Source organism: Harpia harpyja, chromosome Z (genome assembly GCF_026419915.1).
Source record: "Harpia harpyja isolate bHarHar1 chromosome Z, bHarHar1 primary haplotype, whole genome shotgun sequence".
Lineage (NCBI taxonomy): Eukaryota > Metazoa > Chordata > Aves > Accipitriformes > Accipitridae > Harpia > Harpia harpyja.
This window is the reverse complement of record NC_068969.1, coordinates 19,041,853-19,184,331: the sequence shown is the minus strand read 5'-3', so window position 1 is coordinate 19,184,331 and position 142,479 is coordinate 19,041,853. Positions and strand designations below refer to the sequence as shown.

Below are 142,479 nucleotides of genomic sequence, written 5' to 3'. Positions count from 1 at the left end.
CCCGGGATGTTGTGTTACAGCAGTTACATGAATATAAGGAGTAGCAAAAGGGGTGGTGGGAGCCATGGCTATTTGGAAAACAAGGCTAGGAAAGCTTGGTCATACTCCCTAGGGTGGGCTGATGTGTGATTTTGGAGAGTAAGGTAGCTCTGAATTAGGACCCTGCACCTTTGTGTCTTCTGGGTCTCAGTGCCACGGGCTGTTGGTGATCACTGAGCTACGGACAGCGGTGTGCCCTGGCTGTCAGGCAGAGCTGTACAATCCCAGGGTTAATAAAAACTTCTTATTTAGATGTGGTGTTGTACAGGCTAAGCTAGGAAGACAAGTAGAGGAGGTGCTATAATATGGTATAAAATGATTTCTAGCTCCTAAAGTTGTCAGGCAGCATCCCAATCAGGGTGGCACTACTCTTTCTATATGCCTGTGCCCAGCTTTAAAATCTAGAGTAGTGAAGCTGACAGGGGAGAATGGCTAACTAAAGATGTTGACTTTACCCATCTGACTGGAAGTGTCTGACTTAACACTCACATAAATGAGAAGATGCTTGGGCTGCCAATTTTTGGTCTGACTTTTCTGTGTAGGTTTCCATTCCTATTGGGAATATATTTGAGTTAGTGATTTGGAGCCACCCCAGTGCCATGGGAAGGTGAGAGGAGCTGAGATCCTTCCCGCTCACGTCGTTCCTCAACAGTGCTGGTGGTGTTCAGTGCTGCTTCCCGTCTGTGCTGGTTTTGGCTGACAGGTTCAGCACGGGAGCAGACACGGGTTGATCAGCAGCACCAGGTTCTGCCGCTCTGTGGGTCTGAGCTGGGTGGCACAGCCAGCCCAGAGAAGCAGCATGCTGGGAGAGGAGCCAACTTTGGAGATGCTCTCAGTCACCCCCTCCAAGAGTGGCATTGGGATGGAAAGACATCGTGTCTTCAGGTTACATGGCAATAAAAGTTGCAGCTCTTCCTGAGCTCGTTTGCTATGAGACCCTTGTGGTTAAATCACATTTCAGACTTTCCCTCTCAGATTATATACCAAAACCTAAAAAATAAAGTGGCAAATATTCTAAGGGGCTAATACTAGGTTTTGACTCGGGTTCTGTTTTTTTTCCAAACTGGAGTACCGCAGTGAAACAGTTTTTGTGCTTAACATGGAAATGGATTGTGGAGTGAATGTGAAGAGTTGCCTGCAGACAACAGTTTTCATAAAGCAGCCGTATTTTGATTTAAGCGTTTCTGAGCAGCCGAGGACAGCTGTAGAGCACGCACAACCACACGAGAGATAAAGAAAGATCAAGGTTTTTAGATCACCACGTCATCACAGGAGGGACCGATTGATGGGAGGCTTGGGCTTGGCACCTCTGCATTTGTAATCAGGCTTCAGATAAACCAGAGCATGCCATATGCTGCAAGATGGGTCAATACTTAAAATTATTTGCTGAGAATATGATTAAGTCAAGAGCTGAGTGCAGTAAGTAGGTCGCTGGGCATCATTGATAAACGAGCTACGTCCTTATCTTGTGTACGTCACCAGCGGTATTGTATGACAATGTTTAGTTGTAGGAACAATTCCTTGGCCAGCTTAGAGCGTGTATATCTAGGTTTTTAACAGGCTAAGCAGTTTGCATCTGATGCGATGGTGAAAAGCCACAGGCAAAGCTGCTATTGTTTGGTTGCAGCCATTTCAAAGCACTAAGCCTTCCTCTTGCCCCCAGTCGTAATTCATCAGTGCTTTCAGCAATGGTTAACAGATCTGTGGTTAAATGGTATAGGTTATAGAAAGAAGGGATTTTTGTTTTCTTTTGCTATTTAAAGCAACACAACAAACCATCAAACCATAGTTCCTTCAGAACTGTAGCAATTTTTGGAAAACAGACTGTACATTGAATAAATGCAAACTGTAATTTCAGTCCTTTGTTTTCTGTGTAGCATGTTTACAGGGCGAAGTCAGGAAAGGATATACTTTTATGTGATGGCCTCTTTGTTTAGACACTAAACTAGTAGGTCAGCTCTACATTGAGCTGACAAGAGCTTCAGATTTTCAGCAGTTGTCAAAACTTCAGTGCGAGGGAAAGGGGATGCTGAAGGGGGAGAAGAAATGCAGTTCTACTGGGGTCATCTGTCAGTTTAACAGACTATTATAAAAACTGTTGTCCAGGAGTGTTTGCCAAAATGCCCCAGAAAAAAAATGTATGAAGCCCCAATCCACCTGGGTCCTTTCATTCCTCTACCAGGACAGGATTGATCGCTATGATGCTTCACTAGTTCAAAGCTGAATTTTTTTCAAACCCTTTAGGTATGTTTTGAGATTGTATGGTCTAGTTACGGAGCCAAAAGAATTGTTTCAGCCACTGCTTGTTGGTCTTGGAGCACACAGGTGATGAGTTATTGCAGTTATTGATCAGCAGTGATCAGTTCAAATTCTTACAGCCTGGTCGTGCTCTGCTGTGTGGCCATGCCTTCACAGTGGAAGAATGGCATCTAAAACCCTTTCTAATATGTGTTTAAAAAAAAAAAATAGCCCTACAGTTTTTCTCATGCTAATGTTTGAGCTATCTTTAGTTCCTTTGAAAGACAGTTCCATAGGCTGGTTAATCTCCCCATATATAAATCTTTCATACAATTAATCCTTTTTTTTTTTTTTTCAGATCCCAGTGTAGGGGAGAGAGTTTTAGAAACAAATCCATTTACCTTGTGTTGCATTGAAAACAAACCCCTTTTACTTGAGAGCAGAAACAAAGCAAAAATACAGACATGTTTTTCTGCACGTTCTTGGTGGTTATTGCTGTATGGTGTTAACAAAAGATTTCGGAGAACTATTCTCTCCCCAAAAACTTTTCAAGAAAGAGATTACTTTCAAAGCTTTCAATCCTGAAAAATCATATAGAAAATCAAGTGACAAAAGATGCAAAATCCATGATGAAATCTTGACCCTCTTGAAGATAATGGTAATCTTAAGGCCAGAACTTTGCCTGGCGTTTTAATTAAGTATCTCCTCGGAATACCATTTTTGTATGCTTTTAGAGATGTGAACTTGCAGAGTTTTACTGAAATACCAGTTCCCAGGTTTCCAGCTTTATTCATAAATGATCCAGCTGATTTTTTCCCCCTTCCTTCCCCTTGATGTGAAGCATAAGATTAGGAAACAGACTCCTGGAATATTTCAATTATTTTTAAATGGTAGGTTAAACAGCATCAGCAAGAGTTGTGCATCCTTTTCCTTCTTTCCTAACAAGTCCTAGAAGGACTTGGAGAGACATTAGAAGTATCTTGGGGCAGAGACCACTTTCTCTAGTTTAGAAACAAGTCTGAAAGGAATAAAAATAATCAGTGGATATTTTGGAGAGTGTTTTCACTTGAGTAACAGCATGCCCTGGCCCTGAGAACACAGAAGAGGCTGTTGCTTTGTAGTCAGACCTCATGGAGTAGTTTCATGCGACAATGCTTGATGTGTTCACTTCCTTGGTTTAAGGCTTGTGGAAGGGAGAGGTGGAGGATGATAGATGGAGTAGAAAGATGTAGGATTGCTTTAGAGCAGGAAAAAAACCCAGGTCAGTAAGGGAGACAGGAGTCTAGAAAACCAGGAGGAAGAGGAGGAGAGCAGCTAGGCAGACTCATTGTTCTGGACTGGGCTGGGTACCGCACAAAAGGCGGCTGCCATCCGTAATCTAGCCTCGGGCTGAGATCATAGCATATTGATGTATTTTATGTGACATAATACCTCTAGAGGCATTGCAGTACTAAACATATAGGTTACATGAACGCGGTTACTGCATCCGTCTTAACAGTCCTGTTTGGATGTTATGGAAAGCAGATGTACATGTGTTCGGTAGCTATTGTGTAAGAGAGCTGGGACTGAATCAAACCAGTAAATAAAGCAGTTCTTATAAAAGGTATAATGTCTTAAATCTCAAAAGATTAAAAAAAAAAAAAGGTGTGTGTAAGATTAACCCTCGACATGGTCTGTCATGCTGTTTGTCCCTGAAGGTAATAATGATGGTAAATGTGTGTCTGGAGCTTGGGAAGCATGTCTGTACGGTCCCTAGTGCACAGAAATAGATGCAGTTGTCCAACGATTTGCAGATTTTCTCCTTCTAACTTTTCCTCTGACATTTTCTCCTTACTCTATTTTAGTTTAGTCTTCTGTTCCTAGTTTAGAAAACAAACTACAAACCCCTCCGGATTGCAGATCTAGCAATTTAAGCATATTTAACTCTGACACTGAGTTCCCTCTTGTGCACAATACGAAGGAAATGTCTTTGCAGGAATGCTGCCTGAGAGCAGGGCCTGGCTAAAAGAAAATTTTAAATGACCAAAATTTTAATAATACTCTTTCAGTAAAATGACTGCACCACATATCAAAGCAGCATATGGAGCAGAAAGGTGAAGCATGGGAAATGTAAAAGGATGTGCTGCAGTAGGAGTCTTTCTAATCTGTACCATATTACTCAATTTTACCAAAAAAATAGAATAAGTGTTTCAGTTCACTTGTTCCTCCTCCAGTGTCAAAAAAGCTTAGCAGAGATTTGATAGAACCTAATGTTTCAGCAACTAAAATACAACTGGCATTTATTGTAAGTATCCTTGTTAGTGGGATGGAGAGATGTGTACATATCATGTAGCTGATGTATTAGAGATTCTGAAAGCCTGGAGTTGATTTGTCCTTCTGTCTTCCAAAATGAGGTGTTTTTTTATCTAGGTAACTGAAATTTTTCTAACTTTACTGTTGTCTCAATCATCTTGAAAATCAGTTGCCTCTCTACCTGATTTAACAGTCTGTGCTCTTGTGCAGACGAGAAGGTTTGGAGAAGTAACCTTTCCTCATCACTTCTCCAGCCCCACCTGATTTCGGTTACATGGGAGGCAGAATAGGAAGCTCCAGGAGGTGTGTGTTTGGCAGCCTTGAGGCTGATACATTATCTGGCACCGAGCAAGCAGTTATGTGCTTATCTGTCAGTATTTCCTAATGCTGACCATGTGAGTCTGGCTCTCTTGGCAGCAGCATAACTCCTTTTCCATGTTTTAGCCTTCATTTCACTTACAAGTAAGTCACTGTAAGGATTGGATGTGAGTATCTGCTGGAAATGAGAGAGGAGTTACCTAATGACAGATTTCCATGAAACAGAAGGTGAATTGAAGTTGAAATCTAATAAGTGTGTCCTCGTTAGCTTGGGACATCCAGGGGACAGCAGCAAACTTGTACAGCTGTTTTTGTAGGTGATAGTGTGAACCTGATAAACACACTAGTGTCAAGGCTTCCTAAGTCTGTCACTTAAATGAATTGATTATCACTGGGGGAAGGAGAGGAAAACCATGGGCTTTCTTAAATCAGCCCAATAGTGGGGTGTGTGGGGGTGTGTGTATGTATGTGTGCATACTGGGGGTTACTGGTATGATAAATATCCTACTGCTCCCTTGCAAACCTTGCTCATCTTTAAAAATATGTGACCGCTGGTTCAGTACTACAGACTTGCAGGAAGATTTGTTGTGATGCCCTACACTACTTGTTTTAATGATCTTTGGGGATGGGGATTTCTTGATTGTCCGTCCCTAGTCAAAGGGAAATGTGGGTCAAAGCCACGTGGGTACGTGGTGGGTTCAGAAGGGAGAGGAAGGGTCTCCCGCATCCATGTGTATAATCTAGATCTGCATGTGAAAGATCAAACTGCAGGAAGAAGAAACCTGGAAGAAAAGGAAAAGGTCCTGCCATGGTGTCTGGAGTATCAGATCTCAATTTATCATTAAACAAACAAGATTCATAACAAAGGTATTGAAGAAATCTTTAGGAAGAACTATTCAGCCAGGCTAAAGTAAGCTCCATCTTTAACCCCGTTTTGGAGTTCATTGAAGGGATCTTGCTACCTTGAGGTAACTTGGCTGCTAACTTGGTTCCTTCCACTTCCAGCACTGGGGAGCTGGTGTTAGTATTTTTAACCCCCTCATTCTCAGCCTGCATCTTTTTTTTTTTCTAACCCAGCATGACTAGCTTTGTTGCTTAATGGCAGAAATGGTTGTTAGCAATGCATTAACATCTCATCTTTCAGAAGTTATGCCCTGTCCCAGTGTCATATGCTTGTTGGGGCAAGCTGCACCTTTCTTCTTGTGCGAGCAATCCTTTCCCCTACTTCAAACTCCCCCATATTACTTGCATAGAGCCTGGGCTGTGCAGCAGCTGAGTTATAGTATGTTTGTTTAACTACATTTGAGTGTGTCATCTTTGCTCTTGACTAAACCATAGCTGCGTGGGATTTTAGTGGCACCAGGAATAAGCCTCCCAGTTTGCTTTAACAGTTGTTGTCTCCAGCTCTGCTGTTGAAGTACAGGGTGGCAGGTTGTGCTGTGTGGCAGACTGTGTGTCTGGCACTTCCTCTGCAAAGTTGTACTTGTTTGGTTTTGTTTTTACATACTAGTGGTGTTCTGCAGTCCTGTCCTCCTAAAATAAAATGTGGGAAAAAAATAAAAGTAGTCAAGTAAGAGCAGCTAGCCATGGGTGGGACTGAGCTGGAAAGAGCAGCCAGAGGAGAAACAAAGGCGAGCGGTGTTAAATGAGCGTGGTGGGGAGCAGCAAGTGTGGAAACGCTGCAGGGGATGAACTGCCTGGCAGTTTATCCTTAGAAAGTTTCACCCAGTGAGCCTAGGTAAGTGGAAACTTAATCTGAGGTTCATACTCCCAGACAATCGCTGTGCTCAGTGTGTGCAGTCCTGCTGAAGGCAGGGGGGGAACGTGTTTACTGCTTCTGTGGCTGTTTCTTTGTCTCAGTAAAGAAAGATGTTGTGTCATTCCTTTCCCTTCCTTGTGCAAAAGCATGAAGATAGGCCTGGGAGACGTGGTCTGTCGTCTCAGCTGAGACCTGAACTATGAAAACTGCAGGGAGAGATGCCGGCTGCCTGGGGCAGGTAGCAGGGCAGGAGGCTGCAGAGTGGGACTCATCTCCTTTAGCGGTGCAGCTCCTACATGATGAGTCTTTTGGAGACATGCCTTCTGAAGGAGCAGTAGTTGCAGGCTCAAACCTCTGCTTTGAGATGCCAGAAGTTGCATTTAATGCTTTTTAATGCACCGATAATTTTTATAGTTGCAATCCAGCCTTTTAAATGTTACTACAAACTACTCAGAGTCCCTGACTGACTAATGCTTAGGTGTCTTGGCCTGTTTTGGAACAGCTGATCTTAAACAACAGTGGGCATGCTATACTCAGTGGTGGAGCAGGGAGGTAGGTAGTAAGTTACTGGGGGAGGAGGAAAGTCAGACTATGGTCTGACCTAGCTGTGTAGTTCTCCACACCCCTCCAACTGCAATGCAGTGGGAGCTGGCCCTCTCACACCTGGATTTTAGGCACAAGCTTCCCTTTATCCATGTGGTTTTGTAGCCTTAGGCTGCAAAGCAGTGCTGTACAGAACTGCCAGATGTAACAAGGAAATGGCAAATGAAGCTATTGGCAAGAATTAAGGTTCTGGTTCCTTTCTCACAGGAGGAGTCTTATTTGCTTCCTTGAAATTGGGAGGAGGAGATGGAGCCACAGGTATAAACTCCAGCCATTTCCATTTAGAAGAACACACTGGTGGATGTAATGCAGTATCTACTGGTGGCACCATGGGCTGTGCTGCTGAGATGTTCCTGCAGTGGCCTGTTCACCCTACTAAAGCAAGTAGTCAAGTAGATTGTTTTACATAACAAATGGAGAGTATAGAGGGGAAAATGGGATTTTTTTTGTTTCCTGTGAGCTACATAAAGGACAGTATGGCACGCAGTTATAAAATATACCATATGTGTGTGCATTGTATTTTGTACTAAAGGGCTGTCAGTGATGCTTCACCAGGATCCCAAGATCATACTGTGGTGAAAATGGATTTTGCTGGCAATTTATCATTTGTGTCTGTTGTCTTCCTCTGCAAAACTTGGCTGAGTAAAAGTACCATTCTGCGTACAGTGTGATGGTAGTGCCCGGCCTCTGGAGGTGTGCGGAATGTGCCGCAGGAGCGTGTGTGTGTGAACGCTGGATGGAGAGGAGGGGGATCTCTGCCTGATGCTATCTCCGGCTGTTCTTCCCAGCACTTCCCAATCCTGTACCCCGGAGCCACCAAACCCTGGGGACTCTCCCAGGTCTGGGGAGGTGGTTCAGGGTGGCTCTGCCTCCTGGGGCAGGTGGGAGTGGAAACTCCTGTTGTACAGGAAAAGATGTCTGATAACACTCTAGGTACTGCTCTGCCTAAGGCAGCTGGTATCCCATGCTTCTGGAAAAGGATAAAAGGTTTGGGAGAAGGAGGTGGTGTCTGACTAAGTCTATAGTAGATGGATCATAACACCTGTGTGTAGCTTTTCTTCCTCTGGGGCTAGGACAGGTGTAAGAATAGCTTTCAGCAGCAATGCCCATCATCTCAGGCTGGAGGCACTTTTATTTTACGGCTGCACATCGCATTCGGTCCCTGATACCTCTGGCAATTGTGCAGGCCTTGCCTGGGCCTGTGCAATTCACACCATACCTGCTCTGAGCTCTTGAGGTCCCAGGGTCAGTCCTGATGCTGGTTATCATGTTTGTTTAGTGTCACCTACCCCCCAAAAAAGGGGAGGCTTGTTTGGAGTTCACTTGTCTTAACTGGTTTCTTTATCCTGAGAAATTTTGCATGTTTGTGACCCATACCTTCATGGAATGTGAGAGGCTGTCCCTGAGGCTTGTGACTTTAAATTCAGAGGTTCATTCTGTGTGGAAGTATCAAGAAGGTGAAAGATGCTTGTGCATAGGCAGAAAAATCATGGAAAGCTAAAACCAAATTAAAATCCGTGTTTTTCTTTTCTTTTTAAGGAGTTGGAGAGATCTGCTTGAAATACACCCTTGCTTTAGTGGTCTCTTATGTGAGCTGGTTCTTGTAACCGGTGTGGTAACTCCTAGAGTAAATGATTTTGAGGGCTGCAATTCTGAGTCGAGCGGCTCTTCACAGCACAGGCCAGGTCTGCAAATAAACATCAAAGCAAGAGGGGGTTTGTGCAGGGCTGTGCAAAGAAACACTGTGACAAGTGTTTGAATGGTGCAAACCTGAAGGCAGGAGAGCTACTCAATATAGTGTAAGAAGGAGTGATAGCACAAAGCTGAGAAAGCAGGTACAAGCCTGATTTGGGGTTGCTCTATGTTAGGAAATTCTTCAGATAAAAATCCCTGCCAGGCCCCAGAAAGCTGGCTTGAAAAACTAGCAGAGGAGTGCTCAAGGCAGACCTGAGGCTTTAAAGCAGATTAAGCTTGGACCAGATATACTGATGGCATCCAAGGGGGGGGGGGGGGGATTTTTTGTGACTTTTAGTTCTTCAACATTAGGACCTCACTCTTAGTGACCTGCCTGGGCTGTAAGAAAGGTATTTGTACTTGTAACTGTGTCTGTCCATGTGTAACTGTTTCCGTTATCTTCTGGTTTATTGCCACTGTGGGTTTGGGGGTTTTTGGTTTGGTTTGGGGTTTTTTGGTTGTTTTGTGGGTTTGGGGGGGGTGTTGGTTGGTTGGGTTTTTTTGCTTGAAACTGTCATTTCGTGCTACATCCTGATGGTCTGGTATTGTGCATAATGAAAGTGTTGGGTAAGGCATGGCATCTTATCTTACTCTGGTGGGAGGAAGGATTCAGAGGTGTTTATCGATGGTGCTTCGTGCCCTTCTAGAGCACAAGAGGTTTTGAAAGTGTTGCATTTGCCACTTCAGTGTGCAATTATTTCAAGCAAGCAATTTCTCTGCAGCTGTGATGCCCATGTCCAACGGAAGGATGGGGCAAGACAGGAAGAAAAATTAAAGTCAAATTTACCACTGTCCAGTAAATTCTCAGTACTAACATGACAGTAATATAACATTAGCAATGGCTTTGTTACCGTTGAAGTTCTTTACATACAGGACACTTTCTTACCTGCTAGAACCTCCTGGCATGGTTATAGCTACCCTTTTTGTCTAAATAATACAGTTTATAGTACCCATTTACTGGGATAAATGTGTCCACTCTGAGGGTTTAATGGTATTGATTAGCAGAGGACAAAATAAGTTGTGTCCTTGGTTTTAGTGAAAACCAAGCAGCAAGGCGATAGTCGGCTGTTCTTTCAAACTCTGCTCCTGTGATTAGAATCCAAATTGTTTGTGTGAGCTGGGCAGGAATGTGTTGGTATTTACCCAAATTTTGAAGAAGACGCTTAGCAGAGGAATGTGCTTTGCATGCTTGCCATTCCGCTAGGAAACTGTGCATATAAAGCAAACCTCAAGTAAATATTTGGAGGGCCAGGGGGGCTTCAGAAGAACAGTATGTCCTCCAGATTTTAGGGAGAGCAAGTCACCCCCACATACTTAGTTGTGTCTTGTCCTCTTTGCAAGCTCCATCCCAACCAATGCTGCTGCCTGGGTGGTTACAATAAACCTCTTTATTTCGTTTTAATGTGTGTCTGTGTGAATACCTGATATTCAGAATGGGATTAGGAGAGATGAATCGCTGCTGAAATTGGTAATAATAGAAAGCAAACCTGTCTGACAGCATCTGCCCTGTGATCTTCTGAGAGCAGGTAAAAGAATCCTTAATTAACTTTTTGCAAGGGTGGGGTAGTGTTTTTGTGAAGAATTCATTTCAGAAAGTTACAGCATGAATTGTTGTTGCCTGAGTTAGAGTAGCCTAATGAATTGCCATAAATTAGTTCCTAGCCTGTAGTGAATACTGGGTTTAAGGAAAAAAAAAAAGCCGTAATTTTTGCTGTGGGCTGAAGGGAAGGAGCTGACTTGGGGAAACTTGTTAAAGGTAACACAAGAGTGTGGTGGCTTTCAACTGTTGTTGTCAAAACATTTCCAAAAGTTCTTTGCACTGCTCCTGTTTTGCTCTTCTGCCTCCTGTCTGCATGAGTTGCCTCAAAGCTGGTCAGAGGCTCTGGTGCAGGCATGATGTGCATGTCGCGGTTGCACGGGTCCCAGGCCAGTTACTCCATGAATATTTTATCTGACCAGTTAAACTCCTGGAACTGGCCCAAGTCAGAACCAGTTTGAGGCCTTCAGTGTTTTAGCTTCCAACTTTCGAAACATTGGAAGGCACCTAGTCGGTGGTTATTTGTGTGCACAGCTGTATCAAACCTAGAGCAGTGGAAGGAGCAGTGTGTTAAGCTTGTCTTGCATGGTACCGAGGGCTTGGTGCAGAGACTGTCGTTGCTAATTGCGGTCTTGGCAGGAACACATCTCTTCCTCCAACAAATGCTCAGTCAAACTGCCATCAGACTAGACTTGTGTCTTGGATTGCTGCAGATTCCTTATTAAAAAGTAGAGTCAGATAATGGAAAATGGGAGGCTATTGTAAAGCAGCAGATAATTAAATACTTATCTTGGGATGAAATACATGTTGTTCCTGAAGAAAAAACCTTGACATACCACTCTGCCAGCTGCTGGAGTAATTAGAAATGGGGCCTTCTCCTCCATAAGGGCAGCACCATGGTTCACCAAGGGTTGTTCTAGTTGTGTCTTTTCGTTTGAGGAAGATTGATAAGTGTGTCCCCTCGGCGGTGTGGAGTTAGCTGCTGGTCAGGACAGGCAAGCAGATTGCCAGCATGGGACGAAGTAGTGCATTGTAATGGATATAATCTGATAGCTTGCATAAAACAAGAAGTGTAAGGTGGTTTGAGGGCAAGTTTGGAAGAGTAAAGGCAGGGAGGGTTGGGGCCTCAAAGTGAGTGTCCCTCTGTATTGTCTGTGCCCCGAGAATGGATCTGGGTGGCTTTACCTGTGGGACAACCAGTGAGAGACACTTTGCTTCCCCAGAAATCACTGTGCCAAAGCAAGGTACTCGTCTTCCCAGATAATAAACACACAGGGGGTTATTTGAATGAGAGGCAACAAGTACCTTTAACTCAGTACAATTGCCTGGGAGGCTTAACAAGTTTGTAATGCTTATGTTTTAGTGAGCTTGTGCTGCTGTATTGGTGTATCATGAAATTCGTGTGCTTCTTGTGTTGAATGCCCTTTCAGCTTGGCTACTGTGAAGGTGATGAAAACTTTATACAAAATTTAAAGTCTCAAGTGAAGCTGTACAAATGATCTGAATGAATCAGTTTAATATCCAATCCCCAACAGTAGCCAGTACCAGCTCCTTCAGGAGCTGATCTTTCAAAAGTCCTGTGTGTGTTGGGATGGTTTTTCCCAAGAAGTTGTCTTTCTTGACTCCCACTTAGAAACTGGCTCATGTCTGGGAGTATCCAAGTGGCTTTGAGTGCTGGTAAAACTCCAGTTTATTTTGACCTTTTCCAGAGCAAGGTCTAATATTGTCATGTCTCTATGCTTTGGAGGTGCAAGGATTTCATCATATGTGTGTTTGGCTTGCTGGAAGAAAACAGTCTGAATTGCTGAACCCAGGGAGGGGTTTAGAAAAAAAAGCTGTAGTATGAATTAAACATAGCCCGTATTTCTAAAGGCTTGATGTCTTGATTGAATGGTTTTAATCAGGATCATTTAAATACTCTGTCATTGCTTAGCAAACAAAGTCCTAGTTGGCTCACAGAAACACAAAAACCAAACTAGGCAATACCCCTGCCAGGGTATTCTTACCTTCCCGATTTGGTTCCTACCTCTGTACACAAGCAGGATGAAAATGGTGCATGCAGAGGAAGAGGTAAGGGGAGCTCTTCTGCATGAGTATAGAGGTGCTTGTTTGAGATGTCAGTCCAGAAAACAGCTGCCTGTCTGCAAAATGGTTTGAGGCACCACTTCTAGAAATTGCTTTGGGCACCTTCTGGTTTTTGCTGTCCAAGTTATTTGTGATTAAGCATGTTTTGAGCAGGGAGGGTCTGGTTTTAAAACAACAGCTGGGTAGAAAAGAGGAACCCCTCAAGATGTATCCTATAAAGATTCATTTAAAGAACAAAAATTACTAACAAAGCTGGTTGTGTGTTCTTAAAATGCATGCACAGCTCCGTAGCGTAAACTACTACTTCAGCCCCTTGTTTTGACAGTCTCTGCACGTAAACCTGAATTCCTCGCATAGCCATTATGTTAGGCAGAGTCCTGTGTTTGAGCTTGCCCTTTCTGCGCTGCTCTCTTGCTTGCTTAGAATTAAAAGGGAAGATGCTAAGTCCTGGAGGAGAGGTGTTACCAGGAGGTATGGCACATGACCTCTCGTTCAGTGGCCTTGGAGGCATCTGCTGTAATAACTGGCAGGCAAGCCGTGGCTTGCTTTTACTCAGGTATGTATCCTGGCACTCCTGGAGGTGTTGGCAGTCTGTTACCTGGCCGTGGGGAGAGGACAGCCATGTGAGATGGGTGCAGCTCCCCGGATCCGAGTGCAGTAAAGCAGAAGGTTCGTATGAATCGGTGCTGCATGAAATGAATGCAAATAGCAGAGGAGACAGAGGAATTCCCATGTCGATGTTGAATCAACAGGCAGGTACTTGTCCAATGCTGCTCTGTAGGTGCAGTCGATCCTAGGTCTGAATAACAGACTCTAGTGGTCTTGGTCCCCCCCCTTCCAAAAGGGGGATGTATAAATGTAGGCTCTGAGCCAGGATTAAGCCCTAGACTTTCTGACAATATCTTTCACTATCTCAGCTTAAAGGCAATTTCTCTTAACAGGTGAACACCTACCGTTGGGGTGTCTGAGGTGAAGATGCACAGCCCAGCTGCTTTGTGGGGACTGTACATCGGTGTGTGCAGGAGCATGCCTATGTGCAGGAATAACCACACAGCTGCTTTCCAGGAATTCCCATAAATCTAGCCACTTCTGCAGGCAGTTGTGGTGGTTGCACAGCCTTGTGTGTAAGGAGACTGTCGTCTTCTGATGTCCCTGTATTTCTGAAAGCTGATAATTAAACGCCTGGTAGTATTAAAAGGAGTATGAATTCTCGAGGCTTTCCAGGCACGTTGATGCTGTTACGCAGGGATGCGTGCCAAGGTGCTCTCATCCGAGCTGCTTAGTGAAATCTGAAACTGTTTGGAGCTATCTGGCTTTCAGGGTTGCTCTCAGCCAATGAACCTGGGCTGCTACTTTCAAAAAAACGTTGCTGAATCCATAGTTCTCTGTCAAAGAAAATCTAAGCCAGCTCCAAAATAACCCTAGAAAAAGTGATGCCGCTGCTTTGAGGGAGGAGAAATATGATAGACCAGTGTCTGTGTCTTTGCTAAATTATACAAGGAGCTATTGCAGTCAGCAGGAAAACTGCCATTTGCTGATGTTTCTGTGAGTTACGACCACATTACCCTGGTGTGCGTGTGCCGCTCCTGCGGATGCTGCTGGGCATGGCGAGTACGACTGTGGGAATACAGCTTCTTTGGTGGCTCTGCTTTCCTGCAGTGATCCATTCACTTGAAATCTTTCCATCTGTTTTTCTTGTTGCTTACAATCTTCACTGTTGTCATCTTTTCCCTCCTTGTTTTAGGCTGTCTGTTTTGGAAACTGTTGCAAGGTATTTTCAGATTAATCTTTCTCTCTTCACCCCCTGCACTCTCCCCATCCCCATCATGATGTGGTCACTGGGTCTTGTGGGTATTTTGCTTCCTATGTTGCTGAGACTAAGGAAAACCCACCTCCGATAGGGCTGGTTTCAGGCCAAGCCTGCCTTATTTAAAATTGGTGCGGGCACTTGCAAAAAAGGAACACCAAATGACAGTGTTTGAATTACCACTGCTCTGCTGCTGACTGTAAAGGGAAGAGCAAAAACATACACGCACACAAAATCAGTTGATATTTTCATGTCTAGCTGTGCGTTTATATAATGTGGAAGTTCATAGCCATGCAGTGGGAACCCAGGGCAGGTAGGTACAATGTATTTCCAGGGAGGTCTCTGCCAAGGGCAGGAACAAGAGCAATACCCTGCTTGCATTTCTGGGTCTGCTGGCAGGGAAGAGCAGACAGGTCACTGATTTTCCCCAAAGAGTTTCATTTTATGAGGATGTTTGTGGCACGTGTTCTCCCCACCAATGGATATGAAGAGCAGGTCAGCACTCCCCAGAGATCTCTGTGGCCCAGGAGCAACGTCTGCACACATGACTGTGCAGGGAAGTGTTTGGAGACAGTGGGGAGAGGGGCTCTGGGGTTGTAGAGCATGTCCAAAAAAGCATTTAATAGCCCCTTTCCTTCATTCAGGATAGGGCAAGGAATATAAGCGACAAATCTTGGACCTGTGTTTTTTATTAAAGGGCTAGATATGTTTGTTGTGAGAAAGCTTGTTGCTGCTCTGATTTGTTGATAATTGAGGTCCTTTGCCGTGGCAGGTAAGTAGGTCACTGTGGTAGGAAACAAGAAGTGTGCTGCAGCTGTAGAAAAGGTACTTCACTTGTTCATACACCCTGTCTTCTGGATGTCTATGGCTGGCTGCACTGGGGTTATAACATTTCAGGACAGACCCTTTTTTCTGGTTTGAGGGATGAGCTCCTGGCCTGGATGGATGACCAGCTTGACAGGCATTAGGTGTTGGCCACTCCTGCTCCTACGCAAGATCCTGAGGACAGCTGGCATCTCTCTTGCTTTGGATGGTTTGTGACATTCACTTGCTGTGGTACCTCATCCCTAGTTCCTTGTGGCGGTTTTACGTTCTTCCCCTGATTTGCAAAGGGGTGGGATTTTATTTTGCCCATTGGAGAGCAGCCTTGTATCCCCGAGAGCCCTTTGGAGGATCCCTGGCTGGCTCGCTAGGGCTGTCCCTTAAACATCCCTTGTTTAAAAGACATTGCAGCAGATACTGTGTCTTCAGTGATAACAGGTCCATACCTTGCCCCTGTAGTGAGAGCAATGGTGAACTATTTCACAAGTCCCGCTAAAGCAGGGATGTGATGTTCAGCGTGCCATCAAGGGGAGCAAGTGTCCTGGTGTCGCTTTTTTTGCAGGGATCGGCACAGCGCTCGCTCCTAGATCTGTGCATGCCTCGGCAGGGGCACGGTGAGCGTGCGCTGCTGCAGACTGTCTTTGTTCCTGGTTTATTGGACCTGTCTAACAGCAGAGCTGGGATTTGCTTTGCCATGGTTTCTTCTGCCTACTTAATAGGTGCTTGTGGGCATCTAATAATCAAACCCAAAATGAAATGCATAAGAAGGTAAGGTTGCAAACAGGAGATGTGTGAGCTTTCGACTGTGTATGCGTGGGATTCGCATCTCTGGGGATGTATGTTCATAAATGCTGTATTTGTTGATGGCACAACAGAGACCTAATTACAGGCCTGTTCTCTGTCACAGCTGTGTGGTCCTCTTGTACAGACCAGACATAAATTTGGGTTTCCCAGGGGAAAATATCGTGTGTAATTATGTGCGTATTTTAATGTTACACATGTAAGCTAAAATGAAGAAGAATTTTCCATCTTTTTGCTCTCTATGGCATCATGTCTGTCCTTTTCCCCTTGCTCCTTTGCCAGTAGTTGTGGATTTTTAGTATTTTGCTTTAAAATTTTTCCCCTCTCCAGTTTGATGTTCTGTATTCCTAAACTTTAGAGAGTACCCTTTTCTGGGTCAAACCTGGAAAATCAGCAGGATTTGTATTTTGTGCTCATTGCATCTGCATGTTTCAGAAGTCAGCAAGTCATCTGACACTTCTTTCAAAAAAAGTATTTTTAAAAAATGTCATGTAACAATTTCCTGCAGTAAAGGTGGTTTTAGATAGAAGCCCCTCTTTGAGCTACTGAACCTCAAAGCTTAATGCCTCCCAAGAATGTAAAGTAAAGCAGGGGGAGGGGGGCAAATCTCCATGTTAAATCACAGTAAAGCCAAAGCAGAGTCCCTTGAGTATCTCTAATGCTATGTGATGGATGAGAACTTCACAAAATAGACATTTGGAATTTTTTTTAAAGAAGGACTTTCACCATGCTATTGCTGGCAGCAATGTAGAAAAGCAATACAGGGAGTGAGCTCTTCTCTTGCTTACCTTCCCCTGGTAGAGGAATAGAATAAAAACTATTTTGGATTCATCTGCCATATTTCTTACTGGGACAAAGGTTGAAAATGTTTCTGTCAGCAGGTATAGGGCCTGACTGCAATTACCTTGTTGTGCCTGTGCAGAGTACCTGGTTTGATTTCTGTGGAGCCACTCGGGACAGAAAATGGAGATGTGAGCATCACCTTCCCAAAGACTGTGCTCATGGGGAGCATAATACCGCAATGCACGTTTGTTGCGTTAGCCTAATTGTAGCATACAGTCAAAAACAGTAAATTAAAGCTACATTTTAATTTCTGTTTCTTTCATGTTCTCTCTTTGTCCTGTACCCTTACTTAGGACCTTTGCAAAGACTTTATTGACCTGCATTGCTAGAAGCATACCAACGTCAGGTCAGGCATCCATGGGGAACAGTGGCTTGCTCTGGGTCACCCAGCCATGAGTCTGAGCCAGCAACATCTAAATGGATTCACAACTTGCAAGCTTTATAGCAGGAGCCAAGAAACTGGTAGAAAAAGAGGGACTAGATTTGAACCAGTGGTACAAATTCTTCCAAACTCGACTGCTGTGTATGTGTGCAGCTGGTATACATAGTTCTGCAGGTGGAGTTAATGTATTACAGAGCGAGGATCTCAGATTATGGTTCACCCTGTAATCAGCACAGTACATCCTGAATAGCTCTGTTGCTGTTAGTGGGCTTGTGTTCAAGGCGATCAGAACTTTGTGTTTCTGACTTCCCCTTTTCTTGGACTCATTGGAATATGTTTGGATTTATTCACATCATTTGATCTATTTCTTTTTAATGATAATCCTGTAAGAGTACAACCCAAAATATTTTTAAGGTTCTTTTTCCTAGAAAATAGTGTTGGGGTTTGTTTTTCAGGGGAGGAGGAATAAACCCCCAAGCTTGTCCTGTCCTTTCCAGAAACAAATCCACATGTAGTCATTCTTTATCTTATCTTTCTAAGTGACTTGGACCATCTAATGCCTTCAAATAACCAGTGTGTTTGGTCTTGGATTCCCAGGCCTATCTGGAGGGGGGAATGGCATATAAACTAACTTCTATGGGAGCGAGCAGTCTTTGGGAGAGTTGGTGTGCTTAAGCAAAGCTGTATCTCTTGAGCCATAAAGAAGCTCGTGGAAAGACCTGAATTCTCCAGAATGTGTTAGAAATCTCACTGACTGGTAATGACAAGACATGATACAGCTAGCCTAGGCAAAGTGCCATGGCTTTATGCCTCCTAAGTTAGTGGAAAATAAACAGCTTGAACTTTCATGTCACGTCCTAGAGAGGTTAAGAGGTGCCTAGTATTCTAAACTGTTCAACGAAGTGCTACATCAAAACAGTCACTTGTCACAGTGACTCTTGACTGTAATGGTATGGGAGTGCAAATCTGAGGACATTAGCCATCCAGTGTGAAGAATTAATGGTAGAAAATCCAATCATGTTCATTGACTGGAAAGTGGCCAGGTACAGGAGCATGGCCTGCAGAGCTTTGAGAACTTCAGGTGGAAAGAGGCAAACTTGGCTGTCACCCATCAATCTTATAGATTTAGAGTTCAGGCCTGATTCTGTTGAAATTAAGGGAGAAGCTTTTGTTCCTTATTAAAAATAGGAAAAATTCTTACTGTGGCAACAGAAGCCTGCGTGTGGGTAGATGTCATTTACATAATGCACCGTATCAAGACCTCTTCTAAACTGAAAGTGGCTTCCTCAGCTGCAGTGAGCCACCTTATTTTCCACTATAAATAATGAATCCATTTTTGGCAGCAATAGTCTTCCCTTTGGGGAAGACTGATCAAGGCCATTCCCAGGGTCTTGAAGCTTTTAATGTGTTTTGCAGCCGCACTGGACTGGTTTGTCTGTTGTGCTGGTCCTCAAGCCCTGGCTGGCAATTGCACAAGACTAAAGGTGTGCTGCAATACTGTCAGTGTTACGCCGATCTGGTGCAATGCAGTCACCCTGTAAAGCTGTAAAGGAATTGGTTTGTGTCACATCTCAGGCTAAGGACTGGAGAAATCTGAGGGCAACTTCCCACCCATCACTTCCAACATTGCTTCTAGTGGGATAGGAGTAGTCTTAAATGCCCTCACTTTGCCTGTGTGAGGTTTATTTTACCCTTTTAGACTCTTGAAAGGATCATTATTTGGTTGGAGGTTGGTCTGTAAGGATTAACTGATGTTTGTAAAGCAATCTGTGACCTATTACTAAGATGAAATCATGTTTCCTTATTGCTGTGAAAATATAACAGATGTTGACTTTGAAAGCAATAAGGCTTCTGCCAGGGAAGGCTTTCTTGACTCTATTCTGAGGATAAATTACTTTTTAGGCACGCTCTATTATGCAGTGTCATGTGAGTGGGAAGACTTGCTGCTCTGGCTGGTGCTGCTTCAGCCTGAGAAATTAAGAGGTGCTTGAAGGTGCAGCAATTTTAAACACAGTTTAAAAGATGTGGGGAAGATGTGGTGTTAGCTGGTGGCTCTTGCTGGGAGGCAGCTTGAGGTCTTTTAGATTTCATTTAAGTGTCAGGTTTCATGCAAAAGGGTAGCAGAGGAGTGGTGAAGGTTGGGGCTGCAGTAGATATAGTGATAGGGGCTTCAACCTGCAAGCAGCTGAAGGCTGCTTCCAAAATTGGAGCACTTTTCTTTCATTGATGCTGCTGAAGACCGAAAAGTATGGCTTGAATGATTAGAAGCTCAATTAGTAAAATTCAAATGAGGAGGAACTGTTTGTATTGTATGTTGTAAACAGCCTCAGCCAGTAAATAAGGCTTTAGTGGTTTTTGATTAAAACTTGCAGAAAAGGAGTTAACTGCTTGAGAGCACAGGAACGTCAAAGTTACCAGGCAAACCTGGAACAGCCTCCTGTTAGTGTTGTTCTTGCTTTCCTGCTTTGTTGTATGGAGGATATAAAGGGAAGAAATCCAGGGGTTTGAGAAGAAACCACTTTCCCTGGAAAGACTGAGGAAAACCTGCATTAGCTGTAGTTGGCTTGAGCTAAAATTTATCACTTTTTAGTAGTCAAGATTGAAATTATTTACTGATGCTTACTTAATCCATAAAATGCTGAGAAGATAATACTCCTTGGATTAAAGCAGGTGCTTCTGCAACTGAAGTAGATAGATACAACATCTGCAGCAGCCTGGGCTAAGCCTGGTCTCTACACTGGAGCAGAAAATCGTGTGGGCTGTTTGCCTATGTGGATCTGGAGAAGCCTGTGTATTTGGTAGCATGGGTTAGAGCATCAGATGGTGTAAATGAGAAGCTCCAATAACTTAATGCTATCCTAATGATTTATATCAGCTAAGGATCTAGCTGGTTATTGTTTAAGCAATGTGGAGAGCTGGGAGCCGGGAGAACGTCTGCTGTTGCAGGTTAGACGGCTGCTGGTGTCAGTAACTCAGCTTAGAAAGAGAAGATACCTGCTGACCTTGTCCATGGGATAACATTTCTTCATGACCTCATCTTGTAGCACAACTTTATGTCTCAAAGCATGAATTTTAATTACCAGTGTGAGCAGAGTCTATTTCTGTGGTGTGCTGAGGAGTGCCTGTGTCAGGGTGCACCACTTTGGTAGGTATTGCCTGAGCTGGGAGGGGATAAATCTGCCACCAGCTATGGTTCAGCTGCCCTGAAGTCACTGGAATTGAGGAGGACACTCTGGGTATGGACAAAAGTGGTAAAACTCCTGCTCTGCTTAAAGCAGAGGCACAAATCTGTATAAATTGTTCCCTTGCTCTTCCACCCAACAGAAGAGGTATTAAATGGTGCAATATATGTTGTGTGTGCACTGGGCTGGGGTGTGTGTATCATCCCTTTGCTATCATGAATAGGAGCAGTACCATGCTGGCTTTTCCCAGTAATGAGCTGCAGCGTCTGCATTAGCCTTCTCAAGAGCTGGCCCTGACACTGCTGCACTAATCCTGCACTGTGGGGTGCAACGCTCTGCCAAAGATCTCCCTTTTGCATCCCCCTACCCTGGGGCATGCAGGCTGCAGAGCGGTGGCACGTGCTCGTGTTGGTGGGTGCCATCGCTTTTCCTGCTGTTGTTCTCCTTTTAGTTTACTGTCCTGCTCTGGCTCTGGGCTTTAAACACTTGCAAGTGGAATGGGCTGGATTTTGATCTAAAATAAACATGATACAGCTGTTATGAATGTGCTCCTAGAATTTGTGCTCCCATCATTGCTAGATGGGTTTAAACAAAAGAGGGGATGGATAAAAGTGGAACTAGCTTGTATTTAAAAGAAAAAAAAAAAGCTGAGTCCTCTTCAGGGCTGTAAATCTGTTTGTCAAATTCATAAGTGCTTTGATTCAAGGCAAAGTCCATAAGATACTGAAAACTAGGCTTTCTGTTGCTGTCTTGAAATCAAAATGAAGCCCAAAATCACAGAACCGAATTAATCATCTTTGAGTTAAATCTTGCAAGTAATACTGTATAAACACTTTAGATCCAAAGGGGATTATAGGCAAATAAGGAGCTGATGGAGGAGTTTAAGGATGTTCTGAATTGCAAAGCAGGCAGTTAGAAAGCATTTCTGGAGCTGTGTGGGCTTGGAGGGAGAGATGATGTGGTGTTAGGGCAAGCAGCTAAGAGGAAATTAGACTTGGCTCGGCCTGGAGAGACTGAATGAGAGCAGGTGGCCACAGGGAGAGGGCAGATAACACTGCAGATCTGAGAATGGCCAAAGGTCCGTGGGTCAGCAGCGCCCTACCCCCTGCTCCATCCCGTCCACTCCCATGTACTGCCTGTGCCAGCGGTGTTTCCTATGCTTGGTTTGCTCGATGGGCTTTGGGGTGTTTTCTGTCAGGTACTGTGGCTGAGTAGGGTAGGTGCAAGCCCTGGATTCTCCTAGCCCCAGTGATCTTGGGCACATGTCTTAACCTTTGTATGGATCTGTTTACTCATCTGTGAAATGAGCATCAGCTGTAGTAGAGACCTTGAATCAACTGATCATCATTAAGTACTTGGGATGGCTTTTTACTTTGGATCACTCCGTAAAACACAGTGGGTATGAAATTCTGTGTAATCATGATGTGTTACAGATCACCTCTTTTATTGTGATAGCAGGGGAGGGGGAGAAGAGCCAACATATGTAAAACTTGTGGTGAAGGAAAATTAGTGTATTGCGTAGCTTTTAATGCTGTATCAGGACAGGTATCTCCAGAAAACCAATTGCCAGACTCTTCCTTGTAGAAGACAAATTCTTCAGTTCTTTATCCTCTCTGTATCTCCAGCAGAGTACACATGATTAACTGATGGCTTCATTTCCTGAAGAACAACAGATGAATCTAAAGTCTCTATCTTCCCTGTTCAGGCACCTACCCAGATTTTATGTTTGTTAGAGAAATTATTTGAAATTTACATTACTTTGTTTTTCTAGTATTTTGGAGTTTTTCCCTCTGTTTGAAATGCTTTGACTTCTCTGTTATCGTTTTTACCTGCTGTGACTTGTGGTGCAAGCTCCCTGCACAGTTCATTTCCTTGGATGATTTATTTACCAGTGACACAGCAGAGCCCTCAACATAGTAATTGCAATGATGTGATCATCCAAACATCAAAGGCAGGAGCCCCTGGTTTCTCATCTCCCTCATGCTGCTGCAGTCCTCCCACCTCTCCCTTTGTGCTCCTTTGTTGCTTTAATCCTCTTGGGTAGGGGGGGGGGGGGGGGGGGAAATTCTTGTAACCAGATAAAAACTGGGTGAGTGCTGGAGTAGCTTTCTGTACATAACTACTTACATGGCTTGCTTTAGTCAGAGAGGACCAAAATGCTGTGTTACATCGCTTGGGGTTTTGCTGTCACCATGTCCCCTCCTTGACTCAGTGCTTTAACTGGCTGCGTCCCAGCAAAGACAGATTGTATTGTAGCTGGGCAGAGAACAGGGGTGCGCTGCCTGCACCTCTCTTCCTGGAGATGAAGTGGGAAAGTAGGGGTGGGTATGTGGGGAGAGAGGAGTGGAGAGAGCCCTGGTTTGCTTCTTCCCCATCAGGTGAGAAGCAGCTGGGTTTGCATCTCCAGGAATCAGCCAGGTCTTGGGGAAGAGGGGAAGGAGCTTGATGGGCTGAGCAGGACCTGGCTGAGCTCCATCCTCGCCCCTGTTCCCTGAGTCCAGTCTCCCTGCCTGCTTGCCCAGTGCCCAGGCCAGGCTCAGCCTCTGCAAGAGGCAGACCTCTGCGAAGCCTGTGGCAGATCCTCTGTGTGGCTGGAGTGTGCGGAGGCTCCTTGATATCTGTGCATAGCTCAGACCTCTCTGGTTGTCCTTGTCACTTCTGCTATATGGAGCCTGTCCCAGGCAGAAGTGATGCTCACCCTGGCAGTGACTGACTTTTGGGTCTTCACAGGAGTCATCAGTCTGCTCCAGTGTGCACAGTAGATGCTTGGGTACAGCGATTGCTGCAAATTGGAATCTGAGCATGCTGGATAAACACAACTGTGTAGCTCTGAGAAATGTTTTCCACTTTCCCAGCCCTCCCCTCTTTGCCCTCTTCCTTCATATAAGATGAGAAAATACATCTTGCAAGAGAAGATGATGGCTGGATGAAGCAGAATCAAAATATGCTTTAGCAGGAAGGGGTTTCAGTTTTAAACTTGCATCAGTAGAATCTTTGGTACCTCAAAAATGAGGCCTATCACTAGTCTAAATGAGATTGGAGAGTTCATCTCTTCCATGCTCTCCTGTTTATCTCTGTGTTGGTCTGAGCAGATGTTCATCCCTTTGCTGTCAGAGTGTCGTGCTGGTTCCTGCTCAGCTCTGCATCCTGCTGCAAGTGCTCCAGCTCGTAAGGTCAGTGGGGAATCTGGGATGCTTCCATCTAGAGAACAAAACCTCCAAAGAGCTTGAGTTTTGGAAGTGGCTCCTCAGCAGGGAGCTAGATGTCAGTACGGGCATTAAGGACCACTTGGAAGGAGAAAGTCTGGCAGCATGGAGTGTTGAACTGCTAAATCATTGCTTAAGGCATGCTGATTTCACCAATTTAGGCTGAGACCATTAATTAACTTGTTTTATGTGCGTGCACATCTCATATAAGCAGCTTTGTTGTTTGAGAGAATTACCAAAGGGGAAAAACAGAAGGGGAGAAAGTACTGGGGAACACGTTGATTTTTTTTTTTTTTTTTATTTTTCTTCATCTTTTGAAAAAGCAACTGGAAGCTCCAGTTCCTGCTGAGAGCAGAGCAGGGGGGATTCCTGCTCCCAAGATGATGTGCTCTGGGATTCAGAGGGACCAGCTGACCCAAGGTGATGCACTTACCCCTTGGCATAAACATCCCTCTTCCCAGACAGCAGGAGCCTGGGCTGCTATTGCTCCATTACATACTAATAGTCTGAGAAATTTAATACAATTATTAGTTGGATTGTTAAATGGACCTAGAGCCTGCATTGGGAAATCTTTCCAAGAGCAACTGGAGCATACAGTAACAAAAATGCTGTAAAACCAGGATTACTGTGGGATTTATTTGTTTTATATGCTACTTCAGTATGGTTGCAGTGGACTGTTTGGAGAAGGTGGTATAGCTCTGGATAGGGCACTGTGCTCCCAGCCCTAAACTTGCTTTTTTGTGTAGAGTCAGGCCACTGGTCTGCGCTTCAGTTGCCCTGTGAGAAGGGAGTGGAGTCCGTGAGAAGGTCTTTGTAGTGATGGAAGAGCATTTATGATCTAGCTTTGAAACAAGAAGTGTTTCCTATTTCAGCTTGAAAATACACTCTGATTTTTATATGCTGAAGCTAAGCACACCTGCCTTTGTAGAAAGGGTTGTATCAGCCTTGGCTTGCTGTAGGTCAAATACTGCAGAATCTGCTGCAGGAGGAATGGCAGATGGATGATCTACAAACCTGTTCCTGAGCACTGGGATATGAATTGCAGCTGCAAGTAATACAGGTGGTTATGCCCCTCTGTTACACCACTCCCTTTATGCAGGGCAGCCATGATTTATCTGGTAAGTGCTGTAGGAAAGTGGTTATTTTTTGCATACTTTATTAAAAGGAGTAGCTGTTGAATATGGTTCTTCCTATTTTTTTTTTGTTGTGAAAACAGTCACAAAATAGATCAACTCAAACCCAGTCTTTTGAGAAGCATCCTTGCAGTGTGTTGAAGCTGAATCACTGTGTAATTCAGCCCTATGCATGTCAAGTCCAGTGCTCCAGGATTGCCATCCTGGAGCAAAACAGGTTCTGTTCTTGCTCTCAATCTGGCTGCTGAGTGCTTCAAAAGACACAGCAAGAGTCCTTGGTGTGTATTGGGAGGTCTTGGGGGTAAAGCTCCCTTCTCGGAGGGGATGATGATGGGATGGAAGCAGCTCCTAGATGAAAAATGCCTGTGACTTTCCTGGGTGCTGGCTAGCTTTGCTGTATGTTTTTGTGTGGGGCATGTCCTTTGTCTCTTAACGAAGCTGGTAGGACCCAGGGAGGACCCATCCTCTAACTTCCCCTATAACAGGAAGAAAGATTATGTTGGGAGGCAGCTGCTCCCACCATCTTCCACGCTGAAAAAAAAAAAAAATGAGGCAGGACTGTTTAAGCTTGCCTGCAGAGCTGTAGAGCAGCATGGAAACTGCTCTTCCCAGCAGGGAATGCACAGTGGGGTGTAGCAAGAGGTGGGATGTTTGGTAGTAAGGGGTTTGTTTGTGCCAGAAGCTTGGCTATCAGTCTGGGCGAAGGCAGATGGAAGTAATTTTAAGGGACAGGAGCCAGATGAGTTGCATGTTGATGCAGAACAACTATGGGCTAGCCAACCCTTAGAGGAAGTTTTTATCCTGGCCCCTGTCATTTAGTGGTTGGTCTGTGCCCCAAGAATGGGTTTTTATACGCCCTTACTGGCTGTGCCTGGGGTTTTTAGATGCTGCTGCAGCTCCAGCCCTCCCTGGTAATGATGATTTCCATGATGTTTGCAGCTCTTAGAGGCTTGTGGCCCTTTGTTTTTGTTTTTTCTTCTTACATCTTGAATTCCAAATGGAGTCTTGATATTGCAATAGGTGCTCTCCCTTTGGTAGGTTTGTAGCTTTCAGGGTAGCTGAGGAGATCCTGGAGATATGAACCTCAGAAGACAAATGGAAAAAAGCCCAAATGATAATAACTTTATAATGCATTTCTCACTACTTTATGCCTTCTTATCCCAGACAAAGCTTTATCTTTCATCCCATAATTATGTGATTCCCTGTGGGTGACTTCAAGTGAGCTTTTGAAACCGTTAATTTTATCTATTAGATGTTTTTTATGATCTCCAAGTGTAGACATTGGTACTAGAAGGAAAGTTTTGAGGGCAAATTCTTATAGTTTCAGTGAACTGCATTATGAGACTAGCTTTGAGCCTGTTTAACAGGATTGTCTGCATTTGCATTTGTAAGCGATATGGTTAAGCAGCATGCTGCTGGAGGGGGCTGCTCCCTCTTCCCATTTTCCCCTTCAGTTTAAGCTGTGTTGAGTATATTTCTCCAAGATTCTGTTCTTCTGCTATTTTTTTTGCAAAAAGTGCTAAACTTCTCGTACACATCCCAGAAAATGAGCAGAACCCATGGCTGAAATTTTCTTTCATCCTGGAACTAATAATTTGCAATTTATATGCGTTTTGCATTATATGTGTCCACTTTTGGTTTTGCTTGTCATCTTTTAGATTGTACTATGTGTAATGGTTCATACTAAAAGAAAATAAACACCAATAGGTGGTGGAGGGAAGTGAAGTTTTTCCAGGCTGAAGTCAACTGTAGCTGTGCAGGACAACGCTTGCAAAGAGTGGCTCAGAAATGCGATTCACAGCGCAGAGATGGGGCAGACCAGTAATTAGAGAAACCGTGTCCATTTGTACCTCCTAGCTGCTGCTTAAACCCACAGCCCAAGCTGGTATGTGGCCTTTCCCAAAAGAAAGGGGAAAAGAGCAAGCTTGTGAGCTGTGGGCTAAAGCGAATAGATAAGAAGCTTTGAAAACAGAAGGGACTGTTTTGGATCAAATCCTGGAAGGGGGAGTGAAAGGAATTGGGGGCTCATATGCAAGGGGGATGACTCACTGCCGTTGTCATCAAGGTTTCCTCTTACAGGATTAGTGATTATTGCCCAAAAACATGATAAATTATCAGAATGCAAATTGAAGACAGAAGTCTCCGGCTGGAGGCTCCTTAGCAAAGGCGCAGGGTGCTGTGTGGTGTCATCTTGTTTCTCCAGCAAGGTCCTCCTGCCACTTGTGCCAGGGCAGAGCAAGCCCTCAGCATGGTGTGAAGGGTCCTGCAGGCTGTCAGGGGCTGAAGACTTGCCAGCCCTGCTCGTTGGAATGTTTATAAGCACCAGGAACCCCATGGGATTGTATTGGGGGATTAATTTGGCTGGTGCAGAGATGGAGAAGTGAAACTGTTGCGGTCTTTTTTTGGAGAGGAAAGCATCTCTGTTCCTAAAATGCCTGATGCTATGGGAAAGTACATTTGGAGGATGCTGCCAGCTGAACCTCTGCACTTCTGTGTCAAAACACCAGTTTCACCCCGGTAACTGAGTTTGGGTGCCTGGCACCCTGCTACTGCAAACTGACCCATCCATGGGGGTACATATGCATCTGTGTTGGGGAAGGACCCTACTGCCATCTTCACACAGTCCCGAGTCCTGCAACAGGCCCCTGCTTTCTCTCAAGTGCAGCATGGCTTTTAGGCACAGCTCGTTGTCGCTAAGTCTTTGCAAAGTCCAAATCTCGGTTTTGTGGGGAGCTTTTTTTAGCTGTAAGAGAGCAGAGCAATGTTTTGTTTAGAAGGGGGCTGCTTGATAGAAAAATATGTGAAACTGGGGGCAATGGGGAGACAGTGGTGAGTGAGAAAATCACTTGAAATCACTCAAGTCCAGTTTTCTTTCCTTGTCAGGGGCTGGTTGCTACTGACCCAGGGAGCTGGGAGGGCTGCTGCAGCCTTCTGCTCTGCTTCTGCTGAGCCCAGGTCTGTCCCAGCACTCACCCAGATAACTTTCCATGCAAGCTGGGAAGCTAACAGCTCATAAATACAAGGCTGCATCTCTGGGCGGGAGGTTTCCCAGGGCAGCCGTTCTGGCTCTCCACATAAAATCTTCCTGTGCTGGGAAGAGATAAGCATTTGAAAACGCATGGCCGCAGGACCCAGAGCTGTTTCTGCCGAGCCGTTCTTTGCAGTGTGCAAGGCTGGGACTTACCCTTCTTTTGCCTTAATTTTTAGAACACAGGGGTTGCTTTGCATAATTTGTTCATTGCTGCTGTGGCTGGTGTTAGTGGGAGCTATCGTGGCCCCTTCCTGGCTGGTGGGTGATAAGTGATGGAGACTGGGACTTCAAGGCCCCTTGTTTCCTTCCTCTGTGATGAGACCCAAGGAGAAGAGCTCTGAACAGCCTGAGCACAGCGGCTGCCCTTGTGTGTCCCCCGACATGGGATTTGTCATGGGGACACTGTCCTGGGGTGGGGGGGTCTCCCCTAACACTGCACTTGCTGCTGACACTTGTCTTTCTCCATGTGATGTGGTCCCTTCTCAGAAATGGCCCTGTCGCCTGTCCTGGGGATGACAACCCCAGGCTGCTGACTGCTGAGATTTCCCACCTGCTGTGAAATGAAAACCTGCCCTCTTACTGGGGTCCCAGCATGTCCCTGTGGGCTCTGTTTTGTGCAGCTGGGAGTGAGACCAGCTGAGGTCTCCCATCCTGGGATGAGCTGGGAGCAGCTGGGATGTGGCATCTTCCAAGGGTGCGGAGTGAGTCTGTGCATTTACGAGCTCTTGTCACTGTGTTGTAGAACTCCCTCTTCTCCCCAGCTGATGCAGGATGCTCACCCTGGGCAGATGCAACTTCAGTACATGTTTTCCCCTTTTGTTTTTCTTTCTCAAAAAAATAAAACCCGCCAAAACCCAGCCCTAACTCCGGATGTGTCAGGTAACAGAAGAAAGCTAAGAGTTGTCTTGTTAACCTCACCAGTGCTGCACACTTGTTCTGTGCCTGGCTAGAAAACATCATTTGGAGAATATAATGCTACATGACAAATACAGCAGAGTCATGGCTCTGCAAGAACGTTGTTTTTCTCCCCAGAGTTAATGTGGCAAAGACTTCAAATTGTGCTGTGTGTTAAAACAGCCTCTTTAGAAATTGTGCTCAGTAACCTGAGCCAAGATCCTTGTTGCCTTGCAGGGTGCTGCAGATTAATGCTAGTGCAAGATTGGGCTCTTACTACAATCTCAACCCTTTAATTAAAATAACGTGGAACAAAAAGGGAGAATTAGTTAAAAATAACAACTCTCGGAAACCCAGCTTGTCTTTTTATTAGACTTGTCCTTGCTTTCTCTGCTGCTCTGATAAGAAGGCTATTCTCCCTCTGGGATGGAGCGAATAAACTGGGATGAAACTCATTTGTTTGGGCATTGTGTGTTAATTAATTTCTAACACTAATCCCTTCCCCATACACTGTTTCTTGTTTCTTCTGGTTTTTAGGTAGTAGAATACAGTCCTGTTCCAAGGAGAGGATGGGCAGGCTTTGCCGTGTTATGACAGGGAGAAGGTTGTGTTGTCCCAGTTGACCCCAGGGCTGGGGGAAGTTTTGCCTAGCCCTGTGCAGCAGTTCATTTTTGGGGAGTCAGGAGGCTTCCAGAGAGCCGATCCAGAATGTGTGAAACCTAAGATTCACCTGAAATGTTGCCTTGACCCTTAACTACTGTATTGCAGCCTCTTGCGTGGTGTGATTTCCCCCAAGAGCAAGGTGAAGGGGGTGATCCCATCTGGCGCTGGCACTGCCCAGGGGGACTTTGGCTTCACTAGGGTCACTGCCATATCGTGTTTTTAGTGTGTGTGGGGGGGGCAAACCAACAACAAACCCACATACACTTCGTATAAAATTCTCTTTTTAGAATAAACTGAAATAATTTTTGAGCATCTGGACAATATGGGCTGGTTTTCCTTTTGTATCCAGACTTTCCTAGACTTGTGATTAAAAGAAATTTTAAGTGGTGTCTTTAAACTGATGGGAAGTTTGCCATTCAAGCGAGGGAAGACATGGATGACTCCTCTCATCTTTCAGTGATTAAGTGATTTTATTTTTTTCTTTTCTTAGTCCTTTCTCTCTCTCAGCAGTTATTCCTGGCTGCCACTGCATCCTGCTTACTTAGCTTTGTCCATTCTTTCAAAATCAATATGTGCTGCTAAATTACTGGAGTTAGAGAATAAAATTTTAAAAATCCCATCCAAGATTTTGGCATGTGAACATTGCATGTAAAGTGATAGGATGGTCTTTAATTCAAACCAGCTTGCTTTCTCATTTCTAATCTATACATAAGTGTCTATATGAGTGAAAATCCCTGTTCAAGGAGAGGTAAAATAATAATAGGCAATCCTGGAGAAGGGCTTATTTTTCACTCTGTCCAAGTATTTAAGCTACTGCAGGTGTCTCGAGCAGCGACTTCATGTGCTGCCCTGCGAGCTCTTTCCCACGGTGTGATTGCTCTGGGATTACTTTCTAGCAAGAGAGTAAAGGGTGACCTCTGTCCTGTCATCTTGCAATGATTTCAGGTGAATTAAGGGACAGACTGGAAAAAATGTGTATGAAACAAATTCCAGCTTGCCAACATGCTCTTAAAATACATGAAGCAGGAAAACATCAATTACGCTGTGGCTGTGGACTGTGGAAAGGACTGATTTCTCACAGGGAATTTCTTGGACGCAGTGTGTTTCACTCCTTAAATGCAAGGAGATGTTTGGGAGCTGACTTAGGTCTAGGTGTGGAATTGGGACCGTGGTGGCCATGAAGAGCTGAGAGCAGTTTATAAAATAGAGAGGAAAATCATCCTCTTCTGAAAAATCAATGTTCTTTTTTGTGGTGTATTCTTAAATTATGTTCCTTTCTAGTTTGAGAGCAATTTTCTTCTATTAGATATCAGTTTGTGAAGACTTTTAGCTATAATAAGACTGAATTTGGTCAGTTAAAACATGGAGCAGAACTGATTGAAGGGTAGCCGCTGCTGAGAAGAGCTGGGGTCATCTGTGGAGCTGTGTGGGTTCAAGGCCCTGCAGAACAATTTGTTGGCCTTAGAGGGACTGATCCAGTGTGGAAAGCCTCCAAGTGACTCCAGTAAGATTTGGGTCAGATTGCTGGTCCCTCACATACATAACACGCTATCAGAAGAGGGTCCATTGGGAATATTTGATCTGATAAACTATTGATACCAGCAAATCAGTCCTGCTGGAGGTTATTACTGGTGAGAACTTATGCTATCTACCTTAAATCCCTATTCCCATGGTATTTCCTAATAGGATAATAGATTGTTGCCATACAAAGGCAATTACACCGTGGTAAGAATTTACCAAGAGAATAAATACTTAAAATACAGAGTAAATCTCCCAGCAATGGGGTTAGATCTCACAGTTTCTGGCTGGTGTGAAATTGCTCAGCAGGTGAGGTTGTGGGTATTCCCATGCAAGAAAGGGACTTTCCTGGGGATAGGGGGATGCGCTTGTGGTTCTTAGTGCTGCTGGTTCATTGATTTGTATTTGTCTGGCATAAGCAAGAAAGCAAAAATATAGCCTGTTTTTAATTAAATTGCTGGGTTTTTTCTCTGTAGGTAGCTGAATAACTCACTGTCTCTGTCTCCCGGGTTCATGGAGATAAATTTAGAGGTTTTGGTGAAAAGCCTATATTGTTCATTAAGTATCGGCACTTTTGTGGGGAAAACCATCAGAAGCGGGGTTGAATATTGGAGCTGGTGACCTGGTTTGAGCAGTCAGGGCACTGGGAGCAAAATGTGTGCCTCTGTTCAAGAGTTCAAGCCTGCGTCTGAGCCACACCACATGCATAGTATAGGGTTAATAAAGGGGGGGGCGTGTTTCATTTTTTTACTTCTCCCTCACCACACCATTGCTTGTGCAAATTCCTTTGTGCTGTTTATGTGTTTATATTGGAGCCCTCCAATGCTGTACAGGGTGAGGTTCTGCACTTGCAGAGGTTTGGGGTGGTGGAGCTGAGCCGTGTGCCGGCTGCCCTCTAGTGAACCACGGCCCGCAATAAATCACTGCAGGAGCGGAGATCATGGCTCTCCATCCATGGCCTCCTAAAATTTGTAATCGGTGTAATCCTTTTCATCTCAACCTGACGATGCTCTGTCGTGCTCGTAGGAATCTGATCGCTGACCGATTAGTGCGTGTTAAGCAGATGGGGGGGGTTAAATTTTGCTCTTATGGAGAGTATCACCGCTGCGGGAGGTGGGAAGGCGGTTGTTGCGACGTGGTGTCAAACCTCTGCGTTTCCACTGACAGTGGGGCTGTTCCTGCCCCTGCCCCACGCTTTTTGGTGTGAACAGCACCGCTGCTGGGGACTGATCCCGTGGAGGGACTGCTGGCTCAGGTGAATGGCAAATTTCTGCACTAGGTTTCTATCTGTACGATAAAATTGTAGGCTGACTTTTAACAGCTGCAGGAGTGAATCAACGGGCTGGGGCAGCGTGCCCCCTGTGTGCTGGCATCCCACTATGCCAACTATGCTATTCCTGCTCTGGGAAAGCTTTTGCTTTCTTTCCATAGGGGAGAGATAATTTAAGGTGGGTTCTTTTATTCTGGCTGTTTGTATGTTGTGGTGGGTATGTGTGTGGAGAGGGTTGAAACTGGTGCAAGTCCTGTCTGACAGCTACCATCATTATTGTGATCACAAGGATTCAAAATACAATTATTAAGATGTGGTTGGCAACACTGAAATCCCTGGGGAGCTGCCCAGGCAGTGTGTTGGGCAGTTCCCCCAGGCTTGAGTTTTGCATATGAGGGTCCCCAAAACTGTAAGCAATGTGTGCTGCAGCCTACCGAGGAGAAAAGCTGGAGAGAACAGAAGATCTCAGCAGTGTTGGATAGTTTTAGTGCTAGAGCTGCCATCTCTGAAGAGCAGGTGTGTGGATGCAGGAGGGGCATCACAGCAAAATTCACCTGGGAGGTGAATTGGATGGATTCCCTGCATGAGAGCCAGCTTGAAACAGGCACCGGTGCCCTGGGCCATTGAAAGACCGGTCGGTCCTGCAGCAGCAAAGTGCTGTTGCTTTGAGGAGCTGCTTGTTGGGGATACCTGGGGGGATGGAGAGAGGGGAGATTGGGTAGGCAGGGTTGGAAGAGCTTAGTCAGGATGTGTTTTGTTTAAAAGATATGCTTCAGCCTGACTCCTGTAATTAGGTAACATGTATATTTCTGTTCCTTGGAAATACTTCATTAATCTAAAGGAGGGAAGGATTATGCAGAGATGAACTTAAAAGATGTTAAGCAAGGCTGGGTTTGCATCTGGAATGAACCAAGGCATGCAGCAGTCGTAGCTGCTGGAAAGGGGGGCCACCAGAGAGATTATCAGGGAGCTGTGCTGCAGTTCAATCTCTGCACCAGTGTCTTGGCTGTGTACCTGGTTTCATCTGTAGACCATGTCTGTTATTAGCAGGCTTGGACAGGGAGGTTGTTCTGCGTGACTGCGGGTAAAAATTTGGAAAAATCCACCCATTTAGCATGCATGAGATTTTTGTAAGGGAAAATAGATATTCTCTTTGTAGTGTCCCACAAAGAGACTGGATGAAAGGAAGAGGAGTGAAATAATGGAAAGGATGAAATCATATGTAGTGTGGAAAAGTGAGGATAAGCAAAGGCAAGAGAACTACAGGTGTGAATGGATGAGGCTTCTAGCAAAGCAGTCTAATAGCATACCAGAGGTGTGCTCATGCAGAGATGCTTTAAGATTTTTTTAAATCCTGAGTGTCAAAATCTGAGTTGAGCGTTCTGGATGCTGTAGGCAAGCCAGCAGCTCCTTTGGGGATGCTGATTTTACACTCATTCTCTAGGGATGTACAGTGAAGTAGGAGAATCTCTGCCCGAATAGCAACAGTTCTCTACTAGAAGGCAGCTGAAATGCAGCAAAGCACAGACGCTAACAGGGCTGCAATGATGAAGAATGAGACATCCAAGAGCTTGATTTCTCTCTAGGAAGTCATTTTATTGGGGGAAATGGGGAAAAGTAACCTGAGGTCTGAGCTCCTTGAGCTGACCTGAAGAGCTGAAGCATGAGTGTGTTTCCAGTGGAGTCGAGGAGGAGTCCTGCAGCCACGGATGGGCTAGTGGCTCTTGTGCTCACTGCTATCCAATACAGCCAGACTGGCTCAGCTTGGGATCAGCCTTTCCCTTGGCATAGCGCTGGCTCAGAGCCACAGCAGCCAGTTGCCATGTGTTCTGGTGCATTTGTATGGTACTTCCCATATGCAGCAAAACAGCTACTGAAACCTGCAACCGTGGGAACTGGGATACCTTTTATTTATATCTTAAGTATCACAGGTTGTACTGCTAGATCAGATGAAACTTTCTTGAAACATTTATGGATCCTCTCCTTTTCTTCCATGGCAAGTTAGGAGATGGGGGCTGGTCGTTTGTAAAGTGATGCTGGTTGTCTTGATTCCTTATAGCCTGTGTGATAGATGAGGCTGGAGGGGAGAGAAGTGGAAACAAGACTCCCTATTCCTGACTCTGAACAGTGAAACTAGGGCTGTGGAATAGGAGGTGCATATATGCAAAAGAAAATCGGGAAGGAGGAGAGAGAGCTTGTTTTGTTACAACTTTGGCATTGAAGTTCTAACTCTTGTTTTGTTCTTATTTTGGTCATCAAATATCTCCTCTGAAACTGGTTAGGTGGAAGTCTTAAATCTTACGGAGCCACTTTCTTTTCATTTTTTTCCTTTTTTTTTTTTTTCCTTCTAGGCTGGGACAGGAGCAAACACATGACTTAAACACCTCCTGTGCCGAGCTGGCCTTCAGCATAGGCAGTAACAGGCTGAACCAGTTTGCTCATTACTTTTGTCTCCTGACAGGCACTCTCTTGTCCCGGGCGCCCTGGGAGGTGCTTGGTCTCTTCTCTCTGTTCTCTCTGTGCTGCAGGAATTCCCCTGCTTCCAGCCACCAGCTCGGGTGCCGTGGTGTGTAGCCAGCAGCCTTCGACTGGCGGCAGCCCCACAGAGGAGGCTTTGCAGAAGACCCAAGTTGAGGTCGGGGGACTGAGTGGAGCATCCAGATACAGAGTTAAGGAGAGGTTTTTATGGCGTGTGGCAGAGGGTAGGGTGTGCAAGCAGCTTTCCCCTCCAGAAGGTACCTGTCTCCTGAGTCTCAGGTGAGAGTAACTTGTTGTTCGAGTTGACAAGTTGAGTTGCTTCAGCCTGGGAGAGTGTTACTGCCTTTTGAGTTGGGGGGGGGTGTTCCTGCTGTTGGTGGAGGTCCTCCTGGGAGCTCAGATCAGAAGTGACTGAGTATGAAGGGTATTCAAAAGCTTCTCCCAAGCTCACTTTGCATGGATTTTGCCGGTGGCAGACCTATTCGTGGTGCGGCTCCTGATGCTGGGCTGGCTGGTGGGTCAGGCATTCATTTGGATGCTATGTCTACCATGGATGTCAAGGGGATGGAGGCTTAACTGTGTGGGGATGCTGCCCTGCCTTGGGCCAGGTGCTGGAGCCCGTACCGAGAACCTGCGACGGCAGCAGCAGCCAGCGCGGCTCCAGGCTGCGGTGGCCTTTGCTGTCCTTGCTGAGCACAGAGCCTCAACAGCTGCTCCGCAGGCAGAAGAGCAGGAATTTGGGGCAAGTCGGGGGTGTGGGTTTTGTTCCGTTGCCTGCCAGGTCTTTCCTTTAGCAATAGCTCCGTACCCAGCCAAGGGAGCCGCAGGATGGGGCAGCCCATGGTCAGCTGAGCGCCGGCAGGGCTCTGCACCCTTGTTGCTGGGCCTGGGCACCCACTGAAACCTCCCTGGGACAGTCACCTTCAGGGTCTGCTCCGTACTGAGCTCCCTGGTGCTTTGGTTACTATTCGAGATCTGCTTGAATCCAAAAGACACAAGAAGTTGGAAGCTGCCTGATTAATGGTTGAGACTTTCATGTGTACTTGTGTACAAGTCCCTTAAATTTTAATCTAAAGATGTGGAAATGTTGGCTGCTTTTCTCCTTTCCCTTCCTCTATCATAATGGAAAAACTTGCAGCAACCCTTGGAATATTTAGAAATGAAATTGCTGAAATAAATGTGCTCTGGCATAAAGGCACAAACAGCTGGAAAACATGCTATCTCCCACAGTATTTTAAGGATGTGTAGCATCATCAAGGGCTATTGACTAGAGCTGGCACTGTAAGCCTATCCTGTATGTCAAAATAAATGATCTGTCCCCACCTTTCGGTAGGGTATATCCCAAATGCGCAGTGGGCAGGTGACAGATCCCTTTCTCTGGTGACAGACATTCTGCCCATCAGCTCAGCTGTACCTCGAAAGGGATATGCGAGTAAATCCCTGCTATGGTAGCTGGCAGCGAGCGTATTGAGAAACAGATGGTGCTGTGCTACAATTTTACCTGCTGTAAGGCCAATGCATAATTTAGCAATACGGAAACATGAATTGTATTCCAGTGGTTGCTGCGTTCTTGTGGGGGTTTTTATTTGATTTAACAATCAGCAGCAGAAAGGGGTAAAGGATATTACATGTAACTTTTTTTTCTGACTCCCAGAGGATTTGGAAATGTAGCAACTACTAGATTTGTTTTTGAATCCCTGAATTTATTTCGCCCTTGACATTTCTGTGCAAATCCTAGGAATGTGTTGTGTGCTGTGATCTGTGTGCTGAAGGAGCTTGCTGCCTCTGTGCGGAAGGCGCAGATGCCCCTGTGTCCTGCCAAGGCCAGTTAGTGCATGGGGAGGGGTGGGAAAGACAGGGCTGTGTAGGAGAGGGACAGTCCCCTCTGTGCCCCTAATGAGAGATATTATTCTCTTTACAGCCAGCCTATGGTACATTTGAGCCCCTTTCAGCCTACAGCTGTGCTTTTTTTAGGGTCTTGAGGGGGTAATCCTGGAGTTTTCCCCACCCTAAAGCTACTGTCTGTCTCCTGGCAGTTCCTCCAATCCTTTTTCCCCACTGTGGCCCAAATGTCCTTGTTTGTCTCCCTGAAGGATGAAAAATATGTTTAGGATGTAGGGGGTAAGAGGTGTACAGCTACCTCGGCTTTGGTGGATGCTGATGATGGGACAGGACCTGGCGAGCCACCTGATATCCCGTAGTCCGCAGTGTGCCATACTGAGAGGGGCAGGTGCCTGTAAGGAGAAGGAAGTTTGGCCCCTCTGTTCCTTTTGTGGCTCTTCAAGACTTGAGAAACAGGTATATGGGACAAGAGGTAATGAAACTGGGTGTAGCAGGGTCCAGTCAGCAGTAGCTGGAAGTCCTCCTTCCTCCTCCTGATGTAGGACTGGAGGAAGAGGAGGACCAGGTGCTGTGGTTTCCCTGGGTTTGATGTCCCCTTCCCCTTCAACCATGTGCGCAGGATGGGAGCAGGGCTGGCTCCTGGGAAGCATCCTCCAGGAGCAGCTGGGCAGGATGGTGCGACCTGCTGAAACAGGCAGGCAAAGGGTGGTTTGTGCTACAGTTTAGCCCATTAACCTGAATGAGAATAGCAGCTATTTTTTTATATGTCAATTTGATCCTCTGACCTCAGAAAGGACCTAATATAAGCACTCCAGCTCTGCTTCCAAGCATCCTCTTCCTGCTCCAAATGGCTTCCTTTCCCTGCCTAAGCACTCATGTCCTCTCCAAGGAGGATGGGAAAAATGCATTATAATTTTGCAGTCTTGGCAAATGAGGGATCACGCCCATGAAAACAAATACCCGTTAATTAGGACCATGAAATGCTGATTGAATCACAGCTCTGATAATGGCAAGGGCAGTTTGCAAGCCTGTTTTATATCCCAAAGAGGGGGGGGGAAAGCAATGAGAATTTTTCTTTCGGGAAGCCATTTCAGCCACTCCTATCCATCTATTTAAAAGTTTCTTTGCCAACAGGTACTGCTCAGTTACTGCGTTGTTTCCATTTGAAGTATGACAGGGAGATTGAAGTTATTGCCTAGGATAATTGTTAACAAATGCTGAATTCTCATTTGTGCCCATTATAGCAGGAGTAACTTTTTTAAGCATATGAATGGTCTTAGATTGACCCCCATTGGGGAGTTTATGTTGTTGCAGGACGGCCAGAAGAGCGATGAAGAAACTGTGGGGAGCCTGGCTGGGGTAAAGCCCTGCTCCCAGCATATCTATTCTGCTTCCCTCCCTGCCAAGGTGACTGCGGAAGAGTTTAAAGGCGTTAAAAACAAGAACAAAACACTGCATCCAAACTATATTTAAAAGTTGGTTTTGGTTTTTTTTTTTTCTGAAGATGAGTTTTAACAGTCCGTGCTATCAACAGCCCTTTGGTAAAATCCACTCTTCCTTTCTGCCATTGGTTCTCCCCTCTAATTCTCCCCATTAAGCTACAAAACAAGTGACTCTGGTTTAGTAGTGGGCCGGGGTAATCCACCCCAATGCACCCATGTCCTCACCCTCTGCATATATATCTATACCATAAGGGGTTGTACAGCTTTACCTGCTGGATCCAGCCATGGCTTCCAGCTGTGGCAGCAGATGTGCTGGCAAGCGGGGGAGCTGGGATGGGTGAGATGCCCGGTGCTGTGCCACACGTGTCTGGTGGGGGACCGTGAGAAGGGGGTGAGATGTGGGGAAACCTCGCCTGGCAGGGACAAGGCTCTGTGTCCAGCACCTGCACCCTGCTTTTGGAAGGGGTGAGGTCCTGCAGACCTCAACGGGCTGACTCAGCACCTGGGGCCACAGCCACTGTGGCCATCCCACTGTCCCCCCTGTCCCCTCTGCCTTTCCCTCCCTGCTTCCTTTCTTATCGTTTGAGTTTCTGACCTTTCCCAATGTCACTGCTCCTGCCCCAGGGGCATCTGATACAGCCACTGCTGGTGTGGTTTTTTTAAAAAAGGGAGGGAAAATTGGACCGGGGCTCCTTGCTTTTGTTCTTGGAGGGGCTCTGCTCAGCTCGAACGTGCAAAATACATGTTGTATTAACTTGGCCCATCTTTCTTGGCGAAAGGAACTTTGAATTTCTGTAGTATCAGTGCAGATTTCTTCTCCAAATACTGAAAGCTTCTGGGCAAATGCAAGGGTGGTCACTGGGGGAGGACTGACCTGGGTGGTGGCTCCAGAAAGCACGTCACAAAGTATGAGGCAGAGTTATGGTTCAGGCTTTCTATGCAGATATATATCTTGCGGGCCCAAGCTATGTGGTTAATTGATTCTTGACCTGTCCATGTTCTTGTATTCCTGGGGTTGGGTTGAAAAAAAAAATTATTTAAAAATAATTTTTTTAATTTTCATGTAACATAAATAATTTTGGATGGCTTGAGTAGCTAGTGATTGCAAAATGCCTGCTGAGGCCAAGGAGAGAAGAACTGAGCAATGGCAGGAGGAGCTGCAGGATGTGGTGATGAGGGGTCAGCGTGTTGGTGGGGCAGCGCGTGGAGCTCTCCTGGCATGCCCGGCCTCACTGCGAGCCTATTGAGGGCAGTTGGAGTCTTTCCATCGATTTCAATGGGCTTTGGATCAAGCCCATGGCATGCTGCTTGTTTATTTTGGAGGCCTTCTGAGGATAAAAGCACCCTTTCAATGGCTGCTCTTTTTTTTTCTCCTTTGGTTCAGCTGCTCCTTGCTTCCTGTGACCCCACGCTGTTGGACACACGCACACTTTCTGAACAGCCAGCAGCTTGTGCGCTTTGGAAAGCTTGCTTCAGTCTTACTCGTAGCGATATTTAGCGGCCTGTATAAGTGATATGGTCCCTCTGTGGGGAAATGCCATGAGCTGCTTGACTCGTTTCCTTTTCCATGGTCAAACACCCAGCACCGAGGCTCACCTTCAAGAGTTGCAGAGCTCATCTGCTCTAACAACAAAACATACTGATTTGCCTCCTTTTGAATTCTAGGTGGTTGTCCCCCATTTATTTGTCCAGAGCTGGCAAATGTGCACTGCACAGGTGCTTTGTTAGCAAAATGAGGCACTAATTGCTGTAGTGACAGATGATACACTGTAAAATGATGGTTTTTTGCTTCCTAGCTTGAGAAGCACAGTTGCAGCAGAGCTGCATTCTCAGAAAACATCACTCCATAGTACCAAGAGTACTGGCAACTTATTACATAGATTTACAGTACCAATTTCTTTTTGCCTCTTCTATTTACCGGTGCTGTCTCTTTCCACTGGTTTGTGATTCTCCCTCTGAAAAATTGACTTGGAAAATGCACTGCTCTGCCTCGAAAGGCTCTGAACTGAACTCACCTATAGCAGGTGCAACGAGACCTGTTGACTTCAGGTTGTACTGAATCAAGTCCTGAATAAAAATGGCAATAGGACCATTCTCTTTCTTGAGCATGCCAGAGCGGTGGGGCTGGATGCTGGTGGTCTGGCCTGGGGGAGACGAGGTGAGTACTGCGGCCCTGAGAGAGCATCAGCTGCCTGTGCTGTGCTGCTGCCCTCATCCCTGCTGACCTCTGCCAACCTGCGACAATGGGGATGGGGCTTGGTTACTTTAAATAGGGATTTTGATGAAAAGGTTATATCAGTGTTGGTACTCTGATGTGCCAAATACTGAACGGACACAGAAATGAATCCTGCTCTGCTGGGTTTGTGATCTGAAAATGGGGGTAGGGAGAAGAAGCACAAAGGTGTCCAAGATAGTCTCTTGGTTCATGTTTGATAGGATGCAGTGATCTAAACTCTGTCATCTCAGCATGTAGAGAAGGACAAGTGTACACCTTTCCTGGGCTAGGCATGACCCATAAAGTCTAATCAAGGGCAGAGCATTGCTCTGAGTCATGATTTTTCTGGAGGCTACAGCATCCCAGGTTACTCATCCTGACAGAATGAATGCACTGAGGATATAATTATAATGGTTAGACATCATTTATTCTCACTCTTTAAAAGATCCTTGTCAGGAGACTGATAGGTTTGGGTTGTTATTTTTGTCTTCGTGGCCATATACATATCATGCAAAATGCTGAAACTTTACTATCTCACTTACATTTCCTCTTACAGCGTTGTAGATCTCTGCCCAGTATTTAGGTTGTGTAGTAATTCTACCCCATTTGCCGTAGATTAATGAGGCTATAAAACAATCATAAAGCTGGGGCAGCCCTGGATTTGCATGCTCCTCACGTATTTATATCTACCATTAAATACTTCATCCAAAAGTAATTACCTGAATTCTTCAGGATCCCTTTAATACTCCTTGCCAACTCGAAACGAAGGAGGCGCTGCCCCATTTTTGTCCGGGACAGTAGTGGGGCGATGCAAGCATCCATCGTGGACCAGTGCCTTGGGGCCTGAGGGAAGCTGAGCAGGTTTGATACCTGTCGGGGAGTGTGGTGCCTGTCCGAGCAATCTGTCGGCAGAGCCAGGGAAGAAACCTTCCCGCTGCTGCTGGGGCTGTGGGAAGCGCAGGACAAACTGGTGCGGCTGGATGCGTTGCCCTGCCTGGAGCTCCAGCCCCTTGGTCCTCCAGACTTTGAATCTGCTATTCCTCTGATAAGACCCTGAAGCATTTCATGGCTGCAGTAAGGCAATGGACAAGGAAGAGTGACATCCAGTACTAAAATGCAAACCAGAGAGAGGCCCGTGGCGTTGCTCCGAGCTGCTGGGAAGCTGCTGCAGCATGTCTAGGTGGGAAGTGGAGGGGACTGTGCAGACCCACCTGAGTATTTGGGCATGTGAGGTGGAACTTTTGTCAGAATGGTGTGTCGGTGCACAAAGCTATTATAATTTGTCTCCAAAACTAGGATGCTGAAAGTATTTTGTGTACTTTGTTACTCCCCTGCCAGTTTGGGGGAGGTAGAGGTACGAGACCACTGAGGCTGCAGGTGTAGAGGGAAAGTGTGGTTTTGTCGCTTCCTATAGCTTATTTTCATGGCATTTGCCAGCTGTCTGTCCCTTTGTTCTGCCGGGGCTCCTCATCCCCTCTCAGGCTTGGAGACCATCTCCACGAGCTGGTTATTGGGGGTAGGAGGCACGGGTGCAGTCCGCGCACGAGTGACCCGCTGCATGGCTGGATGCTAGGAAGGCGAAATCAGCAGCTTGGAGAGAAACCGCTCTTCCTGCTGCAGCTTCCAAAGGCATCCACGGCCTCTCCTCCGTGCCGTCATTTCCCGTGGGTGCTCCCCGGAGAGATGGCCTGAGCATGGAGGAGGTGGGGGGGTCCCTCCCTCTCGCAAGGGCCTGGCCAGCGCAGGGTGAACCATTTTCTCCAGCAGCACTACCACCGCCCCAGTCACCGTGCAGCCCTGGGTGAACCCTCTCAGGAAGGCGGTGGTGGTGTCCATTTCTCCGCAGCCCTGAGGATGCTGCAGGTTTCCACCCTGTGCTTGTTTGCCCTCTCGTTTCCTCCAGATGTGACTTGGGAGTAGCACCGAGCGCCAGATGATTTCCCGTGTCACCGGTGGTGACTCTCCCCTCCTGATGAGAAGGAAGCCCTTCCCATGAAGCGGAGAAGAGGAGGATGGCTCTCAGGCTCCTGCCCCATCCTGGAGTGAGGAAGGCAGCGTTGCATTAGTCCCACAGATGTCCTGACCTGCTGTAGGGTGTTCCCGGGTCTCTGTGCCCGGAGAGCCGCAGACAGCGGTGCTGGTGACTGGGTAGATGGCAACCTTCCTGCGGGTCCCCAACTTGCCATCACCCGTGCTGCTGAGAAAGGGCATAAAGATGCAGTTTGTCTGAAAGCATTCACAGACGCTGTGTGTGTGGTAGAAACAAATCCTCTTTCAGCTGGAAATAATTTTTTTTCCTCGTGCTTTTTCATCTTTCTTTCTCCAGAAGCTGGGGTGGTGTTTCCCCTTATTATGTATCTTTTCCTGTGCAAACACTTTACAGGACTGTAGACTTCTACTGACTTAGAAATAAGTGTGTATAAAAATTTAAATACAATTTGTATATAGGTATATGTTAAATAGTGACATGCATTAGAAGTCATGCTCACTGCTGCCAAATTGCACGTAGACTTCTTGAACTACATCCTCACCTGGCTGTATGTGTATGGATATGTCAGGTTTCACTGAAGTCAGTGGAGCTGTGCCAAATTATACCTCTGATGCACTGGCCATAAAATACTGGAGGAGCTAGATCTGTGTTATAAAAACTGGGTGATGTTCTGATGGTGATAGTGTGGTAGTGAAAGATGATAAACTCCGAGCTGTGAAACTGGAGCATATGCTACTTGTTTTGAACCTGACCTGATTTTGTAGTTCTAGGTGCAGCAGGTATGAAAGTTTGCTGTTCAAGGAAGCAGACTGTAAGCTGTTTAATCTTTTATAAAGTTAAAAGTCAGTGGCACTTCATTTCTGACATGAAGGGCTAATTAGTTTACTATGGTATACAGACTGCAGGAAATTCATGTTTCTGGCACAGTAGCTGTTCATCTTTAAAAATGTGTTTATTTGTCATAGCATTATGTTTATATCATTAGTGTAGAGCAATATATGTACAGCCCAAGCTCTCTGAGAGGAGGAAAAAAGTCATTTAGAAGTATGTAAGGCTGCTGTTAAATAAGCTTATTAGGGGCTGTGCCTCATCCAGAGAGAAGAGCACTAGGTACCAAAGCCTTCCTCCGCAGCTGTGGATCATTTTGGGTCTAGCTGTGGCTTTCAGCTACATCGGTCACTTGACTTAGGTGCAGTTCATTGGGCAAGGACTGGGAATCAAAATTCCTGGTGTTTGCACCTGGGGAGGGGTCCAAATACCTACATCAGATGCTGTTATTAGCCTTAAAGAGTGGTGTGGCCCTTTCATGTAGATTTAATTTGCTTTCTACATTAAAGTTTGATAACATGAATGGTAGTAGATAAATCTTTGTGAAAGTGTAGACTTATTTCTGAGAGGTCCCCCAAATTCGTGCTCATATAAAGGATTAAAGAAGGTTAGTTAGGAATATCTTGTGATATTTTTTTTTTCCAATAATCTCAAAGAACCAAATTGGTTTGCAAACACCTTTTGCCAGAAGTTGAATCGTGCTTGAAAAGCTCTTGATCAGGGCAGGTTGGATTACAGACTTATCCGATGCACCAGTGCTGCTTTTTAAGCATCTTAGGTACTGAGAGGTTACAACATCAAAGAGAAGGTACCCGATGACTGTATTTCACTTTATTAAGTTGGTAATTAAGGGCCAGAGTGTAGCAAAAACGATTTTTGAAAAGTCACTTCATCTTTATTTGGGGTTAATTGCATTAATGTTCACAGCTTGACAGGCTTGTTTCATGACAGGAATTTAAAAAAAAAAGAAAAGTGTTGGGATATGCAGCTTCAGCATTGTCTGAGAAAGTACTAATTCCCAAGTAATCCTGTTCATGCTCATGAAAACTATAAATCAGGACCTTTGGGCAATTTTAAAAATGTATTTTTAAAAGCAGTGTAATCACACACTGTTGGCTTGTAACTGGAGCAAAATGGGAAAATTTTGATGAAAATCTGCACACGGATTTGTGCAGGAAGGAGAAACATGTCTGGGTGTAGCAGGATGAGGTGGGACTGCAGCTGGTTTCTGGTGGGAATTCAGTGGACAATGTGGTACCGCAGCCCTTTGGGTCCTAGCATGGACCGCTACGATGCTTATCATTGCTCTGAAACCATCCCAGGGTATCAGGGCTTAAGGGTTTGAACCCTTGGATTTGAGGTAACAGCAGATTTCAAAATAGCAATGTGTGCCATGAAATGGAACTGTTTCTCATAACTTTGTGAGGGCTGTCTCAGTGTTTCTTTGGTCTTCGCTGAACTTCACCACCTGCTCTACAGAATATTATGAATATTGGTTGCAATCATGTGTAGTCAATATATGAGGACAAATTATGGGTTCAAGTGTGTTTTAAAGCGCCGGTTAGGACAGACATCTGCTAGCCCATATAATTAGGCATTTTGTGCATCTGCACAATAACTCACCTTTTACTGATGAAGGTTCAGAGACCAAAAATGATCAAAGCTTTAATTTCACTACCTGCCACTAGGGACTTTGTGTTTGTGTCCTTTTTCCTGTATGTCTGATCAAAAGCCATATCTAGGGGCAATACTGCTTTGTAGATATAAGGGAAGATTGATGCTCTTTTCCTGTGGTCTCGCAGGTAGATGAATTCTCTATTCATGTGAACTTCATATGAGCTACTTTGAAAAGAAAAGCAGTAATTCAGCTAATCCTCGTTCCATTCATTTTGGTACAGAAGATAACATGCAAGGAAGCCTGAGAATCCACTTGGGATCGTCTTTTTCTATTATGTTGGTAGCAAACCTTTGTTCTCTTTTTAATACTCGTTATTCTGGAACTATGATCAATAATGTAAGGAAAAGCATGAATCTGCCACACATCAAGTTTTCTGTCTTCTTTTCAAGTGATGTTCTCCTTAGATTCGTGTTGTGTAGGCTTACACCTTACCAGAAACGAACGCCCTGTTGTTCATATAACTGTACATCAAACAGATTTGCAGTAGCTGTCTGTTGTGTTCCTTTGAAAGTGGTACATACATCTACAAAGACCTTTCCTGAGATATCTCCTCTTCCCCCACCTCCCCTTCCTCACAGAATAGAGATCTGGATACTACAGACTTTGGAAACCACCTGGGTATCCTACTGGCTTTCCCTTGCTGAATTTTGTGATCTCTGTTCTGACTCTAAGGAGCCTGGATATTATTTAGGTATTTCAAGTTAACCCACTTGCAATCAGGTTCTGAAAGTGGAAGTCAATAAAAGACTAAGATTGATTTGAATGGGTAATTCATCAGCTGCATATTAAACTATGAAAATTATTCTGAATTGCATCTAGCTGCTCTTTGCATCATAAACTTTCTTTGCTCTTTTTTGTCCTGTGGGTGTTCAACGCTATGTTCCAGGTTCAAGGGACAGTGCACTGCGGTGTGATTACTGCCTCATGTACTTGGGTCAACTGGGAAGGTAAAGTCCAGATGGCACTTACTTCTTATTTATCACCTACTTATCTGGAGAAGGGATGACAAGTGTGAAGCTTTTATTCGTGAGACTGGACTTGAAGTCCGTGTACCCTAAGTAAGGGTGGGGAAAAGGTTCTTGCCTTGCTCTAGCATAGAGCAAGTGGAGCTGCAACTTTACTGTAAGAGTGTAAAGCCTGCACAAGGTAATGGAAATGTTGATGGGTAAAGTGGCTAGGAGTACTGAGGAAGGAGGGCTTGGGTACATATGGCCCTGCCTTCTGAGATGGAGCCATCTGAGGCCATTGCTCAGGCACACAGTAACTTGTGAAGCATAAAGAGTAACAGTGCAAAACATGTAAGTTCAATTTAAAGATACTATGGGTCACAGACCAATTTAAAAACCAAACAACAAATCCCTTGTGTTAAAGGAGAAAATCCTCATCATCCTTAATTTTTCAACCTAGTTAAGTGATAGGGAAAATAAAGGCACTGAGGACAGCAGGCACAAAGCAGAAGCATTTCAACTTTTCATAGTGGGTTGGCTGGATTTTCCTGGCACAGGATGGGGCTGTTCCCTGCACTGTTTCTTTAACTACAAAGGTCCTTTTCTTTTCTTTTAGAAATGGAACTTGAAAATTGGATTTTTTTTAACTCTCTTTAAATGTGGAAATGACTTGACCATAAGGCACAGATGCCATTGTAGATTTTCCTGGCTGGTTCCTTTCCAAAGCAGTGTTATCTGAGGCAATGGCAATTATCCGCTGCCGAGCCTGGTGCTGGTACTGGCTTAGGTTATTGGAATAACTCTGTAGATATTTGTCACTGCTCTCTCCTGGAAACTTTTTCCGTTTTGTGCATGTGTGTTGGTGCTAAAGTCCTCTAAACACAGAACAGTGATGATGGACAACATTGGAGGAAGAGGAAGATTTCCTTGTGGCCACTGGCTCTCAGACAGCATTCAAAGGGGTGATAAAACTCTCTTGGGGTGGGTATATGGATGCTGGATTTCAACGTAGAGCCCAAGTATTTGCTTGCCTCTTGTTATAACAAGCTGTATCTCTCTGCACCAGCTCACTTTGTAAGGGCTTCTAATAACATTTGAAATAGAGTTGTTGTTTTCCCTGTGTGAAAGCAAGGCTTGGAGAGATTTAAACTTCCTGGCAGCAGCATAGCCAATAGATACCGGCACCAGGAGGAGCAGAGCTGCTTTTGCTTCGTTATGTGTAAAAGGAAAGTATGATGCTTGGAGACACACAGGTCCAAAGCCCGTCTAAAACAGGCAGTCATCTGTCTACAGAATTACATCACCCCAACTACGACACGGGAGCTCACTATGCGTGAGCGTAGGCTCTTTCAATACGAAGAAGGTTGATTAATACAGAACAAAATGGGTTTTGTGAGTACTTGTACTGTGCTACGAGCATGCAGGGTGTCTTCTTCCCATGAAGAGCCTTTGGGACAGGGCTGCTGCAACTCTGGTGTGGAGGCTGTTTGCAGGCAGTACCCTTGGGGAAGCACTACCAGCAATGCCATGGGATTTAGCTCCCCCATGCAGCCTTTACGCAAGCTGTTCCTGCCCCTTTTTCATTTGTTTCATTGCACAAGAGAGATTATTTTACAGGTTGGTCTTGCTGATGGTTTTAGCCGAAAATCTGCTTTTTGAGTAGTTTCTTCAGCAAGGTGCTGATGGTGGCATGTGGGGCTCCCCGCAGCTCCTGTCCCAAAAAGCTTAGGAAATGTCAAATCCTCTGAGAGGGTCTTAAAAAGATTAATTGTCCTTTGACTTCCACCCTCCCTTAGCTTTTAATAGGAAAGAGCTCACAAATGAAAGGTGTGGCTTGGCAGCATTAACAGTTTAAGCCCCAGAAGAGCAAGGTGCTGCTTCATTTTAAACTGACTATCAAGGCAAGGCTGGAGTCTCTTGTGGGCTATTATTTCAGTGTTTATTTGCTGTGGGCTGTTTGTGAAGAGCTCGGCTAGCATGAGTAGCTTTGTTTTTCTCATGCAGCAAGTGCTGCATTAATGGAGTTAGTTTAAGAGTAGAGCAAAATCACCTCTTTAGCAGCTGTTGAGCATTTAACTGGTACGATGCAACAGCCAAGGGGGAGGTGTAGAGCAGAGAAATGGCTCTGTGCTGTGGGCATCTGCCGCGATGCGAGCTGGAAGAGAAGTTAGTGCATCTATTTCTGCAGGAGTATTCTGATCCCTTTTTTTTTTTCTTTCCCCCTCTGCTCGCTGGCTCCTGGAGGTGCTTTTTTAAAATAGGATTTCTAGTGTATAATTTGAGCACGGGATCATCCGGGAGAAAACGATGACAGCTTTGTTCCCTGCGTGGCAGATAATGAGGTGTCGGAGGCAGATAATGCCGTGTGTTAGGTGGGAGCTGTGCGTGAAGCGCCTGCTCAGCTAACCGAAGCGCGGCGGCGATTAACGCTGCCGAGCGGTTTCCTTCTCCTCCTGTAGTGTCGAAATGGGGTTGTTGCCAGGGCATATGGCAAAAGGGTTAAAATTTAATTAGAAAACATAGTGGTAGCTACTGGAGCTTAACAGAGATTTATATAAGCTGCTAAGAAGGACAAGGCTGCTGTGTGAGCTGCTGGTAAGGCTGAGCTACTGCAGTTCTGGCTCGGCTTCAGGCGCCGCTGGCCGGGGCATGCCTGGGAATCTGCCCAGGAAGCGTCGTGAAAGAAGAGTTTGTTTTAAAGCTTGACCCTGGCTCTGCGCAACACCCCTGCCCTCTGCCTGCCATATAAAGCCGGGCTGCCGTCATGCCAGGCATCTGAACGAGGGAGCGAGAGCCAGCGGGAGCCAGCCGGGACGGGGATTTTGTTTTGCCGGCGGAGGAGCTCATGGCTTCGGTGTTCATGTGTGGGGTGGAGGATCTGCTGTTCAGCGGGAGCCGCTTCGTCTGGACGGTGACGGTGGCAGCTCTGAGGAGGTGGTACGCTGCCCGGCTGCGGGCATGCCGGCAAGCCCTGCGAGCATGGTGCGGCCTCCGGGATGTCTACCAGGTAAAAATCCCCCGCTAATCGCCCCGGGTTTTGTTAAAAAAAGGCATCGTGCCACCTGATGGACATGTGCTCGCTTGCCTGTCTGATTCCCCGGTGCGCACACCCCGGGTGAGGTGGCTGGGACGGGGTAAGGCGAAGAGCATTGAGCCGGAGCCGCAGCTCACGCAGCCCTGATGTGAAGATGCTCGGCAGGTTTATAATCCCAGTCTGAGCTGATGTCCAATGTTGCTTTCAAACAGCCAGCGCTGCGCATCTGCCTTCAGTTCAGGGTTTGGGGGACATATTTTCTATGTTAAATGTGTTTTTTCAGCCAGTTTATCTAAAAATGTTTCAGCAGCCGAGTGCCCCCTGTATCGCAGCCCCTCGGAGCCCGTTTCGCTGCTGTCACCATCCTTGCGCTTGGGATGTGGGAGACGGAGCTCAGCTCTCAGCCTGCGCTGCCGTCGGGCGCTCAGAGCACGATGCTGCCATGGGAGAGACCGGCTGTAGCTTTTTCTGCTGTTTGTGTCGCTGAATAGTGGCAGACTGTAACGTGATAGTACTTTGCATTGCAAAAGGATTGCTATTTGGGGGGGCTGCAATGAGTACTGAAACAACAGTTGGGAGGCTCCCCTTCCTGCAGGCAAAAAACACAGCACCGTACTTGCAGTTACTGTAGTATCCAGTTGCAGTTAGGGTGGTGTCACTCTTTTTGGAGTCTGTTTTTGCTGGCAGTTATTTATTTTTGTGTGTCTGTATTTATTTTTGTCTCGCGTGTAAACTTGTGATAGGTGCCTGGTCACGGTGTCAGTGTGCGTGTTTGCTACATTATGTTGAATATTTCAAAGCTGCTTCTCCCCTCTCCCTGGTATGTTGCAATACAGAGAATGACACAGCTTGCAGCAAACAGCTCTCCAGAACCATCAGGATTTAACTTCCATGGGAAAGTCATGCTAAGAAGACATCTGTGCCCATTTAATCCCAAAGGGATCTGTTGCTATTTAGCTTTAAGGTATGCCCAGGAGTGGGAGAACAGCTTTACGGTGACAGAAGTGCTTCCAAGTGCTTGAATGCATCTTGGTATCTTGTACAGATGATGGATGTAAACACTTTGTGATTTATGTGATGCGTGTGTCACTTGAGGAATATGGATCGCGTATAGTTAGGGAATGCAGGAGTGCAGGCATCACTGCTCTCCGTTTGCCCACCTTTACTGGCCTGAAGAAATGTGGGGATGCAGCCCTGGCTTCCTTATTTCTCTATAAATAAAAGCCAGCTACACCTGTACTGTGTGGGTGTTATTTTTGGAGTTTGTTCACATAAAGAGTGTGGAGCTCGGACCGCCTTCGCTCCCTGCTGCATCCCCATGGAGGCAAACCCCATCGCTCCAGGGCTGGAATAACGGCTCAGTAAGGACCAGCTCTGACAACAGCTGTATTCAGCCTGTTCAGCTGTGATTCTCTGATGGTTGGCTCAAAGAGAAAAGAGATTTTTTTGTCAAAACAAAGTGTGACTGTATCTCTGCCCAAACTTACTGTGTCCGAGTGGCTGTTGGTGGATTAATCTGTCTTGTCTCCTTTATGAAAGGCGTCACGGACTTGTGCCTGTGTCCTAAAGTGGGGATGTGAAAATGGGTAGAAAGAAGAGATGGGTCCTTCTGTTGTCCTTCCAGGTGGCCCTTAAGCTGGGGGGTGAACAGGGAGTGCCCCTTCCCAGTTCCCCTCTGCCTGCAGCTTGTCACAGCCATGAGGAGAGCACAGCCAGACTGCTGGGGACATGCAGTGACCTGTTGGTCCATGCTCGCTGCTCTGAGGGTCATCCCTGGGAGATGAAACCAGGCAGGAACAAGGTGATGCTCACATTTTAACATCAGGAATTTCCTAGGGGTAATTCGGGATGTATTAAAGAGAGATGGCTGAAAGAATGCCCTGCAGCTCTTCCCTTTTGGGTTGTGTAACGCATTGCTTTTTGTGCTGAACTCTTGGCTCTTTGCTGTTAAAACCACTGGCAGTATCGTGTCTAAGTCTGGTGGGTGCAGGACTGAGCACACAGCATTAAATGTCACCAGTCTGTTTGGATATCAGAGCCCTGTAAGAGGTTGAATCAAATAGTACTTTTCTTTTCCATTCTGTTTTAAACACTTGAAGCTATGGGAACCTCTAGAGATGGCAGCTGGATGACCCCTGCATACAGAGATGTACTCTGAGCTGTGTTGTGTTACACTTGTTCACCTTGGGCTCACTGGAGCAATGCAGGAGCAAAACATGCAGTGCAGAGCTCTCCGTGGGGTTGTTTCTCAGAGGAGGTGGATGTTGCAGTGTCTGTGGGACTAGGCTCTGATCTTGGACGCAAGTTTTTGTCTCCCATCGTTACCACAGATCCTGCATTAACTTGGGCAAATTGTTTTCCTTCTCTCTGCCTCTGTTGTTTGTAAAATGGATATAACAACACTCTCTTACCTGCCAGGGATGCTATTTGTCTTTTCAAATTTATGCTAGGAGAAGCCCTGTAGTTAGTGCAGCCACATGAAAGCACGTTTTTGCCTTGTGTCATTATTAATATTGGCAGGTGGACAGGTGGTTAACAAAGTCCTTTCACACCTTGGCTTCATCGAGAATGTTCATATTTCTGTAACTCCTTCACATTCATATTCCAAGTGTGAAAAATACCACGGATTGTATATAAAGGCTCTTTTGACTAAACTTATACTTTTGCTCTCTCTGAGGACTCCCTGAGCTGTACACAGTGTAACAAATGGGAAACAAGTCAGAACTTTGTCACTGAGCTATGTGCAAGGGACATGCGGGGAAGGGTGAGGTGACAGGCACTTGCGCTGCTGGTCAGCCCCAGAGGCTTCAGTTTGCTTTGATCCATATTTCGGGTTCATGTTGTTTTGTGGGTCAGTGGCTATTTTCGGGTGAGTTGGACGCTGCTAGCAGGTCCCTTTTTAATCATTAGTACATTATTATGGTGAAAGGAAAGCCAGCAGGATTTCTTCTCCCTGGGCTGCTAAGTTTGTTATGGTGGTTGTGGGGTTTTTTGGTCTTTCTTTTTTTAAATATAAAATGCTTGCTAGCCTCATGGAGACCTGAGCTTGAGTCCCAGCACGGAGAAACCACTAACGCCTTCATGCTTCTACGCAGGGCTCTTGCCGATGTCTTTTGAAGTCGGCAGGTGCAGAGGTTGTCACGCGGGCAGAGCCGTATGGCTGAAATCCTCTCTGCCGGCATAAAGCCTTTACCTGCATTAGCAGCTTTAAGTAAAAAAAAAAAAAAAAGCCAAAACCAACCAAACAAACAAAAAACTAGCAAGAACAAACCAGCTTTTGTCAGTCACCTTCTCTTTAGCCCTCTTGTTTCTAGCGTGTGTTTGTGGGAAGCACCTTCCAAGGTCTTACTGGCTGTTGTTTCACACGGTCACCGGTGCAGGGACTTCGGTCTCAGCCCAGCAAGCCAAGCTCAGGCACTTCCCCAAGCTGGTCTCTGCTCCAGGGCACTTGCCATCATCTGTCTCATCTGCCAAAAAAGAAGGGATGTCCTATTTGCCCAGAGCCTATTCAACTGGAGGAGTTTGTGAGCCAAAGTGCTGACGGGGTGTCCAGTTTCACTCTGAAGTAACCTCTGAACCCATGCGTGGGGAGGAGGGTTGTACAGTATGTGAGTTTATCCTCTCCGTGAGCGCTTGGGTTGTATGCCAGGGAACATTGTCTTGTCTGTGGCAGAGAGCATCTGAAAGCCTGTCCTAGAAAAAAAACGAGACTTGCAGAGACAGCTGATGGAAGAGCTGGCACAGATCTTCTAACTGCAACAAGTCAATACGAGTTATTGGGGCTATTAGGACTTGGAAAAAATCCTAGGTGAGAATTTGGCATAGATGCTTTCATCCACGGGCACCCATTTCCTACAAGGGAATGGAGCGAGTGTTGTATTTTGTTATGGAGATCTCGCACATAGTACTCTGACCTGCCGGCTGGGCTTTGGGGTCTTCCCAGAGCCCACCCCTCCCAATGCCCACAGTGGGAGAGTGTTGCATTTCTGGGTGTCCTGATACTTCTTCCAAAATAAAGGTTTTGGAAGGGCTCTCCACATGCTGGTTTTATAGGCCACCTGTCTTAAATCTAATTATAGAGTAGAAAAACAGAAAGTGAAATTTTTACATAAATGAGGTTAATAAGCAGTGGCAAAGCCAAAAACTTTCACAATCAACATCTATCCTGTGTTTAGTTACTTATGTTATCACTGGCCTGACTTCTGCTGTGATGTCAACACTACCATATTCTGGTGCATGTTTTCCCCTGAGGTATGGATACCAATTTTCACCTATACATTCCACAGCCCAGTCATTCCTTGTTAGCCCCTATGCTTTAAGCATGAAAGAAACATTGCATCAAAGTCCATTTGATAATGCAGCTAACTCTTATAAATCAAAAACTGGTCAAGTGAGCGCTTTAGTGTCAGGGTTAAAATGGATGTGAGTCAGTTTGCTTGATGCAAAGTGGAAAAGAGAAACCAGGCAAACTGTCCCCAAACTCCCTGCAGAATACAATGACATGTTGTGATTAATATTTGCTGGACATGAGACCAGGTATGGGAGTGTCTTTGCAATTAAGCTATTCAGTTACGCTGGCAATTTGGCTAACAATCTCTGGTGTAAAAGCGTAAATCGAATTCATGTGGGTTTTTTGGACAGAGTGCTTTTTAACCTCTGAAAGGTCATTTCCTCTGTGTGAAGTGAAAAAATTTTGCTGATGAAGCACAACAAATAAGCTTTGTACACGTGTCTGTCCCATACATACCTGGGGTGGAGGAGTGAGAGAGGAAGTGATTGACTTCTGTTTCCTATGGTGCTAACGTAGTTGGTTTGGATAGCGAGGACCATGTTTCCTCTGCTACCACGCCTTAACTTTTCACCATAAAAATTGCTGACAACAAATTGGAGATGCCCTTTTTTCTTCTCTTTTCACAATGATGGAAAGTGGCACTGGAGTGGTGAGGGTAAGCACGAAGGGGAAGTGCTGTGTTGTCAGGGCAGAGCTTTCCTTCCTCCACACCAGACAGACCCTGGGAGTGATGCTTGGAGGAAGAAGCATCTCGGGCATCTTTATGGGTCAGAGTTTTCCAAAGGGAGCTTGAAGATCTTTTTAGAGAACGCTGAATATGTGCCCCTTCAAAGATTTAAACTTAGGCGCTGGGGATTACCAGTTCCTCTGGAAAAGCTTTGCTCTGACTGCTTTCATCCAGCTGTTTCTCTTTTTGAAGTGATCTGATCTAATGCTGTGACACTGCTCGTACATCACTTGCAGAGCTTTGGCTCTGCTTGAAACCCTCGTCATGTCCAAACACGGCACGTGGAGGCTTCCCTGCAGCTGGGGCTTTGGGGAGCCTCTTGCAGAGCTGAGAACAGGACGGGCTTTGGGCACCGCCTCCTAACAGCTTAGAGTTAAACTTGGCTTTACATGCTTCCCGCAGCAGCTTTCCAAAGCTCTCTGCCAGACATGTTTCCATTTGAGCTCACGATATAGCGTTTTCTGTTCGAGAGAGTTTATTCAAACAAAAATATGATTTTTTTGTACCACTCCTCCCTTTTCCCTAGCAGACTAACTTCACAACCAGACTGTGAACTTCATCTCATTTCCTTCAGGGTGTCATGGTGCCAGTTTCAAACAGTGCCTTCTATTCACTAACTGCTTTGGCCTGTATAAATATTTTTTTTCTTCGATCTGACGCATTTCACAAAATACGTTAGATTTCAAATGTTGCTGGCGCCACTTTTCAGACGCAGACTCCTGTACAAAGGTATCACTGTATGAACTTGCCTGGATAAATCTCCATTTCGGTCTTGTGCAGAGAGGCTGGCCAGCTTGCTCTGACTGGACAAGAGGCTTATAAAAAGGTAAATTAAAAGTTTCAGGCACATGCTGGTTTTTCCCGTACTTCATTTTTTGTCTGTCTGAGCGTTTAGTTTTCTGTCACTCCTTTTGCTAGCATTGTCACTGCAGTTCTTTGCAATCTTGGATGGACTGTCCATGTGCTTAAAATAACACTGTGCTATCTTTGTCTCCTTATTTTCTAAAAATCAGGCCACCCTTGTACGGTCTGCGTTGCTCTTAAAACCTCTGAGTCATAATTAGTGATTAGTAGTTCTACTAATCTTCTGTACAGATGGAGGCCAGTTCATTCTCAGAGACTGCAAAGAGGATAAAGCTATCAGCGCTGGAATATATTAGCCTAAATACCCTCCCACACACAAGTACACATGTACACTTTTTCCTGCTAATTAGTCATTCATTTAAACATGCATCAGCTCTGCGTGTTGGGGAAGGAGAGGTGGGGAGAATAAGGGGCATCAAAATGCTGAGAATAACCTGAATGTGCTGTTTTCAGCCATGAAAAGCCATCATTGACAGTCCAAGCAACATTAGATTTAAGACCGTGATGTTTCTGTCGCTGCTGTTCCAGCAGATGTAGAATAGGTGCTGTCCCAGTGATGGGTGCCCCAGTGCTCATCTTCCCGCTTGCTATCAGGTGTAAATGTGTGGTGCTAGCAGAGCTGGGAGTGGTGATGGAGGAGTTACTGCATACAGCACTTGCACTGCAGGGCTACTGCTAATTACGTGCTGTTTTCTGAGTGTCCTGGTTCTACGTTTTGCTGGGCCGGTGGTTTCTAGTTAGGATGATGTGGGCTGGGCAGAGGGTGTACGGTGTGAGAAGGCCGTGCGTGTTGGTATCTCGTGCAGGCAGGTTACTGGCTTGTGCATGTGCAAGGAAGGCAAAGGACTGGAGGATGGCAGCGAAGAAGCTGGAAGAGCAGGAGAGGGCAGTGCAAGAATTACATAGCATGAAAAGTACAGGCTGTGCAAGCAAGGAAGGAGAGGGGAGAGACCAGGGAATAAAACAAATAGTGTATGCCAAAACCCTCAATACTCCAAACTGAGCACAGACTTGCAAGAAAGTGTGGGAAGACAAACAGGTAGGAAAAAAAAGGCAGCAGAAGTGCAATAGGAAAGGAAAACTGAGGTTGTAGACAGGCAGGAGAAAAACAAGAGGGGACCAATCTCTCCAGAAAGGTGGCTGCCCTAGGCGAAGAGGTCCCCATTGTGCTGAGTGTAGATTTGTTCAACTGATGCCAGACCGGCAGCGTCTGGTTGCCACAATTGTTTTGGGAGAGCAAGTATGTTGGTGTAGGTGAAGCCCATCGGGAATCTGGTTGGGCAGGTGCACTTAGCCGGCATGCAAGTTGGTGTTTGCTAAGCCGTAGCGAAGTGGGAGTGAGTAATTCCTCTCTAGTATCAAGCACATTGCATCTGTTCACCTTATTCAGAGAGGCTAGGGTGTGCTGCGTTTGCTGTAGGGTTACGTACCCTTTGGCAAGGATTCACAACGCTGCCTTCCCTTAAACCCCAGCTTGGAGCTCTTCTGGTGGCCTCTGAGTTAGAGACCTTTCCCTGCTCAACTCTTGCTGCTCCAACAGCTTCCAACTGCTGAAACCTCTTACGGGCACGCTGTATTTCTTTTAAACTCTAATTTTTCTTGTTCAGAAAAACTATCTGTGGCCCAGAGTACAGCTGAATTACACAGCCCAGATCTGCATTTGTCTGGAAGCCCTGGATCCTCTGAGGAGCTATGTTCTTCTCCTCCTTCAGCTATTCCTGTCCCTGTGGTTATCCCAGCAGGGCAGAAGTTGGCACCACCCAGGTACCCTTCACATCATTTCTCTAAGGAAAAATGACTCACTGTCTATTTTCCATCTTATTTTGGGGCTTTGGAGTCTGTGTTTTGGAGACAAATGCAAGTTTGTTATTCTTGAAATGCTCTCCCAAAACTGTCTCAGCTGCCACCCCTTAGGTTGCTGGTGCAGTCTGGACCAGCTGGCTGGACCTGACCTGGCATCCTTCTGCCCACTGTGGGGCCAGCTTATGGGGTTTTTTTTTGTTTTTTATAAAACTGTGATCCTGAGCATTGTACGGAGAGCTTTTGTAGTCTCATGACTATGAGAATGTTAGCTTTTACAAAGTAACTTGGGGAGGGGGGGGGGAACAAACCTCTTTGTCTGCAGCTATTTAAAAGGTGGATATTTGATCAAAGCTAGTTCCTCTGCATTAAACAAGGAGGGCAAGACACCTCTGGCACCTCACTGGATCCCAGGTGTCTGGGGTAGCTGGGGTGAGTTGCCCTCTGGAGGTGTCTGGATTGATGGCAATTTACAGAGGCAGCCCCAGGCGAGGGGATCAGGGCTGACTCATGCTGTTTGATCGTGTGGACCAGGCAGCCCTGCTTCTCTTCCCAGCAGTGTCAGTAAGACTCTGGCTTTACACAGTGCTCTGCAGCTTAATGGAGCCCGTTCTTGGCCTCAAATGCTCGGTACACAGTATTCTCTTTGGGGGAGTTTAGGTGGACCAAGAGGGCTTGGTAGCTCTGAGAAGTGGGAGCCACATGTCTCTGATGAGGTGATGCTTTCAAAAGTTTGACCCCAAGGTTCCTGCTTCCCATTCTGATAAATGCAAGTTACTTTGTTCCAGGTGTTGAACTTAGGTTTTTTTCTATTAAAATAGATCCATGGATTATAAAAATTGGGGTGGTAAAAGTCTTCGTAGCCTGTCCTCTCTGTGCATAGCGGCTGCTCAGTTGGGAGCATAAATAACTGACAAAGAGCATCCAGCTAAAGGGAAGAGGTCTTTCTCGCTCCCAGGTGAAGTTGTTTCGGTGTGTGTCCAGAGCTCCTCTCTGCTCTGGTATCAGATGTTCCCCCTGGCCTGTATCTTCCAGCCCACGTTGGATGCTGTGGTCCTGGGCTGTGTTGTTCCCTTGGCATCAGTCTTGTTACCGTAATTTAAGTGGCCAGAGGATGTGAGTCAGTGGTTTGCTTTAAAAGCCTGGGTACCCATATTCATGTTGCATAAAAGGAAATTAATAAAGCTGAGCTGTGTTTGTGAAGGAGGAACAGGCTTGTATTTTAGATTTTGAAGTAACTGCATGTGTAAATTTGAGATCTTGTACCTCTTGTGTACTGCATGGAGGTCATGTTTGGAGCTCTGGAGGTTACAGCCTCCTGGATTTGAGTGCATGGTTCTTCGGTTTTCTGTTTTGTTTTTTTTCTGTTTTCAGTGAAAGCAGTGTTATATAGTCATTTGGCATTTCTTCTGGAGGAGAGCTCAGTTTTTGTGCCTTTGTGTGATACCTGTGCTCTGCCTGACACAGTTATGCAGTTGGTGTCGCTGTGTCAAAGCCCAGAGGTGTGTGCAGCCTCGTAGGTTGATGCGCCAGAGGGGGAGAAATCAGGGAGATGAAGTATGACTTGGTGTTTTGCACACAGAAAACAGTCCTGCAAAGGGAGCAGCAGAACAGCAGGTAGATGACTTACTCCTGCACCTCTAGCAGCAGCAAACTACACTCCTGGAGACCAACCCTGACCCCAGAACAAATTCAGATTGATGGCCAAGGGTGTGAACTCTGTCAGTGCTCCTGGTTCCCTCCCTGATGTGCGGTAGCCCACATCAGAGGCAGCAGATCTGTGCTTTGGGAAGGAGTTTGGGAAATCCAGTGAAACGCTGTACCTGCGGGTATCTGTCGTAGCAAGGGACTATGGAGACGGGAGCGTATGAAATGAAGACAGGCTTGCTGAGAAGACAAGCTCTGGTTATCTCCATTTACCCATATACCTTCAGATCGGTAGATGAGCCTCCCTGCTGCTGTGGGGCTAAGCCCCTGCTCCCAGGGGTTGAAAGTGGAGGCGGCTTGAAATTTTAACTCTGTGCCAAGTTGTAGCATAAAGGCTCGTTCCATCCCCTGGATGGGGATGCGTGGGGTGGAAGAGCCAGAGGGGCGATGGCAGCTCCCAATAAGCACCAAGCTGTTGGCGTGGGGGTCTTCGGCCGGCTGCCGCGGCACAGGGGGGCTGGCAGGGACCCGTGGTCCAACAGCAAAGTGTCTTACTGCCCCGGGGCTGGTATCTTGCGCTATGCCTTTGGTTGGTAACTGCTGGGTTTTTACTTGGCTTTGTTTCATAATAAAGGGGTTAATATTACAAAGGAAAACCAAAAATAATTGTAATGCTTTCCCAGTTCGCCTCCATTTTTAACAATCACGTTTCAACCTCTTGTGTCCCCTGACTCATGCTGGAGAGGCTTTTGTTTCTGAATCTGTAATCAAAGCAACAAATGCAAAGGTCATTTCCTTGAGATTATATGGCAACGGAAGAAGTCCAGGATTGTGTCTCCCTTCTTCCCCCAGCTCAAATGTACAGAAAACATGAAGGCTTAGTACATGCACGCTGTTGAGTACTTCTTAGGTTTCTCCAGTCCTTTTAAACCAGCAGGGCGTGTGGCTCGGAGGTAAGAGGCTATATTTTAATTTCTGATGCGTAGCAGCAATAGATAACATTGTTTAGTGCTGTTACATTGTGCCCCGACTAAAACATCACGCAGAGCTTGGAGCTGTGAGTGCGGGAGTGCGGGCAGCCAGAAAGCAGCACAGAGCAAAGCGAGTTTGTTTTGGGGTATTTCAGTAGTGCAGGCTGCAACCTTTTTGCTTGCTCTTTTCTCTGCCCTGAAAGATCAGTCCATAAAAATTTTTTTGCATCTTTTGCACCCCATCGTGGAGATAAGGGGCTGTTTGTTTACTCCCAGCATTTACAGCTGCTTTTTCCTGCCTTTGTTGTAAGTGCTGCCTTGGCTGCTTTAGGAAAGTGCTAAATCCAAGCTTGATTCTGGTAACTTTGCTGCAGCTGGAGAGCAGGTCTGTAATTTCTGATTATAGAGAAAACCCCTTTTCAGAGATTTCCCTTATAGGCTGCTCTGAGATACGATTTAAACTGAACAAAGCACAGATTCATAAGTCCCGAGAAGAGGCGGTCAGTGCCTGGTACAGTAGCTCCTTTCAGCATGTAACTATTAAATATCTCATCAGTAAGGTCCCCACCCCTCTTGCCCAAAAAAACCCCTCACTGAGCGGTTGGTGCTGGAGATGCAGCAGTGCACATGGAGATCGTTAACGGCTGTTGAGAAAGAGCCTTTGATCTGAAGTGCTTGTTTTGCTTTAAAAGTGGAGTGTGGAGCAGTCCAAATCTGTTAAACCCCCCTGAGTGCCTGGCAAGGTGCTGGCAGCTGGGCAGGCTGGCTCCTCGCTGCCAGCACCGCCACAGAAATGCTGCTCAGCGCCCGCTGCAGCCAATACCCGCTTTTTTGACTTCTTCCAGAGAGCTTAGGATTTTGGGCTTTTCTTGGCTTACTTGCTTGCTCTTTGCATTTTTTTTAAAGAGTTACAGATTTAAAGGCAATTGAGATGGACTTGTGATATAGCCTTGTTTTTATTATTATTATTTTTCATCGCCTGCTTACCTAATGTCTGTTCAAGGCTGGCACCTGAGTTTCCTGAAGGGCTGCTGCCAAGCATGAGTGGCTGCAAAAGTCCGGGGGAAGGATGGGGACAGGATGGGGGATAAGCCCGGGTGCAAGGACCCCGATGGGGTAGGAGGGAAAAAGATGCAAGATGCCCTCAGAGGACATGGTTCTGCCTGGAGAGGATGGCAGATATTAGGTCAAGGTTTGCTCTGCCTATGTCTCCTGCCTCAGGAGCCATCCCTCAAAAACCCAACCCAGGGGTGAGCAGGGGGGTGGTGGAGAAGTGAGAAGTGCGGGGGGGGATGACAGAGGAGCAGCCTGTGAGAAGCCATCAAAGAAACAGGGAAGAGTTTCAGGGCTGGGGAGAGACAAAGAGGCATCAAGGGCAGGGTGAGGGTCTCTGGGGATGGGAAACCCTTCTCTAAGGGGATTTTTTAGTCTTCTGTAACTATTCCCATAACAGGGAAAGCTGAGTTTCTGTTTCAAGTGTGTCAGGAAAAGTTACCAGAAGCTCTGCACAGAATATCTCCTGAGATTCATGTTGTAGAGACTTAAGCAAAGAAGCAGGAGCTTAACTGATTTGTGTCCAACCTCCTGGTTGAAGAGCAAAGGTCAGAACAGGCCACAGCAGGGCAGGGGTCTGGTCCTGCCCCACGGTGGGTACTGCTCATTCAAGGGCAGAGAATGCTGCTGCCTCCACGTAGTGCCCTTTCTGGGGCCGACACTGCATTTGCTCTGTTGAGTAGCTTCAGGAAGGCTGTCTGATCCCACAGGATCTTTTTTTTTCCCCCCCCTGAGTTCCCAGGAGACTGCACTGGAAGAAAACATTATCGTGGGCTTGTGTGCAGTAATGACCCGACAGCAGTGTCTCAGTGCTGCTGGTGATAAGCATGTCTCCACCAGACACTAATTTATTAGCTGTGTTCTGCCAAGGAAAGCAGATGTTGGATGAAGTATTTCATTGACTTGATATTTGTGGCAGATTTGCACTGATTGTTTCCTATTAATTTTCCTGATTTTTAGGATTAGCTGTAGAGTTGCCTGTCTATTCTTCTCTTGCTGATCTTTTAAATACGTTGCAAAGTGGTAGGAATGGTAACATCAGCACTTGTGGAATGACGTGACCTGTTTGAGAAACATTTCCTTTTTGAGAATGAGACACCTTTCTTTAATAAGAGGAGAATACTGATGCAACAAGGGGGCTGTTCCTTCAAGAACATGGCTAACCACTTCCCCTCTGTCAGAGAGACTCAGCATCTACTGATAACGCAGCCAGCAAGACCCCGTGGCCTTTGGCAGTGTCAGGAGAGGTGAAATGCTGTCTGGATGCTGCTTGTCAGCTGAAAAGTATGGGGCCAGCAGAGCTGGCGAAGGCTCTTCTGCAGCGGTTCGTCTCTGCGCCTCGTGCCACGGGAACCGATGATGCCTGTGAGCTTGTAGCACGCTTATCCGCGTGCTGGTGCACAGGTTGTGCATGGGTGAACACCTCCTGCACCCTCGCGTGGGAGGGAGCGGCAGCGGGTATGTGAAACCACCATCGGTAGCATCAGGAAAGGCAGCCACGCTGCAAAATTTCCTTGTGGGGAAGACGGGTTAGTTTTTTACATTGCATGTTCCTGGTAGAGACTAAGAAGCAGCAACTCTCCTGTTTATATTTTGCCCTTGACAAAAAGGGCTTTATCTCCTGGCCGGGATACTGTGTTTATCATTTTGAGGAAGACTGAATTAATTTATTCCCTGGATTTTCATTTGTCACTGGTTTTGGTTTTTTTTTTTTTATCAGTGCGCTCATCATTACTTCTGAGCATTGCATTTGAGCATCTTGGGAGAGGAGGATGAGATTTAGAGCCCCACAACCTGCTCCAGTGAGTGGGATCTTTCTAATGACCACAAAAGGCTGTGCCTGTTGTCCTGTACAAATCAGCAAACCACCAATAAAGCAAGTGAAAAGAGTCCCCTAGATTTGCCATCCCCTGCAATGAGAAATAGTAGAATAAATGGGAAAAAGGAGAATCGCATGGGAAGCGTGTTGGCACTCGGCCCTGAAAAGCCACAGTCCCTGAAGCGAGGGAGAGCACTTGGGCTGTTGCTTTGCCAGATTTTTGTACTGGCTCAGCTGGTGGGGCTTACATGAAAGTTAGTTGATGCTCTGCAGGAGCCAGTTTTTTCATCGTATCTTCAGTTCATGTGGCTATTTCAGGAAGGTGCCATGCAACTGAGCCTCTCGGCCCCCTGTTCCAGGCACTGTGTTTTATCTCTAACTCTTTGCCAAACTTCAGCAGAGCCAATATTTCCATGGAAAGCATCATCAAAGGAGCATTTGTACCAGCTTGCACTTTAAGTTTTCTCCAGCCTGTCTCATCTTAAAACATTATTTCTGTGCATGTTGTATTCGGTTGGGTCTTCAAGTGTCTGTGTGTGCCTGGCTGGTCCTGAGACAAGAAGCACAGGGACACCCTGAGGCTGGGAATGGCTCTGTACAGTCCCTGCAATCGCTGTGGGTAAATACCCCGTGAGTGGTGGGACAGGAGCGTGCAGAGCCAGGGTGAGCTCTGCAGCCCTTGGGAAGGATGGGGGTGGCACTTGGAGTCACCCTGGCGAGGTGAGATGGGTCCTACAAGGTGGCTTGCCATAGCACGAAGGGTGAAAGATGTAGCTGGGCACTTCAGTGCATTGCTGGCTATTTAATGTTAAGCAGATACTGGCTTCTGTTAAGGTTAATAGCAAGATAACAAATGATTTAAGGCAAAATCCTGGCCCTACTAAAGTTAACAGTGAAATTCGTCGACTACATTGGAGCCAGGACTTCAGCCAAAGGTTTCTTTATGACTTGAAGATTAGGAAGGAGAGGCAGTATGTCTGGAGACATGGTCTGCCCCCTGTAAAGCTGGTGGCAGCTGTGCTGTCGCCTTCGAAGGGATCACGGCAAGTTTATCACATCTGCGTGAGCCAGACTGGGATGCCGCAGCAGGGAACCCACCGGCTGCCCGGGCTGGGGTGTGCAGGGACTGGGGGGAAACTTGAGGTTTTTGGAGCCAGAGCCAACCTTTTGTGTTTTGCAGGACATATTGGTGAGTCCAGGAGTCTTCAAGGGGAGGGCAAATATGCAGAGGAGGCATCACCTGGGGGCTTTTCTGCTGCACCCCTTGCTGGCAAAGGAGGTGATGGAGAGGCATGCAGTGGGATGTGATGTGGCAGTGGGATGGGGGCATGTTTCCCCTCTCCAGATCTTAACCCGTGGGAGGGTGGAGCACTTCCAGCCCCCCAGCCATCTGTTTCCTCCTGAGCATCTCCCACCATGGGACACTCAGTGACAGGCACCTATGCTGGGTCAGGGAGGACCTGCGGGCTGCTAACAGGCTGATAAGAAGTGTGCATCAAGGCATTTTTGGAGACCTACACGGATCCTTTAAAAACTTTCCATAGAAATGCTGGTATAAAACCAAACTCCTGTTTGTTATTTTTCTGCTTATTCCTTAAAGCTTTGAGCGGCTCTGAGTGCTGGAACATGACGAGGCTTTGCTCTCCCAACAGACACACCAGGAAACTCTGAGGTCATTTAAACCATTATAACTTTTTCCTTCTTCCCCCCAGCTGCATGCAGGCCCCTTCCTTCCAGAAGGACAGCAACAGGCTTTTATTTTCCTGAGATGTGCCATGTAAGGGCAGCTCCATATTGCAATACATTGTTGCATCTTATTTCATATTTTTATCAGGCTGTGCACATTTACAGGCCAGAGGTAAGCTGGCCAGTTGTATCAAAGTCAATGAAGAAATGCTGATCTGAGGCAGCTGAGGATCTGATCCTAAATGCCTTCAGGTCTGAAGGAAAAAAACCCACCTAAATGCTGATGAAAATCTGAGGTCAGTGTAGGGGCTTCAATATTAAGCTTTGAAATCTCTTATGGGCTTATGAGTTACAGAAGAGGGGTTGGGGGGGAAAAAAAAAACCTTACAGGAAATTACTGGTGATGCTTTATAGCTCAGGTAGGGATTTTGAGCTGAAATTCTCTTCTAAGTGCAAGGCTGGTTCTCTGGGCTCCTACACCTGCAAATCAGCGCTGCTGCCTCTGAGTCATGGGTCAAAAGGAGAATGGCAGGATTTTGGCCACCCCCCATGCCACAGGCTTTGTGGAGGCTGGGTCAGTGTGGCAAAGGGATAGCATTTCCTAACCGACCACGTGCATCTTGTAAGCGAGTGGGAATACTGCTCTCTTGCTTTTTTGTCATCCATATGATTTTTTTCAGCGCTCTGACTGCTTGAGCCACTGTGGTGTGCCTTTTTCAGGAATAAATGATCCGGTTTTTACAATCCATGTCCTAATGATGCACTGCAGCCCAATTTCTTGCTTTTAAAACTGCAGGTTTAAGGCTTTGTGTGCTGGCCATTTATTCAGTGAAAATGGTTGCCCTTTTTGTCTCACCACTTGATGCATCAGTGCAGGTTTTTTTCCTGCCTGTAAAGTATCTTCCACAGCTTACCTGCCAGTGAAGTTTAATTTCACGTGGTTACCCTGCAAGGAGTTTATGGAAATAACATGCAGTTTTGTGCAGCTGGCACGGAATCCCTGGTGTCACACTGGGGTGTTTTCCAGGCAGAGCCCCTGCGGGTGCACAGTAACACCCATGTCTGAGCAAGAGGGTTTACCTTGAGAGGAAGGGTAGAGGAAAGCTGCGGGAAGAGGTTTGCTACTTGCAAAAGATTTCGCGTGGAGTTTGGCATATTAAAGATGTGAAGCCTCACTGGATGGAGGGGCTGGTTTTAAAGTTTCCAGCAATCCGTATTTCTGTGGATGCAGGACCCTGGCACAGCCATCCTGTCCCTGGGCAGGTCGTGTTACCCGTCGGTGCGACGCGATCGTGCCACCCGCGTGTGCACGTGGGCTGCTGAAGCCTGAATCGTGGCACATCCCAAATGAGAACAGCTGGGATGTGTGCACAGACCTCTGAGCATTTCAATGGTAGAAACAGTTCCCAATTTTGTCTCAATTATGTGCAGCTTATGTATAATCCTCTCTTCTTTGGCCACAGAGTTGTTAGCGTTTGGGGTTTTTTTGGCTTTCTGTAGTAGTGAAGACTCCAGACCTTCTTAAAACAAGAAAGGCTTAAAAATAGAAGTCAGAGACATATGGCCAGCTACGCCAAGCGATGTCTCTGTAATTTGCCCAGTTCTGGGAGGTGAAATCTGGTCTGGAGGGAGTGCAACACATTCAGGTTTGCTTCTGACCAAAAACCTTCATGATTTCCCATTCCTAAGCTACACTTCAGGAGATATGTTATTCTGTCAGCTTTTTTTTTTTTGCTTAAGTTTTTTGAGGTTTCCTGTTTACACCCTGTCTAATTACTTTTTTTCTTTTTCTTATTTTTTCCTAACTGGATGACACACATGGATGTCTAAAAATATTGCATGTAACAACCAGCTTCGAGTAGGGAGGATGTTTCTGTTGAAGAGAAACAGCATAAATATCCTGCATATGTTTTTTTTCCCCAAATAAACATTCAGGCTCAGGATATCACAGGGAATTGCTTTAAGTAGCCAAGAAATAATTTAGGGGGTTTTTTTTTGTCTGCCTTGGTTTTTTTCTTTTTAAAGGACTGATGTTTTGAAAAATCTGTCTTGGTGATTTTTAGGTAGACAATTTGTCTTAATTTCTGTGTCACAAGTGAGATGGAGGAAAAAATTGGGGGGTCCAGCTATATGAAACCTTTCTGAACATGTTAACCTGCTATATAGAATCACAATCTTGCCCTATGCTTTAATTTCTACATGTGGAGATTCTGAGAATCATGTGTTTCTTTTCCTTCATTATCTGCCTTTTTTACCGAAGACCTGGGTAAATCAGGTTCTTGCTGAAAGCCTGCTGCCAGTAAGTTAGGAGGGCTGCAATATTTTTTATATTACTGCATTGGACAGTGTTTGTCTCCTTTTCATTCTTGTCCATTTTTGAGTTTTTATTGCTTGCTTGCGGCAAAGTATATGAGTGACTTTGAGAAACAATAAGAATCCAGCATCCCAGTATCTCAGTGTGGTTTTGCCAAAAATGGGGCTGTGTATTATGTTGCTCTGCTAATTTCCTGTGGGGAATGAGATGAGGTACAGGGATACTTCATGAATTTTATGCTGCTACTTCTTTTACTGGATAATAGCTTAAATATTAGCAGGCTTTTAAAAATAACTGCTAAAAAGACCAACTTGGGGGCATGTTGCAGAAGTATAACAAAACTGTTCATTTGTACAGACAATGCAAAATCAATGAGAATAAGCTGACAACATAGATGTGTGTATATATATCTCAAGACTGCTCATGCCACCTCTTAATGGAGCCAGACAGCTGTGCTCATCTCGTGATGGATTGCTCCAACTACATAGAAAATCAATTATATTGTTCAGATTAGCAAGGCGTACTGAATTAAAGATGAAAGAAAATGTACCCTCAAGGGGCTCCCAGGGTGTTGGGTCTTTGAGGAGCCCAGCGCCTTAAGAGCCAGGGAGCAAAGTACGAGTCCTTTCCCAGAGCCCGAGGAAACAGGCCTGCAAGCGGATGTGCTGCAGGGAAATAAATCACACCGGTGTCGTTGGGGGAGTTAAAAATGAGTCTTTCCCTGATTCGGCTCCAAGAGCTCAGGGTCTCTGGTCACTGAGCTGGAGGCACTCTTCCATGGCCAAAATCCTTTATATATTCTATGATACTATGGTGGCGAAGTCCTCATCTGGAAGCTTCCCAGCTTTTCTTCAGGCAAGAGGAGAGGACCAGACCATCGATACGTGCGACTGTGCTGGAGCGTGTGGCATTGCTGCGCTGCAGTCACGTCACACCTCTGCATCACTGCGCTGGGACAATACAGGGCCGGTGGAAGGTGACTGATATTCCAGAGCTTGTGAGGTGGTCTCGTGGCTGCAAAAGCCTCTGAAGCTTTCGGTTCTGCTCCCTGTACAAACAAGGCTTGCAAAATGGGAATACTGTCTTGTATATAGGAGCCCTGCCTGCACAGGGAAGGCAGCTCCATGCAAGGAGAGAGCTGTCTCCTGGAGATGACCTCTCTGGTGGGCGACATTCCTGACGCAGGATGGGCTTGTGTTGCTCTGTGATAGTAACTGGGAGTGATTTGCTTCTGACTGTGTTTGTAAGTGCGGAGTAAGCCAAGTGAAGTGCTCTCTGCCCCATCAGGAATGGGGTGGGGATGCTTGGAGTGAGCGCTTGCACCGCTGCAGAAATCAGGGTGCTGGTTGCTGAAGCCTTGGATCTGCAAGAGGAGGATAAGGGCTGATGTTTGGACTGCCCTAGTTAATGCCACTTTGTTTAGGGATTGGACCCTACAAAGGCAAAGCTGGTAGTCACCCTGGCAGATTTGCGTTCCTCGACCGGGCTGTGGTGCCACGCAGTGAGTATCCATGTTGTGCCTCTCGGCCCAGGTGGAGAAGGCATCTTAGCAGGGATGTGGCCCTCAGGTGTGTCTGCATGGGCTGGGGAGGGGGCAGAGGGGTGCATGGAGCAAATAGAAAGGGCTTCGGAGACCCCCCTTCTTCCTTAGGCTATAGCCAGCAGCAGATACTTCATGGACGTGGACATTACAGTCGTGTCCCACCATGCAAGAGCGCGTTCCTGGGGTGAGACAAGCCCATCGCCACGTAAAGCTCTGGTGACGCAAGCGGGAGCAGGCAGGTTTGTCACAGGAACGGCATTTCGTGGTGCTTTATCATCGAGCAGCCTGGCATCTTCTGCAACTTCTTGACTGAGCTTTCTAGTACTCTGGGAAGCAGCTGTATGATTTCTTCTAAGGTGAGATTCCTGGAGACTCGGGTACTAAATGTTATCTGTATCTATATCCGTAAATCAGACTTTTAAGCCGTGTCCTTACGTTTTCTCATCAATAAAATCAGGGATCATTATATCTTGCCTATCTTCAGGGGTGTGGTGAAGTTAATTACTTTTAAGGTGCTTTGCAATTACCATGGATAGCTGAGTAGAAGCACAGATTATGGTTGGTATTTCTTCTATGTTTTAATCTTCCTGGCAACCTTCCTTTCTCCTCAGCACAAGGCTTTGTGGATGTGTTTGCTATAATAGAAACCTTTTTTACTTAACAATAGACAACTGAGGCAATTAAAACAGTCAGAAGTGATTAATGTGATTTCACTGGGTGAAAGCTAAAGAAGCTAGCAATTAAATAATGGCAACCCTTGTGCTATCTCAGAGCAACAGATGGGGAATGATTTAAAACCGCTATTGGATCAGACACTTCGCAACAGGGGCAGATTGGTAACAGTATGTAAGAGCCAGAAATATGCACCGCCTTGAAGGGTGTGCTGATGAAACGATTAATTGATGGTAACATGCAACTTATTTATGACCACGTGATGGCAGACCTTCAGCTCTCCTGAACAAACGGACCCGTGATCAGATCGTAATACATTTAAGGGCTACAGGCAGCATGTTTGGTGAGCGGATAAATTGCAGAGAGCGGGCGGGAAGCTGGAATTGGGATGCTGCGGCTTTGCTTCCAAAACCTGAGAGATAAAGCACTGGAAATGGTACCCTGCTGGGAGCACGGGCCTGGGGCTAGTGCAGCTCTGGGCTGATGGCTTCTCGGTTGGGGTGCAGTACCGTGGGGTGAGGCTGTGGTTTGCAACGGGGAGGCATTGCTGCTGTCTCCGTGATGGTGCAGCCTCTGCTCTGCACCCCTGCGTGCACAAGAAGTCACTCTTCATCTGGCGCTTCTCTACAAATTCACATTCACAGCAGAAGGAAAAATGAAAAGGAAGGGGTTTCTTCCAGCTAGACTCACTCTGCAAATGGTCCTTTTACCAGTGTTGCTGTTTTGATGAGTGATGCGATGATACTTACTTACTTAGTGCTGTAAGTTGCCAGCACTGGTGCCGCAGATGCTGTAGCCCTGTTTTCCCGGATACTAGACAGAGTTGTGTCTGCAGATGCTCATGTCTGACCTGTTTGCAGAGCTCCTCAGGAGGGGGTTCCCTTCTGGGTTTTGGTCAAAATGAGCTCAATTAGGTGAAACAATAAAGCTTTGTTAATTTGGCTTCTTATGGCTGACTGGTGACAGAAGAGGCTGTGTCTCGGCAGCCCCCGCTGTGCAAACAGCCACGCGTTGAAACGGGGGCAGCGCTGGAGGAGGCAGGAGGTCTCTTTTCGGTTATACTGCAATCGGGTATAAATTGTATTTATTTTTAAGTGTTACAAGGCTTGGATGTGTGGCATCCCGGGGCAGGAGGTGATGAGGGGGTGCTGGTGGCAGCAGAGCTCAGCCCCGTCCTTGTCCCCATCCCTGCGGAGCCAGAGGGATGTGAAAGGAGAAACCGCTGTGTGTTGCCGTTTAATCCCTCTGGGAGCCCCTATCTAAGTAAACCACCCTCAGCCTCTGCTCACAGCTCAGAATTTATAGTCTGCGAGAAGCTCGTGCTGTCAGGAAAATGAGTTGCTCTGAGGCTGGGAGAATAAATATAAAAGCCAGGTTTCCTTCACCAGCTCTCGCACGGAAAGCGTTGTGAAGCCGGTCCTGGCCAAAAGCCAGTGAGAGGTCCAGAATTAGAACAGATTTTAAATAATGTAAAAGCTTTTGTGGAAATGTATTAGATTTCAAAGGGCAGATATTAAAAGGGCATAATGTGCAGCTATTTCTGAATTGCTTGCCTCTTGAAGAGAGAAAGACGCATTGTTTGCAAGAGATAAATGTGACACAAAGTGGGAACCAAGGTGGTCCAGATACAATGTTAGAGGTTGTAAAGCTCTTCCCATTCTTAATGATTCAGTTCAAGCACCTGTATAAGAATCCTATGGAGGCAGTAACTTCTAATGCTTGTGAAAATTTATCCAAGGGGAGAGCATTAACGTACTGGTAGAGACTCCGTCTAGACTTGAGACCAGGTCCTCTGTCAAGGGACCAAATTTAGGCTGACTCATCTGCAGGGGTGGTTGGATAGACGGGGGTTTCATGGGTCCCTGGTCATCTCTGCTCCTCACCAGAGCACAAGGCCATAGCTGCCTCTTGTGGCTTGGTACTAGCCAGGCTGGTTCATCCTCAAATTAAATTCTTGCAGCACTTAGGTCACTTTTATCTGATCCCGAATGCTGCTAAGCACCCTTAATGCTGATTTGAAGTTGACGGGAGCTGAGAGTGCTGAGGCAGCTCCCCAGACCGAGTCCTTGGAGAAGGACGCTCAGCTTGGGTATGGAGTCGATTCCCTTATCAGTGCAGATTAGACGCTTGCTACGTGCTGTCCTTGCCCCTGAGCCGCACGTGGTCCGGTGCAAGCCAGGAAAGTTGCGGATTCTGCCCTTCTTCACGGGGCTGTGTTGCTGTTTTTGCAGATGACAGAGGGTCGGCACTGCCAGGTGCATCTCCTCGATGACAGGAACTTGGAGCTGCTGGTTCAGGTACGGATCCCTCTCTTTTGGGCACCGGTAGCAGTGCTATTGGGGGGCTGATGCATAAGTGATGGTGGAAGAAAAGTTGTATCTCTTACTAGAGCAACTCACAGAAGTGGAATAAACAGGCACGCTTTCATGCACGCCTGCCATTCCTCAGACCTGAGTTAGCACGAGGGTTTCCCTTGGGCATTGGTGCACGGTGGGCAAAATACCTGCCATCAGTTCTGCATTCAGTTTTTAATCTGCTTTCACGAAAATTCATAAATGCACCCCTCGTGGTGGTATTTCGCTTCTAATTTAGAAGGGAAGAAAAGTCTGGGTTTTGGGGGATGTCTTTTATTCCTGTAACAGAACCCAAAGCACGAGATCCTCTAATACACAATATTTTCTTAATTGCAAAATTCCTCCTGCTGTAAGTGCAGGAAAGCCTCAGCTGCCTCCTTTCACTCCCTGAAAGAGGAAAGCAGCAGTCAGTCCGCACGCTTCAGCTTGATGTCGTGGGTTAAGTACATAATTGCCTCTCTGTGCTCCACATGTCCTGTGTAGCTCCACGGAGACGCTGAATCGCACTGCCCCGAGTCTGATGGAGTCATTTCTGTATTGAGTTGTACAACAAGGTTTTTAACTTGGCTGTGTGTACTTAAATGTCAGTATTTGCTGAGAAAATTTTTATTATATATGACAAGCCTGGACTGAAATGAATGAAATTATTTTTATTCTTTCAATAGCCCAAACTTTTGTCTCGGGAGTTACTGGATCTGGTGGCCTCACACTTCAACTTGAAAGAAAAGGAGTATTTTGGGATAACGTTTATAGATGATACGTAAGTATGGTCATTTATTTTAGACAGCTGTGTGCTTATTGCAATGTGAAGCCTATCCCCGACACCATGGCAGCTCAGCGTGATGGAAAAATGACTCTTTCTTTTGAAGAAGAAAGATTTTTCCTACCATGTGTTTGTGCTTCTTGGCTGAGGAAAGGGGAAGGCACAAAACAGAAAATATTTGGAAAATATCTTCTGGGCACAAACCGCAGAATACTTGTAAAATACCTTCCTGACGCTTTCACTTTTCATGTTTGTCTCACAAAGTGGAGAAAATTGATTCAGCAATAATTTCCTACGTGAACACCCTCAGCTTTCCTGTTCTGCACTTTTAGTAACAACATAAAGGTTTTGCATTTATTTTCAAAGTGAATTGCTCCTATTGCTTTGCACTTTAATCTCAAATGTATTATTGAGTCTTTTAAACCCAAACTTCCCTAGCAGCAGTGAAATACAAGGTTAGTCCTTCCCATAAAGAACCTTCCTCTAGCTTCCCTATTACTTTTAGGTATCCGAGCTATTCTGTAGACTACCAAAAAGAGCTGCAAAAGCAGAACGTGCTCGAAATGCACAGCCCTCCCTTCCCGGCAGCTGGACTATTGCAAGCACGTGGCGGTGTTGGGTGCAGTTTGTCATCGCCGCTGATGCGAGTGGGGCAGCTCCGGCAGCTGCTGCCCATCCCCTGCCACCCTCCGCCGGCGGCTGCTGCTGGGCTGGGTGGGATGCTACGGCCAGGCTCCGGAGCGCCATGGGAGATCCACTTCTGTGGCATTAATGCAGAGTCAGCTGGGTTAATTGAAATCTCAGCTGGTGTTTAGACTCATCTGTCAGCATTGCACTGAAATGCTTCCCCATGTCTGCTGGGTGTAGGACCGAAACCTGCAGGCAGGACTCCGCTCCCCAGGGCCAGCTTCTCCAGAAGAGTTACCTTCAGCTCCCCAAAAAAGCTGGAGCAGAGCTGCTTAGGGCAGTGGGGAAAGGGAGTTGGGCATTAATACAGCCCCTAAATAAACCTCTTCTTGTCTAACGGGAATAATATTAGCCCCTGCTTCTCTCCATTGCTGCTTTTTATGGTGTCCTGGATGGAAGCCTTCACCTACAAATCATGTCAGAGCTGTGTTTGGGGCCACCTGCCAAGGCAGTTCCTATCCACAGGTGCAGGACTGGCCCTGGGGAAAGGGCTGGTGTCTATGGAGCTGGTAGGAGCTGCTCGCTTGGGGGCCCTGACCGCAGCAGTGTGTTATTTTTACCAGCCACTCTCGTTTTGGGCTTTCCCTAGAATATATTTGCCACATCCTTGTCCTTTCAGGTGTTGGAAAATACTTTCTTCCAGCTCTTCTGTAAATCCCTTGAGGATGCTGTTTGCACTTGGCTTATTTTTTCCCCCAGAAGAGCTGCCATGAAATTCTTCTGGAGGTTTTTGGTTGCTGGCGTTCCCTCGCGGTGAGCTTTAAAGGGCTGCCAGGGGATTACCTAAAAGCTGTTGACTTCCCCAGAAACACCAGTGGGACTCCAGAGGCTGCCTTGGATTTACAGGGCTGGGCTGGGTGCTTGGAGGGAGCGTGTGGCCTCTGGAGGGCACCCATGCCCCAGCTTTTTGGGGCAGCCACAGGCTTCTGCGCTCCCCCTTGGCCCCAGGGTCCTCAGGGAGGTTAACTGGGATTTGGGGGGCACTTTTGTTTTCTTTCTGGCTTCCTTCCCATTTCAGTCAAGGCAGCCACTGCAGAGAGAACTGTGTTTTATACAGCTGCCTCATTAAATGAGCGTGCCTGCAGTAAAGCCCTCTGCTCTGAAATGGGGTTTTATGTCACGCTGGGACTGGGGATGGTGCGGAACAGGAGGAGACAGCAGAGCTATGTGGTCCCCGTGCAGCAGAAGAGATCAGACCCATTTCTGCTGCAGGCAAACATCCAGCCTCTGCTAGACATGAGAAGTCAGTGGCGGTGTCCCCATTTATAGCAAAGGAAGGTATTTCAATAATATTTGGTTTTTCTGGGTGCCTTCTGTGCTATGACTTCTGTGCTACAGCTGAAAATACAACTGCAAAGAACGTTCTCTAACATCCAAAAGTGTATCGCATCAAAATCCGAAAGTTAGGGAAAAAGGAAAGAATTGGATGAAATGTTTGCCTGCCTCAGAGCTGAATTTTGCATTTTTTTGAAGTAACATTTGGAGTAACCACAAGCACTGAAAGAGACCCTGCTTCTGTATTTCCTGTCCCAGTTTTTAACCACCTCCCCAACCTGTTTCCGCAGAGGTCAGAGCGTCTGGTTGCAGCTGGATCACCGAGTCCTGGACCATGACTTGCCCAAGAAACCCGGCCCAGCAACTTTGTACTTTGCCGTTAGGTGAGTAATTGTTTCCACAAAGAAAACATTACTACTTGGGTTTATTTGTCACCAGGGGTTTTTGTTTGAAAGACCTGGTTATGGATTTGATAAAGGAAGTAAATGTCAAAGCGATATATTATTTTTAGAAGGGGATTAGGTCCTGAATAACTGTTGCTTTTTTGTATTTAACTACAAAATAAAGTAGTTTGGAACCTGCTACTTTTTAAACTGTTACTAGGACATTGTTCTAGGTGGTTTTTTCTGTTTGTTTGTTTAAAGCCCTGTATTTTAAATATCTTCTTTGCCTCACTTGTCTTTAATAGTGCTAAATTTTAATACAGCTTGTCTAAACAATCATACTTACTTTTTCTTATGTTTACTTAAGGGTTGTCTGTACTTGAAAGGGATTGCTGATGGCTTCTTTGCTCACACAGAGTAAGCCAGTCCCCAGGAGAGAATAAAATCCCTGGCAAAGTGATGATTTTGGCCAATGTAATTGCATTACTTTAGGGCTTTTGCTGGCAAAGCTCTGCTGGTTAAGGGCCTGAAAAAAAGGATGTCCTACGAGACAGAGCTGTGCTGGCAGAAAAGACCAAGCATCATATTCTTAATATTGTTGGAGGTTTTGTTTTCCTTGCAGTCTATGAGGAAAACGAGAGCAGACTGACCTCATTCGCTTTTCATATCTCGGTAAATTTGTGCCTTGTGTGCTTAATTATTTGAAGCACTTCCAAGCCAGAGTCTCTTGTGCAGTTGGGTCGGTTGGCACCGTCGCCTCGCCATGTCCTCCGCATCCTGGTCCTGGAGGGAATGGTTCAAACAAGTGGCACTTTGTTTTTGCTGAATATGTCCTTATTTGTGATGGAGTTCAGGGCTTCTCGTCCCTTCCCCACTTTTAACAGAAAGAAAAAATCCATTTTAAAAGGGATGATGGGCTCTTCAATATATTCACTGTGTTTGATGAGGATCTGGGAGGCTAAAATCTATGACTGCCCAAGAAAGCTGTGAAGGCAATCATATGGCTTGGGCGTTTCTTTGATGGGGATTAATGCTGTTGGCTTGTGATGTTCATTTTGGCCCTCTCTGTTGCAAGATGGTCCTCTACAGGGCAGGGCGTGCAGAGACCTGGGCAAGAAGTAATGTGTGAAGAGTGGGCTTGGAAAGATCAAGTTCTAGAAGCTAATTTTAAGCCTGACTACTCTGGGGTTGTGAGATCCAAACCAAGCAATTAGGAGCCAAGGAGGTGGGCAGTGAGTGAGAAGCAGAGCAGGAAGAGGAGGATACAGAAATAACTAGCGATATAGGAACTGTCTGATCTGTAGAAAATAGATACTCCAGCAGAAAAGCCACTTCAAAACCTGCAGCTCCCTTTGTTACAACCTTTTGGACAAGTAAGCCACTCCAGGCCTTTGCTCCATGGCATATGCCTTGGGTGGTTAGTTCAGACGCTTATCTCATGTGAACACATTGTCATAGCCTATTCCTTAATTAAACTCCCACGGGAGCAGCCGAAATAAACAGTTGCAGCTGTGTGCGCCCGTGGCTTGAATGGAAAAGTGTAGTTGGGCGTGGGGCAAGTGGCACGGAGGGGATGGGCGAAGACCCCCAGCGCTTGGCTCTTGTTCCCTGGGGCTGGACGGTCTGCAGCCGTGCGTGACATGACAGCAGTGGATGCTGCTGCAGGGACAGGGTGTCCCTTGGGCTGGGCGCGCCCTCCTGCGCGGGCCATGCCTTCTGCGGGTTTGAAATAAGTTCAGCCGTGAGTAGAAGAAATACGGATTCGGTGTCGCTTTCGTTTGAGATGCAAGTATAAGGAGGCAGGGCGTTGAGCTGCTGTTCTCGTAAGTGGCAGAGGTGCAGCAGCGTCAGTTCTCAGTATCTTTCAGTGCTGCACTGGACAGTTTCCAGGAGCAGTACTGGTGGGGATCCCCAGATACCTGGTTACGACCTTCCTTTTGTTCATAATTCCTTGGCCCTGAGCTTTTGCTGTTCAGTAATGAAACACATGATAATGCTTTCAGATTTTAATTATTTTTCTTCAGCTGGCATAAACTCAATCCAGTCATGTAAGTTTTCATATGGTATACACAGCTGGTGAAGGACTATATAACGCGGATTTAGGACTTCTAAAAGCGTCGCTCTAGTTTCAAGGATGCTGACAGCATCGGAAATAAAAGCAGAACATACACTTTATGGTGTTCCCAAACATGCTTGCCATCCCCTGAACATCCTTACCTCTGTGGGCCAGTGTTCCCCATCTGTATTGCGGTGATAAGAGCGTACAGCCTGTACCACGGAAGAAACTGAGCACGCAGACCTGGCTGGGGCAGGGGCCAACGCCTCCCCAGTGCCCTCTCCCCAAATCCATAGATCCTACAGTCTCCTGCTACATACCAGCAGTGACTGGGAGCTAGCTCTCTTCAGAGCCAGGGGTACTATCCTGCTTCTGAGGGTAAGTCAGCCATGTCTGACCCTTAGTTGAAAGAAACCGCAAGTGCAAATGAGGTCATTAGTTGAGGATAATTGCCTTTTTGGTGCAGTGGAGGGAGGAAAGCTTTAGCAGGCTGAGGAAGGTCCATGCTGTGAAGGGCTGGTCTGGCAGCAAGCTGGGAAAGGATGAAGAGTGAGGCTCCTGTCCTCTGCTCTACATCTCTGGAGAGAAACACTCAAGTGTATTTAAAGTGAAGTTTAGCAAAGCTGTTCAAAAAAATTATATCAGGTGTGATCAAGAGAGGGTGGAAATACCTGTGGCTGCTACAGTTCTCAGTGAAAGGCGAGGCATGAAAATGTAAAATAGCCTTTCAAATGTCTGAGGCAGGCTGCTGGGCTTGGGTCTGCCCCTTGGACAGGCTATGTGCCTGTAAAATGGGAAAAGTATCTCCTTATCCCACAGACACGTTCTGGGGAGTGCTTTAAAATTAATTTGATGGAACATGCTGTAGGAATGCAAAATATTAAAAAAATATACTATTTAACGTATTGCTTGTCTTAAGTCACAGCATAAATACTGCATACGTTCCTAGCAAGTGCAGTAGTTGCTAGCTTTACTGCTTCCTACCACGTGCTCCACGCTGCTGCTGTGGACTTCTTCCAACATCCTGCAAATCATCTACACCAAGAGATCAGTTGGCTGGAGCTTAAGGCTGTGAGGAGCCTTAGGAGCACCATGGGGCTGTGGGAGGGATTGGCCTGGTTCTGATAAACATAGCGGGTTGTGTGCCCTGTGTTGGGCATCCAGCCCTCCTGCTATCAAAGGCAAGACATTGAGAAGCCCTGGTGTGGTCTGCACTGCCTGGGCAGTGGTGGTGGTGACCCAAGTTTTGGCTGGAAAGAAAAGCGTACCTTCTGTCTAGCACAGTGTGAGCGAGTCTGGACCTAACACATTCATCCTCTGTAAGGAGCTGAAGGATTGACAGGACCATGTTCACACAGATTTGTCTCTCTTTAAACTGACTTGGCAGTTCTGCGCTCCTCAAATTATAGATGTTTTCTCCACACTATTTAATGCATCTCAGCGCTGCTTGGTTTGATGCCTCGAGTGAGTCAGAGAAGCGCACAGACAGGTTGTGTGCAATTTTGCAGAGTGCCAGTGGCATACGTGATGTTTGGTGTAGCTCTGTAACAAACTGGGACCCATCTGCTAACCTTGGCTGGGCCAGAGTAACCATTAATGGGATGGCTTTGGTTGGTGTGTGCCTCTGATGCACCCGTGGCCCTGGGAAGAGGAAGCCAGGGATGGGGAGGAAGGCAGCGAGCGCTGCGCAGAGTGGTGCCTGTAAGGCTGAACAAGTTGCCAGCCCTTCCGTGTAAACCCCTGGTTTTGGGGCTCCCATTGTCATTAGGATGGATGTGCCCGATGGGATGGAGCCGATCCCAAAGCGTTCCTTATGGTTTTTTTTTCTGTTGGGTTTTTTTTTGCTTGTCCCAGTTTGCTTGGAGCAGAGTTAATGGCGCTCAGCCCATTAACTCTCTGCTCCTGGAGGAAAGACTGTCCTGCAGGGCTGCTGCCAGCCCCTCTTCTCCAGCACAGTGCTGGACCGGCTGCAACATGCCATTTGCAGCTACCTTTTCCACTTCTGTGGCTTTATCTGCATAGGAGGGATGGCCTTTGCCCCTTTAGTGTTTGACAGGGTTTTCAAATGAGATGAGAAGTCATCAGATACCTACGATCTATTGAACAAGGAGCTTGTCGTTCCCTGTGTGCTGTCAGCCCATGATTTTCTGCTTGTTCCCTCCTAATAGGCAGGAAATTAAGTGCAGTAGCTCATAGTTCCTCTATGCCATTTTATTGCTAGAGAACAAAACATTGAGGAAATAAAATGATTTGGGAGGAAGATGAAACCTATTCAAGAAAGTAACTGTTTCTTTTTTTTCTTTTTTTTTTTTTCAGGTTCTACATTGAAAGCATTTCCTTTCTCAAGGACAAAACTACAGTAGAGCTGTTCTTTCTGAATGCCAAGTCCTGTGTACACCAGGTAAGGCTCAGCATCTTTCAGAGCTCCTTGTTGTGTATCTCCCTTTTGTTGCTTGTCTGTCACACACAGTCCTGCAAACTTGCGAGGAGCTGCGTCTGATTTCTAGATCTTATTGAAGTATTGAGATCTCAGTGTGCTTAATTGCCTCCTTCACTTAAATGCTGGTGCTTCAAGCAACTGGAAAAGGATGATGACTGTTTCCTTGTCCTGTTTTCGCAGCCCCACTGTGTACTCACCATACTAGAATAAGTCTTAAATACTCAAAAGCTTTTAAGTTGTTTGAAATCTGGGTTGTAACTTCGCAGGTAGGCTCTGTCTCTGTGGGGTATCCTTCTGTACACTGCATAGCAAACACTCAAGGCAGGCATCTCTTTACTGATCTTGAGTCAAACTTGTCTCAAGAAGAAAAGACCTGTGAGGAAGGTCCTATGCTGTGAACTTGGTTCCTAGTTCCCTGATTTCCTGCCTTAATTCAGTGAAGTAGTAAAGTAATAAATCCTATAAAGTAGCAATCAAAGCTAGTTGTTAAAATACTTTCTGTATTTACTCTCTGGTTAAGAAGCTTCCACTGTTTTCTCAAAATGTTCTAATTGGTAAAATATATTTTTTTAAAAGTTATTTCATGATATAGTAGCCAAAATCTTAAAAAAAAAAAAAAAAAAAAAAAAGGTTGATCCGCTGCAGATACATCTTGGTCTGAAAAAGGGAGTAGTGTGGCAGCCACCTTTGCCATGCCCCTAATAACTGGCGGTGCAATAGCAGCTGCAGTTCAATGAACTTTAGCAATGCCTGATGTTTCTGGGATTTTCCAGTTACTGTCAAACTCAGGCACCTGGCGCTTTTCTTTTTTTTACTCATGGTTCAGTCAAAGAGGGTCACTCATTTCTTACAGCCTTTTCTTGGAAGACAATCCTGTATCATTAGCTGGTGGTAGAGCTCAGTGTAGCTGGCCAAAGTTTTCACCTTTAATATGCTTCATATTTTAGAGGATTCTTATTCAGTATCCAGTATTCATTATTTTATGGTGGGATCAGAAACCTGATGTGAAAGTGGTTAATGGCAAAATCGTGACTGTGCTTTGTACAGGAATTGCTTTCTGGAAGGAGTGGAGGAAATTGGTACATTTTTACAACATGTTAAAGTTTTAAAGATGCTTGAAGAACTTGGAGCCTCACTGGTTAAGATTAATAAAAAGCAAATCTCCATTTGACATATCTGCCATTTTATAAATGAAGGGTCTTGGCAACTCATAGTCATCCTTTCAGGGAAAACTGGAGCAGTTTAACTAGACAGACAGTACAAATAATTTTGGAACTGGAAAATGGGTCTGGTTTTAGGATGGAATGTGAAAAATGCCACTGCTATTGAAACAAATGCTGGTCAACATTAAAACATTTGGGTGCAAGTGTATGTGTGTATGTGTATGCATAAAGCGTAAAAGGAAGCAAAGGAGAAGACTAGCGTAAAAAACTTCACTTGCTGATCATAGACACACATGTCATCAAACCAATAAGGAGTTGCTTCTGGCCTGGATAAATATTATTATTCAAGCAGCATAATTTCATATTACTGAAATGAAGTGCTGATAGCACATGAAGCGCTGATGATGCACGGAGTGCTGCAATAAGCAGACTGTGCATCATCCCGTTGAGTTCAGGGCTTTGGGAGCTGGGAGAGGTTTGAATGAAGGCTGGTTCATATTCTCCCCCCATGGCTTGCAAGGTGTGTGTGCTAATTGGTAGCAACCCAAAGTGCCAGCTTCCCTGTTCCTGCAAGCAAAACAGCCAGAAGCAGAGAGGGTTTTCTGTTGTGTCTGGTTTCTGTGGGCAGCGAAGGGACAAGGAGCATCGCTTCCTCCCGAAAGAAGGATCTCCGTGGGCAGCGATGAGCGATTCAGCACGTAACGAAAGCCGAGAGTCCCTGCTCTGCCTGCAGCCCTTTCTGCGCTGGGCAGCTTCGCAGCCCGGCTTCAGCAGAAGCCAGTTTATTTACTTTCAAGATGCATTTGGTCCAGTGGCTTTTAACCTTTTAATTAGGTCTTTTCAAAATATTTTATCCTACTTGGTAAACTTATGGTCAGTCTCTAGGTTTCAAGTAGTGCATGAAGCGCACACAGGACCAATTGTCATATTTAAGCCCACGGGAGGTGGACAAGAGGATGCACAAAGGCACTTCGGATGCGCTCACACAGCACGTCGGCTCCCGTGGTGCTGCCGGGCTCTGTTGTGCTGCGGGGAAGGAGGCACAGGCTGCAGGATGAGTGTGTCCGCTTCTGAATACCAGCAGATGCCCAGCTCTGGTGAAGCAAGTGGTTGATGCTTATTGATGACAGCGAGGAATGTTCCCTGGCATTTCTCAGTTGTTAATCCAGCTCTAGGAGGTTAGACCTGCCTCAGCTTAGTTTCTTCTCTTTTTTTTTTTTTTTTTTTTCCTCCTCTCCTTTCCTTGCCGCATTCATGGAGCGAGGAAACCCCAGTGTCTCAAAGCAGCAACCTATACCCAGCAAATGTGCTCAGGGGTGTTCCTCAATGCACAAGGTGTGCTGGAGGATGTCCTACCAGGGTTGTATCCTAACCTGGATCTTTGCATGAAGCTTCTGCTCTGTGTGGGCCAGGAATGTGGCTCAGAGGATAAACGCTGCAATACCTGGGGTGTGAGAAGACCTACGTGGTTAAGATTGCCTAAAAGCCGGTCATGTTTTTTGCTTTCACAAACCTGGTTCCAAAGTTTTCACAGTAGCTTGTTCCCCATAGGAGACACAGTGTGTGAAAAGCCCAAATCCAGAGTGGTGCAAAAGCCTGATGCTCAAAGGAGTTTGTGTTTGTGCTCTTTTGACATTCCTGAGCGCTGGCATGTGTTGACAGCACAGCAGTGCGTAGGTACCCATGCTTCCGTGGCTTGTATGCTTTAAAGGAAAATGATGCTTTCCTGAGCAGAGGGTGAGCGGGTGACGTTGCCCTGCGTGCGAGATGGTGCATGTCGGTGCTCCTGCTGGCGTGTAGGACACACCACGAGAGCCAGCCGAAGGCGTGGGCCAATACAGCCGGTGCGGTGGTGAAGCTTCGTGCCGGTCCCCCCTCCGGAGGGGATTTATCTGTGGCTTATGAGGTTCAGAGGCTGCATCAGAAACGTATCTGCAGTATTCTCTGAGAGATCTGCGGGCAATCCTGCATGTGAAATCCTGTAAGTGGCTGTATCTAATCAAAGAGAATGGTATCTCCCTAACGAAGTCCAGTGTCTCTGGGTCTAGGCTGGACCTGCTGGGCAGTGTGTGTCGGCTGTCTTGCCCCAGATGACTCCAGAGAGGTTGTGCTCGCAGCTGAATAAAATATCAGAATAAATAATATAGCATATTGAATATATTACTAATTATATGATAAATTACAAAATATGCATGCCGAATAATAAATAATGGAATAAAAACCTGCATAAAAGTTCCAAAGAGGGCAAAGGCTGGCTTGGCGTTCTGTAGTGTGCAGTCATGCTGCTTTTCCTCACCTTTCAACTTCACGTTCCTTCCTGCAAATCTCTCTGCTCCTTTCTGCAAATCGGGTACCACTTTCCCCTGCCAAGGGTTGGAAGAATCTGGGGCTTGTGCATTTTGCAATTTCTGTAGATATTTTGGCAAGGAAGGGGCAAGATAGACAATGAAATCCCTGCTGCCAAAAATGTATTTCTTTCTACTCCCCACCCACTCCCCCACCTCTGTGCTCTTCTGTACAGTCAAAGCTCCTTTGTGTCTCTGGGATCCGTGGTGTTCTCTGCGCAGTCCCCCTCTGCCTTGCCCTCAGCCCCTGCGAGCAGCTGGGGAGCTGGGGGAGACCCCTTTTCCCAAAGCACAAGAGGACTGAGACCTCATTTTCTCTTTTGCGAATCCTGTTTTAGCAGCATTGCAGTTCTGCACCTGGAGCAAGGAATCCCTGTGCACTAAGCGCAAGGCGTCCGTGGCTGCTCCTTTCCACTACACCTCCATCTTAACCCACCACCGCATCAGCACCGGCATCTTCCTTCTGCGCAGTGTAACGTTAACACTGCTTTACACGCCTGGAGAATAAACTTCTGCTGGATTTGCCAACATGACCCGTTCAGTGCTTGCTGCCCTTGCCCTCCCCATGTCTCCTTGCATATGAACTGAATGCAACATTTGCTGTTCCACTCGTAAGAGCACCCAGTGTTTCCTCACCGCTGGTGCGTGCATAAACCTTGGCCTCCAGCCGATATAACAAATGCTGCCAGTGCTCTTGCCCTTCCCTCCTTTCATGTCGAGCTGCCCATTTTTTTTTTTTTTTCCCCTGGTCCGATGCTGCAGTCCCCAGGCCCTCTCAGTCCTGTGTGGTCCAGCCAGCTGCCTGGCTCCTGCTCTCCAGCATCCACGCTGTTTGGGTTGGAGCTTGGAGAAGCTCTATCCACTGCCAGGAACAGCTTGGGCCACCGAGCAGGAGCTGGGAGCTGGTAAAACTTAGATCTCCAGGTCTATGGAAGGGCCTCCCAGCTACTTAGTTAAAAGCTCATTTATCCATGTGTATTTTGGGAGAATACAAAGGCTAGAAGGATGCTTTGTGTATGTCTGGGCTCTTTTTTCTTAAGTGCCTCTCTTTTTCAAGGTTTTGAGAACTGCTGCCTGAAAACCTTCAGTGGTGACAACTTCAATTTAAAAGCTTTCTCTCCTGTCATTGACTTTAAGAAGCTGGGTTTAGATTTATAGCTATCTCTGAAATCTACGGTACAGCTGGAATTTAAAATAGTGAAAGCCTAGCGCTTGGTTTCAGGTGAAATGGGTATCTCAGAATTGATGTGTTTGCACAGGGATAGGGGAGCTTTGTAACATGTTCAGTGTGTTATTGCACAGCCCATGACCATAGCTGGGATACTTTTAAGGAGGTGGGTCGGAACTGGTCACGCACATGTTGATAAATTTGGGAAGATAAATCAGCCTTTTCTTCTTTCAAAACAGCCAAGTTTGGAAAAATAACACCCTACTTGGCTAGCGAAGCACTGTCAAGTTTATTATGCATTGGAGCTAACCTCCATATAGCTCCGCAGCCATACGGTTGACTCTTTGCCAGTCCTTAAAATATGTTCTGTAAACCGAGATCTTGGTCAAGTTGGCCATGTTCCCTTTTTCCTCTCTATATTTGGGTGTCGGGGGGTTTATTTATTAATTTCCCATTTGTTTCAAGGACTTGTAGGAATTACTTTAAAAAAGAAAAAGAAAAAAGTTAAAGGAAATGGAAGTTTTCAGAGGAGTCTCTAACCTTGATAGCTTCGTGAACAGCAGTGCTTGTGAGCACTTGGCAGTCTGAAGACCAGTGCTTACCAAGAAGAGCTGTTGAAACAGACCCCTGGTGTGAGCATAAAGTCTGGCTGGCTTCCAGCTTGTGGCGAGCAAAGTGGTCATATATCAGAGAGCTCTCGAAAGTTTTATAACAGATATTTCCTAATTCTTCCCCATCTCGAGGGAGAGGGGAGCGTTCCCATGCAGCCTTGTAACACAGTGTAGTCTGATCCTAGCCAAGGCTATTAAAATACGCTCTGTCCATTGCCTGTATTTGCTGTTCTGCTCTTGAAGCCTGCATGTGTAAAGCCCAGGATGACGACCAGCAGGACCAGTTGGCTTTCTGCACCTTCAGGGCTGTTATCTTCCATGGGTGCTGGCAGCCTCCTCCGTAGCCTAAACCCCCCCAGCAGTGCGTCAGCAGATGAGAAGGATGGAGCATGGTTATACCTGTGAACAAAATGTGACAGGAGGAGGAAGCAGGACCTCCGTGCTGATGTAAACTGGCAGATCTCCATGGGGCCCCCCTACTTGTTACCCTATGAGACCTCATGTGGGGCTGCGCTGGTGGCTTGGGGAGGGACTTGGCCGTGGTGTGGGTATAGTCAAGTGACTCCACACAGCACCATTGAGAGTGGTTGAGGTTGGTCCAAGGCTGCCTGCTGTAAAGATGGTGATGGTGCCCCTGGGACCTGTTGAGGCTCTTGACAGGGGAGGTGTAGGTTGTGTCCCAGCTGGGCTGGCCCATTGCATATGAAGGTTTAGTTGGTTTGCAGCCAAAGTTTCATGCTGCGCGTCTCTTGATGCAGTCACCTCCTCCTGGGTCTAACTACTGGCTTTAATTGCAATGGAGAGTTTTGCACCTTTGATCTCCTGGCCACAGGGTAAAGATGCTGTGACAGCTCAGCCTGTTCTGTTGTTGGGACGTGTTGGGTATCTCACCGTGGTGCTGGGGTAGGAAAGTGAAAGGCTCTGATTATATGTCAAGTCTAACGACACTTGCCATATACTTGGCTTGCAAACAGGGAAGTCTTTATGTCCTTGCCCCATTGTCTGCTTTTACTCTTACATTGATGCAAAAAAAGCAGCACTAAATGTGCTCCTGTTGCGCTGAACGGTGCAGACAAGTTTCAGAGTAGCTCCTGCTGTCCCTGGAGTTTAATCTAAGTGATGGCCGAAGCACAAAACGCAAGCAAGGGAGATGGATGAGGGTGGTTGGCGGAGACAGCAAAATAAAGGGCGTAACAGAGAAACCTGAAGCTTTTGCTCACCGTGAGGCACTATCACCTTGTTTTTTTGGCTGGGTTGGCCTAAGCTGCTGAGGTGGGAAGCAGCAGGTCCTGCCAGGAGAGAGCTGTGGTGGCTGCTGTACATGCACTGAGTTGCGTTTGGTCTCGGGTCGTGCTCTCGTGTGGCTAGGAAGGGCTGTGGGGCTTAGTGGGTGAAATGAAAGATGTCATGGACCATCTAAATGCTGTGAAGCAGCTGTGAGGCCTCCTGAGCCATCCGGGCTGGGCTCCCCTGTGGGGTAAGTGTGGCACAAGTGAAAATCTGAAGTGCCCTTTCGAAGAGGGTCAGAAGGACCAGCCTTTAATGTGCTCCTCTAAGGGCTCATATTCTGGATCTCCTGCTGGTTTTGTGCTTTTACTTTCTCTTCCTAATGTGCTGGAGGTGGACCTTTGCTTTGCTGTGCTTTTTCTCAGCCCAGCATTTCTGTCTTTGGGAAACTGCTCCCAGTTGAGATGCTCAGCAAAGTTTGGAGCTTCTGATATAGAAGGGAATGGGATGAGGATGGGGTGTTCCGTGCATCGTAGGGCAGCGTGAACAGCAGGTGACACCACCAGGATTGAGATGTAGGTGTGAATGCTGGTAACCGGGACAGGCGCTTTAAAGTTGGATGGTTATTCATTTGCTGCCATTGTTTGCCTCCTTGGTGTAATTAGCCAGTGCAGCCACACTGACAGAGCGAGTTGTTGCGTTTGCCTGACCTAGTTCCACCTGCGCTGCTCAACTTGTGTCGTGTAACAGGTTGTGGCCAACAACCCCTCCTCTCCGCAGCCCGTCCCAGGAGCTCAGGCTGCCTCACGCAGCCTCTGCTCCCAAAGAAGCCTTTAATGCTGAAAAGCTGCTAAGCTTTCTGCATTGCAGGGACCTGCCTTCGTATCCTCTGGCTGTCAGGACATATCGCGAGGATACTGGATCACTTGTGGGAAGTCGCAGTGGTGCTGGGGAAGGGCGTGGGCGCTGGCATCGCTTTCTTCACTTGTGCTGTGTCCACACCCAGCTAATTGCCTCCCTCGGTTTGAATACCTTGTTATAGACATTTGGGTCTTCCTTTCCCTCTAATTGCACCCTTCTTTCTCTCAGCTTTTTTTAATCACCTTTTGGTAATCACAGGTAATTATATTCAATATTGTGGCTGTCTTGAGGCTATTCAATCATAGTGTGTGTATATGGGGGCATCACCGGTTAATATGAAATTTTAAAGGGCTTGGTCTGAGGGAATAGGTGTGTTGGTATCTCAATTCTCAAATCTTCAGCTGAAGTGTTTTTGTTGTCGGTCTTTAATCTCTGGAGGTTACACGTGGTTTGAAGAAACCATATTAGTTTGCATTTCTTGTTCTGGCCCTAAAGAGTTAAACGTGACAGTTCCTGTGTTGTTTATTTTTTTTAAGCTGCTTTAGTCTGAGTTTACAGTCTAAAGATTTGCTTAGCACAGTTAATGCTCATCTGACTATCTTCATTCTTGATCTGTGTTTTCATCAGGATTTCAGACTTGTATCTCTGTGACAGTAAGTTCTAGTGTTGTTGCTGTGTCTAATGAGGGTTCACTGCTCTATTCATAACTGAGCTTGTGATTTTTTTTTTTTATCACATAAGTCTGTGTCTGTGCAGCAAAAGACTTGAGCTCCCATCTGAATCGGGGGCTAAATTCTGCCCACGGGCACTGAAGGCAGGAGTTAGTCTTTACTAGCTGCCGAGATAGTGACCTATTCCCGCTCTACAGTAATTGCCACCCGGTTTGGACATCTGCTACAACCTTTTATTATTCTGATGTTTGTCAGTATGACAAAAGCCACCACCTGAATCCGCTGGACTAAATGTAGTGTTTACATAAGCTAGTGGCCTTTTGGAGAGCTACACGAGGGGCCGAATCTGTCTCGCTGGTTAAAATGATTGGTCCCTGTGCAAACTCTAATTGAAGAATATCAGTTTCATCCCCTCCTTGGAGCTGCACCCGCTAGTCTGTTTAAATTTATTTACATCTAAAATGTAGAAGACTCAGATTCCATTATCTGAATTACATCCATCTACTTAACCTCACACTAGTGACCTTGTTTCCACTTGGGATAAATCTTAGGAAAACCTTCCATCTTCATCTTCGACACGTGGCCGTGAGAGCACTCACTGCCCTGGCTCCCAGGGTCCCCCACCTGCTCACTGAAGTCTCTGCTTAAATTACCCTCGCAATTGCAGGTATTACAAATGAATTTTCTTACAGCCGTTTACCCCATCTATTTTTTGAATTTGACCTTGCTGTTAAAGCGATGCTAAAACAGAGATCCCCATCTGCCAGCCTTAGGGACAGAAAGATGGTTATAAAATCCAAATATTGCCTGGGTGGGAAGAGTCGCGGTCCTGCACTCCTGTCTGAGTGACATGTATCACTGTATGGATTTGTGTCAAGCCAAGGGCTGTCCAAACTCCTTGACGGCTCAGGGCTGGATTACATTATAGCAATGGCCAACTGGGGAACCAGATGGCAAATAATGTTATATTATGACGGAAAATAATTCCAAGCTCAGAGGGAATTGTCCACGAGACTGTCACTTGTATAGCATTAGTCTGTTAGATAAAGGCTGAGCTGGGCTTTGGCATCCCTTGCTTCAAATCCTTGCTCTGCTGCTTAGCTACTGCATGATCTCAGGGCAGTCCCTTTGCCTCCCTGCATCTCTTTGCTTCTTTGAATTTTAGCCCCTTTAAAGGGTAAGGGTTCTCCTGATTGCTCTTTGGGGGTTTTTTTTGGTGCAGAGCCTCCCTCAGAGTGGCACCCGTCTCCTGCCACTGTTACTGTCTGGTGATACGTGGGAATAATTAGGGCTGGTTCACCCTGTTCTGAGGTTTGCCACAGCTGGAGAGCCGCGGTGGCAGCCCTGCACCTGGGGTGTCCTGTTTATCCCTTTTGCTCTGGTCAAGACACCTTCAGTGTCTTGTTTGAGAGAGGTCAGGTTAGGGAGGACCTTTTTTCTTGTTCACTCCTCAATACAGCTTCTAAGCAAACACGTTCGAAACTGAGGACATCGGCACAGCAAACCCCTCCCTATGAAAGCAGAGACTGAAACTTCGTTACCTGAAGAAGGCAGTCCCCCTTCAGCCTGTTTGGTCTCCTAAAACCCTAAATGAAGTGGTTTGTGGGATCACTTTTAACTTTTGTGGCAATGCTATAGCAGCCTAGTAAAGTGACCAGAGTTTCTTAATGCTCATATTTAGGACTGAGTAAATAAACGCAGAAGAGCAGCCTGGTAATTACTATTGCTAATTAGTTAATGGTTGTGAGGTGCTTTGAAGATGAAAAATGAAGAGGTGCTGGGTTATTAAGTCCCTAACACCCCTGTAATGCCAGCAGCAGCTATTGCTATGGGTCAGCAGAGACTCACTGCTGCAGTTTTTCTTGGAGCCAGCAACAAAGAGAAGAGGACCTTTGATGTGAGAATTGCATTTGGATAGTTAAATCTCGATGAGTTTCTTGTATGCTTAAAAGGTGATGAGCCGCATGTAGCTGATTCTGCCTTGGGGCAGGGAGATGGTCTTCATGAGGAGCTTTTAAGGTCCCTTCTGGCCCTGTTTTCCCTGATTTTGTGGTCCAGGGACAGCTTTGCTGAACTAGAGCCCGTCTTTCCTGCTGAGCAGAGGTTCCCTGCGATGGGATTTTTCTCATGCGTGGGTTTCCTGCCTGCTGGTGCAGCGGAGCGCAGTGCTGGGGTGACCTGATCTCTCATAATCCTTCCACTGCCACAGTTGGCCTCGGAGGCTGTTTGAGCAGATGCAATTTAAGCTCAAAAAAGGCAGCTCAGATGTGCATGACAAAGACTAACCTGATAGAGACCTGGAAGTAACAAAGTACCTTAAAATTGCACCCACGTGAAGAGTTTCTGGGCTTTTCTCTTAAGCATCAACATGAAAGAGATCTGAAGGAAGGATGAACTTGAAGCTTTTTTTTTTTTTTTCCTCCTAATTCATGATGTGCCCCTCCTCTCCTAATAAAATATGTCTGGGAATGCTTTGGAGGCTACTTCTGCATAGCTGTTGCCACACCTGTTGGGAAGGGGAAATTCCTCTTTGTCTGCCATTGGGGAGCAGCCTGGGGGCGTGCTGCTGCTGGAATGTTTTATTGATGAAGCAAGCAAAAAAACCCTTCCTTTCCATGAAAATTGAATTATTTGTTTGTTCGCTTTTGAATTTAGCCTCTGTGGGCCAGACCTGCAGCTGTAGTAAATTAGCTCAGCTCCAGATGTGCCCTATATATTTTGAGATGTCATTTTCCTGTATCTGTATGTAATTTTGTAGATCTTCCTGCTACGCTGGTTTTGGCACTATTTCAGTTTTTGGTCTGCTTTGTCCCCTCATTCAGCCAGCACATCCTGGGGACGGAGGGTGTGCTGGGATCTCAGTGGCAGGAGACGGGCATTGTGTCCACTACCTTCACTTGCAGGAGATCGATAAGGAAAAAAAAAGATCTGTATTCATGGGCTGGTTCATGGTCTCAGTTTTGTCCTTTATAGACAGTTTGCAGGATGTGGTAGGTGCAAGGGCTAACTTTGACAACACAAGAGTCCAACTGTAAGTGTATCTCCTTTACTCTTCCAGTGTTAACTGCTGGTCCCAGTATAGAACCAACACCAGGGTTTTTACTGTAAGAAACTAACTTCCAAAGATTGCGAGCAGGAAAAAAAGGATCCTTATGTGGTTTTGATGTTTTGGCATTTATCAGCTGTGCACCCCTGAAGTCACTGAGTGCATAGGGCTGTCAGGACAGGACTGGTTTGGGAGTGGGGTTAAGCCACGGGAGATTTCCAGCATGGGGGTCCATGCAGTTTTCCTGACCGCTGCACTACAACTCCCGTGTGCTTGCAAGAACTGAAGGCTGTAAGATCCAGACTGCGTGGGGCAAAGGAAGCTTAGTTATGCTCTCCTTGTCATTAGTATCGCTCATCTAGCATCAGGGGTGCGCATACCACCATCGCAACAAAGAACTGCGGTGCCCCGAAGAGGTGCTGTGCTTCAAACTGTAAAAATACCTCTCGTTCAACCGTGCCTCCCTGCTTCACGGCAAGTTGTCCGTGCAGTTTCTTGCAGCGCGCAGGATCAGGTCCCTGCCGAGCCGTGCCCCCATCAGCTGCAGTAACGCGAAGCAGCTCCCTAAATAAAATGCAATCGAGGGCAGATTTGTGAAGAAAACACTCGAGGGCGAGAGAAGGGTTTGGGGGAGGAGGAGGAGGAGGAGGAGGAAGGGCTGCTGCCGCGGTGTAGACGCTCACAAAAGGGGGTGGCGGGGAGGGGACTCCGGCCCCGGGGCGGAACTCGCCTTCCCGGGCTGGCCCCGGAGCCGCCCCCGCGGGGAGCGGAGCGGAGCGGAGCGGGTCCCGGCGGGGAGCGGGCGGTTCATGTTCTGCTCTTTCCCGGTACAGGGGCAGATTGAAGTGGAAAGCGAGACGGTCTTCAAGTTGGCAGCCCTGATTTTGCAGGTAAGCGCCTCTTCCTCCTGCTTTTTGGTCGGTTTTCGGATACCGGTGGCTCGGACTTGATTTAGTTCAGCTGCTTTTCTGGGTTCCCCCCTTTATAAAGACAAGACCATGCAGCGTTGTTTTATAGTCTCCGCAGCTGGGGGGGGGGGAAGCTAAAAAACTTGGGAGTTGTTTTTCTCATAGGCAAGTGAAATAAATATTTATTTGAGGAATTTTAAATTGAAAGAGGGAAGAGGAAAAGCTCATCAAGGGAAGTCATTTATTCAGGCAGGTTTCCATCCAGTTTATCACTTATTCTAATTTTAATATGTTCTGGAGAGCTGGGAAGAAAAGAGTATCGTACTGTGGCTAAACTTGCTATATTATACCTGTGAATCTTTCAGAGCACATGTTTTTGATACCTCTGTCACGTTGAAATATGTTATGTCAGTTTTTCCTCTCCTTAATCAAGTTTTGTTGTACTCAGACTTAAATTCTGGTTGTTTACAACTTTCTATGAAACAAAATGTTACCTTTAAAATGTTGGGTTTTTTCCCCACTGTATTTGCAGTGACAAAATGCTACAGCAAAGCTGCAGTGGCTTGATCTGCCTGAACTGTTGTTTTCATCTCGAGTGAGCACAATTTCTCTCAACTGCTGACCTGCCTGTAAAGCCGACCTTTAGCTGGATGTGGTCAGCTGGAGAGAGAATTGTATTTCACTTTTTGTGCAGTGAAAGTGACGTTTGATTTGCAATATGAAATTCATCCCCATTTTGGAAGCCATTTTATTTATGGTGTAGGTGGATAATCTACAGCTGGAAGCGTAAAGGGCCAGGTTCTGTTCTTGAATACGTGCAGGCAGCCTCCATGCTTTGCATTGAGTGTAACTGGGGTCAGGATCTGGCCACAGAGCTGTGGGAGTGGGGAAGTGAACAATGCTGGGAAAATCGAGGACTTTTGAAGAGATCATGTTTTAATTCTGTCACTGTTTTTCAATTGTAGGAAGCTAAAGGGGACTATTCCAGGTAATAACATTTTCCTTTCTAATACTAGTGTGCTTGATGGATGTGTTTTTCTGTGTTGGCATTGTATTGCAAACAATCAAAAATGGGGGTGAAGTCGAGCCGGGAGCAGTGGCTGAAGAAAGTGAAATGCACTGCTGGGCTGGTTAAAATCTGAGTTGGCAGGGTGAGTAATGCCTTTTGTGAGCAGGCTCTGAGTCAAAACAGTTTTTTCAGGCCGTGCTGCTTTGCTCCCTTCCCCAAACGTGGGTGCCAAAGTGGGACGGGGAGAAAGCTCCCACTCTTTCCTACTAGAAAGCCTGTACTTTGTACTGCGGCTTGGGTTGCATCTGGGCGACCTTGCCTGCAACGCTGCCCGTGCAGTGGCAGCACGTGCAGAGAGACGCGGAGCCCGTCGGCTGCCCGTGCCGGAGATCAATGAGCCGCTTTCTTCTGCAGCTGCCCCGCGGGGCCTCCCCCTTCTCGCACTTGACCCGACAGTTGTGTTGTAGCTGGTGTGCGACCCGGTTGCTGGGCTTTAGACAGCTAAAGCTGCATCATCAGGCTGGGCTTGCCCTTGGAGATCGCTTTTTACCATGCACTGGTTATGATAACTGGCCGTGGGGAGGAGGTGGGGTTGCGCTCAGACCTGTTAGAACCAAGGGAAAAGACCTTCAATTAGAAACAGCTCGGTAAGCAAATAGAAATTCAGAAGGTTGGCTTTGGTCATGTTAATATTTTACTACTTGCTGAGTTTCCCTGTAGGAAGAGAGGTGTTTTTACACTTTAGCTACAGCAGCTTTCAAGAACCATGCTTTGAAAATGCTCAGTAAAGAGCCATCTACTTAAATGCGGGGAGCAAATCACATCTGACTGCCAAAGTGACGTACTCTGCTTTTCCTTCAGCGCACAGTTGTCAAGTAAGTGCCAGTGCTGCTGCCCAAGACCCTTCTTCTCCGAGGGCCATCCCCTCCTCTGCTGAAGGACATGCTCTGTGAAGTCCATCACATCCTCCTCCTCCTCCTTTTTGTTGGCATGCTCTCACGCCTGCAAGGAGGAAAAGATGTCCTTGTGACTAAGTCCAACTGGATGGGCTGGCTATACAGACAATTTCTGTTCTTATTCACGCTGCAGGCCTGCTTTGTGACCCACAATATATTGCTCATAGCTGTAGTGTGCTGCATTTTTCTCTAGAAAGACCGCTTATCTTGCCTGATCTCAGCGGGACACCCTAAGCTTAACTCAGTTTAGGCACTGATAACCAGAGAACCGCCCTTCACTTGACCAGTAAATTGTTAAACTGTAGCAACTGGTGGCACCTGCTCTCAATTCTCGCGAAAAGGGGTTAAGGTTAAAAACTAGCTTTGTGGTGAAAACCCCCCTTATGTGGTTTAAACTTAACACCGACTCCTTATCATTTGCCATAAGTAGGTTTGTAAGCATTTCTTCACATGCCCAAGAACTGAGTCTGTGGTTATTTTCCATGTCTCTGCGGGCATGTTGCAAGGAGTGGATTGCCCGTGGTTACCTTCAAAAGTATTTAAGGAAAATTGGAGGGAAGAATACTCTGCTGCAAGAGGGATTTCCAAGTGCAGCTCTTCCCCTAACAGTTGCAATGAAAATAGCTGCAGCAATTGTTTCCTCTGTTAAACAAAACATACGTTATGCCTCCATAGCAAATGAGCATGGCCAGCTGTCAGAGGCACAGTGAGCACAACAGATGTGAAGGAATTTCATTTTACATATCACAAGTGGTCGTTTGGACCACCGCTGATAAAGCACTAGCTTAATTACCGGCGTATCTTAACAGATACTGCGGGACTGGTCTCCCCTGCCAAACTCGCCCGTGACACAAAATACGTCCTTGCACCGGTGCTGCTTGTGCAGTGCGGTTGCCTCTGCGGTGTCTTGGGTTTGGTGTGTTCAGTGTTCGCTGTCATTTGGCAATTCCACTTTGAATCACTTTCTGGAATGTGGCTCTTGCACCATTTCTGCTTGCGTGAGAACACACGGGTTAATTTTTTTTATATTGGATTAGTGCTGCATGAACTCCTGGTAAATACAGGAATTGCCTGAAGTCCTAGAGATTAGCTTTCTGGAAGTGAAAAAATGGGCCAGTCCAGACAATGCTGGTGATCTCTGCTTGGCTGATTTTTCACGCATCCCGTAGGGAGCTGCTCCATGGAGACACGTCCTGCGGTGGGGTCACTGCGCGGTATTCCCGCTGACTTCAGCTGGGAACAGGCAGATCAGTACCAGGGTCTGAACGCTTCAAACTCCTGTGGCTCTGCACGCTTCAAACTCCTGTGGCTCTGCAGTAACCCCTTTCCCAATCCACTGCTCAAATTCTCAGATAACGTCTTGATGGCACAGAGCAGCAATCTCCCAAGAAACACCCTCCCTTACCCCGTGCTGAGTGGGTGAGCACATTCTTTTGAAATCTGTTTATTTTCAGTGAGCAAACCTGATGTGTGGGCGCTTGGAGAAAGTAAAAACTTTTGCTTTTTTCCCCCACAAAGGTCACTCTGGAGGCACTTTGCAGTCTGGTAGCACTGACAGCGTGAAAGTATCAGGGTCTTTGGGGTTTGGACCCTGAGGTCCTGCACTGGGCTGTTAGGACAAGGGTATGCGCCTTATTGTTCGGAGAGAGGCTTTATGTAAGATAAACTACCCAAGTCCCGCTTTGAGAGGACCCTGGCTTTTAAAACATCTTGATAAAACTTAAGTACATGCTTCAAAATTGCACCCGCAGCATGTCCATTGCATATGTGCAAGTTTCGGACAGCTCTGGTTTCTCAAAGGCAGTCTAAAATGACTGCAGCCCGCAGGAGGAATGATTAACGAAGATGACAGCGGACCACGATCGGTGTAGCTCACCGCACACCCAGTTCCTTTTCCTGTTTACCGAACTGGTGATCCCAGCCAAGATAATTACCCCCTGTATGTGACGAAGAGCATGCCGCAGGGATGCTCGGTGAGCCCTTCCTCTCCCCGGTACATGGGACGGTGTCGGGGCTGCCATGGGCAGAGCGGTTCCTCCCGAGAGTCTTGCAGCTCTGATATTCCCAGCAAGTCTGGGATGCTGCAAGTCCATGGCTCTCTGCCTTCCTGTGCAACAACTAGGCACGTTTTCTTCGAGAGGAGAGGTGTAACGCTTTGCTCGTGTTTGCTTTTCACGACTCGTCTATGACTTCCAGTTGACTGCTTCTCTGTTTAAACTGAATTCCCATCAGTTTTTCTCCAGCTCCTGTAATAAGAACCTCAAGCGAAGTATTAGTCATTAACGGTAGTTTTGAAATTCTGCATTAGTTAATTGTACTCATCCACTCTCATATTTGCAAATGCAAGAACAAAAAAAGCGGCATCCCTGGTTTTACAAAATGTAGTTTTTTAAGCTCTATACAAGGGTTTTAAATAGAAAGTTTAATTCAAGTTGCAGGTTCTGGCATGGTTCAATTTTGGGGAAAAGAAGTCCAAATTCTATTTATTTTAAGGATTTTATTTAAATTTTAAGGAGACCTAATGTCTTGACAAGCAAGCAAAATAATAGATCAGTCTGGTAATTATTCATCGTGAAAATATGTAACATATGAAGTCTTGCCTCCTTTTGCCTCCTTGGGAAATAAATGATTTAGCTGTTTTCAGTTTACAGACTAAGCATCTGCCCTCGAAAATGCTATGCAATAGTATATAGTATTATTTTTCTTTGTCGCTTGATGAAAGAGACAGTTTATAACTGAGGTGTCCTAAATGCTGTCCTTCTAGCATTAGAAAAACATTTATTAAAATCAGATTAGCTACGGGGACTATATAAGGAAAGTAACTTTAAAAAAAAAAGTTTATTTTCTGACTGATAATCTTGGATCATATTTTCCTCAGTAACATTTCCAGTACTGAAACCCAGCCATGCTGCCTGAAATTTAGTTAAATTGCTGGAGGAGGGCTTCCATTTTCTTTAAATAGCTGACGCATTTGATTTTGGATCTGGCCTGTGGGCTGCAAAGATAACTCCCGACTGGTATAACATAACACAGACAAAATAATGAATTCCTGATAGCTGACATGTGCGAGGCACAGGGGTTTATCGTTACATGGGTGATAAACACAGTTTGTAGAAGGAAAAGGGTTGTGTGAAAGATACCTCTCAAGCTGCGGCTATGGAGTAATTGGTTCAGAAACTCCTGAATTTAAAAACTTTACTGAGGAAAAAATGAAGTGCTTGGTCTAGGTGCAGAAAACTGGTATTAACAATTTGCTCCTAATTAGGAGTGAGTTATCAGTATTAGATTTTTAGGTAGCGTTTGCTTGGGAAGATGACTATTTTGCCAAACAAATTGGAAAATCTCTTGGTGGAAAAGAATGTGGAAATGATAACGTGGGCAGTGCTAGAAAATAGCTGCTTGGAAGAAGTTAATAATTGTCTGATAGCAAAGCACCTGTTCACTGTACTGCTTACCCCAGGACTTAAGGTAGCTTCAGAAACAGGACACACCTGAGGGTTTTGGGTTTTTTTTTTGGAGGCTGCTTATCCAGCCTGTTTTTGGAAATCTCACCAGGTTCATATGACCAAAACTCCAGGTGTGGCCATGGCCAGGGCTGGGGTCAGAGCAGAAACGCAAATTTGGACTGAATCTCCCAGTTGTTGCTACTCAGCTCTCTGGTTTGCATCCTGGAGAGGTCTCAGAGGACTCAAGGTGGATCCATGTGGCGTGAATGGAGCCCACCTCATGGGTGCCAGCCACTAATGGGTGCTCAGGCTGTGGGGTCGGGCTAGAATTGGCCTAAAGAAAGCCCTGAAATGGGTACAGCGTGGGTGTCAGGTCCCCAGCACAAACCCTTTTGCTCCACAGACCTGCTCCTATTAGGCTGCCCTGTTGGATGAGGAGACCTGTTGTGAACTGTTGACTGGAAGCTCTTGTCCAGGACCATTGGGATTGGGGATGGGTTACAAGGGGACATCAGCGCTGGTCTCATGCGGAGGACAAAGACCTGAGCGCGGTCTGGGTGCCTCTTTCGGCCCCTGAGGGTTTGCTTCCACGTGTATCGGTGGGTGACACAAAAGAGCTGGTGGGTCACCGTAGGATTCACTCTCAGGGCATCCATCTGGTGCCTGTCATAGGCAGCACTGGGGTTTAGTTTATGATTTTCTTTTCCATGCAAGTGCACTTTTAAAATGCCCATGCACTGATATTTACAGAGGCTTTCTCTAGCGTGACCCACTGCTCCCTGTGGGCTGTGTCTGCCTCGCCGTAAATCAGTGCTCAGCACTGGCGCGGCGGTTGTGCTCCTTGTGCTCCATGGCTGCTTGTTTGCCAAGTGAGTCATTGTGTATTTTGCCTTTCAGCTGCGACTCTGCACACTTTTTCTTTAAATACCTTGTTAGGCACTTGCTCCTGAACCATTAACTCTGTCTCAGTTAAACCCAGCTGTGTGCTTTTCTGAGCTCACTCTTTTGCAATAAAGAACTAATTTGAAACAAGATGAGCAAAGATTTATTAACTTAGGGCCTGCTTGCTGAGGGTGTTGATTACTTCACTTTACTTGGGAACATCTAATGAATCAAGGTAGTAAATGAACAAGTTTAGGGAAAGTCACGTTTGATATATATTTCATACGATGATAATGATTCCCCTCCTTGACAGGTATCAGATACCCACTTTCCTGAAGAGCTCTGGTTAATTGAATCTTATACCCTCTTCAAAGAAAGCTGGTTGAAAACTGCAGTAATTTTTCTCTAGCAGTGTGCAAGTCTTGTTTTTCTTGATGAGTCACTGCAGTTCATTTTTGGGGTTATACACCCCAGTGTACCATGAAGAAGGGGTAGCCGAGGGAAGGCATCAGGCAGAGGAGAGCTGCACAGGGAGCTGCTGAACTCCGTCTCCATGAGCACTTCGCCAGCAGTTCCGAGATGAAAATGTCATTCTGTCCTGGTGGTTTATTTTTCAATAAAAAGTGGAAATTCACTGTGTAAACCAGCTGCAATTACAAACAAATATGTAGTTAAGACCCTAATTTTTGGCTAGACTTTTAACAGCAAGGGGTTGGTTTTTTTTTTTTTTCTGCTGGTGCTACTTGTAGATTCATGCAGTTCAGGGCAGACCAAAGCATACATAGTCTCTGCAATGATGTCATTTTAATGGTTTGGGTTTTTCTACAATTTCCTGTTTTAAAGCAGTTCTGCAAGGGCTCTCAAGGAATTGATGTAGTATACTTATTATGTAGCAGATGAATTGGGCTGAATTAGGTGGAAGCACTGTGGGTGAAATGAGCAAAAAGGATTAGATGGAGAGAAAAAAAAGGATGTTTTCAGTAATTTAATAATCTGATCTAATGGGATTTACTACTTGCATATGGCAATGTAACTTTTAATGTTTACATATAATTATGGCAGTTTGGTAAGGAACACACATTTTTAGACTTCATATGCATGATGTTCATACAGTTTCCTGAGGGGCAGCAAAGGGGTGGTTGTATTTTGTCCTCTTTAATTGTCCCTCCACAGTCCTTTGTTTGCTTTGCTTTGCTTTGCTTTTCATTTAAGGCACTTTTAACTCAGAGACGCAGTGCTATAGTGGGTACAACCCAGCCACCAAGGGAGGGCTTTTGCCTGTGCTCTGCATCCAAAGCAGATGAGAGACAAGGCAAGCATGGTGCTAGAAAATTCATCATCTCCCAAGTTGTTTCCCATGCAGGGGACAAGTCGGAGGCATGTTGCTGTCGTAGCTGTTAGGCTTGGAGTAGCATCGTGGCATCCACAGCCTGAGGTAAAAGATGCTCTCCCCTTTGTTCCTAGAAATTCCCTCAAGTACAGGTTAAGCATTAAAACACATTGCCTTTTCCTGTCGTAAAATTAAATTTCATGGCTTTTGCATTATAATGTATTCACCTCCCTTCTGTTGAATATCTGGAAAACTTTGTCAGGTCTACAGAGAGTTTCTGCAGCCTTGCACCATCAGCTGCGAGCGGGAGTTTGGGCTCCGGTCTGACTCCGAACAACAGCCTTGCTTTAAAAAAAGCAAAAATAAATCTCTTTTGCTTTTCCTTCCCATGGTGGTTGGGATCTATCATGTAGGGTGTATTTTGTTCTTTGAGGAAAAGTTACGACAGCTTTTCAGCCTCAGCTTTTTTGCTTTTGTGGATTTGTCAGGTCTTTATCGTTATTTGGATACTTTATTTTTCTTGTGGTTCCATGTATCTTTGTATCAGCACACAGGGCTGTGATAACAAGCTTTAAACTTTGCTGCTGTACTCAGACATGCTAAAACCCCACAACTAATATGGCTAAGCTGACTTTTGTGTGAACAGGAAGAAAGCGTGAATGTTAGAAATAACAGTCTGTTGTTGCGAGGAAGGGTTTGGGATCCTTCAAACGTTGTATCAACTGTGAATAGTCATCTTTTGCTCTGCAGTAAATCCCCAGGTAAAGCAGAGCTGTTCTGCTTCCCATCTGGTCTGATAGAGAAGCACTGTAATGCATGCTGTCGGTATGGCTGAGCAGCTCTGTAAACGTGGATATACTGTACCAGATCTGTGGGACTGTGAGCCGTCACCAACGGTAGGTGTGGCGTTCAAGGACCGAAGGGTTTTATCTTCAGAATATTCATATTTCACATCAAGAGCTGTAATAGAAGACCTGAGAATTTAGGGCAGGTTTGGGTCACAGATTTTCTCTAGCCATGCAGAACTGCTTCCTCGGCACCCCGTTCCTCATCTGCAAAGTGGAAAGACAAACAGTGCCTCATCTGCCAAGGTGGCTCTGGGAGCAGCTCACGTTCTCATTTGTCTGGTCCCCATGTCCTCAGAGAGGTGCATGCATATATCTGATATGAGAAATGTTGCTTTTCCCTTGGTGCTCTTGGTCCATCTTCCAAAAGCCAAGGAGTAGGGTCACCAAACCCCTGTGAGATCGGTAGGCACGCCTGCCGCTCATTCTGAAAGTCAGGCAGGGCTTGGGAAGCAGGGAAATTAGCCTAAAGGAGCAGGGCTGGAGCTGGAGGTCAGAGCCAGGGGTCCAAGGCTGTGGTCCAGCCTGTGCTAAGCGTGGGGAAGGGTTGCCCAGCCCCAGGCACGCTTTGTGTTTGGTGCAAGTCCCTCTCGAGCTGTGAAACTAAAGCTGTTGTTGCAGCACGGCGTGGGAATCCACAGCACGGCTGCAGCGTAGATGTACAACAAGCCTGGTGTCGAAAAAGCCATCTGCACTGCTTATCGTGTTCCTTTTCACCTACAGGGTTTGGAAGGCTCTTACAAATGCTCCTTCAAATACCTTTCTGAGCAGGTGGTTCCTATCTGGTATTGAAGTGGCAGACTTTGCAGCCCTGCCCCAGGCAAAGCTCCCCGCTGGCTGGAGGGGTTACAGTTCAGCTCTGGCTGTCCTGTGCCAATGGGAGCCCCTTGTTCATGGCCTTTCCAGATCTTGGTCTTCCTTCAACAGAAGAATGACTTTCTTGAGCGTGCCAGCAGACCATAAACTGAAAGGTTGGGAAATGATGGGAAACGTCTGGCACTTGTCACAAAAGAGGATTTGTCAGAAAGCACATTTCAAAATCCTGCTGCCAAGATCCTGCTGCTCTGACATACTCGAAAGCTGCTAAATCCATCGGCTCTCCCTGTCCCTTCCCTGCTCTCTTTTCCTTCTTCCCCTTTTTTCTCTTGCACTTTTAACCCCGCTTATTTTTTTTTTCCCCTCCGTTGCCTTGCTGCTTCCTCCTCACACCTGTTTCTTGTGGTACCTTGAAAGGCAGACCAACCTCCATGGGAGCGTGAGGTTGCCATGCTCTGCCCTTGCATTTATTTTAAAACAAAACAAAAGCCTACAGAAAAAGCACCTGTTGCTGAAGCAATCCAGCTGCAGTGTGATGGTCCATGTTGCCAACTCTCATCTGTGAATGTGTGGAATAGTGGGAGCAGCTTGGTGACGCTACCCTAAGTCTGGTCACTTTAGAAAGTCACTTTAGGACCAGCCTGGGGTGTGGGCAGCAACACGGGATGTTATAGCATTGCTTGTAATCGCGTAGCAAAGGCATTCAGTGGTTATTCTCAAGAAATTGGACCATTAGTAACATCATCTGAGTAACCTGACCAGCCCTCTGAAAACTTAAATTGTCAAGCTTTCAAGTATCTAGTCTAATTGTGTGCTGTTTCTATATATTTATTTTGCTAGCTCTAAATACCTTGAACAGAGTAAGAAGAAAAATCCTAATGGAAAGTTTTTGAAGTGTCTTTATGATGCAGGGTAATTTTGTATTGTCCTTTAGCTGTGAAGCTCCGTGTTTCCTTGTATCTCATGTGCGCTTCTCAGAAGTGTCTGCTGATTTTTAGGTGTCCATGAGATAACTTTCAGGTTAACTTGAGAGGTTGGTTGATATTTTCCAGAAGCAAGGCCACTCTAAATTCTACCTGTGGTGTGCCTAAAATTCATTTCAAGAATTAACCAAATATAAAACGGCGACATTCAGAAAGACCCAGGAGTTGACTTACTCTAATGATCATGTAGCAACACAAGAGTAGTTATTTACGAGAGGTCAAGAGGCTTCGAGAATAGAGGGAAATCACTATATGATGTACTTTCCCTAGTGATAAATTCCTACCTTATAAAGTGTTATCAACATGATTCAGCAGAGGCAGACACACCTGCCATCACTTTAGTCAGTTAAAAGTTGTCTGAAGTCCTATCCTTCTCAAGTTGTTAATATTTACAAAGATGATGTAGGCTGATAAGCTTTTATGTTGTAGTCCAGTATGTTGCTTTTGCTGCTCTGGGTGTGTCTATTGCTCTTCACGTTTTATGCTAATCTCATTAACCACATCTTATTACATCTAAGCTCTTACCTGCGTTAGCAACAGGCATAAGCAGTTTTTGGCAGTGGGCGCAGGGAAAAGCCTGGGTAGCCATTGACAAATGGTCCTAATTAGCACAGTTCTGTAAATCTTTGCCTAGCAGGGAGTGTTTTATCACTCAATTACAAGCTGTGAAGATGCACTTTCTGGGAGCATAAATATGTAAGTCTTTTTTAATTTTCAATAATGTGCTTTAGGCAGAGCATGCCACGATAGTCTGGCTTGGTTCCTTCCCAGATTTCTGGTGGGGTTTTAGCAAGGTGCCTAAAATTGCACTGTAACGTCAGCGGGTTGTAGGAGGCGCGTGGGATTGGTCCTGGTTTGCTGCTAGAGATAGTAGTTTGAACGTGGGAACTCCTATTCATAGTATGGTACGTGGTTAAATATTGCTGTTGGTTATTTTAGAGACAAGCTGCCCCTCCATCTCCATGGAGGGGGCACCGACGAGCAGGGCGTGCTGCTGGGACAGCATCTTGCCCGACGTTTGTTCATGTTGGGACAGAAAATTAAATATGTACAGTACCAAGCATGCAAGCTGAGGTTCGGCATGAGGAGGATCTGATGTAGATTTCCATTTACATTGCCCAGATCTTTCAAGTTCTGCTCGATATCTGCCAGAGAGAAAACTTCCATTTAGAGGGTGGGATAGGAAGGAAAGGGTTCGTCTGCTGGTTTTCTTTAATTCTTCTCCATAGTGGAAAAATACTTGAGATGAGAGTTTCCCTATATTTTCCTCCTGGGGAATAAACAAACCTTTTGCCAAAAAACATTCGGTCCCGTTGACTGGGCGGTTTAAGTTTATATAGTGAAATTATGCCAAGAACCATCAGTCAAGAAGCCCCCTCCGTAGCAGAGGTCAGATTAAATGCAAGTGGGCCTCTCTGTCCTGACAGCCGAGTCCTCCTCCTGCCCTGATGAGAACCGCCCATGGACACGCCAGATACAACACTGGCGTGTTTGGCTGGTAGATAGCGTAGATGGTTGGACATCTGGAGCCGGGGCTGTCTACCCTGTGATTTCTGTATCGCCTTGTGATCGTTGTGAAACCAAACAGGAACAGGTAATAATTCAAACCGTCGCTCCTGCCATCTGGAGTTGTCACCTCTGGGGAACGGCTGGATCTCGGCAGGCTTGGGAAAGTGATCCTGAAGGTCAAGGGGAGATGCGCTTGGGCTCCTCGGTGCAGATGAAGGGATAATGAACTCTGTGGAAGGAGGGGGAGGATCATTGGAGGCTTTTATTATCCCTGAAGCCGTGAATCATCCCGAATGCTAATCCTCAGGCACGCAGTCAGCAGATCTGGGCTGCCGCGTGCCAGCCTGCGCTGTCTGAAGGCATCCAGCGTGCAAGGAGCTGTGCTCTGTTTCTCCCAGGTCTTTTACATTTTTCTAGGATTGTTTTATGCTTTATCTTACAATTATGCAGGAAAAAATAAAACCCTCATGTGGCTTCTCAGAGACTTTCAGGCCTTTTAAGTCCGTTTTGGCAGACTCGCTCCAGCTACTGATGGACAGCATGGTGTGTCTGAACCTCAGGGTGCGAGGTTGGGTCCCTTCAGGAATGGAAGCCCCAAGGGCCAACTTTGCCTCATAAAAGTGTATTCTCCACTATTGTGAGAAGTTGGATGGGTTTGTAGGTTGGCAGAAGAACAGAGAAGGTCCAGCTCTGCTGTAAGTCGTCACAGCTCTGCGGACTCTGCCTGCTAACGAAGCGCACCAGGGCCCATGGTTCTGGGTCGGTGCTGGAGGGACGTGCCCCACGTCACAGCCCAGACACGATTGCGGCCCTTTGGTCACTGTATGTCCCAGCTCAAAGCCCACTCCCCCTCTGAGTGACGGGGAGGCTGCTGGCCCCGTAATGGTTGGTGAAGGAGAGCTTGGGACCTCTCCACCTGGCTGTGGTGGTGACAGCTGGGGAGTCACCTGTCCCCCCCTGCCCGGCTGCCTGTCCTGGGGCTCAGCTCCGGCCTCCCGGCATCAGCCTCCTTAATGCTCAGCCCTCCCTTGGGCATTTGTTGTTTGCCAGCAGCGAGGTTTCTAAACAGGGGTTTAGATACCAGCCATTAAACCTCTAATTATGAATATTGGAGGTTGAGAATCTATATTTAGAGGAACAGCCCTTTTGTTTGGTAAAAATGAGCTATTTTGTTATTGCTTCCTTCCAAAACCTCTCCTACTTCGCTGTATTTCCCTGCCAACCCTGACTGCTACGGCAGCCATTGCAGTTAAGAGTCAGGCTTAAAAATAGGAGGAAATTTTTATTTTAATAATCACTTATCCTGTGAGTCTATGATTGAAGTTGGAAGGGACCTCTGGCCAAACCTCCTGCTCCGAGAGCAGTCAGCTGTGAGATCAGGCCAGGTTGCTCAGGGCTTGGTTTTTTGGTTTGGGATTTTTTTTTTTTTTTGCGCTGGTTTCTGAGGCCTCAGGAGGGTGTGCTCTGTCTGCATTTTCATATATCCCTACAAACCCCTGGTAATCTACCTTCTCACTGCAAGCTGAGATGTCCTACAGCCTTTTGATCCCATCAAAATGGGCTTTTAAAGGGTGAATAAAACCCCCTCAGCTTTTGTAAGCATTGGCTGTATTTGAGCGTTGAGAGGAGAGATCCTGATTTTCTACCCAGCTGTCCCCGTTTGGGGCACTTGGGTGCTGGCCAGTTTGCAAAGAAAAGTGCATATTCCTGGCAGAAGAGTGCTGGCCCGGGAAAGCTCGGCAACAACAGCTCTTCGGCGCTAATTGACCCCCTTCTTGGCAACTTCATCAAAGACGTTGAAGAATAAATGGGCTGTTGATTGAACTGTTTCCTTGTCCCCAGAGGTGGTCCTTCTTAGTTGGGGTTGAGGCACATTGTCAGGGCTGGGGAAGAAGCTTACAGAGGGATTACCCCGTGCTCGCTGAGGAACAAAAAGCTTTAATTTACTGGGCCTTCCCTGTGACATCTGCCACGTGAGATGAGAGAGTGGTAGGGGTTTGCTGCCTCCTCCGTCTGCAGAGGTTGATCTGTGGTGCCCACGGAGCAGATTTCTGTGCTCTGGTCCCCTCCGCTGATGCACAGGGTGCTGGTTTTGAGGGAAGAGGGGGAACGTAGCTCAGATGAAATCTCTAATAGTGGAATCTGATGAAAGCAGAGGTCGGGAGCAGGAAAACACCTTCAAGGAAAGCTTGGATGCAGAAGTTGAGGCGGATGCTGATGGACGTGACTGATGCATTCTTTACGTAGAAAAGTTGTGTTCGTGCTTGTTGGTGCTGCTGCAAAGGCACGCAGAAATCCTGCAGAAATGAGGCGTGCAAGTTTCAGCTGATTAATTAATGGAGCATATTAGGAGAAAATATTAACCATTTTACTGATGTCTGTAAATAGATTTTTAAATATTCTGCTGGGTTTTTTTGTGACAAATCGCATTCACATACTTCAACCCCCTTTACTTTGTTCCAGGCTGGGCCTGGAGTCCAAAACTTTGAACTGTCTGTAGAATGAGCAGTCCAGGAAGACTATTTTCAGTGAAAATATTTTAATGTATATGAACTGAAACCCTTTTGGTTCGAATCAGATCACTGTTAAACTCTGAGATTTGACAAATACCATGCTGCTTTGTGCAATTTGTTGTCTGGAGGTAGGATTTTAGCTAAAGGTAGAGCAAAAGTTAGCACTACGAGCCTTGCTTTTGGGCAGAGGCTTTCCTTCTGCAGCTGTTTCAGGGCTCATTCTGCACTCAGCAAATAGAGTGAGTGTGTGTGCAAAGTAAATATTGATGCGGTGCTCCCGCCGCAGTGGCCCAAGAATCACGTGTCTGCATAATGAGTTACAAGACGAGTCTGCATGACACCGTATACATCACTGTCATGTGAGAGGGCCTATAGAGTTACGTTGCTATGACAGCCTGATATGGGGCAATGCAGCGTGTTCTTGGGTAGCAAATACAGCCCTTTCCTTCTGCTGAAACTAATGATTGCATCTATGATTCACTAGCAGTGACTCTGTGCCATTTTCGGTTTTTAGTGATGAAAACACTAGGAAAGACTTGAAGACACTGCCTGTCTTTCCTACCAAGACACTGCAGGAACATCCATCACTCGCTTACTGGTGAGCTGTTTAATTTAAAATGTAAATCATTGCTATGAATGGTAATGACAAGATCATTTTCAAACAGTTTTGCAAACTCTCTTGAAAGTTTTCAGCCTCTGTGATATAGGACTTGGGGTTAATTGCTTGTGCTCAAGTATTTCCAGTTTTTAGAAGGTTATAAGTTATGCAAGATCCAATGCAAATCCCTCATTGAAAGTTCGCTCAAATTAAATTGCTGGATCAGAAACGGCTGGATGAGAGTATGTGGGGACCACACGTTAGAAAGAGCTGAAATCTGAACTCCAGCCAAGCTTGGCTTTGCAAAGAGCACCTTGCTCGTCAACTGTCGCACAGTACAGCTTCTGTGGTGGGTTGACCTTGGCTGGCTGCCAGATGCCCACCCAGCTGCTCTCCTCAATAGGACGGAGGGGGGAGGAAATAAGCTAGAAAAGCTGGAAACGGAAAGGCAGGTCCAATTTTGTGGCTTGAATCTGCCGTAAAGGAACACAGCATTTGGGATGAATCAATGATATCGTTTCCTTGGAATTGATGCCCTTTGTGCAAGTTTGACTCCCTCATTTGTTTCATTTTTCTAGGCTTGATGTGTACCTGATGGATTTTCAAGTATGCTAGTACTTGCTTATGATTTGTTTTTTGCTGTGTTTTTCTTTGCTTTCAAGTGTCTGACACTTAAATGCATATTTTATTTCGCATTCCGCTAAAACAAAATGTTGACGTATATAAGAGGAAAAACGCAAAAAGGTCATTGCTAACAGATCTATATTTTTTTTCACCTATGAAATGTCAGGGGCAAAAAATACACTGGAATGAAAACATTTCTGGTTTAACTTCCTCTGTCTTGCATATGGAGCTTTAACTATCCTTTGAAGTTTTGGTCCTTTAGAACGTGAAAATGAATTTATACAATTAGTACCCTTATTCTGCAGCAGCATCTACAGCATAACAGGCTGATCCGAAACGATTCATTAATTAGCCTGGAACGCGGCATGCGATGGCGGGGATCAGCCAGGCAGCTCCACGCTGCTTAATGAAGGGTGGGAAAGAAATCAGTAAGAAACAGAATGTAAACCAGAGCGAGAAGCGTACAGAGGGACACTTCTCTGCATGCTGAGCAGGCGTCTGATTTTCAACAGATGCCGTCACACATGAAAAAAGTCACTGAGTCTCTAAATTGGGTTTTGTGTTTGGTTTGCAGTGAGGACAGAGTAATTGAGCATTATACACAAATTAAAGGTCTGACCAGAGGACAAGCCATTGTTCAGTGAGTATGACACTTGTTAATTTGTGAAGATGATATTTTTCCTTTTTTCTTTTTTGTTGAGAAGTGGCAATGCAGGCCGTTTTGATCATTATTGCTTGCAAACTTTACCATTTATATCTGTCAGATTCTTTTTTATTGAGTTATATTTCAAAGGTAAACTATTTGAAGTTTCAGATTTCACAGGCTTGCAGTTGCGTGTCCTCATTCAGATATCTCAAACATAAAATAAATTATTTGGACCTTATTTTATTGGAAGACTCTTCTCCATACCCTGCTTGCTATCAATTAGTTTTCACACCAAACTCTTAAGGGCGAGTATTACCTTAGATCCTGTAAAAAACCCAAATGCATGTTCGTTGAAGTGTTCAGAATTTGGCTTTCAAAAGAACAAGGTCTTCCAAGGTGTATACAGAGCCCGTGGAATTTTATTTTTAATTTACCATTAATATTACTGTACTTCCTACAGGTAAATGCCGTGGGATGTGTCACGAACTGAGAAGTTTGAGATGATTGCCATGGTTGCACGATGTAGACAACCTGAGTTTTTCTCACATACCTCGATGCCTGTAACTCTGTCTCAATAATTCAGGGCCTTCTTTCAATAGGAACAAGGAGAAAAATTGTCTGTCCAATGGTTTTCTGAATTGCCTCATGAAACAATTGTACAACTGCATAAACACTTGCAGTTGGAGCCTATCCATTGTAACCAGAGCGCCATAATGGAATAATTATAGGCAGGTCTTTACCAACAACGTTTCCCAAAAGGTTCACATGTTCAGTTCAGAATTTTTACTTTCAGTTCTCTGACCCTCTGATAAGAGATGGAATGTTTTGTTGTATAAGAGATTTTCTATTTGCTTTAACTTTTCTGAAATATCACATCTTTCCCCAAGCCAGGATGCTAAGTTTTTTCTGAAAACGTGGGCCTTCAATTATTAAGACCTTCAAAATATGCAAATGATAAATGATGTGTCCTGAATGCATGTGTGAAAAAAATATGTTAATAGATATTATTCCCTTCAGAGAAAATCATCTGATACGCTATAAATCTGTCTACAGGTACATGAAAGTGGTAGAAGCTTTGCCAACATATGGAGTTCATTACTATGGAGTAAAGGTTAGTAAATGCCCATAGATAATGTGATTGCTTACCTTATTATGTGTGATTACATTCCTATAGGAGTAGGTTGATGATTCAGTACCCTTCTGTCAGTGTTAAACCCTGCATTTTTCAACGTCCAGAATTTTCCCCCCTTCAATATTCTTTAAAAGCTGTTTCCAGAGAGCAGCAAAGCGTTATGTGCTGCAGAAGACAGAAAGGAATCTTTGTAAAACCTTCTGTAGTTCCTATCAGGAGCTAAATTCTTATCACCTTAATTAAACTGGGTATCACTTCTAGATCCCAAGCAGTTAATAGTTTCCCCAGAGACATTTCTAATCAAGATTAGAAAAACATACAATGTAGAAGCGGCAGGTGATTAGTGGGTGTGTACTTGGAGTGGGGAAATGCTGAGAAGTCCTTTTGGAGAGTGATGGAAATACACTATTTATTCCCATTTGTAGAGCAGAGCCTGGGCCAAAGTGTTTTGTGCAGAAGAGTTTGTGCAGCAGAGATGATGTCTCCTTACTTTGAGTCATGGCCATGACAATGGTACCCGAGAAGCTGATGTTTTGCGCTGTTCTCTCCTCCTGCGGCTGTCTATGCCTGAATTTAGTGGATGCAGTCATTGGCCACAGTTTTTTCTGTCCTGTATCCTTCCCCCCTCACAGCCACTCCTGCAACGAGTGACACCCCCTTGTTTCAGCAGCACTGTTGGTTTTTTGTCCACTTTGCACAACCACCACCTAGTTTCTTGCCTCTGCCTGAGAAGGCAAGGGAAGAAAGTTTCAACATTCACTCCAGCAATCCACTTCACATCAATTTGTTTGCAAAAAAAAAATCTTTGTTCTGTACCTACTCGTACTTGCCACAGAATGAAATAGGCTGTAATCTTGGAATTGCATAATTCTGAAGTAGCTCTTGGTTCACGTAGACGTCCATTTTTCAGGATAAACAAGGAATCCCGTGGTGGCTTGGAATAAGTTACAAAGGAATAGGCCAGTACGACTTACAAGACAAAGTTAAGCCCAGAAAAGTAAGTTTTTTGCATCTGATTTTTCTTCGGGGGGAGGCGGGATGGTGTTGCATGTCAAGATACACTTTTTTAAGCTGCTGTTTATTAGACTAGTGAGCAAAAGACCAAGGGTTGGAGGCAGAAGGAGAATTCTGCTGGCACTGACGCAGTAAAACTCTCCCCCCCTCACACAGATAGTGGCAATTCCCTTTGCGAGCTTTGGCTCATGTGTCATCTTGAGTTTGGTGGTCCCAGGACAGGCTGGACAGGAATTTTGACAGCCTCCAGGTATAACTGCAGAAGTGTGAAACAAATGGGTTTCTGCAAGTCCCAGACTAAAGGCCTTGTACTCAAGCAGTGTTGTCACTTGGCTTTCATATGTGGTTTTTGTGTGTGAAGCTATAAAAGGCTCCACTGATACCCCTGAAATACGGGGGGGAACTGCGTGAAACTGCAAGCCTGTTTAGGCAACTGTATGTTTCCTTGATGCAGTGAATTGTAACGGGGGGATTGAGAGTAAATGCCAAATACTGGACGTTGTTCTCTTTTTCCACCTCCGCTCCCCAGCGTGTCTCCTGCAGAGTGAACTCTGCCAACGACCTCCCTTGTTTAAGCAGGGCAGAGGGTCCCGTATTGCGCTGCCGGCTCCCTCAAAGCCCCCATCAGCGAGCCCCGACAGGCTCTTCTGCCGGCGGCCTTGGAAACCCATCATGCAACCCAAGCACACGATGTGTTGGGAGCTCGCCCAGTCCTGTAGCCGCGTACGTCTCCCTGCAACGGGACTGAGCCCTGACAGTCTTTGAAGAATTATTTAACCCACTTAGCTGGGGGGGAAGAGCCAGGACTGCACGTGCAGGAGCTGTGCTGTTGGGCAGGGTGTGTGTGGTTTCTTTCTGGTCATGTCTTCATTGACACATCTGAGCCATGAGGAGATGGAGACCTGCGGTTTTGCTGTTCTCCTTCCCCGGGAATGATCTGGGCAGGAGTTCACGTGAAGTGTGTGCTTCCCGCCAGGGAATTTTACATTTGCAAAATGATACTGTTTAGTGTATTTGTGCCAAAAAACACAGCTTAACAAAACTTTCTTGTTAAGAGTAATTCCCCTTCAAGCTCCCAACTTGATGTTTTCTTTTTTCCAGAGCAGGCTATGACTTGGTTTCTTTTGGTATAGTTATATAGCTGTGTGTCCAAGGTTGAACTCATACGTCCTTCCTTTGCTTTGTTTAGTAAAGCACGTAGTTTCATCCCGGGTCTCTCTTACCTTGCCTGTTCTAAATGAAAGTGACACAAGTGGAACCCTAGAAAATCAAGTCAACATTAATGCACCCATTGATCGTCAAAGGAGAGCATCAAGGAGCTCCTCTTGCTCTTGAGCACTTCTCTGTTTTTAGGCAACATCTACAAGATTTTCCGGTCAGGTCAAACACAGATCATTCTCTAGCCAAGATGTCCAGCTGTGACCAGCGATGCTCTCCAAGAAAATGCAGCCTGCCTGGCTAGAAGCATTGCTTCGCCAAGCACTTTTTATGCTTGTGGGATTTCAGTTTACAACATCAACCAGGCAGATTAAGAAAATTTTTTAAGGTCAGAAGGGCCCGGATACCAAGTCACGCCCTGCTACAGTTAGTTACGAGGCGTTGCCTTTGAATGCAGCAGGAGTTGTGTTTAAGAAAAATAAAATAAAAACCAAAGGTCACCTCTGCAGTGGATATGTTACAATGGAAATAATAGTCATCTGCTTTACTGTAATGATAGTTATACAACAGAGGATAGAGATTAAAAGGTAAGGTGGGAGAGAGGAACCTCAATGCAGAAGAAGGTTTAATGCCAATAAGCTGATTGAAAAAGTGGGGTTGGATATGGCTGTAGTATCCTTATGGATTTGTGTCTGGTGTCGATAGGAGGGGACAAAAATTACTTAAGCCATAGCTTGTCCTGAGTCATGACTACTTTTAACATGTAGCTAAATATGCAAACAGTTTCTTTATACAAAAAGTGTTTCAGGATCTGAAATACAAAGTGCGCTTCTGATGTGATCCATGGAAATAATTGGAATCAGATTGCTTTCAGGGGGGAAAGCAGACGCTGGGTCTAGAGAGGCACCCACATCCCGACTTGGTCGTGGAGTTAAAATGCCGAGACACTGCTGTTTATTTCAGTGTAGCTATAGCCTTGCTGCCTGTGATGCAGCAGGCAGGAGTTTCCTTTTAACCAATATTGTTGTTTGTTCATATTTATGAATGTATCAGAATCTATTTCAGAGAGAGAGGAGTCTGTATAGCTTGCCTGAATCTCCAAGGAGTCAGCAAGCACAGTCCTTCCCGAAGCAGCAGGCAAGAGGGGAGTAGGCATGTAAACTATGCCTGTCTTTTGGAGCAGAGGTGCTAGTTTTGCTGGATTTAGCAGAATTTTCTTGCTTTGCTTTTTGGGATGGAGCCAAGCTCACAACTGCCATGTGCTGGTGCTATCCTGCTGTTTATACTGTGGATCAAAAGTGCTGTTGTGTTTATCCCTAGCCGTCTGGGAAAGAGCCTCCTTATTGTGCTCCACTTCTCCAGTTAGTGATGTTTAAATATAAGTGCATCTGATAAACTCAATAAAAGGGAAAAGCTGAGTCCAAGTCTAATGAAGGCCAAGCTGGCCTTTCCTAATTTTAAAGATACAAGTGATCTCTGGGTGTGCAAGCCTCTCTGATACCTGCTGCATTGGGAAAGCTGCTGAGTTTCGGGTGGGAGGCTTTGAACAGGAATTGGTGCCTGTGCTCCCGCTGAATTCACACCAGGGGGTTTTATTCTGCTCTCTGTGTCTTTTCTGCAATGCTAATGGATGCTGTCAGACATAGCTGCATTTGCTTAATGTGTTCATCATAGGCACCTGGTGAGAGCCAAGTCCGTATTTAGAATAAAATTTAAAAAATAATAATAATAAAAAAATAATATATATAAAATTAACTGCACCCATTAATGCAATGTCAATTAGATCCCAACAAATATAACCGTCCTTCTCAAAAAGTGAAAGCTTTTGGCTTTATTCAAGTAGGTCTTTAGGCAAAGAGACCTAAATACGAGCCTTGGAGCACAGTGGTTATCCCAGGATTTTGTTGTTGGATCAACATGGTTGCGTGAAGTCCAAGGTTGAGAACTCTTCACAGGAAACAACTTGCAAGGCAGACCTGGATGAAGCAATCTCCAGATCCATATCACCCAGCCTTGCCAACGCTTGCGCATGTACCGTCAATCATCCGTGAGTGGAACGTGTGTTGTTGGAGAGGTCGGTGTGTAGCTCAGGGCTGGACCAGGAGAACCTGCCGTGGCTGTCTGTCTATCTAAAGCTGGCTGGGGAGGTTTGAGTCCGGCTATTAATATTTTGCTGGTTGACCTGAGATGGTTTGGAGAAAGGAGTTTTGTTTCCGTAAGTCACTCCTGAAAGCTTGTATTGCTTTAGAAGCGGTTTCTAGATAAGCGAGCCTGTGTTTTTACCCCTTTGGCTGGGACTGTGAGCTGATGGGCACTGAGGGAAGCACTGTGCTCCAGTGCTGTAATAGGCTGAAAATGGAGAATTATTTTTTGTGTCATTTATGAAAATTGCTTTTTTCTTTGTGGATAAAAGCAGTGGCTCCATACTGGCTGGAGGTTACACTGAGCTCAGTTCATTATAATCCTGAAGTCTCACAGGGCATAAAAAACCCTGGGTTTGGCAACCCTTGTTCAGATTTCAGCTCAGACCTGGGATTAACTCTGCAGTCCTGCTGCTTTGCAAACATATTCTCCCTTCAGCTGCAGTTAATACCGAGAGATGTCTCCTGCTTGGAGAAATGCCTCCTGCTTGCTATGGGGTGGCATGCCAAGATCCTGTCCCCAGTCTCTTCTGAATCAATTAGGAAAAGCATAAAACAGGTCCCAGGACTTCGTATGCTGTTTCAAAACAGAATAGATCTCCCTTTTATCTCTACCCCTATTCTTCTCACTGGTGAGATAAACAATGCCTCGTCTTGTTTATGGAGCATGTATTATGGTATGGGTTGAGTTTATTCTGCGTTCAGCCAATACATGGTGATCCTCTGAGGGATGGGAATCTGAGAAGGCAGTTTGCTGGCTTTTTGACTTGTTCTCCCACTTCATTGTGTTTCTGTGGGTGACTCCCTGGTGATAAATGAACTATAATATCTGAAGAACTAATCTTGCTATGCTATTGTTTCAAATTACAAGAATTTTGATTCTACTGCTGGTTGTCTTGAACACATTATGTTCTCAGAAGTGTTTTCGTCGGAGTATACTAGTTTTGAAATGGGTAATATTTATGATTATGATATGATATTTTTCTTTTAATTTAATATATACTAAGAGCTGATGCCGTAAGTTTTCCCTTGCAGAACATCAAGTAAATGTAAATTTGCTGTCCTGTTTTGCTGAATGGTTCAGAACACAACAGCATTCGTATGGGCTTCTCAGCAGGTGGATCTAATTAGGCAGAGATTTCTTTTATGGTGTTTATTTCTCACCAAGTCAAGTAGCAGCTGTTGATTTAGACATAAGATACTAAGCTCACACAATTATTTAAAATAAACACATAGCTGTTACGAGGCTGCTCTGAAATTCAGTTCCTTCCAGATGTGTGGAAAGTTGCTTGAGTGTCACCTGCCCCAAAACATATGTGTTTTGGGACAGTTTGGTGCCAAAACATCTCTGGTTCTTGTTAATTCCAATGCTAGTGAGAACCGAGCGAGGATGGATCATAATGCATTAGAAAAAAATATGATTGAAGAGGCTTCTAGAAGAATGGCTTAAGATGTAAGAGATGAAGGATGCCTCCAGGTGAGCGCTGCCAATTTGTGCTGGCATGGGTGGGAGCTGTCTGCTGCCTTCTCTCAGAAGTTGCTGCAGGTGGGGCGGTTTGGCTCTCCTGCCATCTACCCAAATGCCTCCCTCCATGGCCAGGCATAGCAATTTAAAACAAAAAGATTTCAGTTGAAGGTAGCATGCCAGCCAGCAAACTGGAGCAGAGGGGCTGAAACACAGCCCTTCTTCCAGTGTTGCCAGCAGGGTGGTAATTTCCTTCATCGGAGTGGGGTGCATTCCTATGGGCAGAAATCTTTTATGTTTCCTTGGTCTGAACTGCCAGATTTGTCTGGAGATTGCCATTCCCAGCCAGTTCCTGGGATGCTGGTTGCCGAAGCTCCTTACAGGCACCGCACGTACCACGAGGTGCTTTGAAAGCGCTTCCCGATGGAAAGGCTGCTGCAAACGCTGCGGCGTGGTTTGCACTTCCACGCTGACCTTACCCGACGATCCTTTGGGTGAAAAATCAAAGATGTGGGTAATTTAGATCTTGGTCAGAATTTGCCGTCAACCTTGGAAACATCCCAGATGTAACCCTGGCATGTGCTGTGCCCTGAGCTGGTGCTGCAGCTCTGCAGAAGTGCTTGGTCACACAACCCCTCCAGCCAGCTCCTCTCCAGATTTTTCACCCCGTTGCAAAAAAAAAAAAAAAACCAAGAAATTTTTAATCTTTTTGTTAAACAAAATGCATCAGGATGATAGGAATATTCAGCAAAGCCCCTGAGAAGCTCTCTTGCACATTTCTGAAGGCGGGGGCTCTGCCAGCTCCTGCCTGCGATCCTGATGGGGCCGTTTTTCTGAGCCAGTGAGCTCTTGCTGCCAGACCCAGACAAACTTGCATTTTATTCAAAACTGGATGCAAGATCGGCCAGGTAAAAAACCAGCTGCTGCTTTTAATAAGGTGCCTCACTACTTAAGCAGTCTGTGCCTGCTTTGTGTCTCGTAAGACTACAGTTACAGCTCTTTTTGTATGAGAAAGAGGGTTAGGAGGGTGATATCTTTTTGTTTAGTATTCTGTAGTATCTCGAAGAGGATCACAATAGAAGTGCAGGCAGCTTAAACTCATGGGCTGGCAAAAACAGCAGCTGGGTGGTAGGAGTCTGGCTGGTGCACGGAGGTGCCCGAGTAATGAGGTGTGATCGGGGAAGCTTTGCACCTCCACCTTCACCAAAAAGAACCAGAAAACAAACCTTGACTGGGCCAAATTCTACCTGTAGAGTTGGACAGGCAGCCCCTGCTATGCTAAATGGGAGTTTTCAGGAGCCTTTGAGGACCTGGCAATCTAAATGGATGGGAAGGCTATTAAGAAAACATTAATTAGCTCAGGTGGACCTAATCATCTAGTTAAAAGGAACATACATTGCAAAACTTCCACAAAAACATTTTAATTATTCCTAATTGTTCCCCCAGCCCTCAAAAACCAGTTTCAGATTTCCAGATTATTTTTTTTTTTACAACTCTTTTGTCTTTTAATATGCATGTAGTTTAGGTAAGATAGAAATTAGGAATGATTTAGAAACATGTCTGTACAGAGTTAGGGAGTATTTGAAGGGAGCAGGAAAACTCCAGTACAGTGACAGTTTCCTGAGTATTGCCTTTTGACCACAATTTAGAGAAAATTTATTTGAAGGTGTTTATAGAATTTCATTCGGTTTACTCTAGTTTATTCTTTATTACTTTTTTGCCCTTGTTTGTATTGAGGACTTTTTCCCTCTTGTCTTCATGAATCCAGACACGTTAGCAGAAACTTGTTAATGCATTCATTGATGATTATTTTAAGTGCACTGATATAAATGTTATTAGTCCACAACTTATTGTGAAGCTACTCATATAATCATTGGCCTTTTTTTAAGGACCTGACTGTAGAGAAGTTGATTGCTGAGGAGCTTATACTGTTCTTAAGTGAGATAGCTTAAGGACAGGGCACTTTTCAGTCCGTAAGAGCAAAGATGTGTCCTGCGTGCAGAATTTCAAATGCTGCTTCCCCATCTCTTCTGCAGCAGAGCGGCAGATGGGGGACCTGGCGTTGTCCCTGTCGTGTGTGTCTTTGGGCAAGGAGGCGAATGTCTTTGTGCTGAGTGTACCCAGAAGGATTGCTTCGGGCATCTGTCAGCTCCTTTTTGGGCTGGGCTGGATCTCACAGGGTGGGGAGGAAATGGGGCAAAGCTCTACCCACATCCTGAGGCAATTCCATGCAGGTTTCCTTACAAATGCAAAGGCTGTTTTTTTTGTTTTGTTTTTTTTTTCCCCTTCTCTGCACCACAAATGATCAGGGATGCATCTCACCTGGGGCTGGAGTTGGATTTGCACAGGCAGCTCCTAATGGAAGGGCCCACCCAGACCCTTGGACCGCTGGTGTGTCCCCTACCTGGGCAGGAGGCTGCTCAAGCTGGGGGGGCAACTGCATTTGTCCCCCCTGCCAAATGCCACCCTCTTCACCCTCGCTGCCCTTAGGACAGGTGACCCCATCTCCCACAGCCCTCGGGAATGCCAAGCGCATCCGGAGGGGAAAAACCCAGAGGAAGTGATAAAAGGGGACAGGGTGTCATCGCCCGCAACCGATAAGCAGCAGCAAGGCGTTTGTTTTTTTTTTTTCCAGGGGTCATGTTTGAAGCACACCCATCGTTTTTACGAGCGTGGGAGCGGGGCGGCGGGGAACGTGGCACGATGCTTCTGGTCGAACCTGTTGCCTCTCGGGGCGTGAGTCAATGCCGGCAAGACCGGGACATTGCCGTCGCGGGGGTCCGGGTTTGCCTGCTGCAGCCCCCCTCGCCACGCTCGCTCCCACCTCGGCCCCCCGCGAAGCCTCGGGGTGCCCTGAAGGGCTGCAGCCCCTCGGTAGAAACCTTCTTCTGTTCTCTCTTCGGTTCAGTTTTTCCCTTTTATCTGAGGGAAAGGGTGGGTCGGGAAGGCGTCGCTGCCGGGAGAGGCGGGTGATGTCAGGCGTGTGTCAGCAGTGGGAGGCGAAGCCGAGGAAAGCCGAGCGGCACCCTGGCACGGCGGACGCCTCTTGCCTCGGCTCATGTCGCCCTTGCCGCTTTCCAGAGTGGCCGGTGGTGCCGGGGAGAAGGGGCCGGTGCTGCGCGGAGGTGAGTGCAGGGAAGGGAGGGTGCACGGGGGGCTCTGCCGGGGAGGGAGGCAGCTGAGCTGCTGGGGGTCGTGCCAGGGATCCCTGCGTGCTGGAGCACCCATGGGTGCTATTGCTCAACGACCTGATGTACTGCGTGAGCTGTTTTCTTTTTAATTTTTTTTTTTTAAGTATATTTATTTAAAAGTTCAGCGCTAAGTTATAAAGAGGGCGCTTCTGAAAGTAGTGTGACTGGACAGGGTGCTTTTAATACAAAGTTGAACTTACTTAAGCAGCAGAGTAAAACTTCCATGGTCTTCCAAAAAATGACTTATTAGTTTAAGTAAATGACATTCCCCTTGCTGCATTTTTCGTATAGCAGGATCTAATAATAAATTGTAGTAACAGAAAGGAAAGCTTTAACTAAACAGAGGGAAAGGTCACTGAAAGAGCCAGAGCTTTCCCCACAAACACATGCGCTGGGTTATGTTTCATTTATGACCTGTGTTAAGAGTGTTTCAAATGCAGCATGGTGTAATACGTAATCTTTTACAAAAGTTCTTCCATCGTCGGAGCATGGCGCGTTGGGTTTTGGCGGAGGCCGGCGGGAATGTCGCGTGTCCTGGGGACTTCTGGTGTGGTGGCTGCAGCCTTGAAGGCTTTTGGAAAACTCCTGCAGGGAAGGAGGGGGTCACGTAATGCCCCGGGTGCCTCGGCTGAATCACCCATACGGCAAGCTGATCTCTCCCACTTAATGCTGGCCCTGCCTGGCCAGCCTGGGTGGAAGTATCTCAAGTACCTCCGCATGGGCTTTAGCTCTGGAAAGTAGCCGGCTGTAAGCTACAGCGTGCACTGCTGTACTTGTACACCCCGTCACCTTCAGGTGATGTCCTTGGGGACACCCGTACAGATCTCTGTGTGCGCCCACGCACCCTGGCACTGCCGGAGGGGGGGCAGGAGGTGGTGCTGCAGAAACTGCACCGAGGGGCCGGGGAACAGCTAGGCTAAAGCTGGGCTGAGAAGATGCTCATGGATCATCCCCAGAGGGTGGCTAATGCCGGTGCAAAGGGAGAGCGGATTTGTACGAAATTCTGATCCCACGGGTGCAGCTGCCAAGCCCCGTTTGACTTTGATCTTTTCTCCCAGCTGGCACTTTGCAGGAAATCTGTGGTTTCCTTACAGAAGTATGCGTTGTGGGGTGGCTTCCTCCTGTAGCTGCTCTTTCTCTGTACGTGTTGTACCCCTGCTCCAAAACGTCACGCTGAATCTCTTCACCCAGTGTCTTCAGAAGAGAATGGTCTTGGTTTTCCCTGAGCTGCTGCCATTCCCTGGGGATGTTCTGACTGCAGGAAGAGACCACAGGTGTCTATGCAATTACTTTGTATAGAGATTTTTGCAGTTAATCAGAGAGAAAAAGACTTTAGTTACCCTCCCAAGATCTCTGTGAACTTCTAGCAGCGAAATTAAATGTGCTATTGATGGAAACAGATGTTGTCACAGGCAAAATCCTCAATCTGCAATGCATTGTCTGTAAGAGTGCGAAATTACTTGAGGAGCATCCTGTATATTTATATTTATGTGCTTATTTTGATTGATGTCATGAATGTTATTGCTGAGTTCATGCCATAGCTGAAGATACACAGGAGTTGTAATTTGCTGAAATTACGTAACCTTGGGGGGAGAAGACCGGTGATTCTTGTAGTGACAGTGTTCTATTTCTTTCTCCCAATTCTCCTAGCTATTTCAATGGAAACAGCTGGAAAATCTCTATTTCCGTGAAAAGAAATTTGCTGTGGAAGTACATGATCCCCGCAGGTAAGGCTGGAGGAGGCAGTTGTAGCAGCGGGATGAATCTTTACCCAGGCTGGGGATTTGTCATCTCGTGTTAGCGGATGGGGATGGGAAGCGCCTCTGAGTTCAGCACAGACCTGAGTTGACTTTGGGCTTTGTGACACCGAGCCTGATCCTGCGTTTGACAGGGCAGGCTGGGGCTGGATCCGGGCTGTGTGTGATGGGCAAGTAGCGCTGTGATGTTGCAGAGGGAAGGTCGCGGTCGTAGTGAGCAACCTGGAGCGACTGTTGATGTGTTACAGCTCTGGGTGTCCTTCTCTCAGATTGCCTGTGGTGTCCACCCAGGGAGTTCTTGGAGCAGAGGGAGAACTATCTGTCATGGCCAAATTTGCTCGCTTTACAAAACCCTTCCCTGAGAGGCCCCCGTAACATGCCTGTGCAGCAGGAGACCCAGGAACACAGCCTGCAGGACCTGGACATGACTTTCTCGCTCACCTTCTGCCTCTCCCTGCCTGGGCAGTGATGCTCCCTCCTCTGAGCTCGAGCCTTCAGGGGCCCGCAGGAGCACTGCCGGTTGGGGTGGGAGCTCACCCGCAGGCTGCTTTCCTGTGCCTTCCCCTCAAGATCCCTCCCAAGAAGAAAAAGCCTTTGCCCAGGGTGAATTTTCTGACTCCACCTTCCTTTCTGCTTCTCCTGCTGCCATCCGTTCTACCTCTGGCGCAGGACTGCTGTGCCTCTCAGCTGGGCCAGGAGGGGCGGAGAGATTCTCTGCTGATCCCCCCAGATCCCCCGTCCTGCCTGATCACTCCTTTCAGGATCCCGTGGCAGTCTGCTCGCCCTTTCTAGGTTTATAGCGTACCCAACCATTGGTCTCGGCAACGCGATTGCGCTGCTGAACTAAAAGGCACAGCAGTTGCTACTGCTCCGTGTCGCAAAGCTCAACCGGGAGTGACTTCAACTTTAACTGTGTAAAATTAAGGGAAGGTTAGGAGGGAGGAAAGGCAGCAGCACCGGGTGGTGGGGAAAAGGAAATCTGAGTTTTCACATCTCTAAAATAAAGGCTGAGCCTTGCCTGGTTGAGAGAGAGGCGTCTGGAACTTTAAACCTCAAAGACCTGTCTTGAAATTGCATTTCTTATCACCTCCTCAGAATTTCGGTGTCGAGAAGGACCTTTGGTCAGAGTGGACTGGTAGTGCAAACCTGGTATGCAAACACTTCCCTGATCAAGTCCATCTGGGTGATGGCAATCAGTCAACACCAGTTCTACTTGGACAGAAAGCAAAGCAAAGTAAGTTATAAGGCATTTTACTGTGGGCATAAGTTTCAACACCTTTCCTGTATATCCTTCAGTGTATGTTTTTCCACGGATGAACTACTCTCCAGACAAAAAAGTACAAATTGTTTTTGTCAGCTTTTCGAGCAGTCTATTAGCGACAGTATTGTTATTTGATCCATTTTAGCCTGCCTGCAATTAAGGGCTATGGAAGTGTAATCACAGAAGAGGGAATTCCCACATCTCTGTGTTTAATCTGCTTTTTCTTTTGTCTCTTTCTCATGTTCGTTTTGAACACGGTGCAAACAGCAGATAGATTTTGAGTTGGGAGATTGTTTAGGCTTTGAGGGCAGAAGGGGAGAGGAACGCCAGCAGAGCCCTGTGCACCACAAGCTCCTGTGTGATGCTGTTGCTTTAGCCCTTAATTTTGTGGGAGATGAGGTGTGAAATGTCATCTTCTGTGACCCTGTGTTCTGAAGTTAATTAGAGGTAACTTGATGAGGCTGGATTTTTTTTTTTTTAAACTCCTTCAGGCAAAAATTCCTTCAGCCAGAAGTTTGGATGATATCGCCATGGATCTGACAGAGATGGGAACACCAAAAGTTTCAAAGCTAGTGACTTTGGAGGCAAAGAACCAGCTTATTATGGCCAGCAATGGCAGTTTGATCTCATCAGGTAATACTTTGTGTGAATGCAAGGTAGTGAAGTACAATGGGACTTGTGTATGTTAAAAGGGAAAACAAGGCTAGCTGACCATAAACACGGTGACATATGTGAAGGCATGTATTAGTTATGTGTCTGAAACAGTAACATCAGTAGTATAATCTGCTGTTTCCCCCATGTAACTAAATAAGGAAATAAAAATATGCTAGGTGGATAAGCACCCATATACTCTTGGTCCGTGAATAATTTGATATCGGTTTACCAGTCAGTCCTTGAATGACTGTAAGTCTTGTCGAAGTCTGGGGGATATTTGATCTAGGCTAACTTTAAGCACCCATTCTAGGAGTTGAATTGCCCCGAGCTTCCTCAAAAATGACCAGGGAAGACAAATACTTCCAAAGAAAGCTCAGCTCTGGAGTGGACTTTGGATCTCTCCCGTGACTGTGGAGGAGGGGAAAAGGGGGGAGGGAGAAGCCTGGCTGCCACATGTAGGTGCCTCGAGGTGAAGCCCAAGTGAGGAGCCTCAGTGTCTGTCTTGAAAGCAAAGTCAAAGCCAAAATATCAAGTATATAGTAGATATCGCTAATGCAATGTTTTATATTTTGGGTGGTGGGGTTTGGGGGTGTATACTTGGGACTTATTGTGCAAGTATATATATTGGGGGTTTGAAAAAGTGTGGATTTCCTAAAAGCCTGCTTGCTGGATGACATGAGAGCTGGATGTTGCACTTGGGATAATGTGTTGTTTTGTTGGGCTGGACTGCTTTGGGGAGATCTCAGCTTACCTGACCGGAAAAAAATGGCTTTTACCTGCAAATCCTCTGATACAGAGAGTGTATTTTTCAGGCTCTCAGGATTCAGAGGTCAGTGAAGAACAAAAAAAGGAGAAAATTATGGAACTAAAAAAGAAGGAGAAACTCCTTCAGGAAAAACTGCTTCAGAAAGTTGAGGAGCTGAAGAAAATCTGCCTGCGAGAGGCGGTGAGAACTGCCCTTTACGCTGGGGTTGGGGTGGGTGAGAGCCCTTTTCTCCCTCTGGACCTTCACGTGGAGCCTTCTCTGTTCCCCAGGAGCTGACGGGCAAGATGCCCAAGGAGTATCCACTGAGCACTGGAGAGGAACCTCCCCAGGTCAGGAGACGTGTTGGCACGGCGTTCAAGCTGGATGACAACCTGCTCCCGAGCGAAGAGGTGAGCGCTGCGGTTTGTTTTCACAGCAGAGGTGGGGTGGCTAGACCAGTGGCCAAAGCCCCTTGTAAATAAGCCAGCTCTTCCCTGATTGTTTTAAGAGGAGGCAGCCAAGACAGTCGCTTGCATAGGCTGGGAAATTTAGACAGGTACCGCCTGTATTTCAGCCATGCTGCCTTTGAAATGACCAGGAAGTTGGCTGTTTCAAAAGGCATTAAAATCCCCTGACCTGAACCCCTGATTTGGCCGTGCTGGTTGAATTTTAATGGACATTTTACTGCTAATTAGAGAGGAGCAGGTGCATAACGCCGTTTGGCAACCCATGGCTGTGAGCTGTTCTCGAGCGTTGATTTGTGTCGCGTTGAAATTGTGTTGGAACCCAGAACGTGGCAGGGATGTGCGCTGTCCCCCTTCCAAAATCATCTGTCCGTGAGCATAGTTGTGTGACAGGTGACAGAAGGAGGAGATTTATTTCTGGCTTAATGCAAGTTCCACCTCAGTAAAAGCTCTCCATATTGCTCAAGAAGCTAATATGAACTTTGCTGGCAGAGACTGACTCAGGAGATATGGTAATTCAGATATTTGCAGTTTCTGGACACATACCATTCCCCCTCATTCCTTGTGAGATTTGTTAACAAGCTGTATCATCCAAGTAGTAAGTAGGTGTTGGGCGCTTTGCATCTGTCTTTCACCAAAAACTCGCTGCCCTGGCTCACAGGGCTGGTGTAATCCATGTCTGCAGCAAGCTAATTTTACGTAAACTGCTTAAACGCTACAAAATCCTACTGACCAGATTTAATAATGTGGTTTTTAGCACTTCTGCAGTGCCTTTCATCTGAGCTTCTTAAAGTTGTTTACAAACAATTAATTAAAGCCTCCAACTCCCTGTGACGTAGGTATGGCGATATAAATTTCCATTTTTATTTTCTCCAAAGTAGAGAGAGATTTTGAACAGACGTTTTCAGTCTTGGACTCAGAACAGGAGGTTTAGCGGTCTAAACCTGAATTTAGGTATCTACCTTATGTCACCCAGGCTCAAGGACTTTGGACCTTTCTCAAGAGATCTCATAGCCTTACACTAGTCATAGAAATAAGATTTAAGACTTTCATATGCTGAGATTGTCTTGTGTATGAACTTTGGTATTTCTGTGTTTCGTGCTCAAGATTTTACTTCATTACCACAAAAATAGATCTCCTATTCAATAACCTTCATTGATAATTTCTACCCAGAGTACAGGCAAATAATTAATCTCACAAATTTGCAGGATCCTGCTTTGCAGGACTTGGAGAGCAATTTTATCATACAGCAAAAGCTGGTGGAAGCCGCAAAGAAACTTGCCAGTGAGGCAGACCTCTGCAAAAATGTGAAGAAGAAAAGAAAGCAAGAGTATGCTGATGCTGTAAAAAAGCTGCAAGAGATAGAAAATTCCATAAATGAATATAGAATCAAGTGTGGCAAAAAACCAACCCAGAAATCAACTCTTACTCTACCAGGTAAGCAAGAGAATTCCCTGTGTTCTGATGAAAACGGGGGGGGGAGTAATTTGGCTCAGTTACAAGTTTTGTTTACATCTTCTCTATATGGTTTTTATCTTCTCCAAGGCAGTTAAGTAAGAAAAAAAGAGATGCAGTTGCTGCATCTGATAGGCCAAGTGCACTGCTTATAGGCTGAGGGCAGAATAAACTGCAGTTTTAGGAACAAGTGCAGACACGTTCCAGCACCATCTACAGACCGAAGGTGCTATACATAGAAAGGCTGGCAGGAGCATCTCAGCCGAAACTGGTGTGGTGTCTGAATTCATAGTGTATTGAGTTCAGTTGTATGTCTAAGCCGCCACATGCAAGATCTCTCTCCCTTCCCTTCCACAATGCTTCAGTTCTAGCAAAAATAGAGCATGTGAGTTTTTCTACAGGATCGAGGAAATAAGGATCAAAGACTTTGTTTCTTGATTAAAAATTACTGATTTCCAGGAAGACATAGATGAAGTTCAAGAGTTTATGAATGCAAATAGTGGCAAACAGATTTTTTTACTAAATCCATTTGCTAGTGATGAGCACCGTGAAAGCAGATACCCTTGGCCTCTCCATGCTGAAAGTGTGATTTTCCTAAGGGAAGTGAGATTCTTGCTGCTTCATATGATAAACCATGGAAACTTGCTAGTATCCAAGCCAATTGAAGGAGTTTGGGAGTAGTAAAAGCTCACAGGTATTGCAGGCTCTTGTAGTTTCTATAGTGATTAACAGTTTTAGGACATGTTTCACTTCTGCCCTCTGTGGAATATATATATGGATAATTGTTAATGTTTAATTGATTTCTTTTTCCCTGAGGAAATGCTGTTTTGTGAGGTTAGTGGGGTTTTTCCTGGGAATTACAAGGTGGGAAAGAAAATGCAATATTTTTCTGCTGTTTATATCGATACCCTCTTACTGACCTTTGAGACGGGACCTCTTGACAACATGTATTTTTGCTGAAAGAGACCCTTTTCCTGTGCACGGCCAGGTTTCTGTTGGGGAAACCTTCACCGTGTCCCATTCCCATTGAGAGCTTGGTTTGGATTCTTACCCAGCACAAACCACGGCAGCACCGGGCTATCCATCATCACAAAGTGCTTATTCTGAAAGGTTGATGATTGCTATTTAATGTGGCCCAGCTAGTTCCTGATTGACAGAGATGAGGAAGACATCTGTTTTTCCAGTCTCTTGCTCACCAATCTGGATATTAATTGTGGGCGGCCCTGTATTACCTGGGACACATGATGTGTAGTAACGACCGGGAAGCTAATGAAGACCAGTGAGCAGCGAGGGCCATGTGAGGTGCACGCTCGCTGTTGTTCGTTGCAGGCAGTTTTTTGTCCTGTTGTGCAAACAAGCAACTTAAGAGTGGGTCCTTATACATTTAGCCCGTCATTTTGCAACATTTGATACACGACGTCCTTGTTTGCTGTCTGGGAAGGTGGACACAGCCAGAAGGGACTGGAGTCCGTGTCTCAAAGGGTCTCCCTGCCCGTAGAGACTGCAAGACAGCAAATACTTAGCCAGCAGTACGTTAGCTGCCTTCCCTTCCAGTGCTTGACTCTTGCACTGCAGCATGTATTTGTTTATCTGAAGCAGAACTGTCATCAGCTTCAATAATTGGATTTTATGTTTAACCTTTTCACCATCACTGAGGGTACTCTTGGGCTCAAGGTACAGGGTTTCAGAAGGCTGAGCAGTGATGAGTCACTTGCATCTGTGAATTTGGGGAATGACTTGTTGGAAATAATGTGTTAAATAGTAACATTGATTTATTGAATCAAACCATAGCTATTTTCATCCCAGCCCCCAAGGGATGGGAGGTGAAGGACATACTGGACTGTCTCCTGCTCCCCATGTTCCACTCTCCCTTTCCTTTGCTTCCTCTGTAGTCCAGAGTTTCTTCCACTTTTGCAGGGAATTGCACGGATTCAGGATTTAAATTCAGAGCTCCCCTATATGTCAGCGGTGCAGACCCCACAAGAATCCAGCAGCGTAGCTTTAGACTGGCTTTTTTTTTTCCCTAGGTAGGTTTTTTTCCTCCTTGCACTGGGCCCAGTTCCATATTTCACCACCATGTGGTCAAATTCATGTGAATAAGCTCCCCTGAAGCTTTTTCCCAGTGTCAGGTTGCAAGCAGAGCTGCAACCCATCCTTGGTGATCTGACAAGTCCCCTCAGGGCAGGGGCCAGCCCTCATGTTTTGCTGTTCTTGAAAAGCTGCTCTGTTTACCAAATTCTCGTAACCAGACCTTTCTTCGTAGCAAAGCGTGACAGCAAGGGAGCAACGTACGTTGCATATGCTCATGATGAGTGATGGAGGAAGCAGGTGTCATATACAGAGTGGCTGCCACCGTCCTCTTTTGTTGCTTCCTCTCCCTCTTGCATAGAGGTTCATGGAGACTTTTTACCCCACCAGCACTGTGTCTTACCAGAAACGGCCTAGGAGCAGATTTTTCTGTGGGTTAATTATGTTTTGTGCTCCTTTTTATCACCAGCCTAATTTCTCTGCCGCTGCTGGTCTGTTCTAAACCTTAGCAAGGACAGGCTCTTTCTGAGCAAGTGGTAGTGTGTCATGTCAAGGTGAGAGGACAGGCAGGTGCAGTAAAGCACTTTGAATAAATAACAAAACATAAAAGAAAAGAAACGAAAAAAACGTCCATACAACCGTTACTGCTCTCTGTGGTGTTGGAATTTGCAATAACTTGATTGAAATCAGTGGAATTATTCTGGATTGATACTAATTTAATTGAAACAGAATTTGTATGCTGATAAAACATTCAAAAGTGAATGCCAAATTCAAAAGGCATTTCGTACCTACCTGGTGGGATTTCAGGTGTACCTGGAGGAGATTAGATGCTAGCAGCCAAGATCTGCATGTCTGTGTAGGCTCCTGACTCCTACTGAAGCACCAAAACACCCTGTGAGATCTGTTGGAAGTTGGGTGGAAAACACCTTTGTAAAACTTGGCCTGATTCCTGCTGCAGCTGAAAAAAATCTCCTTTGATAATTACATAGGTAGCTTGCTGAACTGCAGTGAACACAATTAGGTCATGATATACTCCACAGCAGGACTGTCTTCAGGCTGTTGAGGGCTAAAGCATACAGATTGTAGCGTTACAAGTAGCAGCAGGCTCTGAAGCTGTAGAAAATAAACTGTATCTGATATTTAGAAATTGATGTTGAGTGTCTCCTATGCTTAAAGTGCTTGTTTGCATTCACAGATGATATAATCCCGTCTGAGAGCAGCTCCCTGTCTGATACAACCACCTATGATGATGGTATGTTGCTTATCCTTTTCTTCCTATGAAGTGTGCCTGCTCAGAGACACTGCTTTGACTTAATGTCCTTTAGCCTACTATTTTGGTGGCTTTTGATGGCAAATTACTTTATAGCAGAAGAAATAAGAGCTTAATCAGGAATGTCTTTCCTCGTAATGGGTTAGTTATTGAAAGTTTCTGCTCTGTGAGCTGATCTGAGTCATCTTTAGAGAAGGCGGTTGGTTTTAACATGACCAACCTCCAAGCTGAGGGCACTGTGGATGTCAAATACTTCATCCCTAGGACCTGGCCAGAGGTGGGTGAGCGGTTGGAGGACTTACGAGCTGGGAGGATTTGCCCAGCCCTTCTGTCCTCACAGCTACTATAAAGCTTACAAAAAAGTAGAATAGTCACAGATATTAAAAGATCTGTTTACGTTTATCTGTTACCTAGTGAGCTTGCCTTCTTGCATGGGTATGGTGTTTGCTCAGCTTACTCATTTCACGCACACACCCACAGACACACACATTCACGCCCTGTTCCACAAGGTGGAAAGGACTTGGCTTGCCTGTCCCTTAAACTGGATAATCATCATTTGGGGACAAACATTATCGAAATTATTACTCACTTTTCAGTTAGGGCCTGATTCTGATCTCACTTTGTCCCAGTTTTAGACTTGTACAATCCATCTGGTACTTGAAAATGGAGTTACACCTGATTCCTGCTTGTACAAGTAGAAGTAGAGCCGGGGCTTTGGCTTGTGAACGTGTTCTCTGTGATACTCTTCCTGCATTTATATGTATTAGTTGGAGTTTCCTTTTGGCTCCGATGGAACCTGGGTTGTGCCTTAAGTAAAGTGAGAACAAGGATCAAACCAGCGTCTTCCCAGTTGCCTTCAGCCAAATGTGTCTGTCAGTTGTCTTTCCTCATTCAGCAGCTTTTGAAGTTGGTCCCTTTTAGGTTGTATTTCAAACCTAATTCTTAAAATGTCATTTTCAAATAAAGAGCTGGAAGGGGAGGGAGAGGAACTGGCCTTTGTAGAGGCTGAGCTTGCCTCCTCGGCTCTGGGAAGGATTGCACTGCAAACAGGTGTTTTCCCAAGGAAGTTCCACTTTGTGATCTGGCACAACCCCAAGCTGTGTGTAATCTCCGTAGGAGTCGGTGCTGCTGAGTTGTACGAGCCTCTGCGATGTCCTGTCTGCGTCGAGGAGAGCTTGGTGCAGACAGGAGAGTCTTTCTAGATTCACAGCTTCTGTCATTCTCTGTAGTGCAAAGTGTTTCTGCTTAAGGGCCACAGATTTGCACATGGGGCAAAAATATCAAGGATTTTGCTAACAAAATACGTTTTCCTTTCCAACAGTTAGTGAATCGCTTCCTGTGCCAGCACAGAGACCCAGCTCTGTGCAGCTTTCTCCAAGGCTTCCTCCACCAAAGTCCCTCGGGGTGGAGAGAATTCATCTCAGAAAGTCATCCATAAACGAGCAGCTCTTGGAAACCAGACACTCCAGGTAGGGATGTCTTGCTGCTGCTGTGCTCTCTGCCTTGCTGGCATAAGCTCTGTCTTGCCCCTGCCAAGACTCCTGTTACTACGGGCACTTCAGCGGAGCCTGCTGCCTCCACATTCCTCTGCAATTACAGGATTTGGTGATAGGAGATAAATTTCCTGTTTAGTAACAAAAGTGTGTATAAGTAGTTGTCACAGTCTCTGAAATTGTAGGGTAGTGTAGTCTTTGTGAAGAGGTTTGAGATGGGCGAGAAATTTAATAGCGAGGGCTGTATTTAAGGAATTGCTCGTGCCCACCAGCGCTGTCACCCTTTGTCTCTGTGGTTTGTTTTCAGTATTAATTAAACAACTTGTAGTTTTCCTGATGACTGTGCTTAATGGCTTCAGATAACACCAAACCATACCCATCCCTTCTGATGGCATCGGTATTTCAGCAGGTACATTGTCAAAGCGGACAGAATTCGCTAAGTCCTGATGGGTAGTTCTCCATTTAAGAGCAGTGTTAGGGGATTCAACCAGCTACCATCACTAGTGTCAGCTGCAGTGACTGGCTGAGGTTCTGTATGTATCTGTGGGATTTGGGCACTTGCTGAGCTAGAAGAACAGTTCCGTGGAGCACATCGACAGCAGTAGCTCTGCTGATGGTTGTGTGATCGTGTTATGTGGGTCTGATCTGGTGCTGGTTGTTCTCAGTGTAAGGATTCCCACTGATGTTGATATTTCTTGGATTGTGTCTTGTGTAAGCAGGCTGTTGAAGGCATGCCTAAAAACGTTTTAAGTTTGGGGCAATGTCATGTCTTTGTGTCTTTTTCTCATCTGTCCCTCAAGATGAGCAGAACAGTCCTCCACATGAAGTTCAGAAGTTGAATTATAGCCATATGTAACCATTTAGCTGCGACATGCTTCATTTTAAAACCCGATTCCTTTGCTTCTCTGTTACCTGCTCTGTCTCTTCTGCTTCATACTTCTGTCCTTTGGCAGCAGCTTTTCCTACCAGTCATCCTCTGAGGACCTCCCTTGAACCACAAGAAGGGGTTGAATTTTTCTTCCTTTTTAACAGTTCTGTTCTTTATACAGGGAAGCACATCCAGTTACGCCCTTACGTGTTTCTTCTGCCCTTCATTTTGTTTCTTCAGGACTTAGGGTGCACGTATTCTGTTTGCTGCGACTTGCACGGCGTTTAACCTAACTGGGATTGTCTCTTTCGTTACAGGGACCCACTTTCGACTCACAGCAGTCCTTACCGAACCCTGGACCGGCCGCCCCAGCCCCATGGGGGGAGAAGCATGCCTACAACCCCTGTGCTCACACGCAACGCCTACAGTAGCAGCCACTTACAGTAAGGGGGCTTTGTTTTAAGTGCGATGTCCATCTTCGGCAGCAGCAAATAAAAGCAAACGGTGTTAAGAGGGCAAAGGGTCCTTTGCCGTGCAGCTTTCACTACAGCAGGGTCAGGTTCTCCAAATGTCTTTTCTGGATATTAGAGGTACAAGGTTAATATCAGCCATGATCTTCTGGCACAGTCCTGCACCAGCTTTGTGACACGCGAGTGAGGGCATTCGTGTGAGCGCAAACCCTGTCTGGGCAAACAGCAGCACACACAAATGGGTGTCTTCAAAATTAGGAGTGAGATGGAAGCTGGCACACAAATTTTGCCTATCTGATCATGAAAGACTATAGGAGAAGGGTCATTTCCAGATAGGCACCTATAGGGAGTTCTAACAAGTAATGCTTGCTCAAAAAGTTTCTGTAAAATACTTGTAAGATAGCCAGAATTTATTTTACATTTCCTTTGTAGCCTCATTTTCTAGCAAAGCGAGGCTTATGAAATTGTATTGTCCGTCAGCTAGTGGTCTCCCCATAAAAAACTTGTTCACAAGCTGACAGATGTCTGCTGTGGATTACGTTCCTGCAAGCCTCCTGAAAATGTAAGTGGCCGGATAGAGAAGAGAGATCCCAGTTAGTGCCGTTGCTATGGGAAGAGAGCTGCAACATGAGCTCACCTGTATTATTAGACAGCTGAGAATCCATGCTGGGGAAGGAGAGATACTATAAATCTTACGATGTTATTGAGAGCTCGTGGTTTATTTGGCTGGGGTAATGCAGCCTTGAGAGACAGAGCCACAGGAAACCCATCTTCCTGTGTTCTGCTCCAGCTCAGTTACTTGTGTAGACTTTACCTACTTAAAAACCGAGAGCGCCCTCCTGTAAATCATTACAAAATTTGAGTTTGTGAGCTTTGCTGCATGTATCCCTGTCACAGATTAACCTTGCTCACCACGATAGATTTTTATATGAGAGATCCCCTAGTGTTGCAGCAAATCTAAAATTCAGCCAAGCTGAATTTCTTGCAATGCAGATAGTCTACATGGAAAGATAAGACTGGGTTTGTATTGTGCTTTGACTGGGGAGGCAGCGTGCCTGACTCACCCATGCATGCTCTCTCCAGCTCTCTGTGTATGTTCGCGTGTGACTGCCTTTAACTAACCGACATCTGTGGTGTTTCAGGCCAGATGTTTCCCCGCACCACTGCCGGCAGCGCAGTGGAAGTCTGGAATCCCAAACCCACCTGCTGTCCGAGACTCCTGCTGAAAAGGCAGCCTTCACCCTCTCAAAGTCCCAGCGAAGCAGCAGCACAGAGATCCTCGATGATGGATCATCCTACACTAGCCAGTCAAGTGCAGAATATTACTGCGTGACACCTACTCCCAATCCATATTATACTACTCAGACGCTCGACAACAGGACCAGGGGTCGAAGACGGTCAAAGAAACAAAACATTTCTGCTGCAAATTCAGGAAGTATGCCAAATCTTGCCCAGAAGGATGTCCGCAATGGTGTCTACCACAAGAGTCAGGAGCAGCCTTCCTCTAGTTACTATATTTCTGGATATTCCCCATACACCGAATCTGACGTTTATTACAATGGAGGTTATGTTTATGAGAGCGATACGGAGGGACAGTACAGTGTCAATCCTTCTTATCGCTCATCAGCACATTACGGATATGACCGTTACAGGGAATTCAGGTCTTACCATGAGGATGAAGTGGACAGAGTACCGCACAACCCATATGCAACCCTAAGGCTTCCAAGGAAGCAAGTTGCTAAAACGGAGCACATAACCAAAAACATTCACAAGGCCTTAGTTGCAGAGCATCTCCGTGGTTGGTACCAACGTGCCTCCAGTCAAAAGGAACAGGGTCATAGCCTGCAGGCAGGCTTTGAGTCTGACAGAGGATCTCAAAGGAGTTTGGGCTTTGCTGGTCTGCAGGTGCCGTGCTCTCCTAGCAGTCGGGTGTCGTCTTTCTCTTCGGGTAATGTCTGATTTCTTCTGTGCTGAGTGTTTAAGTCCCTGCTGTGCATCAAATTCTGCCCCCCTCCGCTGCCTCGATGAAGTCAGCAGAGTAGAAGCGAGGCTAGAGCTCTGTCTTGAAAGGTAGATGAGGAACTGAATAGGATCTTGTTGTTCCGTGCTTGCGAAGGCAGACTTGCTTGTTGCCTTCTCCTATGGGTAAAACTGCCTTTTACTCTTTGTAAGCGCAGTAGTCTCAAGAAGCACAAAGAGCCACAGGAGTTTCAAACAGGCATGTTTACCAACTAGAAGCAATGTGTAAAACTTCATGCCATGTAAATACAGTTGCCATGATGGCTTCCAAAATACGGTACAATAAGCATCACTGAATGGGTCAGAAATACTTTTTAAAGAGATTCCCTGGCTGCAAAATACCACCCGCACAGCGCTTTCCTCCCTACAGGGCTTGTAAATCATACTTCGTGTTTGCATTGTCTGCTTGTGTGTCCTGCAGAAACCCATAGAGATTGTCTCATTTGTCTCGGCTGATTTAACTGGAGAAAGATCTAATTTGCTGTAATTTTTAATTCCAGCATCTTCTGCAAACACGGCTGGGAACTGGCGGAACCCGCTTGCACTGGGACTTTCGGACTACGATACGTTGTCTCATTCCTCTTATGCCAGCTGTTACGGGAATGTTTATGGCAACCTTCCTTTGCAAAGCAGGTGAGTAGAGTATACCAAGATTTTCTGCCCTTCCTCCTGCATTTCACAGGCTGTTAAAACTTCTGAGAAAATCAGCTTGATTTCAAAGGGCCAGGATGAAGGGTTGTTCTAAAATTGACTTTGGGAGAGCAAGTCTTCGCTGTGTGGAGTAGGTCAGCTGTACCACCGATACTCAAGGAAGGGGTAAGCCGTCATAGCGAAGGATAGACTCATTTCTTGCACAGCCTTTTGCTCTGGCTGATGCTGGACCATCAAAGATCTTGCGCTCCCTGGCAGCTGCGATGATCGGAGCAGCGTTGCGGGCAGAGCACCCACTGAGCCCCGTCCCTCTCGCCCCCGTGTCCCAGTGCTGGCGTTCAAAGGCGATACACCGCATCCGCCAAGTGCATCGTGCTTGGCAGAGCTTAACCCGGGAACCAGGAGGGCCGTGCTGCTGCTTGCAGAGCCATCCTGCTCGGGGGGGGCTCTCCCGAGGAAGGCGGTGAGCCCAGGGTCTGCTCTGTCCTTGCAGAAACTCCTGCAGCTCTCTCGCTGCTTCTACTTGGTGTTTTCGGTCTCTTCCTCCCGCTATCGTACGCCAGCTGTTACCAGTAAGGACAGAGAGGCCCTGCTCAGGGTGATGGCTCTACCCCCACAAATGCCATCACGTTTAAGTACGCTTATGCTAAGTGTAGCCAGCCGTCGTAAGTACCCCACGTTTGTGCCTCCTGCTTTGCGGGTTGCAGTTTGTGCTTGCTGCCAGGCTGACTTGTGTGAAATTACTGAATTTTTAATTTTGTTTGTTTTAAAACAAAGGTGTAAGAAAAGATAGAAAAGCTTCTGCTAGATCCTTGTTTCTGAGCTAAATGCCATGGGCTTTTTTTATTGCAGTGATTTAAAAGATCCACAGTAACAGCGTTTAAAAATAAATACAGTTTCCACTAATATCTTAAATTCCTATAATTGGGCTTTGAAAACTCAGCTTATTTTGGCAGCTTTATCTAAATGAGGCTTATTAGCTATTAATTTTCCATGTTCTGAATCACTTGTCTGATTGTTCATCTGTTTTATTCTCTATATTAATGTGATTATGGCAAATGAGCAATCAATACACCCTACAGTCTTGATAATTTGAAGCAACTGAGATCCTGTTGCACACCATTTTACTAATTACAACACGAAAACTGGGTTTGTGTTTGGATCCAAATTGCGCTGGAGTGAACTCACAATAACCAGCACTAGTTCAAGCCCAAGGGAGTTGTGTGAGTTTGTGCAGCACTTGGGGGGTCTGGGGAAGACCCTCAGCTCTTGCTGATCCCTGATGCCATGTCTCTTACAGAGCTTACGCAGAGACGAGCCAGCTGGGTGGTGATGATGAGAGCCGGTTGGAAGAAGACTTGCACAGGAACGAGCAGAGGTTATTCTGGCATGAGGATTCAAAACCCGGGACGCTCGTGTAGGCAGCCTGCAGCCCCACATTCGTACCCTTGCGTGCCTTGCACAAAATGCTGTGACTCCGAGGCAGATCTCGGGTGGAACTTCTAAACTGAACATAAAAAGGAAGCAGGCTGTTTTGCTGGGAAAGATTGAATTCAGCATTAAGAGGGACTATAGCAAAATGACAAAGTCTTACCATGAATGGCGTTTCTTTCTGAATCCAGATACCCTACACAAGCAAGGGCAAGCCACAGTTTAATCTATTACTAGATGCAGCACTTGGTTGAAGTATTTATATTTAGCAAGCACTTTTTTGGAAGATTGGAAGGTGTTGAAGGCAAACCTCAGAGAAAAAAAAAAAAAATGTGAAAAGGAGACTCTTACGGAAAAACCAGGAATTCTAGGAGCACAATTCTGATGTCTGAAAGAAGAAATGAAAATTTATTCTGCCATGGCTTATGATGACCTGGAAGGACTTTCATAAGCTTATGAAGGATAGATACTGTGTGTGTGAGTGAGGCAAAGGGTGACTTAATCAGTATTGGAACATTACTTGAAGGAAGGCTGAATTTATTTTTTTCTTTTTTAATTATGGAGGTTTGAATGAGTTTATCCATTTTTTTGGGTATTGTTAGGAGTGTTTGTTAGCACCACAAGCAAGTTCTGTAAAGAAAAGACACGATATGTCATGTAAAACTATAGGTGGTTGTGGATTTTGGAAACAGAAGCAGTAACCTTTGAAATCTCTTTTCCATGATAAAGTGTAATTAATAACCTCCCATTTAATGACCTTTCCATGGTACAACTTCACTGTGTGGAGGAGTAGGCAAATATTCACGGTGGCTGCACAGTGACCCCTGTTCATTGGGTGACGATTACGTTTTGCTCTGCCACAGTGAATCAAGGAACCGCAGTGGGGAGCTGCAGTGATCACACGGCGAACAATTTGATTGTAACGGCCAGTATTTTAAGGTGGATGCAAACACAAACAGCCAAGTGGGTGCCTTAAAATGAGGGGCATTAGGATTGTACTGCGATTCACCTGAACTGCCAGGTGCGTTGCAAAGTCACTAAGTGACAGAACAGCATTTTCACAAAACCATTTGTGTAGGAAAAAAAGTGCGACTGCAGTCTTGATCTAAGAGGGATAAACCTACCTCACGTCATCCATCTGTAGGAACAAATTGGCATGGGTTATCTTGTGTGATTTCCAACGACTTGTTTGCATATGGTAAAATCTCTCTCGTTTCTCAGCTGTACTGTGCTTCAGGATTCCATAAATGGTGCTCTTTTTTCTTTTATACAAAGGATTAGTTACTCCTTGTTCATATTGTGAATAGAAAAGTTTCTGATAAACTTTTTTGACATTTTTTACCAATATTCCAGAGCATGTAATATATACAGAAGGACACACTTGTTAAGCTGGTACTTAGTCGTTTGTATTATTAGAGTCGCGATTTGGAATTAAACAAACAAAAACAAAATAAAAAATAACTTATTTCTTTGGTTTTCCATATTTGTATAGCCTTCTAGAAATGCGAAAGCTCTTTTTGCTTATTCTTTTACTACTTCTGAATTTTTTAGACCTATTATTTTGTATAGGTCAATAAACTAAAAAGTGTGCTACCAAAACCATTTCAGCATTCCTCCTATTTCTACTCGAGTGCTTGGAAAAGCGCAGCGTGTGTTATTTCAGGGCTTGTTATTTCAAGTATGAGAAAGTAAATCACCATGGTCTGATTTCTTCTGGCCTGTGATGTTAGGTTGGGTGCAGAGGGCCAGTGGCCTCAGCTGGGGGAAGCTTGGCTCAGCGCAGTTCAGACCCTCCCAAACCAGGTCTGTAAGTCTGAATTTCTGACGATGCACGGAGAGGGGGGAGCGGCTCTTGGTGCCTTTGCCAGGGCCCTCTCCGGCACAGCTGTCCCAAGGGAGCTGAGCTGGGCTTATTCGGCATTCCCACCGGAGGGTCGCTCTCCCTGGACCTGCTGCCCAGCCCCAGCTCAGCAGTGATACACGGGCAGAGGTGGCCTCGTGTTTCTGGAAATAATTCTTGTTCATCTATCCTTGCGCCTAAAAATTGCTGCAGCTTTTCCCGTTTGGAGCGTGGCTCTTGGGGGTTGTGTTGCTCATCTGCTTGGTCCTCTTTTGAGTTTGTGCCCTCTGAGATGCCCACCTTTCTGGAAGAGCAACTTGGCTTTGAGATGTACAAGTGCTTTTGCACCCTGGTCACCAAGCAGTTGAGGTTATTCAGTCTCGCTCTCCTCTCTTCAGAGTTATTTGTCATTTTCTACTTTTTGTGGCATCCATAAGCTTCACCACCATCACTGAATTTTATGCTTATTTCCAGGTTGCTGGTGAAAATAGGTATTAACAATAAATTGCAGACGTGCCCACTAAAACTACCCCCATGTCATCATACTCTTCCATTTCTCCAAGTAGTTTTTGAGGTTTGTCTGTTTGCAAGTTCTTCATTTGTTGAATCACGCTTGCTGCTGTTGTAAAACATCGGTGTTTTGAGCAAGAAGCTGAGTGGTACGAAGTCCAATCCCTTACCCAGAACTAAGGGTATCGGTGTAGGCTGGCAGTTATTTATCAGCATGCTCAAAGTTTTTCATTTAAAAAAGGAAGTGAGGTGTGTAACAAGGTCTGTGCGCCATTTAAAGCGTTGTTTACACTGCTTTATTTTAATGCTGTAGCTGTTGAGTTTTGTATTGGCTTTTCCGTTAGCGTTCAGGATTTAGCTCAGTCTAACACATCCATGTGGGCACAACACTGGCACTCGGCCTGGCCTCCCGGCTTGCTCAGGCAGGACCAGGGCAATTTTGGATAATGATGTTGAGAAGATGGGAATTTGTGGTGGGTTTGGGTTGAGGACGGTTTGCTACATTTGGGGGATATTGGGTATAAAACCTCTAGGGCCAGAGTCCAGAGCCTGATTGCAGCTTCCAGCACACAAGAGCTAAGCTGCAAGAGGAGCTGGAAATGGAGCTGAAGCGTGGCAGGTACAGCACTTGTAACCCCTCTTGTTGTTCTCTGCATGCCTGGCCCTGCAAGAGTTGTGCTCTTAGAACCTTTTATGAAGGGTGGAAGTACAGAGTGAAGGAGGAGGCCCAAAAGAGGAGAGAATAAGATGATCCAACTTCTCTTTCTCAGACGTTGCCTGCGGCAGGTAGCAAAGGGCTGGGGTTGGCCTCGGGTGGCATGGGGAAGGAGAGGGAGGGCACGACATCCCTGTGGGACCTCCTGCCCATCGCCAACGAGGGAGCTGGCAATGCTGCGCAGCTTCTGCAACGCCTCATTTTTTGCCGGTTGTTCCCCAGGACCCCTAACTTTGCCTTTTGCAGACCTCCAGTTTGCTTTGTTGCACTGCATTTCTGGAGCGATGTTTGGATGCCCACGTACGGCTGTTCACAGAGACCAGGTCTGTATAATGCAGCTGAAGAGGTAATAAAGACACACTTGTAATTATTACCGTATTTGTTCACAGCTGAAATACAAATTACCTGCGCTTTGTTTGGATTCCTACCTCATCTGTGTTTTCTGTCTTTTAACCTCAGCCCGTGCTCACCAGGACTACTGAGGACATCTAGTGACTGACCAGCAGCATTGAAGAGAAGAGCCTTCCTGCTTCTTGTACTCCTCTGAAATCCTTCCTGCCCCTTCCAGTTCGAAGAAATATTTAAAAATTCTTATTTAGTATGATCCAGAACAAAGCCAAGAGGTGAACAACGTGAAACACCAATGTAAAACACCCACTGACCCACAGGGTTCAATTTTACAGTGTCATAAATGTCTCTCTCTTTAGAAGGTAGAATATGCTGCTGATGAGATGAGAGCGCGGAGGGGAAATAAAAACCCACATAAAACCGTACGTAATGGAGCATTTCTGAGTGCTTTTTAGTTGATGGATGAAGAAGAAAAACCAGTCCTTGCCAGGAATCCTTAAAAAGGCATTAGGGCACTGTGCTAAAATAAGCCATGCCTGATGTTTTTAATTGCTGCCTGCTTTTTCTCTGCTGTTTTGAACAGAAATACGCTGAGATGTGGGAGGAAAAACTCCCGTGGGAGCTGCCGCAAGCCCTGTGGGGGAGGCTGGTGTCTGACATTCCTCCGGCGCAGGGACCGGGGAGGGACAAGGCTCAGACCAGGAGCCCCCTCCCCAAGCACAGGCTAAATCTTTAAAGGTCACAAATCTTTAAAATTTACCTGAGTATGCTTAAGTGAAACTTGTTGGCCAAGGTGACTTAATACATAGCGTGACTCTTGCAGCTTTCTGCTGATTTTTCATTTATGATCTTGGACTTGTTCAGCTTAAATGTGAGCAACGTTGCAGCAATGTTTTGTACGCAGCAAGGCTGCGTGGCTCCTGGGTGAGTGAGAAGCCTCCACCGCGGCCCAGCCAGTCCCAAAAAAGTTTGTAGGAAATCCTGTAAGGGCTGAAGCTTTGCTCCATCTCCTGGGCTTTGGGGATTAATGCAGGAGAGCTGCTTCTGCAGGCAGCTTCTGAGCTTGGGGAGAAGCTCCTCATCATTGCACTTACCTGGCACTTTCTGGATAAGCTAACAGCTCTCCTAGGAGGATTTCTGCTTTCTACACTGCTTGTCTTTGATCTCCTTTGTGCTTTTCTATTGTATTTAATAAATTTCTAAGGTAGAAAGCTGAGAGCATCAGCTATAGCAGGGTCTCACACAAATATTGAAATCTATCAAATTAAAGCGAATAGGAGCAAACTTTTAATTGCGTTTATTTTATTTAATGGTTATTAATTCCAATTATCTGTTTTCCGTGGACTTTTCTTTTTTTTCCTTTGTGCTAGGGGAAAAAAATCTGTGTCCCTAGTAATGTTTTATCTTGTTGGTAACAGAAACTTCCTGGAGTGGTTTTCAGATTACTTCTGTCGCTTTTTGCAGCAGTTTGAGATAAAATATGATTCCCCCCCCCCCACACTGTATTTATTTCGCAAATGTGTGAAGACATAAACAGTTCTGTGTTCTTTTTCTCATCGTGTGACGCTGGGCGTCATGTCTCTCCCTGCTGCATCTCCTGCTCTTGCCCTTGTTCTTCTTGGGCTGAAGGTACCAGGCTGGTGACACTGACTGCACGGAGAGCCCAGCATCATTCCTCAGATCTGTTGGGGATAATTCAGCATTCCAATTGAGTGAAGTGATGAACGTGGTATTTGTGTAGAGCAGGGGAGGGGGACCTACAGCTCTAATCTGGGGGCAGCCAGCATTTTCCCACTTAATGCAGCCTTCATTAACATCAGTTAGCATTTGGATTTACGTAATTTGGGTAACTCTGCTTATATGGATGTTTGCTGTTTCACCAACCAGTGAGAAAATGGACCTTCATCCTGGCACAGATGGTGTTGCTGGGGGAAAGGATGGGGCTGCGCGTGGTGTCTGCTCGTGTTTTCAGGTATAAACTTTGTATGACGCATTTTGTTGTGGCTGGCGGTTCCAGTAACGGTCCCTGCCCACACCGACGCGTGGTTGGGACTTTGGAAACTCTAGCTGCTCTCTAAATCTGACCCCAGTATTGGGACCGACAGCGTGGGACCTCAGGGTTGATGCCACCGGAGGCCTGGGCAGAGGAAGAATTCTACGTTTGCTGTATTGTCATCCACCCTCTCCCTCCTGATTAGCTCTCTCCTCCACCAGCCCTGTTCTGTCACAAATTGGCCAAGCCCCCTTGCGTGCCAGGACAGTGTCTGCAATGCCTGGCTGAGCTTTCTGGAGAAGACACTTTTTCCCATTCCCAGCATCGCTGTGGTGCCCGTGCTACCAGCGGGTAAGGGTGGTGACACCCTGTCTGATGCACACCCCCCTCCGTTTTCTGGCAGGACCTTCCCCTCATAGCTGTTAGACACAGATTCAGGACCACACGGATCATCTCCCAGGGCAGGATTTATCACCAAAGACAACTACCTCCCGCTCTGATGCAGCAAGTCAAACCTGATGTGATGTTTCCCCCTTGGAAGAAGGGATGGTGCGAGTCGTGATAGGCTCTGGTAGCCCAGGAGGACGCAGGACACAGATGTCAGGGCCTTCATGAAAGAGAAGCAAGACCTTTAACCAAGAAGAAGCTCTTTGCTATCCATCCAACTTTGTGTCTGTCCCTTGTGAAGAGAATCACCATAAATCCTTCAGCAAGTCCTTGACTGCAGAGGGACGTGCTCCATCTCCCAGGGCATCTCCTGCCTGTCTCAAGCACAGCAGGCATGAGTCTCAATTTATATTTAATCGTTAAAGTGTCACCGAAGAGCTGAAGATGGAGAAGAGTTTGCAGCCAGCTGGGGCTCAGCTGGAGTAACTCTAGAAGAAACCCTTCCACCTGTTCCCCGGCTGAGGTTAGAGAAGGACGTGCCCTGTGCGTACATAACGAAATCGCCTTGCCGGCATCGTTGCCCATGGGCACGTTTCAGTGGCAGGATGATACGAGGTATGGGGCTGTGATAGGTTTGGATGCTATGGAAGAAAGATGCGCCCTATGTTTAATGTGAAGGGTGACATTGTTTCCTAGAATGACTCCATTTCTTTATCTGATCTGGCTTGGGCTGAATTCAGTCTTTCATATAAACTGGAGGTGATTGCTCTTTCAAAAGGTTACAGTGATGACTGAAGAGTCCTTGGCATTGTGTTATTACAGTTCTGATTTAATAGTAGTGCCAGGCAACATTTGGAGGGAAACTATAAATTTGGCTGAAAAAGGGAAGGCACGTTTTAAAGTTTAATTCTAGCTACTAGTTTTAGCGTGAGGCTTTTGTCACTCGTGAGGCTCTGCCATGCAAACACAGAGCATAGATAAATCATAAGAATAAAGGTAGACTTAATAGTAAATAATTGCTAAATTGCATATGCTGCCACAGGTAGGTTCTTATGCAGACTGTGTGAAGAACGAATGTGTTCTCTGAGGGTCCAAGCTTGCAATTCTGATGCAAAGTATTGAATCTCCAAGCCTGAGCCTGGGCCTGTCTTGCATACAGTTTTAGAATAATAAGCCCTCAGTTAATAACAGTAAATATTTAGGTAAATGCTCTGTATAATGCCCACGGGTAGCGTGTGATTCAGCGCTGTGTCTGCCTGCACTGCCTTGTGCTTCGGGCAAGCTGCGGCCATCAGACGGGAGCCAGTGCTGCCCCGGGACAGCAGCGGGTCTCCGTCCCCGGGCGGTCCCTGGCTCAGGGGTTGGTGTCCCTCTTTAATGGCCATAACCAGCCTCAGCTCTGTCCCAAACCAGGTGAAGCCACATCAGGGCAGCTCAGGGCATCTTTTGGTTTTGCCCGTTGGTGAAAAGTCCCAGGCAGAGCCGTAGCTCGGTTCCTGAAGTCACGGTCAAACATTCAACATCCCGTCATGAATTGCCTGTTCCCCATTAAATAACGAAATTGCTCACGGTCTCTCACAGACCCATTTTCATTCACTGCAGGCTGGTTTTCATTTGTTTGGCAGCTGTCAGCACTGTGCTTTGGGAAGATGAGACAGTGAACCACCACCTGGGGATGAAAATGTTCAGGTATTTGGAAGTGCTTTACCAAGGTCACGTAAATAACGTGAGCTGGGAAAGTAAAATATCAAGTTAGCAGGGACGTAACTAGTGCTAAGTGTTTCAGCGTTTTGCCCGTGATCGTGCTATAAATGATACCTGGGAGTAGAAACTCCCTCCCATAGCCACAGAGCTGCTTCTTTGTAAATGAGCACAGTGCAAAGAGGCATTGTGTGTCCTCTGACTGTGCTGGGAGTGCTGCTCAAGCCACTTTAAAACATGGTCAGTAAAAAAAGAGCGTATATATGTTGGGGGGGGTGGGGGGGTGAGGCATAGCATTGTTCATTGGCAAATAAACACAGAAACTCGGGCTTCGAGGGTGAAATTTGGAACATGTTTTGGCTCTGAATGGGGCAAAGGTTTGCCCTGGGTCAGCCCACTGTCAACGTTCATATGTGGAGCTGTCTTCTGCCCCAAAATCATGGCGGTTTGGATGATCTTTTTAAAATGGTCCAAAAGAGTTGAAATGGTTTAGAAATCCATCACCTAGGTATTTAACCCTTCTCGATGCAAACCAAGACATACACATCTGACTCGCCCATGCTTTTCCCTGCGGGATCGCTTTGGACACGCCGGTGTGGGGGGTCAGTGTCCTGCCCCAGGCTGAAATTTTCTCTCCTTAATTTCTGACATGACCAAAGTCCCCTCTGTGCTCCCCCTGCCTCCCTCCACATTTTAATGTTTTCTTTTCCCTGTAATAAGGAATGTGAATGATGGCAGAGGTGGTTTCCTACTGTGTAGGGAAGACCCAGTGCAGCTGCTCTCAGACTTCTCTGAAAATGGAAACTAAAACTAAAATTAAAAAAAAAAAATCACTATGTTCTTTTTCGGGGCCAAATTAGAGGCATCCAGGTCCCACTGAAACAGGAGACGCAGCTCCAGTTAATCCTCTCGGAGCTGAAGGAAATGGCCAGACCTGGACACAGTGAGGTGCAGTGATTTGGTGGCCGCTGGGTCGGGGGCGAGGGGCTCGTGCCCCCGTCCCTGCTGCTCCATCCCTTCCCCACACCAGCCACCGCCGTGCCAGCTGCTTTGCCCCGGGGCTTGAGTTTGCAGCTCCCTGTCAAGCGACTTGGGCAAATACTTCAAAAGTCAGATGTCCTTACTCTATTTAAGCAACAGACTTAATCTGATATATTTATATCTGTAACAGTTTGGAGGTGTGGTGGTGGGGTTTTTTTCCCAAGATGATCCCTGGTGTTTTTCCCACAGGGTGTCTCTCTACGATTGCTCTCGTTACTTAGTGGTTGTTATTGTTAAGATCCCATCATCTGACCCTTTATAATCCCCATATTGCGTTACATTGCATTGCTGGACATTCTTGGTGTATGCTACTGTTTGTCAATTTTAGACTGCTCCATCAAGCTTACGAGTTTCTTAAAAGTGATGCAAGGTTATGTTACAGAGGCACATTCTCCGACTCATTCCAGTTAATGCCTTGGCATTTGGAAATGCCATGGATTGGTAATAAAGGGAGATAAATGTGTGGGTTTTATAAGCAAAAAAATGAAAGCCAACACTATAGAAATTGCTCTCAAGCATTTGGCATCAGCATGTGTCCCATCAATTACCTTAAAAATAGAACACGTTTTAGGCACTTGAAGCATGGTTTGATGGCCTGCTTCACATCAAATGGTGACACGGGGGTTGGCCTCTCTTGATATTTGAGTTAAAAACTTGTCAACTCTTTTGCTTTCAAGAGAGATAGGTTGGAAGTTTTGAAGAAAATGCATGGATGAGAAAAACCAATGAAGTGAAACAATCCTGCATGAAAGCCTGCTGGGTTTCATGCAAAAGTTCATCCGTACGCGAGTACCTGCCTTAGAAGCAGCAAGTATGAATTGTTCATTACCAAGGGCAGACCTTTTCTTCTATCATTTTACTTCTAAAGTGCTTTTATTTAACACTTGTTAGGTACCTCCTTAGCATGAATTTTGAGCTGCTACCTGTAGGGATAGCTTTGTGATCGCTGCACAAGGTACTTCTTGTCTTCTGCTTATGCTTTGAGTGTAGCTGCTGGCACAGCTCTCTGCCATTTGGTAACAGAGCACCTCAGGCAGCAGCTTATTAGTCTGGGGATTCCTGAGCAAGTGTCAAATTGGCGTGAAAATAGTAAGTGACACCAATGGAAGTGGCTTTCCTGTCTTGATGAAGGCTGAGGAATGAGTGATCATTTTGGAAATCTCC

The 142,479-nt window shown here is 46.0% G+C and overlaps 1 protein-coding gene across 1 annotated transcript; it reads left to right on the top strand.

The window, feature by feature from the left end:
- The first annotated feature begins 48,165 nt into the window (after positions 1 to 48,165).
- FRMD4B (FERM domain containing 4B) lies at positions 48,166 to 134,379 on the top strand. The gene is made up of 23 exons (XM_052776779.1): positions 48,166 to 48,584; positions 70,230 to 70,295; positions 71,018 to 71,112; positions 73,368 to 73,460; positions 77,833 to 77,917; positions 89,882 to 89,938; positions 90,922 to 90,944; positions 104,760 to 104,843; positions 106,042 to 106,107; positions 107,167 to 107,224; positions 108,156 to 108,242; positions 117,865 to 117,941; positions 119,067 to 119,205; positions 119,724 to 119,865; positions 120,699 to 120,832; positions 120,922 to 121,041; positions 122,304 to 122,532; positions 125,774 to 125,830; positions 127,170 to 127,317; positions 128,527 to 128,652; positions 129,822 to 130,627; positions 131,199 to 131,331; positions 132,650 to 134,379. The coding sequence occupies exons 1-23, from the start codon at positions 48,423 to 48,425 to the stop codon at positions 132,768 to 132,770; spliced, it is 3,108 nt and encodes a 1,035-aa protein (XP_052632739.1). The 5' UTR covers positions 48,166 to 48,422; the 3' UTR covers positions 132,771 to 134,379.
- The last annotated feature ends 8,100 nt before the right edge of the window (positions 134,380 to 142,479 follow it).

What these genes read in the sequence shown, in the direction of transcription:
- FRMD4B (XM_052776779.1), top strand. Translation starts at nt 48,423, where the DNA reads ATGGCTTCGGTGTTCATGTGTGGGGTGGAGGATCTGCTGTTCAGCGGG. An exon ending in AAATCTGCCTGCGAGAGGCG is followed by an intron (nt 120,833 to 120,921) that starts GTGAGAACTGCC and finishes TCTGTTCCCCAG; the next exon opens with GAGCTGACGGGCAAGATGCC. An exon ending in TACAGTAGCAGCCACTTACA is followed by an intron (nt 128,653 to 129,821) that starts GTAAGGGGGCTT and finishes GTGGTGTTTCAG; the next exon opens with GCCAGATGTTTCCCCGCACC.